The sequence below is a fragment of the Oryx dammah genome, unplaced genomic scaffold (genome assembly GCF_014754425.2).
Source record: "Oryx dammah isolate SB20612 unplaced genomic scaffold, SCBI_Odam_1.1 HiC_scaffold_2, whole genome shotgun sequence".
NCBI lineage: Eukaryota > Metazoa > Chordata > Mammalia > Artiodactyla > Bovidae > Oryx > Oryx dammah.
The window spans coordinates 111747804-111891982 of NW_024070186.1; the positions used below are offsets into that span (position 1 = coordinate 111747804).

At 39.6% G+C, this 144179-nt stretch overlaps 4 protein-coding genes and 1 long non-coding RNA gene across 9 annotated transcripts in view; 2 read left to right on the top strand and 3 right to left on the bottom strand.

Moving 5' to 3' along the window:
- Nucleotides 1–2108: 2108 nt before the first annotated feature.
- On the bottom strand, nucleotides 2109–43558 carry LNP1 (leukemia NUP98 fusion partner 1). Of its 2 annotated transcripts, none has more exons than XM_040225955.1 (5): nucleotides 43473–43558; nucleotides 24253–24301; nucleotides 18253–18450; nucleotides 7674–7904; nucleotides 2109–3440 (listed from the first exon to the last, which is right to left on the bottom strand). In XM_040225955.1, exons 3-5 carry the CDS (start codon nucleotides 18409–18411, stop codon nucleotides 3291–3293), a joined length of 540 nt encoding a protein of 179 aa, XP_040081889.1. In that variant the 5' UTR covers nucleotides 18412–18450; nucleotides 24253–24301; nucleotides 43473–43558; the 3' UTR covers nucleotides 2109–3290. The 2 variants fall into 2 exon arrangements, with proteins under 2 accessions (XP_040081889.1, XP_040081883.1); XM_040225949.1 differs by lacking the exon at nucleotides 43473–43558 and adding an exon at nucleotides 42937–43447.
- Nucleotides 43478–81954, top strand: TOMM70 (translocase of outer mitochondrial membrane 70). The gene is made up of 12 exons (XM_040225941.1): nucleotides 43478–44271; nucleotides 55389–55562; nucleotides 58010–58136; nucleotides 59787–59896; nucleotides 60664–60812; nucleotides 63855–64062; nucleotides 66276–66410; nucleotides 67463–67570; nucleotides 68423–68539; nucleotides 73426–73523; nucleotides 74129–74251; nucleotides 79858–81954. The coding sequence occupies exons 1-12, from the start codon at nucleotides 43945–43947 to the stop codon at nucleotides 80009–80011; spliced, it is 1830 nt and encodes a 609-aa protein (XP_040081875.1). The 5' UTR covers nucleotides 43478–43944; the 3' UTR covers nucleotides 80012–81954.
- An 11585-nt stretch (nucleotides 81955–93539) lies between these two features.
- Nucleotides 93540–113609, bottom strand: NIT2 (nitrilase family member 2). Of its 3 annotated transcripts, none has more exons than XM_040225979.1 (10): nucleotides 113525–113609; nucleotides 108274–108392; nucleotides 106614–106753; nucleotides 105167–105255; nucleotides 100778–100871; nucleotides 100193–100267; nucleotides 99047–99125; nucleotides 97278–97376; nucleotides 94367–94422; nucleotides 93540–94031 (listed from the first exon to the last, which is right to left on the bottom strand). In XM_040225979.1, the coding sequence occupies exons 3-10, from the start codon at nucleotides 106732–106734 to the stop codon at nucleotides 93940–93942; spliced, it is 705 nt and encodes a 234-aa protein (XP_040081913.1). In that variant the 5' UTR covers nucleotides 106735–106753; nucleotides 108274–108392; nucleotides 113525–113609; the 3' UTR covers nucleotides 93540–93939. The 3 variants fall into 3 exon arrangements, with proteins under 3 accessions (XP_040081913.1, XP_040081908.1, XP_040081901.1); XM_040225974.1 differs by having other exon boundaries at nucleotides 106633–106753; nucleotides 113525–113606; XM_040225967.1 differs by lacking the exon at nucleotides 113525–113609 and adding an exon at nucleotides 112743–112838 and having other exon boundaries at nucleotides 106633–106753.
- Nucleotides 113610–119809: 6200 nt separating this feature from the next.
- TBC1D23 (TBC1 domain family member 23) overlaps nucleotides 119810–144179 on the bottom strand; it is a 53290-nt gene continuing 28920 nt past the window's right edge. The window contains exons 9-19 of one of the 2 annotated variants that reach the window (XM_040225993.1): nucleotides 142816–142938; nucleotides 141424–141516; nucleotides 137707–137877; nucleotides 135769–135811; nucleotides 133525–133634; nucleotides 131002–131141; nucleotides 129625–129669; nucleotides 126608–126696; nucleotides 124074–124209; nucleotides 122275–122469; nucleotides 119817–121457 (exon numbers count right to left, since the gene is read on the bottom strand). In XM_040225993.1, coding sequence (XP_040081927.1) covers nucleotides 121376–121457; nucleotides 122275–122469; nucleotides 124074–124209; nucleotides 126608–126696; nucleotides 129625–129669; nucleotides 131002–131141; nucleotides 133525–133634; nucleotides 135769–135811; nucleotides 137707–137877; nucleotides 141424–141516; nucleotides 142816–142938 — 1227 coding nt within the window. In that variant the 3' untranslated portion in view covers nucleotides 119817–121375. Of the gene's footprint in view, nucleotides 121458–122274; nucleotides 122470–124073; nucleotides 124210–126607; nucleotides 126697–129624; nucleotides 129670–131001; nucleotides 131142–133524; nucleotides 133635–135768; nucleotides 135812–137706; nucleotides 137878–141423; nucleotides 141517–142815; nucleotides 142939–144179 lie in introns of both variants that reach the window. The other variant, XM_040225986.1, reaches the window with a different exon arrangement.
- LOC120852665 overlaps nucleotides 125181–144179 on the top strand; it is a 20651-nt gene continuing 1652 nt past the window's right edge. The window contains exons 1-2 of the long non-coding RNA XR_005718608.1: nucleotides 125181–125192; nucleotides 139978–139985. This is a non-coding gene — a long non-coding RNA (uncharacterized LOC120852665). The remainder of the gene's footprint in view (nucleotides 125193–139977; nucleotides 139986–144179) is intronic.

Genomic DNA, 144179 nt, shown 5'->3' on the forward strand with positions numbered 1-144179 from the left:
CACCACATAGGTAGCTGACCCCATAAGAATGTTTGAGATTGCTCAAAAAGAATAAGGGGAGTCAGACATATGCCTAGAACACATGCCTAGACAAAGCCTAGAAGAAAGCCAACATTTAAGGGTTAAGGATTCCTCAATAAAGACTAACCAAGAATGATCAGTGAAGTCCAAGGAACCAGAGAATATAGATCATAACAACCAGAGAGGACTTCAGAATGGAGAGAGTGGTCAGCAATGTCAGAAGCTGCCAGATAGTCAAGCTAAGAAAGTAGAGCAATGTTTTCAAACAATTTGACAGTAAAGGGGACAAGAGTGACTTTGAAGAGAACAGCTACCAAAGAAGGTAAGGATAAAAGTCACATTGGCACAGACTGAAAATTCAGGGGGGAATGTAATAGATACTCTTCAGGAAGTTTTCTGTGAAAGGAAAGATAGCTAAGGTGGTAACTCAGGGGAAAAAAAGTTAATCACAGCCATGTCTGACTTTTTGCAACCCCATGGACTGAGCCCACCAGGCTCCTCTGTCCGTGGAATTCTCCATGCAAGAATATTGGAGTGGGTAGCCAATCCCTTCTCCAGGGGATCTTCCAACCCAGGGATCAAACCTGGGTCACCTGCATTGCAGGCAGATTCTTTACCATCTGAGCCACCAGGGAAGGCCAGGGTGGTAACTATTGGCTATTAAAAGTGGTACCTGCTGATATGTTATGAGGGAAACTTTCTAAGATAGAAGAGACTTGAGCACATTCTAAGCATGTTTCCTTTGTAATAACCATTAAAATTATGCACTCAACTATTTTATTGACTTTAAAAGATGTTATGACATATTGTTAACGGAAATGAGTTCATGTTAAACAGAAACAAGTTGTGTGTGCGTATCTGTGCACATAGATAATATTATGAAAAGACAAAATAAAGTATATCTCTGAGTAAGTATAAGAATTTTTATTTTTTATTCTCTTTATTTTATATTTTTATTATGACAAGTATTGTTTCATTTTGAAACAAATTTTAAAAAGGCAATAAATAGGCAAAGTCATATTCAGAGAGTCCCCCCTCTTCCATGTACAATGGTCCTGAAAGTGTGCTAAAAATGGACTTTCCTCCAACTTGATAAAATATAGAATAAAATTCCTAATTCTGATTTTTCCAGGTATCATCATCCTTGAAGGGGAAGAACCTTCACACGTATCCTGGCTGGAGTGGAAGGTGGCTACTCTCTCAGTCAGCCAGCCAACACTCCCTGAGAACTCCAGGTATTTCTCCTTCCCATGGGTGGGCCACTTCTCCCCAGACCTTTGTATTGGGGCCACAGCAATGCATAGATCATCCCCACTTCTAAAATTTGGTTAGCAAGACTGAAAAGTACCCAAAGCAAAGGTGGGGAAACCAGTATTTTCCCTACAACGACAGCAGAACACAAACCTCAAAGGCAGATCAGGTCCCATTCTCCATCTTGGTAGCAAACACACCAGGTACTACACTGAAGTCATCTGTTACTTGTGTGAAAAAGCGTCACTGAGAGGCTAACATGAAAGTATTAACCCAAAATGGTGAAGGTGACAAGTTGTATGAATTCAAAGAATGCCAGTTAATGATCATCAATATTTTACCTTTATTTCACTGTTTTCCTCTTCTCTTTTTCTTTCTTTTTACTAACTGTGCCAAAGTTAGTTTCTTCTTACATAAGCAATCAGTTGTGGTATAGTTCTGGGAGATCTTCTTTACAAAACAGAGATTCTTGCTGCCCTTGGGCATTTAAAGATCCAAGACAGAGATAAAGAATAAATAGGGGGCAGGAATAGAGACCCAGATATAGAGAACAGACTCATGAACACAGCAGTGGAAGAAAAGGGTGGGACGGATTTGAGAGGGTGGCATTGAAACCTATATGGTACCATATGGAAAACAGATAGCCAGTGGGAAGTTGCTGTATGATACAGGGAGCACAAATCCAGCGTTCTGTGACAACCCAGAGGGGTGGGATGGGGAGCGGAGGGAGGTTCAAGAGGAGGGGACACACATATATATATATATAATATACACTTATGGCTGATTCGCATTGTTATACGGCAGAAACCAACACAACATTGTTAAGCAATTATCCTCAATTAAAAAATTTTTTTTCATTTTTAAAAAGAGAACAAATAGGGAGATTTCAACTATCTCTTCTTCTAGGGAAAAAAAATAGAATATGGGCTCAATGTGTTTAATTAACCTGACTGTGGTGATGGTTTCACAAAGAATGTCATATACATACACGTCGATCATCATGCTGAACAATTTAAATATACACAAATTTATTCATCAATTATACTTCAATAAAGCTGGAAAAAGAATAAAAAGTGCCTGCTTCAACAGCACATACAGTAAATTGGAACTTCTCTGGACACACAGAAGATTAGCACAGCGCGTGTGTAAGGGTGACGTGCAGGTCTGTGTGAAGCATTCCATATGTTTCAAATAAGTCATGGGGTGTAATGTACAGCAAGGTGACGATAGTCAACAATACTGTATTGTATATTTGAAAGTTGCTAAGAGAGTAAGTCTTAAAAGTTCTTATCATCAAAACTATAACCCACTTCCAAGTCCTGCTTTTCTCATTCACATCTGTCCATTTACAAGCAAATCACACACAGACTAAGTCAGGACCCACTGCCAAAGGGAAAAAGATGTCCTGCCTCAGGTTAGGAACATGAGTCAGAATGAGCTGAGCTCTGGCCCTAACTCTGATTACCACCTCAGCAGTGAAAGACAGAACTTTCCTAAACTCCAGTTTCCTCTGCCAGCAAGTAAAAAGACTACACCCCACCTCGGGAGTGGTGAGGACTATTTCAAGTCATGCATTCAAACTCTCCGCATGGTACCTGGCACCTTTAATTACCAGTTCTCATTAAATAATGGCCATTAGACATATATAATAACTTCTAGTAAGGAGTTCAAGTCACACCAATGACTTTTATTTAAGATGATTTGTGAGGCTGATGAAGAAGGGTTGGTGAAGATGTGTGGGTGGCTCTTTAAATATCTCTCTTGACATTTTCAAGAATAACTTTATTCTATTAAAATACCTTTTATTCTTTTTATTTCCCTAAAAGGGCAACAGAGCAGATCATACTCTGAAAAGCAGGTGGGGTATGATGCAAGCTGTCTTGGAGAGCAGCTGAATCAACCACCCACCTGAGTCACTCAGCATCTGCAGACCCTCTTACAGGTACCGCTCCTGGGTCTGGTAAATTGGGGCTCAAAAAACACAGCAGCATCGGTAGTCGTGGTGTGGAAGCAAAGGGTTATTTGAGCGCTTTTTCAGACAGCGTGGGCAGGTACGCTTCTCCGTGCTCTTCCTTTCTAGAGCTCCTTTTTTCCTCCACTTTCTTGCGAGACCTCACTTCTAGAAACCGGCGTTCTCTCTCATGTCTCTCCTTTCTGCTCTCAGGTCCCTGATAAAGAAGGGTTGGAAAAGGGTAGATAGCTGACAACATTCAACATTTTTCCTAATTATCAGAAATGTAGGAAACTCTAATCATTTAGGAGACTTTCACATCTTAGTTTTTAGTAATAAATTAGCACAAGCCTAAGGGTGTTGCTAAAGCTTTAGTCATAAATAAAGGAAGAGGGGGCCTTGGGCATCAGCAGATGGTCTGTGGAGCAAACTCAGCCTGCACATGACTCTGCCTCTAAGGCACAAAGGGATGTGATTTCACAGTAAAATTAATATTCTTCTGGTACTTTCGGAAAAAGAACGTGGCAAGGCAATCATACATTGAATGATTCTCACCTCCTCATGGCCACTAAGGCTTTGCACTACGTTTTCAGATAAGGACTAGGTAAAGAATGAAGTGTCAAGAATGACATTCAACCACACTAACATTCCCCAACAAGTTGCCCAGGGGTCCACATTCAATGATCAAATGAACACATACTGTTGTTCTAGGATGGGGCGATATGACACCAACTAGACTAGAGACCCTACTTCTTAGATTCTACACCTACGTGGAGGGAGACAATCAACCAATAAGACTGAAAGGAAATTTTAAAAATAACAGGTAGTTATAAATGTAATGATAACTATAAATAGGGTGACGTGATAGGGAACTGTGTGGAGACTGGAGGCAAGGGGGGAGGTGTGCTTCTTTGGTCTCCATGGTCAGAGGGCTACTTTCAAAGGAATTACTTACAAAAGACTAGTACTGATAAACGTGGTGATGGTATCTATTTACACTTCAGTTTTTTAAATAAATAAAATCATTATTCCCCCATCATCCACTTGAATTGGAAATGCTGCAGAACTCCTGAGTGCCTAAGAGGTGAACATAAGCAGTAGCACTCAGATGAGCAGGGTCATGACTAGCCCAGCAAGGTGAGTTATGGGGATGTCTGGTTACTGAGGGGGTGTTATCCTCTGTACAGTGTTAAATTGTTTTCATACTGAGATTATCTCGTTTCTATCTATAATGGTCCACTAGTCAAAATCAGAAAGCAAAACAAATGATGACGCTGAGATACAGGTTAAGAGGGGCTTAAAATTGTACTAGCCCTGTAAATGTGCCTCCAGATTATTTTCATTAGTTCCAGCACTTGTATTAAATCCATCAATCTGCTCATAATTCATATTTAGCAGCCAGGAATGTCTCTAATCCTTATAAGAACAGTATAAAACAGAGAAAATATAGTGATGATTATTTGAAATTTGGCTTTTTCCTCATTGAGAATAAAGACTATGTGAAAACTGCTCATAATGACCTAAAATATTTTTTTCTTATCTTATCACTTAGAAACAAAGTGAGAAAAATTATTTTTAAAAGCCAGTTGAGTTTTTCATTGTCAAAAGGAAAAAGTTTAATGTTGTTGGTCATGAACAGATCAAAAAGCAGTTTTCTGGCTCTTCTTGATGCTAAAAGATGTAAAATTTAAATCTACATACATAGTAGTATACATTTGGCCCCCAAATAAAAGGCAATATATATCATTTTTAAATTTGCTGACAAATCACACTTTTTAATGTAGTTAGTTTCAGAAAATTGCATCAACTGTTAAACAGAAAAATGTTTTAAAGTATGCATTTTCCAAATTGTTTTATTTGGAATGAAGAAAAATTTTATAATATAAAAATAACATAAAATTTAAAATATTTAATTTAAAATTATTTATCATATATATTGATCACATAATATGAAAAGAGTTTTAATGATTTTGTAAATTCCTAGCAGGTTTCTAGGTTATTTATTATACAGTTGTCCCTCATTATCCTCAAGGGGACTGGTTCTAAAACCACCCACGGATACCAAAATGCACGGATGCCCAAGTTCACAAGTGCAGAACCCAAGGACATGAGGGCCAACTACATATAACTATGAACAGAGTTCTTGAGTCAAAAAAGTTGAAAAGGCTCCCTTGGTTATCTTGGCACTCAAAAGGAAGAACTTGAGAAACGAATGAAACAAACATTATTATATTTTAAGGATAAGGTAATGACATCTCTTTAAGTAAGAAAATTGATTTCACATTTACACACTTATGTAAACAGATGACATGATTTTTTTTCTGTGGCCATCAGAATCAACAAAGAATTGTTCTGATTAAAATTTTTTTCAAAACATGTTTATATTCTTCCTTATGCTACAAAGAATTTAAAGCAAGTCAGTTCCCTGATTAATATAATTAATGACTTTAAGAAGCAGTTTGGAAATAGATGTGAAAAAATATTTTATTCCTGCCAAAAGCTCATAATGTGCATCCAATAATAAGGAAATATCAGATGATTTCAAATTGAGCTTCATTCTAAAACATAACCAGTCAGTCTTATAAAAGATAAGACTGAGGCATTGCTGCAGAAATAAAATAGCTTAAAGGGACACGAAAATCAGTTGCAACACATGATCTGGGATCTTGATATAAAAAATATTATTGGGACAACTGGAAAAATATGAATAAGGCCAATAGATAAGACACTGTGTTGGTGTTCATTTCCTGAGTTTAATTACCATACTATATTTATATCCTTGTGCCATTGTTTGGGGATGGGAAGGAAAGAGAGAGTAAACGTAAATGGGATAATATGTTCACGTTTAGAGGGAATCTCGGTGAAAGGTGTAGTCTTGGCACTATTCTTGCAACCTTGTCTGAAAGCATATCTAAAAAAAAAAAATATGAAAGCATATGCTGTCTTTATCTTTCATAAGACTGGCTCGTTATGTTTTAGAATGAAGCTCAGCTTGAAATCGTCTGATTATTTCCTCATGATTAGATTCACATTATGAGCTTTTGGCAGGAATAAAAGCATACCTAAAAGCATATAAGCATATCCAAAAGTTTGAAAGCATATCTAAAAAAAAAGTATTAAAAAAAAAAGACAAAATAGAAATCCCTTAATAAGGTTTAGGCACAGTAAGTGACAGCTGTTCACTATTCCTTCCTTGTTCCTTTTTTGATCCAGTAGAGACAGCACTTACTGAAGGGGAGTCATAGATATACAAGGTCACTGTGACAAAAGTGAAGTGCCATCGTGAGGCAAAAATGCACAGTGACAGTCCCAGCAGCCGTCACAGCTAGGCAGAAAGCATGGTGCTCACAGGACCATGAGGTGGGAAGCCCCTGAGTGTCTTCCCCAGCCAGTCAAAGAGCGCAGCTCAAGATCCGGGTGGATCTAGCCTTACTTATTCATTCCATCTACTACATGGCGGAAACATACCATTATTCTTCTTTTGCAAAATAAAACCAAAATCAAAGACCCACCAAAAAAGAAGTATGTTGCTCAAGGCTGCTCAGCGAACACATTGCAAAGTTGAAAAACTAACCTCCAATTAACTGGTCTCTAGTTTGGCACTCTGTGTATCAGTTTTGGCGTCATCCGTGGTGCCTCTGTTCGGCCCCCGTTTCCTGCCTGTTTCCCTTGTGCCTCACGTGGATTCCCACGAGGCCACTGTGACCACTCCTACTGCTCTCCGTGCTGTCCAGAGAGTTCCTCCCCTGGGCTTTTTAAAGATACAGGGGGCACAACGCCATCGCAAACTATTTCCTACCAGATTACACAGGAGAGGACCAGAGCATTAGGGACAGTTTTTTCTTCTTCAGATAGTGAAAGGAGAACAAATCACAATTATTTGTAATAAGGGTGATAGAAACAGTCTCAAAGAACTAGAGGACATTGGTAACAAAACATTCCAACCAGTACTTCTTCAGGAATTCTTCCTATGTCTTTAAATAATAATAATAATAATTTAAAACCTTTATGTACATCTGGGCTATCTAAAATGGGTGTCATTTTCCAAAGATCTCAATGCTTCTGCTGCTGCTGCTGCTAAGTTGCTTTAGTCGTGTCCGACTCTGTGCCACCCCATGGACTGCAGCCCACCAGGCTCCCCCATCCCTGGGATTCTCCAGGCAAGAATACTGGAGTGGGTTGCCATTTCCTTCTCCAATGCATGAAAGTGAAGTCGCTCAGTCGTGTCCGACTCTGTGCTACCCCAGGGACTGCAGCCCACCAGGCTCCCCCGTCCCTGGGATTTTCCAGGCAAGAGTACTGGAGTGGGGTGCCATGGCCTTCTCTGAAAGATCTCAATGCCAAATTGTAAATAAGAAGTTAGATTTATTCTCCTCAAACTGGGAGAGTACGAACTCTTTGAGTTTCCTTTTCTAAGACAGCTTAAATATTCAATAACTCTGTTACATACCAAAGAGACGGAACGTTTGGTTCTAAAGCACAGTTGCTGTTCAAAGGAGTCTGAAAATGACTGAATTTTGGAATGGGATCTTCCTTTTGATTCCAGTGGCTCCTTGAATGACCCATCCCCTGAGCACTTTCTGTGATCCCGCACTTGAGTGTGGCATCGAAATCCCTGGTCCTCATAAGAATACCTTCTAGGATGGCTGGCAGACGACATCATTCTGGGAAGCACAGGAAACTGGGAATACAGAATAAAAAATGTTACAATATAAAGAGACTGCACAATATTAGCACAGAGACAGAATGTCCATAGATTACTAACCAAACAAATCTCATGATGAACTGAAATTTTATCTTCTTGATCAGTAGGACCTTTCTACAGCAGTGAGGCAGTGGAATCAATTGGTCAAAACATTAAATATCCCAAGATTAGCTTTGTTGCTCCTGTATCATTAGGGTGGTATAATCAAGTGTCCCAAGCCTTAAACTGACATGTAAAAAAAAAAATTTCAAAATAATCAAATGAAAAAAATAATACAAAGATGAATAGTTGTGTGATTTCTGTATGGAGAAGGAATTTCTAAGAGCAAAGAACAATAGAAGAAGTCAAAAGGAAAAAAATTAATTTAATTACATAAGTAAAGCTAATATACATGAAAACAACATAAAATTATGCAGTGGACAAAAAACACAAAATATTTGCTACAGGTTACTAATATGTAATAAATATTCTGAAGATAAATAAGTATATTCACATATACATACAAACATAGAGGTCAGATAACACAATGACAGCAATAGAAAATGATCAACAACAACTGGAAAATGATCAAAAGACAGAGTTCAGGGAAGCCAAACTTTTGAAAGAATTGTGACATTTGCTCTCTCAATTTCTCTTACTCTCCAAACCACTCCAATCCAGCTTTTGCAACAACAGGTTAGGATATGGTCTCCATGTTGCCAAATGCTGTGCATGTTTTAGCATTTGTCCTTTATGTAGCTTTCAACCCAGGTGCCTAAGGAGCCATTCTGAAACAGCCTTTCTCTTGCCTTCTGCCATGGCACCTTCTTGGTTTCCCCTTCACCTTTCTGCTACTGTGTTTTAGATGTTTGCTCATTTCTCCCTTCTATCTGCTCACAACTGTTGGAGTCCCTAGCACTCTAAACCAGTCCTCCTTCCCTTCCTTTGCTTTCTGACTTAACACTGTCTCCCTAAATGTCTCACCCCCAGACTTCAATTTCTATCTATACCCTAGTTTCCTCATTTATACTGACTTCTCCTCTGAGCTTCTGCCCGCTCAAAACTTCTCCTCTTGGTTTCCTATAGGCACACAACCTGATCCGTCCAAATTCAAACTCATTGCCTCTTCTCCCCAGACCTGCTTCTCAAGTGCCCCTCAATTTAGAAAAGGCACCACCATTCACCTGGTTGCTTGGGCCACCTTCCACATCCAATTGCCAAGTCAGTAGAATACACCTCGCAAGTGTCGCTGAAAACCACTGACTTTTTTCCAGGGCCACTGTTACTACCCTAATCCAAGTCATCATTACCTTTTGCCCAGATTACAGTAGCAGCCTCCTTCCTAGCTGGCGGTATCCTGGGTTCACTCTTACTCACTTTAGTTCACTTTCCCCACAGCAGCCAGCATAGTTAAAACAACCGCAACAAACACACCCCATCACGCTTCATCTTGCACCACCCTCACCTGTTCAGGGACACAGCCTCACTGGTCACTTCCTCCAGCTCACTTGCTCCTAGCCAGCACAGGCATTTTCACAAGAGGTCCTCTCTGGCTGTGACCCCACCCCTTCACGTCATCACTGGCTAATTGCACTTCACTCACAATGGAAACCACACCCCCCAGAAAGCCTTGCCTACCCCCTTGATTGGTCCAGGCCCCGGAAGCACTGTTAGACACCCTTCCTGAGGTCCCATACTTCTTCATGACACTTTTCACAACTGTCGTCGATCTTTCAGTTAATTTTGTTACACGTCTCTCTTTTCCAGTAGACTGTGTGCTCCATCGTGTCAAGGGCTACATTTCATTCTCTCCTAGAAACTCAGTACACAGCACTTTGCTGCCTTCACAGCATGAGTTTATTAAATATACATTCAATGAATAAAAATATAAAGAATGAAAGAAAAAGAAATACCAAGTGGTGAAAACTGTTTAGGCTTATTAGTAGTTAAAAATTGTATTAAAATGAAAGAACATACAATTTTGCCTTTCAGGCAAAAAAAAAGGTTGTTGTTGTTGTTGTTGTTTTAATAATACTAACACTAGCAAGAGTGCAAGGGGATAGGCACTGTCATTCCTTGCTGGTAGCAGGACTATAAACGGATACAGCTTTCTTGAAAAGCTGTTGACAATAAGAATCAAAAGGCTTAAAATAAGGTCCTCATTGCCCATGGGCTGAATTGCGTCATCCCTCCCCGCCAACCTGCCCCACCAAATTCACATATTGAAACCCCATGTGAATAGCTCACAATGTGACTGTATTTGGGGGTAGGGCCTTTAAAAATTAACTTAAAATGAGGCCATCAGGGTGGCCCTAATCCACTCTGACTAGTGTTCTTACAAGAGGAAGAAATTGAGAGATACCAGGGACATACTTATATGGAGGAGAGACCACGTGAAAACACAGGGAGTAGACGGCCGTCTACAAGCCAAGGAGAGAGGCCTCAGAAGAAACCAAAACTGCTGACACCTTCATCTTGGACTTCCAGCCCCCAGAGCTGTGAGGAAATGAATATCTGTTGTTCAAGCCACCTAGTCCGTGGTATTTTGTTATGGCAGCCTGAGCAAACTAATACATATATCTAGAAACTTACTTTCAAACAATAATCAGAAATATGGTTAAAGATTTATAAAACTGCTAAGATACATGAGGTAAGTCTGTACATATTGGTCCATTTACTGTAGGTCAGACATGGTACTTGGTGGAAGATAAATTGAGGAGCAAAACAGAGTGTCCCCCTCTTATATCATATGTCTACATGGGAGATAAATACTAAATAAATGGGGCACATGCCGGCATCCTTGGTCAAATGCTATAAAGGGAATGTTCAGGGTAAAATGAGAGGTTACAGTAGAGTAAAACCTCATATATTTGGGTGGGTGTTGGGGTAGCTGAATCAGGAGAGACTTCTGGAAGGTATGACAATTAAGCAACAACCTGAAGGATAAGCAGGGTTCATTAGGGAGCAGAGAATGCTTAAGGAGGAGACCATGTGCGCAGAAGCCCTGCCACAGAAAGAGCCTGCTGACGTGGAAGGAAGAGAAGCCTGGTGGGGAGCGCCTGAGGGGAGTGGGGAGTCTGGGATGTGAAGGCAATGAGGGGCTGGAAATCAGGGGACATCATTAAGATGGGTAACCCTGAAACACACCTAAGTGCGATAAAAGGCTTTGTCTGTGATCTGGGGTCATTTTCTTGCTTTTCCTGTTTAGTATTATACATGTTTTCTATACTGATCACTTATATTGTCAGTAAAAAAAAAAAAAAAGAAAAAGAATAATAATACGCTAAAAATTGAGACTGGGACACAGAAGGACAAATATTTCATGACTCCACTTCTATAACATATCATAAATGGTCAAGCTCCTAGAAGCAAGGAATAGAATGGTGGGTGCCAAGGGCTGGGGAGGGGTACACTGAGGCAGTCGCTAATTACCAGGTTTGACATTTCAGTGCACTGGTTAAGGCTCCACGCTTCCCCTGCAGGGGGCGTGCTACCACCCTTTGTCAGAGGACTAAGATTCCACATGCCTCACCGTGCAGCCAAAATAAATAGATAAATAATAAGTTCTAGAGCTCTGCTGTACAACATTGTGCCTAAAGGTAACAATACTGTATCGTATACTTAAAAATCTGCCAAAGAGGGTAAATCTCTTGTTACATGTTCTTACCACGTCAAAAATCTGAAAAATAAAGTTTAAAAGATGTGAGGCTGGGAGTGAAATGTATGTGTTTGTACAAACGTTCTCTTCCATTGAGAGGCATAAAAAAATGGCAAGGGTTTCCATCACAATGTCAATACAGTGTGCCCTTAATATCTCCTTATGTCAGATGAAATTTCCAGCTAGTCTGTTTAGGTGTGGAAGCTTGTGAGAAACAAGCTTTAAAAGCACTCTTATTGGTAACATAGAAACATATATTACCATATGTAAAGTAGATAGCCAACGGGAATTTGTGTAAGTCTCAGGGAACTCAAACTGGGGCTTGGTGACAACCTAGAGGGGAGGGATGGGGAGGGAGGCGGAAGGGAGGTTCGGGAGGGAGGTGACACGTGTATGCCTGTGGCTAACTCAAATGCAGAAACCAACTTAATACTGTAAAGCGATTATCCTTTGATTAAAAATCAATAAACACACACACATAAAAAGCACTCGAATTGGTTACATGGAAATCTTCCCACTTTTAAAAATGTTTTCTTAGTAAGCAAGCTTTACTTTGGAATTCTATATGCCCTTCTAATGCAATTTCCCCCACAAAGACTTGAATCAATGCCCTAAATAGCTTTCTTTTTTTTCAAGGTATGGAATGTCAACCTGATCCATCTATCTCCTGTGCTGTGACGCAGGTCCTCGTGTGAGGCATGGGATCCCCCACACTCTGAGCTCATGACCTGGGCTCCCCGGCTCCCAGGCTACAAAGCCTGCAGCAGGCATGGACTTGTGGAGCAATTATCACCCAGGAGTTAATAGTGCTGACTCTCACTAGAAAATAGTGCTCTGAACAACCTTGCTATTTCTCACAGGGATGCCAAAACACCATTTCTGTCAAAAAAAAAAAAAATCCTATGCACTCTTGACTCCAAGCCATAGGTTCCTGCCTTTTGAAAATACAGTTATGTAACACCTTCACTCCAAGAACTACTTGAAGTTTTTTATTCTGGGTTTAATTATAATCACCCTTCAATTGTACCCCTCCTGCCCTCTGAGTAAATGCAAGCACCTGAGCATGATGAGAAATAAGTGGGGAAAAGATCCAGGTGTTGAGATAATTGAGGCCCATGTTGAATCTTAGTGCCCTGTGTGTATCAGGCACCCTGGGGCCCAGGCCTTATCTCTAATGTCTGAACAAATCCTACAAGGGAGTCATTCTTCCCCTTTCACAGATGAGGAAAACGAACCTTAGTTTGGCTAAGAGACTTGCCTAAGACTTACATGACTAGTGACTTTATGGAGAGGTAAATGCTTAAGCATAAGATGTCTCTTCCTTGGATTACTGTTGTTGTTGTTGTTGTTGTTTAGTGACTAAGTCACATCTGACTCTGTGACCCCACAGAATGGAACCTGCCAGGCTCCTCTGTCTGTAAGATTTTCCAGGCAAGAATACTGGAGTGGGTTGCCATTCCCTTCTCCAGGGGATCTTCCCAACCCAGGTATCAAACCTGCATCTCCTGCTTGGAAGGCTGATTCTTTACCACTGAGCCACCTGGGAAGCCCCTTAATCGGATTAATAATACCAAACTTTTATCTTCAACAACAGCAACAGATTCATTCTAAGTGAAACATGGCTTTAAATAATGTACCAGTTATAACAAAATCCTATTACAAAAGTAATAATAATTTGTAGGTCTTTAGGAAATAGTCTAAATGAATTTTATATGAGGAATATTAACTGCCTATCAACAGAGCTTCCCTGGTGGCTCAGAGGATAAAGTGTCTGCCTGCAAAGCAGGAGACCCGGGTTCGATCCCTGGGTTGGGAAGATCCCCTGGAGAAGGAAATGGCAACCCACTCCAGTATTCTTGCCTGGAGAATACCATGGACAGAGGAGCCTGGCGGGCTACAGTCCACAGGGTCGCAAAGAGTCGGACACGACTGAGCGACTTCACACACACATCACACACATCAACAGAGCCAAGAGATTTATAAATTAGTCAACTAGCATTATACGGAAACAGCATCAGGAAAAAAAGATTCAAGTGTTCAACTGGTAAAATGGTAGGTCAATACCATCCACTGGACCTCCTTTAGAGAAACTAAAAGACAATTTAAACTCTGACACATAAGGAAAAAGAGGAGGAGGAGGGAGAGGTGGTGGGAAAGAGAGGAGGAGGAAAAGTGCTTACTAGGTACCAGGCACTGTTCTAAGCACACCGCACACATCACTCACTGAATGCTAACCAGACCTGCATGATGTATGTATTGTTTTCATCAATCCCATTTACACAGAGGGACTCTGAGACAGAGAGAGGCTATGCTGCCAGTAGTAAACACTGGGAGGCACCTCACTCCACTCTGCTGCCTTCCCAGAAACTCCTCTATCTAGGCATCTATTGATAGTAGAAGAGAGGAAACAAGTCCAGGGAACATTATGATAAAAGCTCCCCTGTAGAATTGTCACTGATGCCCGAAATTTATTACTAATTTCTCTGGATCAAGTTTGTCTCCTCTTGAAATGGAATACAAATTTAAGCTGAAAGACAAGGAACCACATTAGTCATGAAACTTTAGGGCATTCCCTTCTCTTCAGGTGTGAGAAACCCTTTAAGGGGGCCAAGGCCCACCCTACCCCTGTAGTGAGCAACTCCTGGAGAACCACCACTGTAGTGAGATACTACAGTGGCGAGAGTGTGCAACAACCCTTAGGTCAGTTCAATTCAGTCGCTCAGTCATGTCCAACTCTTTGCGACTCCATGAATCGCAGCACGCCAGGCCTCCCTGTCCATCACCATCTCCCGGAGTTCACTCAGATTCACGTCCATCGAGTCCGTGATGCCATCCAGCCATCTCATCCTCCGTCGTCCCCTTCTCCTCCTGCCCCCGATCCCTCCCAGCATCAGAGTTTTTTCCAATGAGTCAACTCTTCACATGAGGTGGCCAAAGTACTGGAGTTTCAGCTTTAACATCATTCCTTCCAAAGAAATCCCAGGACTGATCTTCAGAATGGACTGGTCGGATCTCCTTGCAGTCCAAGGGACTCTCAAGAGTCTTCTCCAACACCACAGTTCAAAAGCATCAATTCTTCGGCGCTCAGCCTTCTTCACAGTCCAACTCTCACATCCATACATGACCACAGGAAAAACCATAGCCTTGACTAGACGGACCTTAGTCGGCAAAGTAATGTCTCTGCTTTTGAATATGCTATCTAGGTTGGTCATAACTTTTCTTCCAAGGAGTGTCTTTTAATTTCATGGTTGCAGTCACCATCTGCAGTGATTTTGGAGCCCCCCAAAATAAAGTCTGACACTGTTTCCACTGTTTCCCCATCTATTTCCCATGAAGTGATGGGACCGGATACCATGATCTTCGTTTTCTGAATGTTGAGCTTTAAGCCAACTTTTTCACTCTCCTCTTTCACTTTCATCAAGAGGCTTTTTAGTTCCTCTTCACTTTCTGCCATAAGGTCAATCAGGGGAAAAAAATTAAAATTAGATATATCTTCTACAGCTTTCTTCCCTGGTAGCTTAGCTGGGAAAGAATCTGCCTGAATGCTGGAGATCCTGGTTCAATTCCTGGGTCAGGAAGATCTGCGGGAGAAGGGATAGGCTACCCACTCCAGTATTCTTGGGCTTCCCTGGTGGCTCAGATGGTACAGAATCTGCCTGCAATACGGAAGACCTGAGTTCAATCTCTGGGTTGGGAAGAGCCTCTGGAAAAGGAAACAGTTACCCACTCCAGTATTCTGGCCTGGAGAATTCCATGGACAGAGGAGCCTGGTGGGATACACTCCATGGGGTCACAAAGAGTCGGACATGACTGAGCGACTTTCACGTCACTTCACTTCTGCAGCTTTAAATTGAGACTATAAAGACAGAATATAAAATTGGTTAAAGGTGATTGTTTTTAAAAAGGAAAAAAAAAATCCCTTGGGGTGCAGATAGGTAAGAGGTTTATTTTGAACCCTCTCAAATGATACAATATGGGCCAGCACATATTGTGCCTATGTGAGCATCGAAGAAGCACTGAGAAAGCCCAAGGCCAGGGAACTCAGTTCCCCCTTGAAGAGTTCTATCATTTGGCATAATCCTCACTTCCACTAGGCCCTAACTGTGTAGAACAAGGCTAAGAGAACCACATTAATCTGAAGAGGACTAGAAAGTCAAATCAACTATTTAAAATTCACTTTCATTGAGTAGAACAAATAAGGGATATGGAGATTTTTCTACCTCAAGTTTGTATTCATGTGACAATGGAGGGAGGAAGATTTGTTCAATAATGAGAAAGATGAAAAAAAATTTTCTTTTTCACAGAAGCACCTCAGGACAGTAAAGTTAGGTTTTTAATTTGATGTAAATCAACAATCACAGATTATAATGAGTCTTGTCAAAAAGTAGCATGTGTTCTCTATAATCCAAGAAATTAGTAATAAATTTCAGGTATCAGAGACAATTCTACAGGGGAGCTTTTATCATAACGCTCCATGGACTTGTTTCCTCTCTTCTACTATCAGTAGACGCCAAAAGTAGTAGGGTTCTCTAAGATGGAGCAAGCTTTATACCTTGTCTACCTCATTCTTTCTGCCAAATTTGTATTTTCCACTAGCTTCGACAGGCCACAAGCACAGACGCCATATATGTCTTCTTTTCCCCTGTAATCCTATTGTGCCTTGAACAACAACTGGCGCACAGTCGGTGTTCAATAAATACATTTAATGATTTAATGTTCCATCACTATGGTTTTGCAAGAATCGTGAGGCTGAAGAGCCATAGTGGAAACCACATGCAAATAGGAAAGAAGGGGAAAATTCTTCGCATGAATATAAAATTGATGGATGTAGGCTACTAACAGGTTGCCACAAGGGAGGAGCCTTTGAGTGGAGCAGTGGGGAGAGAAAAAAAAAAAGATAACGCTAAGAGTAAGCTTTTTTCTTTTAAGTTATTTTTTCTGAGCTCAAAGCAAAACACAAAACTTGAAAACCTAATTGTTCTCATATCTCTAAAGTAAGAAAAATTTGAGCACATTTTAGAGTCAGGAAAAGTTAAGTATCCACCTACAGGTTCACTTCAGAAATACACGGCACTGTGTGAGTAGGGATGCAGAAGCAGGCCCTCCATTTCCCAGGATTCTGCCCATTTTGCCCGGGGTCCCCCAGTCTGCGTTCTGTGTTTTGTGCTTTCTCTACTCAGTTAGGTTGTCATGTTTCACCTGTGCTTTTGTTTCCTTAAATAAACACATGCTTCTGCATGCTAGTCTGCTAATTATGGAATTGTCAATGCAGAGAATCTAAACAGGTTAACTCGGCCATATGCCCAAAGCCAGTATGAGCAGGAAAAGATATATGGACCCTCTTTAGAAATGTTATACAAAGAAATTCTGCTATTCTCCAGTAGTTTAAGGCAAACGGCATTGCAACCCACAAGTGGATTCTCTAAATAAGGTAGATCATCCTAGTTTTTAAAGTCTAATAAATGCTAAAATCTATTCAAGAAGCTATATTTTATGTCATGTTTATTTGTTTTCATATTTTGGTGGCTCCAAAGGGCTGTTGTGACCAACTGTGAACCTCATTTTTTTTCTCTCTGTTTCTCTCTGGTTCTCACTATTTGGCTAAACACTAGTCATATTCCTGGTTCACTCATTATGAATACCTCCCTCAGTGTGGGCCATAAAAGATTAAAACATGAGCATAATAAGCAAGGGTTTATTTCATAACAGAATTTTGGAAAGTGAGACTAGAAGGGTTCTTGTAGATCATCCAGTGCAACCTCTGTCCTTTTTCACTTAAAGAACATGGAGTTCAGTGAAGTGTTGAAATGCACCCTTGGTCCCTGATTATGCTTTTTAAGAGAACTATTTTCAAATATTTGTGTCTCAAAGAGGTCTCATTCCTCAAACTTGCTGATCATTGGGAGTAAAAGACTGCTTTACATGCTTTAATATACTTCACATACATTATGCTTCTGGGAACTTTAGAGCTAAAAATAAAATAACATCACTCCCAAAACTTATTTGGTTCTGGAGTTAGCATAGCAGGGGGTTGGGGAAATATTCTCTGGTACCTGGAATTCTAAGTGGACGTGTACCCGCTGCTGAGTCCACACCTGGTCAGGTCCACCCATTCCCCTCTCAAGAGCTCTTCTGTCCCCTGCCTAGCCATGGAAAAACAGTGCTGAGGGTGGTAGAAGATTGGCTTTCTCTCCCACCAGGAAACTAAATGAGAACCAGAAGAAAGAGTACATCAAATTGATCAGAGGTAGTGATTTATTAAGTAGAATCCCCAATTCCCTAGATGCCACCAAATAGTGGAGCTATTTTCAGTATTTCAAAAAGACTTCTGGAAATCAAACAGTGATCCACACCAGTGCTACACAGACTATAACATCAGGTTTCTTTCCTTTGGCTCGAATTATATTACCTCTCAATAGGATTATCCCAGACTTATCAGGAGCTCTGAGTAGCAGTTAAATATATCTTAGGTTGCCAAAAGTGAAGGAATCATAACTTAATAGATGAAATCGGGTCCCTTGGAGGACAAGATAAAATGATAAAAAGGATTTTTTGTGAGTATAAAAAAAGGTTTGGAAGCACTCATTTCAACCAAAGAAAACTTTATATCATAGGACCCTCAAAAAAATCGAAGAGAAACCCCCTCCCCTAGTTTGGTTCTCCCCTGGTTCCATTGTAACAACTCACTGGGCAGGGCAGGGAGCTTTTCCTGTAACTGGCGTCTTGTGATCCACGGCGGTCCCGGACTCCTCGCTCATCCTCCTCTATCCAGCTGTGACCCCAGAAGCTGCTCATCCATTTGGCAAAAGACACATCATCATCATCATCGTCATCTTTGTGCTCCATGTAAAGGCGCTTCAGAATATCCAAGGCCTGTCCCTAAATCCAGCAGAGAGAAATATCACCCAACAGGGCTGACTCGATGAAACCCAGGATCTCCCCAAGAGACAAAACGAAACTGATGTTTTCAAATGGTCTCTGATAATGGAATCCTTAAAGAAGAAAGATTTACTAAACAACCACTTCACAATCAGGCAGCCTCTGGTAATGTCTATTTATAAATTGTGCAGCCCACAGTCCCCTCCCCTCCCCGTCTTTTTAAATTGAGAGGCTTTTTAATCCTTCCATTGCTGGGGTTGTGCCTCGCAGCCGAAGGGTGGGAAGTACAGTCCACTGCCTGGTTTTCCCTGCGCTTTGTTGCTGATGGCATGTGATGGCCTCTCCAGCTGTCAATGGTGATAGAGCATGACCCTCATAATATGCCTGTCAGCTCCAGGCCAGCTCTAAAACGGGGCCACTTACAAGGGACAGGCTGCAGCCTGCAAGATAGCCAGCTATTGGTATGTCATATCTAGAGCCAGATTCTCCTAATAAATAAATTTGATACTGAAATAAAATCTAGCTCCTGGGGCAAAATGGGTTTTTTTTTTTTTGGATGTGCTATTTATACATGTACAAAGGTAAAGGATATACATATGCAATGTACAAATCTTAAGTGTACAGTCTGATGAATTTGTACATACATATACCCCTCTAAAGACCCACAACTACTCAGGTGAAGACATTCCCAGTACCCTGGCACTCTCCCTCTTTCCCCATTCTAATCTCATCTCCCTCCAAAAGGTTAAGATTTCTGACCTCTGTCACTGTAGATTAATTTTGCCTGTTTTGACCTTTCAATGGAATCATATAGTATGTATTATTCTGTGTCACAACATTGTTAGTGAGGTTTATGCTCGCTTTTATAGTAACAATAGTTCATGCTACATAGTATTGTACAGTATGATTATCCAACTTTTTAAAAATTCAGTCTATTATTGATGGCCTTTTGGGGCTGTCATATTTGGGTTGTTTCCATTTGGGGCTGTTATTAATAGAGCTTCTATGAACATTAGAGTCTCTCTTAGTAGGCTTTTTCTTCCCCAAGGTAAGGGAAGCACTTACCTTTATTGAGCACATTTATTGAGCCCCTACTTTGTGCCAGGTATGGAGTCAAGTATCTTTCATATGTTATTTTCATTATTAACAAACCTGTGCTTGGGGTATTTTCATCATATTTTATAGATGAGAAAATTTAATTTATAGATCATCACTTTCCCAAGGTGAAATTACTTTTGAGCAGCATAGCCAAGTTTGAAGCAAGAAGTAAGCCCAGGTTCTCTCCACTGTTCTGCCAGTATTCCAAGAAATTTTTGATAAATTTTCTATTTTTAAATAGAAGCATTCTTGGACATTTTCCATATAGTTTCTTCCTTGAGCTGTAAAAATTGACTTAACTATAACCAATGTTCCTAGAGTACTATGCTACAACTTACCTTACTAAGGGAAAGTAACCAGTGCACAAGATGGCTTATATTTTTATTGTTTGCTTTAAATTATAGGATTCATGCTTGTTACTTTGTAATATTTTTATTAAAGAATGGAGAAAGCCTGGCTTCTCAGTGACCCAGATGAGAAAGGAAAATATATAATTCTATGTCATCACTGTTGGTTGTCTCTGTCATTAAAGAAAGAAATCAGATAATTTTCCTTGGGGAAACAGAACCAGGTTTGTCCACAAAAGATGACTATGGAGGGATTTCTTTTTTTCTGTTTCTCTTAAGACAAAACTGTGTTTTCTTCCAATTTCTGAAAAAAAAAAAAAAAATCTGGGCAGGGGGTGGAGAACCCAGAGCAGATAATATCTAATCATTTCAAAGTATTGTAGGGAAAGGAAATAGGACTTCATCTTAAAACCTCTTTGAATAATATCTGTCTCTTGCACTTCTGAGTGTGAAAGTAATTCAGTCGAGTCTGACTCTTTGTGACCCCATGGACTATACAATCCATGGAATTCTCCAGGCCAGAATACTGGAGTGGGTAGCCTTTCCCTTCTCCAGGGGATCTTCCCAACTCAGGGATTGAACCCATGTCTCCCACATTGCAGGTGAATTCTTTACCAACTGAGTCACCAGGGAAGTCCAAGAATACTGGACTGGGTGGCCTATCCCTTCTCCAGGGGATCGTCCTGACCCAGGAATTGAACCAGGGCTTCCTGCATTGCAGGCAGATTCTTTACCAGCTGAGCTACCAGGGAGCTCTCCCCTTAACATCCTATGTGCTCATAGGGTATGAGTGCTCACTCACTATGTGTTCACTCAGTTATATCCAACTATTTGCGACCCTATGGACTGTAGTCCCCGAGGCTTCTCTGTCCATGAGATTTTTCCAGGCAAGAATACTGGAGTGGGTTGCCATTTCCTACTCCAGGGTATTTTCCCAACTCAGGAACTGAACCTGAGTCACTTGCAACTCCTATCTTGACAAGCAGTTTCTTTACCACTAATGCCACCTGGGAAGCCCTTAATGCCTTACAGGCAAAAACAATTCAGATATTGGAAATGTGCAGAAAAAAAGGTATGTGTTTATATATATATATACACACATACACACACACACACATATATGTATATGAATTTATTATGAGGAATTGGTTCATGAAATTATAGACTGGAAACCCCACAATCTGCCAGTCTGCTAGCTGGAGACCCAAGAAAGCAAGTGGTAAAATTCAATCTGAGTCCAAGGGCCTCCATGGAAAGCAAGGATGTAAGTCCCAGTCCAAGTACAGAGACGATGAGATGAGATAGCTCAGTTCAAGCAGTGAGGAAAGAAACAAGGGTGAACTTCGCCTTCATTTGCCTTCTGTTCTATGCCAGTCCTCAGCTGATTGTATGATGCCCGCCCACAATGGCCAATTCACTTTACTGAGCCCACTGATTCAAGTGCTAATCTTATCTGGAAACATCCTCACAGATATCCCCCCAAATGTTTAGTGTAGGTACCCCCATAGCCAGTAAAATTGACATATAAAATTATCACAGGAACTTCCCATTCCCAAGACTCCACCCTCAGGATCTACTTATCTTCTAAAAGGCCCCATCTCCAAATACATCTCTCACAATAAGAATCAAGCTTTAACACAAGTACTTTGGAGGACCACAGACATTCAGTTCACAGGAGGCTGCCTACATGACCAGCACCCAGTAAAAACCCTGGGCATTAAGTCTTTAATGAGCATTTGAACAATGTTTCACACATGTTATTTCACACTTACTGCTGGTAAAATTAAGCACATCTTATGGGAGTGAAATGGAAAGGGAATTTTGGAGGCTTATTCCCGGTATCCTTCAGACTTCACCCAATATGTCTTTCCCTGATTCTATATCCTCTCAGTGCAATAAATTTTATCCACAAGTACAACTATGTGATGAGCTGTGGATTATTCCAGCAAATCTCTGAACTAGGGGGTGGCAGTTGGTGTCAAAAGTGGGATTCACTAAAACAACCCCAACTCACTGAAATGTGGCTAAAGCAGTGTCTGGAAAAAGGATGAAGGGGACATAATAATAAACTTTTGATGCAAACTGGCTACCTAGTCATCTGTGGTATGAAACATCAGCAGAGATGATGTCTGTTGTGAAAGGTAAAGATTACCTATGGAATTTCAAAATGATATAGGCAAGTCCAGGAGAATCCGCTCATTGAAGGTACTGATTGCTTTTGGCAATGGTAGCTAAAGTGACAAGATTAAAAATTGCAGTTGCAACCTGGATGATGCCTTAGGGTTTTGTTCTCTCCTCCCAGGGGGAGGGGAAAAGATTGCCAGTAGCAAGGCTAAAGCAATCTTCAGATAAACCAGAAATAAAGGAGAAGGGAAAAGCAATACTCTGTCCTCTGGTACAGCTGCTACTGCTGCTAAGTCGCTTCAGTCGCTTCTGACTCTGTGCAACCCCATAGACGGCAGCCCACCAGGCTTCCCCGTCCCTGGGGTTCTCCAGGCAAGAACAATGGAGTGGGTTGCCATTTCCTTTTCCAATGCATGGAAGTGAAAAGTGAAAGTAAAGTCACTCAGTTGTGTCTGACTCTTAGCGACCCCATGGACTGCAGCCCACCAGGCTCCTCCATCCTTGGGATTTTCCCAGCAAGAACACTGGAGTGGGGTGCCATCACCTTCTCCGTCTGGTACAGCAGCCCCTTACATTCCAGCTGAGATTTCTCAGCAGCTGTAATGCCAGTCCTGAAAAGTGTTCAGGGGGTTGTACAAACTTGCAAAGAAAAAAAGAAAGAGGGAGAAAGAATCTGGATGTATGATAAAAACTGATGTAAAATACTATATGCCTATAATTTCATACATGTTAGAGGGATTATCCCAATCAAGGAAAGCTCCCCAATAAAAGGTGTTGGTAGAACATAAAATCCTTGCTTTTTGGTGCTGGTGGATGGGTTAAAATTTAAATGCTAGTTATTGAAATCTCACAGCTGATTATTTTTGCTAAGATTTTTGCCTGTTGAAGCCTATGAGAAAGGTAGACAACATAAAAAGAGAAAATCTCTATAGGAAAATCTACTTTTGAGTTTTAAAAGTCAGGTTTTAATTTGCTAATAAGTTCTTGCAAAATCAGATGTCTAATTCTTAGAGGCTGATAATTTTCCAGCCTAATGTGCATAATATTTTTGAGCGGGTCAATTTGAACTTTAAGTCTGGCAGGATAAAAGGGGCTTTGAACCTCACTGTCTGGCCCAGTAGTCTCTTGGCTTTGCTGCTGCTAAAGAAGAAAAGTCCTTTCTGGAATCCTGGATTCAGAGATCCTATTTACCTGGACCTAATGGGAGGCTGAGGGGCTTGCCAGGTGGCTCAGTGGTAAAGCATCTGGCTGCCAGTGCAGGAGCCATGGGAGATGCGGGTTCAATCCCTGGGTCGGGAAGATCCCCTGGAGGAGGAAACAGCAACACACTTCAATATTCTTGCCTGGGAAATCCTATGGACAGAGGAACCTGGCGGCTCCATGGAGGTTGCAAAGTGTTGGACACAACTGAATGAATGAGCATGCATGCAACGTCACATAGTGATCGTGAGAGACTGTTCCAACTTCTGAAAGCAGACATAGGCTCAATGAATAGAATTCAGGCTCTGGGAGATGAAAGACATCCTCCCCATCCACCTTGTGGGGCTGTAAACTATAAAAACATTATGGATGCTTACTGAACCCCATGGGTCACTTGCAGATGTCCATGGGAAAGGGTTTGTTCTCTGACAGGACCATCTGAAACCAAGACGCTAGTAACTTTATCTAATGTAGGGACGAATTGCATCTGAGATGATTAATCATAAGAAACTGGTGATTCCTGTCAAAACTCCAGGTTGGGAGAGAGCACATTACGGGGAGTGGGACCTCTCCACCCACTCCTAAAAGATAGGGTTCTCACTCCCCTTCCCAAGGATATCTCACAGGTATTGACTTGTGTTTGGGTTTTACTAACAACATTATTGACAACAGTGGACTGGTAACCTGACTCTAATTCACTCACCTTTCTTTGTTAGGAATTTTTAGTATTAAACCCCCAAACAGAGATTGAGCTTCTCCAGGCTATTTACCAAATAAATGATCAGGATGATAGGGATTGGGGTTATGTAAATCACGTTCTGCAAACTTGAAAATTCAGGATTTTGTCCTGCAAATTCCTGAACTTGATGTGTCTTTCTGGTTAAGTTTATTAAAAATGTTTTTCTATCTAAATTCATCTATTCCTCTGTTTGAATTTATTAAATGAACATATTAAGTGGACTGCAGGGTGTCAGTTGTGAGCCACACTTCAACAACAGATCACAAGAGAAATCAGAATAGAGAAAAATTAAATACTTACAGGTCCTATGGGTAGGTCAAGGCAGAGCGCAGACGGAGAGAAGCAGGGCCTGGGGTAGAGTGCTTTGCAGTTTCCAGGCTAACACCAGATTGGTCAGTTCAAACCAAAAAAGCAGTGCTTTGATAAGTCCCATTATGACCAACCTAGATAGCATATTGAAAAGCAGAGACATTACTTTATATGGAATTTAGAAAGATGGTAACGATAACCCTGTATGCGAGACAGCAAAAGAGACACAGATGTATAGAACAGTCTTTAGAGGGAGAGGGTAGAATGATTTGGGAGAATGGCATTGAAACATGTATACTATCATATAAGAAATGAATTGCTAGTCTAGGTTCGATGCAGGATACAGGATGCTTGGGGCTGGTGCACTGGGATGACCCAGAGAGATGGTATGGGGAGGGAGGAGGGAGGGGGTTCAGAATGGGGAACACATATACACCCGTGGCGGATTCATGTTGATGTATGGCAAAACCAACACAATATTGTAAAGTTAAAAAAAAAAAAAAGTTCAAAAAAAAAAGAAAATCAGAGACATTACTTTGCCAACAAAGGTCCATCTAGTCAAGGCTATGGTTTTTTCAGTGGTCATGTATGGATGTGAGAGTTGGACTGTGAAGAAGGCTGAGCGCCGAAGAATTGATGCATTTGAACTGTGGTGTTGGAGAAGACTCTTGAGAGTCCCTTGGACTGCAAGGAGATCCAGCCAGTCCATTCTGAAGGAGATCAGCCCTGGGTGTTCTTTGGAAGGAAAGATGCTAAAGCTGAAACTCCAGTACTTTGACCACCTCATGCAAAGTGTTGACTCACTGGAAAAGACTCTGATGCTGGGAGGGATTGGGGGCAGGAGGAAGAGGGGACAACAGAGGATGAGATGGCTGGATGGCATCACTGACTCGATGGATGTAAGTTTGAGTGAACTCCAGGAGATGGTGATGGACAGGGAGGCCTGGCGTGCTGCGAATCATGGGGTCGCAGAGTCGGACACGACTGAGCGACTGAACTGATTAACATAAGGCTACATTTATCTTTTTGAATTATAGTTTTGTCTAGATATATGCCCAGATGGAGAAGGAAATGGCAACCCATGCCAGTATTCTTGCATAGAGAATCCCATGGTCAGAGGAGCCTGGTGGGCTGCTGTCCATAGGGTCACACAGAGACGGGAGCAACTTAGCATGCATGCATGCACTGTAGAAGGAAATAGTAACACACTCCAGTGTTCTTGCCTGGAGAATGCCAGAGACAGAGAAGCCTAGTGGGCTGCCATCTATGGGGTTGCACAGAGTCGGACATGACTGAAGCGACTTAGCAGCAGCAACAGCATACGCCCAGAACTGGGATTGCTGGGTCATATGGCAACTCTAGTTTTAGTTTTTTGAGGAACCTCCATATTGTTTTCCATAGTGGCTGCACCAATTTATGTTCCCACCAACAGTGTAGGAGGGTTCCAGTTAGGGAAAGTTTTACATCACTACAGAGGACAGATGGCCAGCCGAGTGCCCAGATACCAGGTAAGGGCCAACCTTGCAAGGAGTCCTTTCTAAGGATAGGCAGCATCAGACTGCTGTGTTACCTTGTTTCCTGCAGCATCCACTTCCTTGGTCAAGGCATTTCTAGAGCAAAATTACTATCAGTAGGACCCATGCAGTAGGATGAAAGCATCCTGCAATACTGACTTTTCATTATGGCCCTCCAGGGATCCTGGATTTAGCCAATTTAAACAAATCCTATTAAAAATAAAGGTCAGTCTTAGAAAGCTAGGTGGCTTTCTCCTTAAGTATTTATATTAACCTTTTCTTAACCTGGCCTGAGACATCAATTTAGGCACAACACAATTCTGGTAAGTTGAGGTGGTCCATGATAGTCAAGGTACACATACAAGAAATAACAATTCCAGAGAGCACCCTTGGAAACAAAAAGCATGCACTTGTTAAGTCACATCAATGAAGGCACACATTAGTCAGGCAAAACAGGTTAATGGGGCCTCCAGTGTGGCTTCCCACTGTGAGTCCTTATGCCTTAGGGCTTTCTGTCCAGTCCAAATAATTCAGTTGAGTTCCTAGTTTTATTTATTTATTGGCACCATGCAGCATTGGGATCTTAGTTCCCCAACCAGGGGTTGAACCCATGCGCCCTGCAGTGGAAGCTTGAAGTCCTAACCACTGGACTGCCGGGAAAGTCCCGAGTCCCTAGTTTGGGAAGCATTTCCAGGAGGAAGGCAGTTTTGATCAGTTTTGCTTGTCTTTGACATCAGTTCATTTGATTCGTGAGTGGGGACAGCATCTAGAGGTGTTCTTCACGGAAACACAGAGGCTGAGGACATCCCCTGTGGCGTCACAGTCAGCACTGTTAGCTGTGATCATAGGCTCCACAGTCTGTTTGCATTCAAGACCTCAAAGCATCTTGTGAAGGCAATATTGACGTGGAGGAGCAGTTCTTTTGTCTCTCTCTCTGGCTATGCCAGCAGAGTTATGGGATCTTAGTTCCCTGAACAGGGATTGAATTCTAGGCCCTGGAAGTGAAAGCACAGAGTCTTAACCACTGGACTGCCAGAGAATTCCCCCAGGAGCAGTTCTGAAAGACAGCAGTTATAAAAAGTAGAAATCACTGATGCCCACCTATCCCTGCATCTCACAGGTATTGGTGTTTTGTTTTTTCTGTGTTATCACTTAATCAGTATGTCTCATGCAGTAATCTTAACTTTACATTTTTTTCCCAATCATGTTTTATTCTGATCTAGACTTTTCAGCAGGAAGGGTTTGGAATAAGGAGACTGTTGAAAATTTAGCTAAGCTTCTCCATGCTATTGTGTCTCAACATCATTTTGTTTGGCCAAGGGGCCAGCAGTGACCTTAAACTGACAGTAGTCCCCTTAGGTCAACCCATGCCCTAGATGGCAGCTCACAGAATCACAAGGAAATGTAAGTTCCTGATATGACTTCCTCAAAGGCCCTTGCAATCAACAATCTCCCCTGCCTCCCAGTGCCTTCTTCTTACACCCTCTTCAGTTCAATGTCTCTGCTTTTCAATATGCAGAACTATTTACAAGAGCCAAGACTGGAAACAACCTGTCAGTTGAGAGATGAATGGATAAAGAAGATGTAGTTTATATATACAATGGAGTATTACTTAGTCATAAAAAGAACAAAATAATGCCATCTGCAGCTACACAGATGGACCTAGAGATTATTATACTAAGTGAACAAGTCAGAAAGGGAAAAACAAATACCATATCATAACACTTATATGTAGAATCTAAAACATAAGAATGAATTCATTTACAAACAGAAGCAGACACACAGAGAAGAGACTTGTGTTTGCCAGGGTAGGGGGCAGGGGATGACTGGATTGGGAGTTTGGAAGTAGAAGATGCAAACTACTATATATAGAATGAATAAACAAGGTCCTACTATATAGCACAGGAAACTATATCCAATATCCTGTAATAAACCATAAGGGAAAATAATATGAAAAGGAATATATATATGTATGAGTGTGTATAACTGAGTCACTTTGCTGTACAGCAGTAATTAATACAACTGTAAATCAACTAGACTTTAATCAAAATAAATAAATTAAAAAATATATATACACAAAACTAAATCAATTTGCTATATACCAGAAACTAACAATACTATAAATTAACTATACTCAATTTAAAAAGAAAGAAAAAAAAAACTTTCCCTAAGTGATAAGAGTGGCCTAAACTGCTTATACAACCAATGTGATTTATGCTAAGCAACTGCCTTTCTCGTGAAAGTCTAGACTTTTGGTACATGCCAGGCAGTGCATGCCTACATGACCAGCTTCCAGTAAAAGCTTTGGGTTCTAAGGCACCAGTGAGCTTCCCTGGGAAACAACACTTGGCACATGTAACTACAACTCATTGCTGGAGGAATTAAGCACACAGTGTGTGACTCCACTAGGAAAGGACTTCTGGAAGCCTGAGATACGTCTCCTCTAGACTTGACCTAAGCACATTTTCACTTTGCTGATTTTGCTTTGTCTCTTTTCACTGTTATAAATCTTAGCTACGATTACAGCTGCGTGCTGAGCCCTGTGAGTTTTTCAGTAAGCCAGCAAACGTGGCGGTATTTTCTGGGACTGCCCAGGGCAGGAAGGAAAGACAATTCTTCAAACATGTGGCCAAAAAATTTTCCCAAAGTAAACAGATAAGTTTACCACCGAAAGAAAAACTATTCGGCCTCCATTATATGGAATTAGTCCATCTCCATTTCCTCCCCTCTCCACCGTCCCCGCCCAGTTAAGCCAATTTCCTTAAAAGTGTGAGAGAAAGATGGCTCTCCACTTTGCCTGTCCTAAAGTTCTTTTGACAAACCTAGCCCAGCAAAGGAGCCGCAGCAAATGTCAAGTCTCAGCAGCTGGGGGAGAACGGCTCTTCGTCCTGTCCTGGAAGCCAGGGCCCGAGAGGAAGCCATGCAGCACTCTGCGAGCCCAGCTGCCAGCCTGACCGGGCAGAGGTTTGGACACCTGCCTTGGGGAGATGCTGCCAGGGGCACAGGACCAAAGGGAGCTGCCCTTTTGACCCTGCTCTAACGCTCTGCCTTGCCAAGCCAGTGTTTACACAGTGTCAAGTGGCTGAGACAGCTGCAGTTTTCTAGACAGTTTGAGTGTGCTTTTTTATTTTTCTTGTATTATTGTGAAAGGAATTATCTTCTCACAGACGGTAGAACACTAGTAATGTGTGTGTTCTCATAAAGTGATCAGACATAAAGGGTGCCCAAGTGACAACGATCCTTGGCCTGCGTAAAAATGAAGTGGCTTTGCAGTGCCCTCTTTCACATTCGCTGCTTCAGGAGACAGCAGTAATGAAAAGATGGTTTTCCTTTTATGTCATTCTTCATTTATTTCCTTTTTTATTTCATTTCATTCCCTTTATTTCATTCTCCAGAGCCCCTACCTATTCATTTATTTTTAGTTCACTTTTTCTTTTTACTCTTGACAGTTAAAAGGAAGAATTATTCATTACACTGCTTTCAAGTTTGCCAAGCCAGTTTCACTCTGGAAAAGAAATGCTATGTACAGAGCTAAGCTGCTACTTTTTTTTTTTTTTTTAATACATCAATGGTTTTGAGACAGTTTTCACTTGCCAGAGAGCAGTGCTTGACTACTTGACATTGTGTGCTGTGTTCTATTTAATGCCCTGATTATCAGAATGCTCTTTTGCATGCAACATATCCTAATATCATCCATTTCCATGATTCTTATCCAGTTACACTTTGAACTGTGCAACCCTTTTGAGGTGACTCCCAAAGATACTGATTGTTGCCTAACCAAGTGCCCTAAAGCATGTATATGAAAGTACATCATGATCAATTTTTATTCTACAAAGTTGTGTAATTTACATAATGAAAACTATTTTTAAAGTATTCAACTGCTGATGCAAAAAAAATTTGAGGGAACGAAGGTATGTTTTCAGAGGTTTGCCTACTAGAATATTGGTTGTATAAATATCCAGTTATTTTGGCATTCAGCAATCATTAAGTTCTGCAGGACTTTGGCTAATGAGACTTTATGACAGTCCAAGTTTTTAGATGTTGTAAAAGTTTTTTTAAAAAACAGTACCTCACCTGTTTCACAAGAGACCTTCAGAGACAGCATGAATTTTCATCTGCCAGAGACGGGATCTTTGTGGCTTTGTCTCCAGGAGTATTTTTAATTGTATGATTTCTCAAGATCTTTTTTGATCTCTGAGCACCTATTACTCTATAAAAGATTAAACACACTATTTGTTAAAATTTACCACTTTGTAAAAAACTTTATCAGTTCAGCTCACCAGTGTGTCATACTTTAAAAAAGACTTCCTCCCAGTTATTAACTGTAATTTCACACAGTTTAAGGGTAGTGCCTCAGCACCTCCTCTTGTGTTCATAAGCCTCCCCATAAAAAGTGCTCCAGAGAAGAACTAGGGGAATTAAGACTCCTGTAAGCCTGACTTCTTCTTCTCTTTTTTTGTCACGCCAAGTAGCACGTGAGATCTTAGTTTCCAGGCCAGGGACTGAACCCGTGCCCCTGCCGTGGAAGCTTGGAGTTTTAACCACTGGATTTCCAGGGAAGTCCCTGTGAGTCTCACTTCTTAATAGGGTCAAATTTTGCAATGTAAAATAAAGAAGTGGATCACCAAACATTTAACAGAAATTGTGACAAAATACTTAAGACATTTAGAAAAATAAACTGGAAAAATTAAATTTTGAGTCAATAGACAATGGGAAGTCTTCAGAATATTAAAAAGAAAAACTTAAATAAAGCTCTAGAATAATCTCTTTTGAGGATCAATGCCATATACTATTAGCCTGAACATAGCCTTTATGAAAAGAAATATTGCAGGTATATTAAGAAGCTATAAAAAATATTCTCATCCCTTGACTAAAAAATTTCACTTCTAAGTATTCTAAGTATATAATCAGAGGTTCATACAAAGGATATTTGTTTACCATAACATTATTTTAAACAGCAATAATGTAGAACTATCTTAAGAATAGAATTTGAAGATCAGGCTAATAAATTATGACATACTCATATGATGGAATTCTTTGCAGTCAGTCATTACAAAAATCGTAGGATTTAATGACACAAGCAACTTCTCAGAATAAAATATTTGGTGACAAAACCAAAATATAATATAGTGTGATGGTCAATCTTATTTACCAACTTGGTTAACCCATGGTTCCCAGATATCTGGTCAAAAATTATTCCAGATGTTTCTTCAAAAAAAAAAATTCTGAAGAGTGTTTTTTGGATGAGATTTAAAATTAAATCAATGGACTTTGAGAAAAGCAGGCTGATCCCCATTCTGTAGGTAAGTCTCATCCCAATAGTTGATGGCCTAAATAGAACAAAAGACTGAACTTCTCAAAACAGGAGGTAATTGTGCCAGCAAACTGCCTTTAGACTTCAACTACAGTACTGCCTCCTCTGGGGTCTCCAGCCTGCGAGCCCATCCTGCAGATTTTGGACTTGCCAGCTTGCACAGTCATGTGAACCAATCCTAAAATCAATCAATCAATCTCCCTCTATAAAAAACAGTGGAAGTCACACAAAGCTATACATATGTTAAAATTTCACCAAGTTCTGTGCGTATATTGCTGGTGAAATCTGAATAAGTTCTCCAGATTATATCTATGTCATTCCTGATTTTGATATTGCCCTATAGTTATGAAAGCTGTCAATTTTGGGAAAGGTGGGGGTGAAAGGTACATGAGACCTCCATATACATTTATTTGCAGCTTCTATAATTATTCCATTGTAAAAGTAAAATGAAAAATTATTGCTACCAAGAAAAGTTCTCTAAATGGGTAGCGACTAGATCAAAATACTATTAAACTACAGGTATTCTTGGAATATAATAATAAAGATAGCATAGCCTTTCAATCTCTCTGAATCCCTACAGAAAAACCAATAGAGTAAGCTCTAAATGAAATCATCCATGGACAACTCTACAACAGATACAAGATGTCCCCCACCCCCAAGTGGAAGGGGTGAGGTCACACAACCAACTATGAGTTGTCCACACTGAAGGATACAGTTGTCCACGCTGAAGAAAGAAGGAAGTAAAAGGCCATCTGTTAGATCTAAGAATCAGAGAATCACGAAACAGTCAATAGTTCAGAAAGCACAAGAAATCGGCCTAAGAACAGTGCTATCCACAATGTTGTTGAACTGTTTTTTTAGATCTAGATTACAGATTTTCTTGGATTTTCAATATGGAGACATATTGTCTGTGAATAATAAAAAGTTACTTCTTCCTTTCCACTATTCTTTTATTTATTTATTTGTCTTACTAACACCTTCAGTAACGTAATAAACCTAAAAAGCTTGACTGGTTCTTCAAAAAGAATACTACTAATGTTTCACTCTTAGATATGATGTTTATTTAGACTTTCAGATGATCTTTATCAAGGTTCTATAATGAAAATGTTTTCTAATTGGATCACAAGTAGATAGGGCAAAATACAACTTTGGTTAAATCTGGGTAGAAGATCATGGTATATTAAAAATAACTAATTTTTTGCTACTTCTTCCATTGAGAGTTGCAGTCTAATTAACTTCCCCATGAATCTGTGCTGGTCTTACTAACATGCTTGACCCACAAAATGTAGTATAAGTGAAGTTTTGGAAAGCTTTGCCACTTCTGCCTGCAACTCTTAGGACACACACACTGGGAACCGTGAGATGTCACAGAAGTCTGACTACCCTGACTCCTACGCTAGAAAGACCACAAGGAGGCGCTCCACTTGATAGTCTCAAATGAGTCCAGTCTTCAAGCTATCTTCACCAAGGTGTCAGACACCAAGGGAAGCCACCTGGAACCCTCCAGACCAGCCCATCCACCAGGAGAGTAAATTCTGTTGACACCAGCAGAAGAGAAGACTCAATCAAGCCTTGCCCCAATTCCTGAGCAACAAAATTGAGAGAGATAATAAAACAGTTGTTTTAAACCACTACCAGGCTCCCTAGGTGTCGCTAGTGATAAAGAACAACCCACCTGCCAAAGCAGGAGACATAAGAGACAGACACAGGTTCGATCCTTAGGTCAGGAAGAGCTCCGGAGGAGGCAAGGCAACCCACTCCAGTATTCTTGCCTGGAGAATGCCATGGATAGAGGAACCTGGCAGGCTATGGTCCATAGGGTCACAAAGAGTTGGACAGGGGTGAAGAAACTTAGCACTGAACAGCAGAAACCACTACCACTTGGGACAGTCTGTCAAGCAGCAATAGATAACTGGAACACAGATATGTAAACTGTTTTTATGGTTTTACATTCTTTCATAATTTAACAAAATTGAGTCTCCTCCTCATTACTGGAATTGAGGCAATTTCCCACTGGTTAGGAAAAACAACAAAAAGTAAAGACAGGTGAGTATAGCACAGAGAATCTCAGGTTCAGCCCTAGGCCCATGCTAAGAGCAGGTCTGCATAACAAAGGTTACTAGTCTAATAGGAATGAATTAGAAAATGGGTAGATACTCCACTAAGGGCCCATCACTCAGTGATGGGTCAGCATCTTCATGCAAATCAGAAAAAAGGAACACCTTCTTTCATAGCCACAGTCTGACATGAGACTGAGATGAACAAAGTGCAGGCTGAATCTCAGCCTCCACTTCTTCCAGCTTCCTTGCACGAGGCACAATTAGTATAACCTACACGCAATACCTTTATAAAGTACAAAGAAATATTTCTATATTTGCAAATGACATCAATTCTTGTGGGCGGCAATGAACTAAGCTGATGAGGATGGAAAGATCTTAGGAATCTGTGTGAGTGGGCAGAAAGGTGGCAAATGAAGAGCACAGAGTATAAATATGAGCTGACATCCCTGCTAAGGAGAGGATCTAGGCTTGTTGCAGATTGTTCTTCAGATTGTCCCCTGAAGATAACACAGAGGCTTCCTTTGACAGCAGAAAGAGCAACTACTTGATTGAATCATTAAAATGACATTCCCCCTGAGAAGTAAAGTAGTACCACCCACTCAACTGATGCTCTGATGGAAGCTGAATAAGGGAGAAACCATTAAGAGTGGAGAAAAATTAATAGCATTAGGGCTCAGAAGAAACAAGGACTTCTATATATGAGTAGAATATGAAGGACAAATTAATCAGGTCCCAGGGAAAGGAACTGCAGTGGTGGAGGTGGTAGCAGTGAACACAGCAAGCTTGGGACTGGGAACTAGTAGCTATGATGATGGTGGTGATGGAAGCAGACAATTTCTGGTGATGGCAGCAGTTGCAGCAATTGAGTTGGTTTCCCAGCTCTACCAGTGGTCTTGACCAGCAATGTGGCACCAGACCATCAATGCTAGCAACAGGAATGGAGATAAAGCAGTAATCAGGAAACTGTCCAACAAATACTTCATTAACTCTTTACTCAGCACTGACCACACTTCAGGTATCATGTTCAGTAGATAAATGTTAACAAATAATCATTATATGCCCAGCCCCGTAATAGATGTGGGAGTACAAAGATGATTAGATTAATGGTCCCCATCCTTCACAAACTCAAAACTGAGTTATGGGGAGCACACATGAAAACAAGAGAAAAAATTGTGGCAATGTGGCAATTGTGAAGAAGAAACATAAAGTTTTGTGTAATTCAAAGTAAACAGAGAAAACAGATTCCTTTGTTCTGACACACAGCATTAGAGTAGACACTGTGTTAGGCACTATATAAAACACAAAATAAATCAGATATATATCCTGATCTGAGATACTTATAGTCCAGTTGATGAAGCAGGGCAAATACAATTCTTAAAAACAAGTAGGGAAGTGATATGTTGTAGAAAGTTCCAGAAAAGTATTTTAGGTTTTTAAAGGAAACCCTGCATATAGTAGATACTCAGTATTGTCTTAAGTAAAGCTACATTCTACCTACTCAATCTTGAATGCTACTTTCTCCTTCTTTGATGCCCTTTAACATAGTTTACTTTAAAAAATCTTTACCAAGTGCCTCTTATATTGAGTGCCTGCTCTATACTGAATATCCGCCCCCCCCCAATCATATATTGAAGCCCTAACCCCCAATGTGATAATACTGGGAGGTGGGACCTTTGAGATGTAATTAAAATTAGATGAGGTCATGGGAGTTGGTCACTGGGATTAGTGTCCTTATAAGAAGAGACACTAAAGAGCCTGCACCTTTCCCCACCTTGAGAAAAAAAAAAGAGAGAAAGAAAGGAAGCAAGGAAGGGAAGGAGGGAGAGCAAGGGCAAGAGTGAGAAAAACAGGAAGAAAAAGAAACAAAGAAGAACCAAAGAAAGAAAATCACCTGAGGACACAGCAAGAAGATTGACACCTGCAAGCCAGGAATCGAGCCCTCACCAGAAACCTAACTGGCCAGAACCTTGATCTTGGCCTTCTCAGCTTACAGAACTGTGAGAAATAAATTTCTGTTCATTAACCCAACAAATCTAGCATATTTGATTATAGCAGTCTACTACCAATAACCTCAGATATGCAAATGACACCACCCCAATGGCAGAAAGTGGACAGGAACTAAAGAGCCTCTTGATGAGGGTGAAAGAGAAGAGAGAAAAAAGCTGGCTTAAAACTCAACATTCAAAACGCTAAGATCATGGCATCTGGTCCCATTACTTCATGGCATATAGATGGGGAAACAATGGAAAGTTTCAGACTTTACTTTTTTGGGCTCCAAAATTACTGCAGATGGTGACTGCAGCTATGAAATTAAAAGACACTTGCTCCTTGGAAGAAAATCTATGCCAACCTAGACAGCATATTAAAAAGTAGAGACATTACTTTGCTGACAAAGGTCTGTAAGGTCAAAGCTATGGTTTTTCCAGTAGTCATGTATGGATGTGAGAGTTGGACCATAAAGAAGGCTGTAGAATTGATGCTTTCAAAATGTGGTGTGTTGGAGAAGGCTCTTAAGAGTCCCATGGACTGAAAGGAGATCAAACCAGTCAATCTTAACAGAAATCAACCCTGAATATTCATTGGAAGGACTGATGCTGAAGCTGAAGCTCCAATACTTTGGGCACCTGATGTGAAGAGCCAACTCATTAGAAAAGACCCTGATGCTGGGAAAGATTGAAAACAGGAGGAGAAGGGGCTGACAGACGATGAGATGGTTGGATGGTAGCACCGATGCGATGGACATGAGTTTGAGCAAACTCTGGGAGATGGTGAAGGACAGGGAAGCCTGGCGTGCTGCAGTTCATGGGGTTCCAAAGAGTCAGACACAACTGAGTGACTGAACAACAAGCCATCCCTGCCAGACTAACGTCCTTCTCATCCAAAATTCACATCCTTGTCACATGCAAAATACATGAATTCCATCCCAACAGGCCCCAAAGTTAACTTATTCCAGCATCCACTCAGAAATCTAAGGTCCAAAGTTTCACTTAAATATCATATAAATCAGGTATGGGTGGGTCTTGAGACATGATTCATCCTGAGGCAAAAATTCCTCTCCAGTTGTGAACCTGGAAAACCAGACATGTTACATGCTTCCAAAATATAAATGGCCCTTGAACAAAAGAGTTCTGAACTGTGAAGGTCCACTCACACATGGATTTTTTTCAATAAATATGTGTAACACTATGGTGCTTCCCTGATAGCTCACCTGCAACGAATCCGCCTGCAATGCAGGAATCCCAGTTCAATTCCTGGGTTGGAAAGATCCCCTGGAGAAGGGACAGGCTACCTACTCCAGTATTCTTGGGCTTCCCTGATGGCTCAGATAGTAAAGAATTTGCTTGCAATGCAAGAGACCTGGGTTTGATTCCTGGGATGGGAAGATCCCCTGGAGGAGGGCATGGCAATCCACTCCAGTATTCTTGCCTAGAGAATCCCTTTGGACAGAGACTGCCCAGCTACAGTCCACAGGGTCTCAAAGAGTCAGATATGACTGAGTGACTAAGCACAGCACAACTCTTCAGAGGTAACTGAGTCTCTGGATGCAGGACCACACACATGGAGGAAGAGCCAACAGTAAAGTCATATTCAGATGTTCAACTGTACAGGGTGCGGGCAGCACCTCTAACCCCCCCCCCCCACTGTTCAAGGGTGAAGTGTACAATGACAGGCATATTACAGATATGCCCATTCCAAAAGGGAAAAAATAGGAAAGAAGGGCTGATATAGCAAGTACAAATTTAGCAAAGCAAATTGCATTAGATCTTAAAGCTCACTAATAACCCTCTTTGGTTTGATACTCTGCCCTCCAGGCCCACAGGGGTGGCAGTGTCGCCTCCACAGCCTGGAGTAAAAGGTGGCCCTGCTCATGCAGCTCTCTGCAAAGGGTGGTCCTGTCTCTAAGGCACTGGGCAGACAGGTCCTGGTGGCCCTGCCCCCTGGATGTGTGGTAGGAGTAGTAGCCCTGCCATCTGAACAGCCCTTAGCATTCTTCCTTTTTCCTGAACATAAAGCAAGTTTACAGCTGAATAACTGTATGGTCCTATCCTGTAAAAGCCCCAAACTACTACAGCCTTCTTCATTCCATCCTATTTTGGGGGGGTCCTCTTTAGTTCCAGCTGGCAGTGTTTTTGCTGATAAAACCCTGTTTCTATTCCTGGCTTCTGCTGATATTGACAATTAAGTCCATAAGTTGTACTAATTATCCATCAAATAGTCTTTCAGCCACATCCTAAGGTTCTCTTCAGAATAAGCTTTCTTTCTCTCTCTTTCTGCAGAAGGCTCAGAATTTTCCAAATCTCCTAGTTCCTTTTTATTTAAAGTTTCTTCTTCATTTCATCTTGCTTCTCTTACATTTTACTATAAATAATAAGGACTACCCAAGGCACACCTTCAATACTTTGCTTAGAAATCTCCTCTGCTAAATATCCAATCATCACTCACACGTCTAACTTTTAAAAAACACTGGGACACAATTCAGCCAAGTTTTTTTGGACGCTTTACAAGAAGGATCTCTTTGCTCCAATTTCCAATAACCTTTCCCTCATTTCTACTTGAGATCTCACTGGAATGGCCTTTATCATTCATATTGCTATCAACATTCCATGACTATTCATGTGGAAGTTTTGCCTCCTGTTTGCCTCTTTTCTTTCTGAGCCCTCACCAGAAACACCTTTAATGTCCTCATATCTATCAACAGTTTCTTCATAGCAATCTCCGCTTTTTTCTAGCACATGCCTCAAAACTCTTTCAGCCTTTACCCATCACACAATTCCAAAGTCACTATCACATTTTTGGTATTTGTTACAGCAGTACTCTACCCTAGAACCAAAATATATAGCTATTTCATGGGGCTCTCCAGAGAAACAAAAACAGAAATGTATAAAAAGGAACAGATTCATGCAATTATAGAGGCTGAGAAGTCCCAAGATCTGCACTCAACAACCAGAAACCCGATAGACTGACAGTATAAATTCCAGTGTGAAAGCTGGCAAGTTCAAGACCCCCAAAGAGCCAATGCTTCAGTTCAAGTCCAAAAGCAGAAAAGATCAATGTTCCAGCTCAAGGGAACACTGAAGTTCCCTCTTGCACAATCAATCTTTTTTTCTATTCAGGTCTTCAACTGATTAGGGAAGGTAATCTGCTTCATTCAGTAAAATTGATTCAAATGTTAATTTCATCACCACCAACAACAGCCAAAAACCCAACCCTCTCAGAAGCACCCAGAATAATGTCTGACCATATACCTGGGCACCATATGGCCAGGTTGACGCATAAAATCAGTCATTAACACTGACTATTTTGGGGGCTCTGGAAGCAAAAGATAAACAAAGTTTCTACTGGTATGGAGCTTATGTCCTAAATAAATAATTTCAAACACTTGTGCTAAGAATGGGGACCAAAGAAACAGACAAAAGTGTGAGAAAGGAGGTGGGGGTAGGTAGAGACATTTATAGGAAGTGGAGCAATTCTGAAAGTCTAAGAGCTAGAGAATGAAATTGGAGTTACACTTTGGGAAGAAGAATCTAGTATCAAGCTACAAAGTGGCACATGGGAGAGGTACTACAAACAGGGAAGCTAATACAGCATACAGGAAAGATGAAGATAATGGAAAAAAAATAGAGGAAGAAGAGAAGAAACTATTTATTGAGCATCTACTATGTGTCAGACATACTTTTAAGTGTCTTCACATATTTGAACTGGAAGTGGCAAAGAGCACAGAAAGGAAAAAAAAAATCAAAAAGATATTACAATCAGCAAGACTTCACAGCTGATTTTATGTCTCAGTTCAGTTCAGTTCAGTCGCTCAGTCGTGTCCAACTCTTTGCGACCCCATGAATTGCAGCACGCCAGGCCTTCATTGTCTAATCACCAATTCCCGGAGTTCACTCAGACTCACGTCCATCAAGTCAGTGATGCCATCCAGCCATCTCATCCTCTGTCATCCCCTTCTCCTCCTGCCCCCAATCCCTCCCAGGATCAGGTATGTGTATATTGGAAATGGCAACCCACTCTAGAATTCTTGCCTTGAAAAGTTCATGGACAGAAGAGCCTGGCGGACTAACAGTCCATGGGGCTGCAAAGTCAGACACAACTGAGTGACTGAGCATGCACACACAAGTGTATATTGGTACATTTACTTGTACTTGGGTAGACAGGTTGGAAAAAAGAAAGGTTCAAAAATGTCTAAGGTTTCAAGTATGAGTAACCAGTAAGACAACAGAGATGTTATGAGGAAAAAAAGGATTATACAAAGGAAGAGAATGAGGAGCAAAGAGAATGTGTTATATTTTTTAAAAAATGAGACATCCAGGCAAAGCTGCTCAATAAACAGTAGGAAATTACAGGGCTAGAGGTGAAGAGATAAGTCATACCAGGAGATGTGTAGATAGAGATTATATGTAGATAACCTCTGAAGTTGAAGCAATGTACATCGGTTACTAATGCAGATAAAGAAGAGGATATATTTTTATGGATTCTCATACTTGAGGAAGATCTATAGGTGTGCTGTCCATAGTAGGCACTATTAATCACATGAAGGTACTCAAATCAACTTAAATTAAAATGAAAAATTTAGTTAGTTGTACTAAATACATTTCAAATGGCTACCATATTGGATATCAGAGATAGAAAACATTTCCAACATCACAGAAAGTTTTATTGGGCAATATGTATCTAGAGGTTTGTCAGTAAAAGAAAGAGAAGAATTTAGTCTCATGAAGAGACCAACCTAGACAGCATATTAAAAAAGCAGAGACATTATTTTTCCAAAAAAGGTCCGTCTAGTCCCTGGGACTGCAAGGAGATCCAACCAGTCCATCCTAAAGGAAATCAGTCCTGAATATTCATTGGAAGGACTGATGAAAGATGAAGCTCCAATACTTTGTTTGGTCACCTGGTGTGAAGAACTGATTTATTGGAAAAGACCCTGATGCTGGGAAAGACTGAAGGCAGGAGAAGGGGATGACAGAGGATGAGATGGTTGGATGGCATCACCGACACAATGGACATGAGTTTGAGCAAGCGTCAGGAATTGGTGATAGACAGGGAAGCCTGGTGTGTTGCAGTCCATGGTATCACAAAGTATTGGACACAACTGAGTGACTAAACTGAACTGACTCTCCTGAAAGCCAGGAAAAACAACATTTCAAATAGAGAATGACCCATGGTATCCAGTAAAAGCATATGAAAACTAAAAGCAATAACTTGTGACCTCTAAAGCAGTTTCAGACTAGTAATAAAGTTAGAAACTGCTTATAAGAGAGTTTGGATGAAATGAGTGATAAATAGGTTAAGGTAACAAGTATAAACAATTCTTCAAGTAATTTTTCAGTGAAGAAAAACAAAGAATGGAAACCTAAGGAAGAGTTGAAAGAGAATCAAGCTAGATGTATGCCTAAATCGAGCACGTCTGTGGTCTCATTAGACGGTTTGGCCATCAACCAATCAACCAACTATCCACTAACTTCACCAATCAAAAAGCCTTTCATGTGGCAATGACAATTGAAAGGATAGAATTATACAAAGTTAAAGCTATGAGAAGCTTTGTTGTTGTTTAGTCACTAAGTTGTTACCCACTCTTTTGAGACCCCATGGACTGTAACCTGCTAGGCTCATGAGTCCATGGGATTTTCCCCAGCAAGAATACTGGAGTAGGTTGTCATTTCCTCCTCCAGGGGACATTCCCAACCCCAAGAATCGAACCCACACCTCCTCCATTGCAGGAGAATTCTTTACCTCTGAGCCACCAGGAAAACCCCAAAAGAAGCTTTGAAAGTCGCCTCATCATGTCCAACTCTTTGTGACCCCATGGACTATAGCCTGCCAATCTCCTCTGTCCAACAAATTCTCCAGGCCAGAATATTGGAGTGGGTAGGTGTTCCCTTCTCCAGGGGATCTTCTCAACCCAGGGATCGAACCCAGGTCTCCTGCATTGCAGGCAGATTCTTAACCATCTGACCCACCAGGGAAGCCCAAAAGCATAGAAAGCAGGTGTCCAGTCACACCCACAGCTTAGTACCATTAAAATCTAGATTAAGAACTCAAGTGTTTTGCATCCCACACTATTAGATGCTCAGCCTCATTCAAATGCCTCCTAAGACACAGACCAGAGAAGTGAAGAGAGTTTCGTCTATTGAGTTCCTTTAATCTAGCAAGAAAATATCTGTTCACATACATAAAATTTCAATTTTAAAAAAATGAAACATTTCTTTTACTTCTCTTCTTTAAAATTTAGAGAAACAGAGAACTAAGCATTGAGTGTCTGCTATTTTGCAACATTACACTAAAAAGACCTTGCTGCTGCTACTGCTGCTAAGTCACTTCAGTCATATCCAACTCTGTGCGACCCCGTAGAAGCCAGCCCACCAGGCTCCCTCGTCCCTGGGATTCTCCTGGCAAGAACACTGGAGTGGGTTGCCATTTCCTTCTCCAATGCATGAAAGTGAAAAGTGAAAGTGAAGTTGCTCAGTCGTGTCCAACGCTTTGTGACCCCATGGACTGCAGCCTGCCAGGTTCCTCCATCCATGGGATTTTCCAGGCAAGAGTACTGGAGTTACCTTAAATACCATCTAATTAAATCTTTAACATATAACCTGTTTCCAGTATTTCACACTTAGAAATGCATGCATCAGTTCAGTGAGGTCACAAAGGTAGTGACAACTTTTACTCAGTTTCACATTATATTCAATTAGGAAATGGAACAGACTACGGAGTGGAAATTACATGTTTAACAAGGTAAAAAAGTAACAAGGACAAATTCATTTACTGATGCCAATCTTAAAAATAAAACCAACTCTTTAGATTAAATAATAGCTACTTAAATAAAATGTTTCAAGAAACTCTTAACATTGTCTTTGGAGGGAACCCGGTGGCTGGAAAACCCCGTAGAAAGGAGACTTCACGGTAACTTTTGTAACTTTTGATTGCAACTATAACAATCCACTGCCTATTACGATAAACAAGTTTCCCTTAAAAACTTTAAATGTCTTAGTGCCTACCAATAATTTGTAATTACTAGCATTCTACAATCCCAAGGCTGCAGAAAAACTGAAATTCCAAGAAAGAGTGAGTCTAACTTTGTTCTGAAAAGGCTAGGGAAAAATTACATTAACGGATCAAAGACTTACTTTTGGGGGTTGGGAATCAGGAAGTGAGAGAAGTCATTGCCTGCAACAATCACTATTTGATCAATTCTACTGCTATTATTTTTAGCTCATCTTTTTAGCCTGTTGCTAAGGAACTCTACAGCCTGAAAGCAATGTACCAATAGGAACCCTTATGAAGCAAGAGAAAAGCAATTATCCTGACTTTCAAATTAGGCCATTCAGTCTATTTTGGTACCATTTAATAAATTATCTCCCTTCAATCTTTATGCAGCCGCTATAGTCTGCACATGCATATTTTCGCGTGTCGAAAATCCTCGGTTGTACCCAAAAGCAAAATCTTCATTTGTAAATTTTTATTATGAGGGTCTGCAGATCAGTATACCTGAAATGGAGAGCCATAGTTCTGGACTCTGGTTTTCTATTAATACTTGTCTTTTATTCTTGCAAATATTCTGAATTCTAAACTTCTTGCAAGGAAAATTTTTGTATTTTTAAGAAATCTGGTGCAGAACACGGTGACAGGACTTGACAAAGCTATTAGATACATAAAGCTGAAATTTCTACTTGGGAACATGGCAGGACAGTGGGTGGATCAGAGCACTGGGGAGGGCGCGGAGGCTCCAAAGAGCGAGATGTGGGCTGGGGTGTCAAGTGAAAGCCGGTATGACACAAATACGTACAGCAAAGATGGGAACTCTGGGTCTTCTCATTTCTACCCACTCACTTCGAGAACCTCGTAACACCCAGACGTCATCGCTCTCGTAATTGGTGCAGAAGGTGAGTCGCAGGGACCCCGTTCAAGCTGTTTCAACTGGAGCCAACCTAGATTTCCACCGAGTCTGATTTCTGCCACCCGCCGTTGCCCTCAATAACCTCAAATTCTTCCAAACTAAAATCTGGCCATGGAAGAGCTAAGAAGACCGGTGATACCCGGCTATCTTCAGCTTTTGGCTCTCCTCCTACATTTTTAAAAGTCCTTCCAACCCGATGGTTTCCCGAGACACGCGCACAAACAGCCGAGCTAACTGCCGCCGGGCTCTAAGTAGCGCCAACGTGGCGGTAACAAGAAAACGAGGGTTCCAAATTCCACCAATGAACTAGGCGGCTCGGCCTACGCCCCGCCCACCACTCCTGCCAGCCAATAATCTTCAAAACTCCTGTGTTACTCCCGCCCATTCTTAGTGCAGCCTAAGAGCTCGAAGCTTCCTCTGCTCACCCGAGCACTTTAACCCGCTGTTTATGCGCCCTTCCTCCGCTTCGCTAGCTCAAAGGGCCCTCGGCCCTTCTTTACTGAAGGCGTAGGGAGCGGCATCGGCTATCACCGGAGGCCCCGGACCCCAGAAGTTAGTCTTACAATCAGCAGCGGTACGAAAGGAAAGAAAAAGGACTGCCTGGAACGTTCAGATCACGCCCAGTTTACCTTGACCCGGAAGTGATTTTCCACTCCTCTTTTCTCCCTGCCCCTCCTCCCTTTTTTGAGAAGGGAAAAGAAGGACGGCTAGGTCTGGCCCGGCATGCCTTGGGCTTCCGGTGACCTCTGGCCCTTTTCTGTCGTCCGCTCTTGCTGCCTAGCGTGCTTGTTCGCTCACTGCTTTCCTTCCCTCCCTCCCTCCCGTTTTCCTTGGGACGCTACCTGGTGACTGTGGCTCCCGCGACCAGCAAGGAGGCGGTGGCGGAGGACACTCGTTATGGCCGCCTCTAAGCCTGTGGAGGCGGCAGTGGTCGCAGCGGCTGGACCCGGTTCCGGGAGTGGGGTGGGCGGCGGCAGTGCGACTTCGGGCCCGGGCACCGGGAGCCTGCCGAGATGGCAGCTGGCGCTGGCGGTCGGGGCGCCCCTGCTGCTAGGAGCGGGTGCCCTGTACTTATGGAGCCGGCAGCGGCGGCGCCGGGAGACCGGGGCCCGAGGCGACTCCGGCGGCCTGAAGCGCAACAGTGAACGGAAGACCCCGGAGGGCAGGGCCAGTCCGGCCCCGGGCAGCGGACACCCCGATGGCCCCGGTACTCACCTGGAAATGGTGAGAAGCAGCCCCGGGCATGGAGGTAGAACCCGGCGGGTGCAGCCTTTCTTTGACGGGGTTGTGCCCCTCAAGGGGCTTCCCATCAGATGGAAGCTGCCAAGCGGCCGCGCATGGGTTTAGGGAAACTCAGTTCTGGCTGCCGTTATAGGGAATGGAGTAGCCCGAGGGCACAGGTTAGCAACATTCGTTGACAGTTTCCGTTTGGTTTCAGAAAAATATTTGCTTTTCTTCTCAGTGACACAGCGTTTATCTCTATCGTTGTGGGTAAGGGGACATTTGCTAATGCGATGATTATCTTTAGTGAAGGAAGCCGAATTCCCTTAACGATCGGTACATTGTGATATGAATTGCCTTGATCATTTCTAAGGCCTAGGACTTAGTCAGTAATAATCTTTTAATAACAAATGACTCCCTGGGTTGGGGAGTAAATACAGTGACTTGGTGGACAAGAGTAAAATGGTGTTCAGAGGTATTTATTTCATCTGTAGGAATGAGTTCTTAAACTTGGGTTAGAAGCATCTTAAATTTAGTTTTTTTAAATTTTACCTGGAAACTTAACATGACCAAGCCTGACTGCATGATACGGATTCTCTGATGTTAAGCCAAGCTTCAGAGTGCCTGATAAACTGCTCTGTATGGTTTTGTTGGAACTATTAAATCCTTCTGGTATCTGACAGCTGTTGGGGGAGATGGGAGGGAGTGGAATTGGCCTGGCTGCATTTAACAATACAGGAGTGAGCTGAGGGGGGTAGGGAGGATTTTTCTGAGTCTGAAATTGTATAATGCCAGTTACAGTTACAGAGTGAATCAGTTCAGAGGAAACTTTGGTCAGAAAACTCTGTTATATATATTTTCAAGTTATTTCCAGATTATACTGTCCAGAGTGAAGACATGTTTTTGTTAAGTGAGTGAGTGAAAGTCGGTCAGTCTGTCTGACTCTTTGCCACTTCATGGACTATACAGTCCTTGGAATTCTCCGGGCAGGAATACTGGAGTGTGGGTAGTCTTTCTCTTTTACAGGGGATGTTCCCAACCCAGGGATGGAACCCAGGTCTCCCACACTGTGGGCTGATTCTTTACCAGCTGAGCTGCAAGGGAAGCCCAAAAATGCTGGGTAGCCTATCCCTTCTCCAGAGCATCTTCCCAACCCAGGAATCCAACTGGTGTCTCCTGCATTGCATTCGAATTCTTTACCAGCTGAACTATCAGGGAAGCTCCTGATAAGTAGTCAATTTTAAAGGAAGTTCTGATGTGGAAGCAAACTACTTTAGTTTAGTGCATCCTATATATCAGGCATTGTGCTAGGCCCTGAGAGAACCAAATAGTCTTTCTAAGGGGAGAGTAGCATACTGTTTTAAAAAAAGTATAGCAAAGATGCAGTACGACTTTGCTGGAAAAAACCTATGGACTGTGAGAACCAGGAAATGTATATGTGTTTTATATTGGGGTCTCCACCAGAGTTACCTTGGAAAGTCATTTTATCTCTCAGATGTTGGTGTCATCCCTGTAAGAGAAGAGAATTAAAATATTAGATCTCTTTTATTTCAGCCCTGGGAGTGGTGATCACGGCACCATGAATTAGTCATCATTTGTCTTGTTTTCATGTTTCTGAAAGTCTCTGGCCATTTCCTATTTTGTTTGTTTTTAATCACAGAAGAACAGTGGATAAATAAAAAATACATAAAATTTCTCAGTTCTATGTGCTGTGCTGTGCTAAGTTGTGTCTGACTCTCTGCGACCTTATGGACTAAAGCTCGCCAGGCTCCTCTGTCCATGGGGATTCTCCAGCCAAGAATATTGGAGTGGGTTGCCATGCCCTCCTCCAAATTACCAAAAAAAAGCTAGGCTCTGATATTGCAGTTTCAAAAATGACGTACTCCATCTCACCTTTTTGGCATTTGATAGAATTTAGCATACTGTCAGATTTTAGATTTCCTTAAGCCGTGTTTTCAGATTTTCAGCATTGTCTAGGTCAACACTGTGATAATTTTTAAATTTTATGGCGTTTGTAGTTTTACCAGAACAATTTTTTAGTTCACATCATTGCTGCTGAAAATTAGACTTCAATATTGACTTCTTTGTATAACTTGAACTGCTTTAAAATGATTACTTCTGACCCAAAATAAAACTGAGCAAAACACTTGCACATACTGTTCTTGCAGATTTTATGGAGTTGTACCTATAATCTTACTTTGAGTTACTAGATGATACTTTAGTAAAGCAACAGTAAAAATGTCTGCCATTTTTTTAATGGAAATTTGTATTGTAACTCATGATGATCAATGTGTATTGAAAGACTTTGTTCATTTTTTTATATCCCGATCCTTAGAGTTATTATTAGACTATTTGATGACAAATGGTAATTTATTATTTATCTGTGGTTGGAGAAATTGTTTTATATTTGAATAGCACCTTTAAATTGTCAACCTCAGTGGGCTTTGTAAATAAGAGAACGTTTGTTTGAACTGACGGGAAAACTGACAGAATCCTGATGCTCAATTCTTTTCTACTTAATCAATAGTTGTAATTTTTAAGGGAATGCAGGAATGGACAAATATTGTCAGTTTAGGGCTCAGTATCAGTGAGCAGAATGGAAAATCAGTGGTTATTGTTTGTTGGCTTATGTTTGCCTTAATGTAAAACTGAACTAATTACTGGGCTCCTGTCTATTGGGTTTGTGATACTCATGTCCAAACAGACTATACCAAATTGGCTTTTTCTGGGATAGCAAATACTTGTAAAGCAAAGAAATCATATTTTTGTTTAATTAATGGGATTTCAGGATTTCACCAAAGGAAAGCATCTAATTACAGTTGATAGTGTGAGACAGAGGTAAAATATTAAATCATTTTCCACTTTGGGACATTATAAAATCTACCATGACTTGCCATTTTGTTTCAGTAATTTATTTTGAAAACTTGAGAATTAACAGATTTTTCAAAGTTCGTAAGGTTCTTTGTGAATCATCTAATCCACAGAACTTCTCAGTCTCTGGGCCTGAGTTATCATAGGGCAGCATCATATTCAGATATACACCAGCCATGGTATCTGGCTGCACAAATGTCTTACATATTTCTTTTTTCAAACAACTTGTGAATTTTTAAAATTTACTTACTACTGACTTTATAGTAGTGTTTTATCCAATTGTTCATTTGATTACTTAAAAAAGCAGTTATACCAGTTCAAGTTTTTTTTTTTTAATGTTGCACAAGAGTGAAATGTTTAGGAACCACTAATCTAAGTCAATCCTTTAAAATAGGAAGGGAGAGATGTGTGTAAACATTTTAATAGAGGTCAAACACTGATAACCTGCTGTTATCAGTCATGGTTGAAATTAAATAATTCCTACCCCAGCTCCAGTGAACTGTTTCTAATCTTTTTTTTTTTTTTTTAAATCAGGATCACCAGTGACATAAGACCACCTTTCACTCTTCATCTTACTTGATCCTTCATAGTATTTCACATTATTTTCTCTTAATTTTGTGATTTTTCTTTTGGTTTCTTGAGACACTATGTTCTCTGATTTTAGTTGGTCACTTTTGTGTCTATCACAGGCTTTCATAATGTTCCATACCTTCACTGGATGCTTATTTACCCTCCAGAAGCTTTACTTAATACTTACATGATGACCCCCTAATTTCTTGTTTATAGCTCAGACCCCTCAAAAGACCCAAATTTAAAGGAAATCTTCACCTCATTACCTTTTAAGTGTTTAACATCGGATTCTTTTGAGAATATTCCTTATCGATGTGGTTCATCTAACTAGTTTTCCAAGCCAGAAACTTGTATCTTCCCTAACTGTCTATTCTTTTCATGTTCTCCACATCCAACCTAGAAAAATATCCAGAACATTCTACTTCTTAAGTATCTGACTACTCTTCCATTCCCACTGCTATTATATCTTGACTGAATAACTGATACTCTCTTTATTGTCTTCCTCCAATCCATTTTGTCAGTAATAGAGTAAATCCTAACAGTTCCATGTTTAAAACTGTTAAGCGGTATTCTGTTCATTGCTCACAGGTAAGTTCAAATTCATCATGATTTAAGACTCTGTGGTCTTGTTCTCACTTATCTTCATCTCTTGCACTTCCTCTTGTTTCTTGCCTTTGGATGTTCTGTAACACTGTCCATTATGCCTACCTTTCTATCCTTCAGGGAGAAGGCAATGGCACCCCACTCCAGTACTCTTGCCTGGAAAATCCCATGGACAGAGGAGCCTGGTGGGCTGCAGTCCATGGGGGCGGTAAAGGACACGACTGAGCAACTTCACTTTCACTTTTCACTTTCATGCATTGGAGAAGGCAATGGCAACCCACATTTTATCCTTCAAGTCACAATATATAGGTCATTTCACCTTTTCTGAAACCCTTTTATACCTAAACATACTGTTGTGTGATTGATTACATCACACTCTGAACTGTTCTCTTCCAAAGCACTTAGCACTAGAGTACTAGAGTCGTTTATTCATGTTGCTACTAAACTTGTGAATCTGTGAAGACTGGGACTTGCTCTATCTTTGTCATTTTTCAGAACTAGCACTTAGAAGGTGTGAGTAAATGAACCAGTGAAGCGTCATTATTTGACATTTTTTTAAAAATTCACAGAAATTGAATACTTTTTCAAAATTTCCAGCTTTTCATTTGTATTCTATCCTGGGGAAATTTGTGTTAACAGTCTTAAACCTCATTTAGGCATGTTTTAAATAAATTGCTTGATTTTGTATGAACTCAAACCATAATCCTGCAGAGGTAGCATCCTTACAAGTGAAAGTGAAAGTCACTCAGTCGTGTCTGATTCTTTACGACCCCATGGACTGTAGCCCACCTGGTTCCTCTGTCATGGAATTCTCCAGGCAGGAATACTGGAATGGGTAGCCATTTCCTTCCTTCTCCAGGGGGTTTTTTCCAACTCAGGGATTGAACCCAGGTCTCCTGCAGGCAGATTCTTTACCATCTGAGCCACCAGGGAATCCCTCCTTACAAGTATATTCTTCTTAAAGAGTTCTCTGTATTATGATTTAGTAGGTGGGGTTGTAGATTTTTTACATTTCAGGACATAATCTAGAAAAGAACTTTCTTGTTATCTTTAGGTATCTTTTGTCTTAAACTTGATTTTTATAAAAGTAGCAATTGGTCAATAAAGTACTGAAAGATTGTTTCTTATGTGGTAAGTGTTCCAGACTTGATTGCTACTTTCGTAAAGCTAGGATTCAAATTTTAAAATATGCCTCTGGAATTTGGTAAACTTAAGGGAATAAAACCATTTAAAAGAAACAGTATGGAACCACCTGATGTATATTCTAACTGGATGTAAATGTGTAATTATGGTGGTAAGTTCCCTACCCACTGTTTTAGCTTTCTGTAGTTTCAGTTAACCACAGTAAACCATGATTTGAAAATGTTAAATGGAAAATTCCAGAAGTAAATAGTTCATAAATTTTAAATTGTGTGCCATTCTGAGTAGCTTTACGAAGTTTCACACAGTCCCACTTGGTCCTGCTCTGGATGTGAATCATCCCTTTGTCCAGCACATCCTGCCCCTTAGCATTCAGTTAGCTGTCAGATTGACTGTTGGACTAGTAACCTGTATTTTACTTAATAGCCCAGAGCACAAGATTAGTGATGCTGGCAATTAAGACATACCGAAGAGAAGCCATTAAAGTGCTTCTTTTCAGTAAAACGGTGAATGTTCTTGACTTAATAAGGAAAGGAAAAATAATCATATGATGAGGTTGCTAAGATATATGGTAAGAATAAATCTATTTCTGAAATTGTGAAAGAACGAGAAAGCTGTGCTAGTTTTGCTGACACAGACTGCAGAAGATATAGCTACAGTGTGTTAAGATGGAAAGGGCATTAAATTTGTATAGTGAGATATTTTGAGAAAGAGACCACATTCACATAACTTTTATTACAGCATATTGTAATTGTTCTACTTTGTTATTACTAATGAATCTCTTATTGTGCCTAATGTATAAGTTAAGCTTTATCCTTGATAGATGTATGTAGGAAAAAAAATGTATATGTAGGCTTTGGTACTATTTGCAGTTTCAGGCAGTCACTGGAGACAGGGGTCTTCGAATGTATCTCCTGCAGATTATTCTATCTCCTTACACATGGATTAATGTACCTGATTCTAGCTCATTCTTTTTACAGTGACTATGTTTCTGATCACCAGAGTGTTTTTTAAACACTTGCTAAGAATTTACAGTGATTCCTTATTGCCAAATTTATATCATTGATAATTCTAAAGGTTCTTAACTATAGCTTGAGAAAGTAGACGGAGTTGGGTAGAAAGTAACTGAAAAGCAGTACAAAGGATTCCTGGGAGTTGGGATTAAAATCCCCTATATTATAAAGAATTGGATAGTTGTATATTTTCCAGTTTAAACTTTTTCTTCCAATAAATTTAATTTCTGCTTGGTATTGGCCTCAAAGCTTGTGAAAATAATGTCTAATTATTATCTAATTACTATTATTAATGTCTAATTGTTATCTTTAGGTATCTTTTATCTTAAACTTGATTTTTATAAAAGTAGCAATTGGTCAATGAAGTATTGAAAGATTTTTTTTATGTGGTAAGTGTTCCAGACTTGATTGCTACTTTCGTAAAGCTATGTAAAGTTTTACGTGAAGTTTCGTAATCACTGTGTTTCGTGACGAGTAGAAAGCTGGTATTGATTGATAAGCTCGCATTTTGTCCTAAATTTTATCCTTGGGCCAAAATAATTTGCTTTTCTGTATTGTCCCTGTGGTAATGCCATTCTTTCTCTTCATTTTTATTAATGAAGGGAAGCAGTTAGAAAGTAATGTGGCTGTGGAGGGAGTGTGGTGAGCAGAAGGTGATAGTGAGGTTCACTGAGACATTGTTCTTCCCAGATGTGGTTTGGTTGCCTTCTGGAGTGACAGTGGATGAAAATGTGCAGTTTGGTGATTTGCCTGTGTAATTTGATCCTTGTCCACTCAGTGTCATTCAGAGCATCATTTTTTTTCCTAGTACAGTAAGGAAAGGAAATTAAGCAGGTTCTGATTTTGACCTTAGGAGACAAAAATATCTATAATAATTTTTAAAGGGAATCTATTGTAAAACTTTACTAAATGGAGGGAAATGGTAAGTGAAAGAAGTAAACAGTCTGTAAGTGTTCTTGAACGTTTGTGTTCAAAATGTCTTGGTTGGTTTTAGGTTGATTTAGACTTTGCTGTCAGGGCTTCCCTGATAGCTTTGCTGACTTTGCTATCAGGGATTCCCTGCAATGCAGGAGACCCCAGTTCGATTCCTGAGTTGGGAAGATCCTCTGGAGAAGGGCTTGGCTACCCACTCCAGTATTCTTGGGTTTCCCTTGTGGCTCAGCTGGTAAAGAATCTGCCAGCAATGTGGGAGACCTGGGTTCAATCCCTGGGTTGGGAAGATCCCCTGGAGAAGGGAAAAACTACCCACTCCAGTATTCTGGCCTGGAGAATTCCATTGGCCTATAGTCCATGGGGTCACAAAGAGACACAACTGAGCGACTTGGAAAAAAAAAAAAAAGACTTTGCTGAAATAAAAATAAGAAGTACCCATCTTTCTAAGGAGAAGGAAGCCTTGTATACCTTTCCATATTTCTCTCTATTTTAACTTATGTGCACTCACATGACTACCTCTCCTTGTATTCGTGTGATATCCTGTATGTAGCCTTAAACTTCCAGTAGACAGGAAAGAGTTCATTGCCTGTTTGTGCTAATGAAACAAAGTCATTACTCTGACCCAAGAAAGTTCTTTTTTAACCCTCGAATCTTTAGTAAAAATAATAACTAGTCAAACAGACTTCTCACAGGCAGTTAATACAGCCGCTTACTTTCTATGTCAGCAGTCCCTAGTGTGTTAGGTTGTGTATTAGCCATGTTCTCAATGACTTAGAAACATTGTAAACTTTTTATAAGGAATTGAAATAATGTTTATCTTGTTGTATTTAACATCAAAAGTAATTGAGTTTCATTATTTTGAAGTTTTTTTGGAGCACATAAAAGTTTGTGGTCATGATGTTTTCTTGGTAGATTGTACCTTTTATCAATAAAACCCCCCTTCTGTGCTCCATCCCTGGCATTTGAATGGCATTTTGTCTGATACTGCCTTCTTTTTTGCAAGAATTTGCACTCTGTAACTTTTTTACGTTCTTTTTTTTAACCTGTCATTTTGTTTTAGCTCATGCCTGTAGGTGGCATGTAGTTATTTTTTAATTTTAAAAGGTTATTTTTAATAGGGAGATTTAAGCTACTCACATTTATTGTTATTATTGACATGTTTGGTGATTCTTGCCATATTTATTCCACCTTTTTATTTCTTCCTTTATCTTCCCCTTTCTGCTTTTTTGTTTTATTGATCATCTCCCCCACTTTGGAGTTTATTTTTAGTGTTAAGGAAGTTGTATACCTCAGTTTCTGTTCTTGTGTTAAATCTTAAATGCTAATTTAGCTAGGTATAAGATTTTAAGTTCAAGATAATCTTTCTTTGGGACTTTGAAGTTGTTGCTCCATTGTTTTTTAATACATAATGTCGGTGATAGTCTGACACCAGTTTGGTTCTTTTTTCTTTGTAGGTAATCTGTATGTGTGTGTATGTGTGTATATATATATATATAAATATAATTTTTTTCTACCTGAAAACTTTAAGGATTTTTACTGTGAAATTTCACCATGATATATCTAAAAATGTGTGTCAGGAATTTTTCTATTTTCTGAAGACACTCCTTTCTATGCTTTCCTTCTAACATAGAGAGATAGGTGTTGGAACTTTGGGATTTATACTCCATATCATCGGACTCTTTTCCGAACTTCTCCTCCCCCTGCCCTCTACTCTTCTCTCACTCTGAACTTCTCCCCCACCCCGCCCCGCCCTCTACTCTTCTCGCATTCTGGTAGACTCACTTGCCTCTGCCTGCTACCTGTTTGCTCCTCAGTTATGCCCATTCTAATACACAGCCCATCTATTTTTATCATGATAATTCTTCTTAATTTTCAAGATGTCTAATTGGTGCCCTTTAAAAGCAGCCTTTTTTAAAATGAATGTGGTTACCGCTCATTCCTCTGATGTTAAATTTTCTGTTTGCTTTGTTTATCCTGCTTCCTCAAATACTAGTTTTTAAAATATGAGTGGGGTACCTCTCTTTTGTGGTGTTAATTTTCGTTTATGTTAGCAATTCTTGACGATATGGTTTCTTGGAAGACAGACACAGTGTGTTTGTCAGTGGTCTTTCGGGTGGAGGGGCTCCTCGCTCCTGGGTGATGCAACCCTACTCCAGTGTGACTTCTTTTTCTCTAGTGGAATGGGATTGATGAGGTTGCTTCAAGTGCAATTTTCCAGCAACTGGAAACCACAACTACATTAGAAGGTCCTAGTTCTATTATGAATGTGCCAAGGATTTTTTTTACTGTCAAAACTTTTGCAAGATGGTTAAGGCTCTTTACAGGTAAAAGATTTCATATTCATATATTACTCTTTTTGTGTCTTAGTTGACTCCTTTCATCCTTTTGCATCTCATTTTAAAATATGCACGTTTCTTATTGGCTTTCCTGGTGGCTCAGCTTGTAAAGAATCTGCCTGCAATCCGGGAGACCTGGGTTTGATCCCTGGGTTAGGAAGATCCCCTGAAGAAGGAAAAGGCTACCCACTCCAGTATTCTGGCCTGAAGAATTCTATGTACTGTATAGTCCGTGGGGTCGCAAAGAGTTGGACACGACTGAGTGACTTTCACTTCACTTATTGACACTAGCTAGCTTAAACTAGCTGTTTAATATTCTGAATTTAGAGTTCCCTACACATCATTCTTTGCACACTATACTTTTTAAAAACTAACTGTAGTTTCATTTAGACTAAAGGAGAAGGGAAACAAAAGGTAAATGGAAGAAAAAAGTAGCAAAAAAAAAGCATGAGTAAGGGAGAAGATAACAGATACAAAAGCTTACTCTTCTCCCATCATCTCTTCATGACTGAGATGCCCTAGGTCCCAAGCAACTTACCCTTCACAAGGGCCCTGTGAACTCACAGGGGCTTTGTGAGTTCGTTGTGGGGGCAGCTATTTCTGCTTTTGCTTTGTCAGTGTTTACCTGTTGGAAATACATGGGTTCTTTCATAATCACATATTTGTTAAAGTTGAATGATGTTGACAAAGTTTGGGGTGAAGACGTGCCACAGAGCTCTTGGACCTAGTAGCTTGAACCTAAGTAACTGAATTTATCTACAAAGATGCTTCCCAGATGTTGACTGAAGCTTTTGCAACTGTCCTCAGTGGCTATTAGCTACCAACTCATGAAGTATGTGATTTGGGTTCTCTAGGAAGCAGATACTGAGACAAAGATAGGAGTGCCAAAATTTTATTCATTTGCAAATAATAGATTTGGGATAACTGTTGTAATGAGGATGGCAAAGTGTTTCTAGTATCTGTTCTACACTGTTGACCAACAACCTAATTGAAAAACACCAATACATGTGATTAAATGGTTTTCAGAATGAAAAAGTCAGATAGCCAATAAACGTGAACAGATTTTCAAATTCATTTATAGTGGAGGAAATGTGAATTAAAATAATATCAGAATATTATGTTACACTGGGGTTTTGCAACTTTGACACTATTGACATTTTGGATCTGATAAGTTGTTGCTGCGGGGTGCTGCCCTGTACATCGTAGAATGTTAGCAGCACTCTAGTATCTACCTACTAGATACCAGGGGCATCTCCCCCAACCCCTAGGTGTGAGAGTCCAAAATGTCGTCAGGCATTGTGAAATGTACCCTAGAGGGAAAATCATCCCTGATTGAGAACTAGTTTTTTGCCCGTTAGACTGGTTATGAAAACTCCTGCTGGCAGAGTTTGGTGGAAAAGTGGTATACCTTAAAGCAACACAGCCTTTTGCAGGGGGAAAGTGTGTTTTTCAAGTTAAAGATTTATAAAAATTTTGACTTAGCAGTCCTATTAAAGACCCTTGTCTCCCATGAAGATATAAATATGAGTGACTTGCTTTGTGAACACCCATTCTGCCCTTCCATTTTTTTCTTCAGTGTGTCATTTACTCACTGTGATCTGAATCTGTTACTGCATATTGATAAGTGTTTCATAATTGTTCCCTTGTATTTCAGAACTCGCTTGATAGAGCCCAAGCAGCCAAGAACAAAGGCAACAAATATTTTAAAGCAGGAAAATATGAACAAGCTATTCAGTGCTATACCGAGGCTATCAGTTTGTGTCCTACAGAGAAGAATGTTGACCTTTCCACATTTTATCAAAACAGAGCTGCTGCCTTTGAGCAATTGGTATGTATCGTAGGTTGGTTTTTCTTCTTTTTGTTTCTCTTTATTTGCATAATGTTTCAGCTAATGCCACTCAAATATGTCTAATACACTTTTTGAAGTTGTTTTGAAATTATAGGGGTTTTGTTTTGGTTTTATATCCTTTAATTACATAGGTTTTTAAGAACAAATTTTAGTTTTGCTCATTCCACATATAATCCAAAGTTGTATATATCAGATTTTATAAAATTAGATAATAAAGAAAATTAATGTTTCTGGTGACCCCATTCACTTCAGCAGTTTAAATCTATTTCTTCAACTTTTGCCTCCCTGTATGTAATAGTAGCAGATGTAGGGGGGAAAAAGACTAAAAGATTAATTCCCATTACATTGTTTGCAATGTATTTTTCCAGTTGCCACTGTATCTGGTACAACTTTTCATAGCACACACAGATCTGTTTCGTTCTTTTTAAAGCCTATAGGTAGTAGCTGTTACATAGCTGTATAGTGGAAGTGAAGTGAAGTCGCTCAGTTGTGTCTGACTCTTTGCGACCCCATGAACTGTAGCCTACCAGGATCCTCCATCCATGGGATTTTCCAGGCAAGAGTACTGGAGTGGGTTGCCATTTCCTTCTCCAGATCTTCCCCACCCAGGGATTGAACCTGGGTCTCCCACATTGTAGCAGACGCTTTACCCTCTGAGCCACCACGGAAGTCTACAGCGGAAAACATCTCCCTATTGATGAACATTTGAATTACTTCCTCTTTTCCCTGTTGTATTCAGTGTTGCAGTAAATATTTTTTAAATACTTTTTTTGCAAACTTTTCTGAGAATAAAATTCAGAAATGGAATTATAAAGAGATAGTATTAGTACCTATTCTAATAATAATATTTGAGCATACTTGTTTTCTAGTATCTCACTGTGTGAATTGGTCTTAATATTTACCACTCTAGTAGAAGAAATATTCTATCTTCTCATTTTTAATTTGCACTTTATGAGATATTGGTGAAGTGGACCATATTTTTCTATGTTTATCAGTCGTTTGTAGTCTCTACATTTTTTGTTCAACCATATTTTGTTGACTGTGTTATATATGAAAGGTTACTGTAGTAGGAGCTTGAGTATGCAAAAGCAGACAATTATGCATTGAACTCAAAGATCACTCAACAGTGAACTGTTAAATGACATTCAGGTAAGCCTTTGATTCTCTAATAGAGGAATGATTGAGGTTGGTGTGTCAAATAGTGGAAAATAGAGTGTTACAAATGGAGAAAATAGTGTATGTAATTGCTTCTGAGGCAGAAAAGAGTTTGCCATGATTAAAGAAGTGTGGATAAAGGATCCTGGGATATAGAGAGATGAAATTGGAGAGGTCGCAGAGGCCAGATCAGGCAAAGCCTTGCAATGGTAAGAAGTTTGGATTTGATTCTGATTGTAATGGGAAGTATTTAAGGATTTTTAATAGGGCAGGAACATCTTCTAAAATTGTTCTCACTCTTCTATCAGTATATTGGAGGGAGGCAAGAGTGGAGGCAGGGGGCTGAGGAAGGATGTTGTAGTTGCCAAGGTGAGACATGAAGGAAAGCTGAAAACCAGCAGAACTTGCTATTGCATTGGGTGTGAAGGCTGAAGAGAAGCAGGAGTTTTAATAATAGTGGCGTGAGGAAGGACTGAGACAGCCAAGCAGATGGTTGAATTGAGAAGTGTCTGTATTTTAGGAGAGTGATTTGGGTTAAAGAGAGAAATTTGGGAGTCCTCTAATTTTAGATGTTATAGGACCATAGATGTGATTACCTAATGGGATGGGTCCTTGAGCATTCCAGCAGAAATCAGATAGGGGGGAGAAGTCAGCTACAGAAATGGGGAAGGAGCAGCCAGTGGAAGTAGGTGGAAATTAAGCAGAGTAGCTACTCCTTGGAGGTTTGGCAATAATGAGGGCTGAGAAATGGGGTGGTAACTGTAGGGAATTACGGAATCAAAGGGGGGTTTTTAAAAGATGGGAGATACTAAAGCAAGTGTTTTTATGCTGATAGGAATGATTGAGTAGAGAAGCAGATTGTTGCAGAGGCAGGAGAGCTAACAGTGAAGTCCTTGACATGGGGGGAGTATAGATCCTACTGCAAGTGGAGGGTTGGCCTTTGATGAAGTGGGGTGCGTCCTCAGTTTTAAAAGGAGGAAGAAGGAAATGATATGATCACACAGATGCAGGTACGTTATCAATGCGGTAGTAGAAAGATGGCTTATGTCCTTTACCTATTTTTAAAAATCAGATTGCTTATCTTTATTGCAGTTTTTGTATGGAGCTATTATAATGTGTTGTGGCTATTAACTGTTTGTATGAATTGGGAATATGTTTTCTGTTGTGGGACTCTTAATACTCAGCCTGCTGAATTTAGAAAACTGATTTCTGTTGAACAGTGCTTCCTTCAGTGTGACTTTTTTTTTGTTTTTTAATACTTTCAATTACAGCAAAAATGGAAAGAGGTGGCACAAGATTGTACAAAGGCTGTTGAACTTAATCCCAAATATGTGAAAGCTCTCTTTAGACGTGCAAAAGCCCACGAGAAGCTAGACAATAAGAAGGAATGTTTAGAAGGTGAGGGTATTTTTGTGTTTACATGTGGAAATTACTGAAGGTTTTGTAGTCAATGGTAAATTTATATGCAACTCTGCCTATGAGTAGAGAAATCAATTGTGTTTAAAAGTTTGACTCTTCCCCAATTGAAACTTTGTTCTATAGTTTCAATTGACATTGTGGATACTTGAGTACCATCTCTGTTCCCAACTATTGAATTAAATGATTTAAAGTTTATATACTGTACATTTTAAACTTGGCAACATCATCAGTGTAATTTCATGAATAAGAAATCAGAAGAGAGGTTTAGTTGAGTGTTTAAGATTCTGCATATTTTCAATTAATATCCTATATCAATAAGAAATAATTTTGAGATGAATCATTAAAGAACACATTTGTTTTTTGCCCTTGCTATTTTCAAACATTATCCTTTACTCAAGTAGAAATTTTGTAATTGATACAAAGCATCAAGTGAATTTGCTGTTCTCAGTAAATATCATAAATATTCCTTGGCCTCTAATTAGCCATATCTGTTGCTAAAACTTCAGTTAAGGTATTGGACACTGACCTACAAAGTACATCGTTCCAGTTAATGTAGAGCTAACCCAAAATGCAGATTTCACAGTCTAAAAGTGTTTTCCCACTACATATTTAAATCTTTAAAAGCATCAATAATCAGAAATTTAGCCATAATTTTTTAAAAAATAATATCATTATTTAAAAGGAGAAAGCTGTTTTGTTTTTTAAAATCTGGGTTACCAGTTGAGAGTGGTTTTAGAGAACATTTTAGAAAAAACTTGAGGTTTTGTGGTATTATATACTTTGGTGATGGATAGGAGGAGTGTTGCTTTGAAAAAGAGATTTCTGAGTTTTGAACCAGACCTTGAAGTTATTAAGAGCTAATCATAGAGAGGCATTTAAATGGGCTTTAGATGGAGAAATGGGATGGGGAAAAGACATTGATATTGGCACTAGCCAGAGTATCAGGGGAACATGTAGTAGATTGACTTGTTTGGAGGAGCATGGGTTTGCAGTTGTGAGAAATTGAATCCAAAAAGAGAGGGACAGTCTTGTTGACTACTTTGAATGAAAGGCTAGGAGGTTAAAGAAACATTGATCTTTTTCATTTCAAACCCCTGTATATTGAGTTATAGCATAGCCAAGTTAAAATGATATTTTGAAGCAGATTTCATTGAGAGCTCTGTGGCAAGATGGCTTTGGAGACAAGGAGTAACCTTGAGGCCTATTGAAAAAAAAAAAAAAAGTAAGACCAGGCATGAGAGAGCCACTTTATGATTTGGCCTATACTTACTGTCCAGAAGAGAATATTCCTGGGTTACTTGTTTTATTTGCTGTGTACAGTGTTAGAGCAGTGAGAAGCATCACAAATCATGTAGTATAGTCCCTTTCATTTCACAGGTGAGGAAAGTGAATTCTGGAGGAGAGTGACTTTCTGAGCTTTGAGTTTGATTGTAAAGTATGTAAAACCAAAGTGTTGATTGTAAAGTATGTAAAACCAAAGTGTTAAGAATAAACTTACTGAAAATGACAGCCACATAAAGCTATGAATTTAGTTTGGCTTTCTGTGGTAACACTGAGCCCATTTGATGCTGCTAGTCATCTTTGCAATAATTTTCATACTCACTCTTTTTTTTTTTGCATCATTTCTAGATGTCACTGCTGTGTGTATATTAGAAGGATTCCAAAATCAACAAAGCATGCTGTTAGCTGATAAAGTTCTTAAACTTCTTGGAAAAGAGAAAGCCAAAGAAAAATATAAGGTAAATTAACCTGCATTGGTTAATAATAGAGGAAATGTGCATTGTGAAGGGTCATTGCTAATTTATACTGCTTAAATTTGGGCATGATGGTAATGACTGAAATTAGATCTGGATTATATTTATTTTTCCTATAATACTGGGCTTTTGCGGCCTTTTAAAATAAGAATGTGAACTATGTCCGGATTGTACCTAGAGAGTATTAAAAGAATTCATGTATACTAGAGGTTTCCAAACAGTGGCCTACAGGCCAAATCCAGTCTGCCACCTGTTTGATAAATGTGCCAGTAATGTTTTTTTGGAACTCAGCCAATCACACATTGTTTTTGGATGCTTTTAAACTACAACAGCAGAGCTGAGTGGTTGTGACACTATATGGCATACAAAACCTAAAATATTTACTATCTGGCCTTTTACAGAAAAAAAATTGTCAACTCTTGCTTTCTACAGTTTTTAAAGGTATACTGTATAAATTGGCACTGGTCTTACACAGGAGATGGTTTAATTTAGTGTGTGGTTATAAGATTCTTGACATATTACATCTGCAGAGAGGGAAAGGCTGTCATTCAAAACGTTTTTTGAAAAGCTGGGACTGGCAGCATTACCATTTTCACTGTCTATTACCCTACAGTTTGGAGCCTAATAGTCTTCAGTTATTTGAAAATGAGGTGCCAGTTTTTATGGCAGTGGTTCCCAGTGTTCTACAAATGCATCTGCTTCTTTGGTTAGTGTTTTCTATTTTGATGTATTTAAATATGATTAAATTTCAGAATCGTGAACCTCTGATGCCATCTCCACAATTTATTAAATCTTACTTCAGTTCTTTCACGGATGATATAATTTCTCAGCCAATGCTTAAAGGAGAGAAGTCTGATGAAGATAAAGACAAGGAAGGGGAGGCTTTAGAAGTAAAAGAAAAGTAAGTGTGTCTCGAGTATAGTGTCTGCTTAATGCTTTTTGTGGGGGAATTGGATTGTGGGGGTTTTTGCTGCCATAGAGGGCTTCCCTGATAGTGCAGTTGGTAACGAATCCGCCTGCAATGCAGGAGACCCCAGTTCGATTCCTGGGTCGTGAAGATCCACTGGAGAAAGGATCAGCTACCCACTCCAGTATTCTTGGGCTTCCCTTGTGGCTCAGCTGGTAAAGAATCTGCCTGCAATGTGGGAGACCTAGATTCGATCCCTGGGTTGGGAAGATCCCCTGGAGAAGGGAAAGGCCACTTTATTCTCTAGGCCAGAATACCCACTCCAGTATTCTGGCTTAGAGAATTCCATGGACTGAATAGTCCATGGGGTCGCAAAGAGTCGGACACGACTGAGTGACTTTCACTTTCACATGCTGCCATAGAGCCAAAGTGGGACTCTGAGGCATCTCTTTAAAAAACTTATTTATAGATAGATATGAATATAATAGAGCTTCCCTGGTGGCTCAGGCAGTAAAGCGTCTGCCTACAATGCACGAGACCCGGGTTCAATCCCTGGGTCGGGAAGATCTGGAGAAGGAAATGGCAACCCACTCCAGTATTCTTGCCTGGAAAACCCCATGGATGGAGGAACCTGGTAGGCGACAGTCCACGGGGTCGCAAAGAGTCAGACACAACTGAGCGACATCACTTTGTTTCACTTTCTTTATGAATATAATAAAATTATAATATATAATATTATAATAAAAATACTTCTTTTCTCACACATGTCTACTATACCCTGAGCGTTACATCTTTGGTAACTCAAGGTTTTACTGCCAGGAGTCTGCCCAGCTTTTAAGGTCTACATAATATTCTAAAGAGAGTTCCCGGAGAGTCAAGTGGTTAAGTATATTTGAGTAGGGGGACTAACTTAAAAAATGATTGTGTAGGTCAATATCCAGATGTTTTAGTGCAAGGAAGTTTCTAATTTAATTTTTAGAAGTGCCCAAAAGAGTGACTGTCTTCAAGGTTTTTCCTGCATGCCTAGGAAAATGCCATTCTTTGAGTTTGTGTTTACTCTTGTAGAGAGCTGAAGTCAAAGTACAAGGTGCTGTGTTTACAACTGGCAGTCAAGTGATATAATATATAAGCTATCTAGCCTGCTTATCCATTTATATTTAGCAATACTTTTATTTTGCTGTTGAGGCTAGCTCACCTCTCCAAGAGAAGACACAATATTATTACCAACATGACATTTTCTATGAGTTTGGAAGAAAAGGGAATGTTCTTCCCATAGCAAAGCATAATTTTGCCTCTATAGCATATTGGGATGTTTAAGGGAAAAGATTGCTTTTGGTTTCTATCTCTCAATTTTTCTACCATTATTGGCCACCTTTTAAGGGAGAATACTACACATAATTTTGCCAAGTTCTGATTTGTGTTAGTTGATGAACAATCTCTTTAAGAAAATTGTAGATGGGAAGTAAATGTTGAGGGTGATGCCAATAATTGCTTCTTCTGATTAGGTAGTCCTAATCCCAGAAAAATTACAATGAAGTTTTAATACCATTATTCTAAAAGCTACATTGAGAGGTGGTTGGACATAACTGTCTCTCACCAGAAAACTAACTGGAGTTGGTCCTAAGTTTTTAAATTCTACTTTACTCTCAGCCTTAGCTTTATCAATTTTTGAATGGAGAGATAATAATTACTTTTGAGGCTTATTGTGAGGTTTACAGGTCATGTTTGTAAGCATCTAGAACTTAGGTTCTCAGTAAATAGGAACCATTATTACTTCCAATCTAATTATTTTGTCTTAGTGCAGGAGTATTAGAATGTTAATTATAGGAAAGGTTAGCACAGAGTTTCTAAGTTTTGACTGACATAACTTTTAAGTCACTTGCCAATTCTCTCTATTCAGAGTAGGTAGCAAATGAAATAAGAAAACATGATTTTCTTACATAATGTGCCTTATATTGTTTCTTATGTGATATGCCTTATATGTGTAAGACCCCTTAAAGAACGTCTAGTGTAATTTCCCTTTTCAGTTCAAAAAATCCCTTCTACAAGTGTTCTGAATAAAATCATCCTAGACAAGTGATGATATTGTGGTCATTGCTTTTTGAAAAATAAGAGAAGGGTGTTTTCTTTAAGTCCTATGTGATGGAAGAGTCTGCTGCTTTGATATTCCCACCTATTCATTCTGAAAGTGATGGGCTTCCCTTATAGCTCAGATGGTAAAGAAACTTCCCACAACGTAGGAGACCTGGGTTCGGTTGCTGGGTTGGGAAGATTCCCCTGGAGTAGGAAATGGCAACCTACTCCAGTGTTCTTGCCTGTGAATTCCATGGACAGAGGAACCTAGTGGGCTCCAGTCTGCTTCTTTGATATTCCCACCTGTTCATTCTAGGTCTGTTCTTCTAGGTGAAATAGTACAACTTCTAGATGAGAGCCTTTTAGCTATTCCCTTTGCTTAAGTTCTTACTCCCTTAATGTTCATTTTGCACAACACAGCTGGAGTGATGTTTACAAAGTACAACTCAGGTCACACCTCTTCTCTTGGGTACTGGGACCCCCAACTCACCTGATTATTTTCTCTTTCTCTGTTCTTTCTTTTCGTCATAAAGTAACTGTTGAGTGCCATCAGTGTGCCACAGATAAGAAGGTGACTAAGACAGGATCCTTTCCTATGTTGCATTTCAATCTATCATTCGCTTACTTTTTCATGTGTCTAAATGTTGAAGCCTGGACAATAACCCTAGGTTTCTGCCATTTTCTCTGCTGTTTTCCTTTTTAAAACCCTCTCTCTAAGGCAGCAAGAAAACCCCAGTCTATATAAAAAGTCCTAAGGTGCTACCTCCACACACACCTCCACGACCACCTCCAGTCCCTCACTGGCTGGTTAACTTGTTAAGGGGGGAAAGGACACTTGTGTGCCTCAGGTATACTGAGTGTGGCAAGGTTCAGCATTTGATTCTTTCTTAGTAATTTGTTATGTTTGTTTTATTAGTAACAAATGATAAAATTTATAATTTCCTCTGCTCATTTTATTTTCAGTTCTGGATATTTAAAGGCCAAACAGTATATGGAAGAAGAAAACTATGATAAAATCATAAGTGAATGCTCAAAAGAAATAGACGCTCAAGGAAAATACCTGGCAGAAGCATTGTTACTACGAGCTACTTTCTACTTGCTTATTGGCAATGCCAACGCAGCCAAACCAGATTTAGATAAGGTCATCAGCTTGCAAGAAGCTAATGTGAAGGTACTTTTAAAACTCTGTGTGTGTGCATGTGAAAAAAATTCATAATAAAAATGAGGCTTTTAGGTATGTCTTGCCAAATTTTTGGCATTTCAGTTGCCATTCTCCAAAAGACTTATTTTTTGTTTTCAAAGGAACTACACCTGATAATGATTGAATTGGTGCAGTGAAACTAAAACAGACATATCAGTGATAGTTAACTTTAACTAAGAAAGGATTGTTTTTTCTACAGCATCTTTTGGCTTCAGCTTCCCTGTATAGCTTCTGCCTACTGTATTGGACTATATTTGGGTAGGAGTAAGGGTGATGTAGCAGTGCTATAGATAATATAAATAACTTGCAATATGTCATAATACAATAAATAACATGCAATGTGTAGTATAAGAATATACAATGGATTTAATAAAAAGTAAGCACATTTAATGTATTCTGAAAGAGTTTATTTACATGAAAAAAACAAGATCTAAAAATATATTGTAATATAGAAACATATCAAACATTTTTGCAGTTGTGTGGTTGGAACAGCTTTTCATTTTCTAAGTGTTCTTGTGTATATGCAGTTATTTTCATAATTGAGATTTGATAGGGATCTGTTAAATTATATGAGCCCTTTATTTCAGCATAATACGAACAAATGTTGGCCACCAAAGCACTGTTGGTTGATTAACATCTCTTTTCCCTCACTGAATTAAGTAAACTCTGGCTTCCTTCACCTCCAAAAGAATCATTCATGTATTTTGTGGAAAATGAAAGTTGTTTTCAAGGCTTAAGTGTTTGCCAGCAAATTGTATCTTAACTTCTTATAAATAAAAGTAATTTAAACTAAGTATTTGTTTAAAGTCCTTTTCAAAATAAGATTTTCAAGTTGAAGATAGCCTTGTACTAATTATCTTTATTTCCTGTTAATTAGATATGTTCTGTTTTTGTTATTATCATGGGGGCATTCTTGCTTGTTTCATTGAGAACATTTGTGTACTTTTGCCTTGAAAAAAACTTTGGAGAAGAATCTTATTTCTTTTTTCCTGATCATGACTTTGTTCTTATGGCAGATAGTAATGTCCATATCATGCCATGTACAAAAATGAGCTCAAAATGGATCAGAGACCTGAATGTAAGAGCTAAAACTATAAAACTCTTAGGAAAAAACATAAGGAGGAAATCTTCAGTACTTTAAGTTACGCAGTGGTTCCTTAGGTATGACACCAGCAGCACAGATGACAGAGTGATGGTGGGGGGTACTTATTCCACAGAATGGGAGAAAATATTCCCAAGTCACATATCTGATAATGAGCTTGTATGCATACTATATTAAATCGTCTTTATAATGCAACAGTAAAAAGCCTAATTTAAAAGTAGGAAAGGATCTGAGTAGACATTTTTCCAAAGAATATGTACAAATGACCAATAAGAACAAGAAAATATACTCAGCATCATTAGACCTTAGGGAAATGTGAATCAAAATCACAATGAGGTATAACTTTATACCCACTAGAATGGCCATAATCAGAAATTTGGACAATTAAAAGTATTGATATAGATGTGGAAAAAATTGGAGCTCTCACACATTGATAGTAGGAATGTAAAATGGTAAAATCCCTTTGGAAATTAGTGGGGAGTGGTTTCTAGAGTTGCCCTGTGACCCAGCAGTTACTCTCTTAGGTATATACCTATGAGGATTTATGTCAAGACAAAAACTTGTACATGAACGTTCTTAGTAGCATTATTCATAAGAGCCAAAAAGTGGAAGCAACTCAGATGTCCACCAGCTGGTGAAGAGATAAATACACTGATTTGTCTATACAATGGAATATTATTCAGCCCCTAAAATAGAATGAAGTACATGTTAGAATTAGATGAACCTTGAAGACCTGCTCTTTGTGGAAGAAGACAGACACAGAAAGGCCACATAGTTTACGATTCCATTTCTGTGAAATGTCTGGAATATACAAATCCGTAGAAATAGAAGACAGAATGGTGGTTTCCAGGGACTGAGAATTAGAGGTGAAATAGAGAGTCCTGCTAATATGTATGAGGTTTCTTTTGGGAGCAGTGAAAACATTTCTAGTGGTGACTGGTTGCACAACATTTTAACATTCATATACTAAAAATGACTCTTACAGTATGTGAACTACATCTCAATAAAGCTGTTATTTTTTAAAAATAACTAAATTAGAATAAAAAGTAATGATGAATCTTTCCTCATTTTGGGTATATAGCTTCGAGCAAATGCGCTCATCAAAAGAGGCAGCATGTACATGCAACAGCAGCAGCCTTTGTTGTCTACTCAGGATTTTAACATGGCTGCCGACATCGATCCCCAGAATGCAGATGTTTATCACCACCGGGGACAGGTAAATTAATTTTCTTAAGGCGTTCTGATCCTTGAATTGAGGGATTTGATAGCATTTTTGAGAATGTCTTAAAGTTTTCTTATATCACTTATGATAGCTGTGAACAAAGTATCAGGGTGGTTTAGTTTGGGTTGACATTTGTTTAGTTCCATCTTGAACATTTGTCCTGATACTTACTTGTTAAAAACAGAGAGAGAAGAGGAAGCCTGCAAATGTTTGCTTGCCAGTTCAAGTTTGGTTTTTAGGCATTTCTGCTTCATAGGTTTTCAGTGAGTAAAGCATTAAAAACTTAGTGACAAATTAAAAAAAACTTGTAGTGAGCATTTTGAGTTAATGCTTAGAATCAACAGAATGACTTTTGTAGGCATCTTGTAAGGAATTATTAACCTGAGCTATTTAGACAGTATCACAAAAAATCTCTTCTGAATAGAGCTTTATAATTCTATGCATATTAGGTTTTTAGTAAAAATTCATAGTGAAGAAAACAGTTCCCAATTTCAGCCTCATCTGGAAAAACATGGCTTTATAAATCTGTGTGATGTGGCTTCTTAGAGTGCATTAGAGTGGAAAGTATGGACTAATCCATATAATAACAGAAAAGTTCAAGTCCTTTCTAATGGAAAATTTTACCTAATATTTCTGTCTGGAGCATCTTAAGAAGTATCGTGATAACCTTAAAATTCTTGATATTTTGATCCTTACTGGTGTATCTTAAGATTAATATGAAATGTAATTATTTAATGTCTGATCTATCCCTACTTTGAAGTTTGAAAGTACAGGGACACTTCATATTCTAGGAGAAAAATCACTTAAGAGTGATTAAAAACTGATAGGTTTATAGTGCTTTTTAAAAAAATTGAACACTAGTTCTAAGTTTTAGCACCTTTCCTTTAAAATTATAAGATTTTCTGGTTCACTGTTTCTAAAAAGTAATTCGATATTAGTAATTCCATGCTTAGCTTTATGCTGATTATGCAAAAAGGCACAGTATGTGCTTAACTGGTGTAGTTTTTGTTTTGAACTGCACTTATTTGTGTACTTTTTTTCCTTAGCTGAAAATACTGCTTGATCAAGTTGAAGAAGCAGTAGCAGATTTTGATGAATGTATTAGATTAAGACCTGAGTCTGCTCTGGCGCAAGCTCAAAAATGTTTTGCTTTGGTAGGTTCTACTTTCTTTTGTATTTTCCTAAACATCAGTATTTCCCATTGTTAACAAAAACGAGTATCTCATTGTCTACAAAATCTTCTGTTTTTTCCTTCAATCTGTGACAAACAGGGAGAAAAACATGTCAGCTTAAAGAATAGAAGTGTGTATGTTACTTGAGGTACTGCTTCAGTATTTCTCTGGGTGCTTTATTTGGTTCATCCTGATAGATGTTTGTCCCTGATTTTATGTGCCCCCTAAACAGCACTCTTCTGCCTACCCTTTACCATAAGCCAGTACAAAGAACAAAAGCGTTTCAAGGAGATACTTGGCAGTCGTGACACTGTATAACGCACCTCTGATTTCACCTTTGCAGAGCTATTCAGAAACACAAAGTCGAAAGTCAGGTAAAATAAGGCCATTTCTAATGAGATGAGATATTTCCAATTATCCCCATACCCTGAGTCCTAAAAGAATTTTCTTTTTAAAGAAAAAAATCAGTTTACAAACAAGTGAAAATGTTATCAGATGAAGGAGACTATAATGCTTTTAGTAAAATGATAATAAATTTCTTTGAGTTTAATATTCCCCTACTTATATGCAAAGTTAACTTCAAGTTGGTCTGTCTGCTAGGATATTGAGCATCTGAACATTGTATAGTAGCAATGAAGCCCTCATTGTACATAGCCTTTGAATCCCTGCTCTGCAGATATTCCTGTGGAACTCTTTTAGATGCAGCAAATTATGTTAGCAAATTACCTGCTTTTCTGGAAATATTTATGTAATTTTGTGTGAGCATTATAATATGTTAACATTTCCTGACTTTTTGAGTTCTTGATTTGATAGGCCTCTTGATTTTTTATACAGTATCGCCAGGCATATACAGGAAACAATTCTTCACAAATCCAAGCTGCTATGAAAGGTTTTGAAGAGGTCATAAAGAAATTTCCAAGATGTGCTGAAGGCTATGCATTATATGCCCAGGTAAATGTCATTTTTCATATTTTTTCAGTTGCCAGTTCTGTAAAGAACTGCATTTATATCCTGAATCCTAGAGTGAAAATCAGAAAACAGTGCTCTTGTTGCAGCTTTTGTGGAAGCAAACGACTTTGTTCCTGGTTCTCAGGATGTTCAGAATGGTCCTAAGTCACCTCAACGGGGCTTCTTTTCTGTGTTACATAATTTGAAAACTGTGGCCCTAAACTTGTAACCTGGGGAAACTTTAATAGAGCATTTCCCTCATGTTTTCATTTGGATTGGATTTATAAAAATTTAATTATTTTAGGAAGATTTACTGCATGCAATTGGTGGGTGAAATGTCCTGGGAAACAGTTTTCTTTCTATTTGGTTACTGTTCTTTTAAATAGTTAGTCTATAACATATCATTTTAAGGTATGATTTGTCCAAAATTCTTGAAGCTTTCCTTGATTTAGGATTGAAACTATGGAAAATTGGATTTAAATTTGCATTATTTTCACTTTTAATCATAGTTTGAACTCTTTAAAAGTTATTAACTTTAAATCATTCATTTAGATGAAAATGATTAGCTTCTTATACCCACAGCTAAAGAGTTTTCCCTCTAACTAAATGATATCTGAATGACTGTTGCTTAATCTTTAAGTTAAAAGCTGTTTGTGGTATCTCAAAACCCAGCCATCTCAAAATTCTATATATTTTGTCTTTTCTTTTTAGCCTAAAGAAATTTGTCCCTCCTTCTTCCTTATCCCCCCAAACATCACAGAAACAGGAAGCACTTAAAAATGACTATCCATGGTAGACTCCTACCTCCAAACATCCTTAAGGGTTATTGATTTGTTTCTTCATGCTATCATTAGTCAAGTTATAAGAAAATTTCCACAGGGGTAAAACTTTCTTTTTCAGGGATTATTGAGAGGGACTATGAGAAGACTGATTTGTGTTGGATCTATTCTGTAAAAGTCCTACACACCCCTGCATAGGGGTTGAAATTCTGGGATATGAAGTACAACCCAGGAATTCTTCAACCTCAGTTTGAAATCTTAACTATTCAGTCTTTAATTCCTAGACAGAATGACAATTACACAAATGATACATTGGTTGCTGACTGCATGCTGACTTATTAATTGTGAAAGCATGTACTGTCAGTTTTCAGTTCAGTCGCTCAGTCGTGTCCAACTCATTGTGACCCCGTGGACCACAGCACGCCAGGCCTCCCTGTCCATCACCAACTCCCGGAGTTTACCCAAACTCATGTCCATTGAGTCAGTGATGCCATCCAGCCATCTCATTCTCTGTCATCCCCTTCTCCTCCCACCTTCAATCTTTCCCAGCGTCAGGGTCTTTTAAATGAGTCAGCTCTTCACATCAGGTGGCCAGAGTATTGGAGTTTCAGCTTCAACAGCAGTCCTTTCAATGAACACACAGGACTGATCTCCCTTACAATGGACTGGTTGGATCTCCTTGCAGTCCAAGGGACTCTCAAGAGTCTTCTCCAACACCACAGTTCAAAAGCATCAATTCTTTGGCACTCAGCTTTCTTCACTGTCCAACTCTCACACCCATACATGACTACTAGAAAAGCCATAATCTTGATTAGATGGACCTTTGTTGCCAAAGTAATGTCTCTATGCTGTCTAGGTTGGTCATAAGTTTCTTTCCAAGGAGTAAGCGTCTTTTAATTTCATGGCTGCAGCCACCATCTGCAGTGATTTTGGAGCCCAAGAAAACAAAGTCAGCCACTGTTTTCCCCCATCTATCTGCCATGAAGTGATGGGACCAGATGTCATGATCTTAGTTTTCTGAATGTTGAGCTTTAAGCCAACTTTTTCACTCTCCTCCTTCACTTTCATCAAGAGGCTCTTTAGTTCTTCTTTACTTTCTGCCATAGGGTGGTGTCATCTACATATCTGAGGTTATTGATATTTCTCCTGGCAATCTTGATTCCTGTTTGTGCTTTATCCAGCCCAGCATTTCTCGTGGTATACTTTGCATATAAGTTAAATAAGCAGGGTGACAATAGACAGCCTTGATGTACTCCTTTTCCTATTTGAACTTTTCCTATTTGGAACCAGTCTGTTGTTCCATGTCCAGTTCTAATTGTTGCTTCCTGACCTGCATACAGATTTCTCAAGAGGTAGGTCAGGTGGTCTGGTATTACCATCTCTTGAATTTTCCACAATTTGTTGTGATCCAGTCAGTCAAAGGTTTTGGCATAGTCAATAAAGCAGAAATAGATGTTTTTCTGGAACTCTCTAGCTTTTTCATTGATCCAGCAGATGTTGGCAATTTGATCTCTGGTTCCTCTGACTTTTCTAAATCCAGCTTGAACATCTGGAAGTTCATAGTTCACATACTGTTGAAGTGTGGCTTGGAGAATTTTGAGCATTACTTTACTAGCGTGTGAGATGAATGCAATTGTGCAGTAGTTTGAACATTCTTTGGCATTGCCTTTCTTTGGGATTGGAATGAAAACTGACCTTTTCCAGTCCTGTGGCCACTGCTGAGTTTTCCAAATTTGCTGGCATATTGAGTGCAGCACTTTCACAGCATCATCTTTTAGGATTTGAAATAGCTCAGCTGGAATTCTATCACCTCCACTAACTTTGTTCCTAGTGATGCTTCCTAAGGCCCACTTGACTTCCCATTCCAGGATGTCGGGCTCTAGTTGAGTGATCACACCATCATGATTATCTGGGTTGTGAAGATCTTTTTTGTACTGTTCTGTGTATTCTTGCCACCTTTTCTTAATATCTTCTGCTTCTGTTAGGTCCAGACCATTTCTGTCCTTTATTGAGCCCAAGATATCTTTGCATGAAATGTTCCCTTGGTATCTCTAATTTTATTGAAGAGATCTCTAGTCTTTCCCATTCTATTGTTTTCCTCTATTTCATTGCATTGATCGCTGAAGAAGGCTTTCTTATCTCTCCTTACTATTCTTTGGAACTCTGCATTCAAATGGGTATATCTTTCCCTTTCTCCTTTGCTTTTTGCTTCTCTTCTTTTCACAGCTATTTGTAAGCCCTCCTCAGACAGCCATTTTGCTTTTTTGCATTTCTTTTCCATGGGGATGGTCTTGATCCCTGTCTCCTGTACAATGTCACAAACCTCTGTCCATAGTTCATCAGGCACTCTATCTGTCAGATCTAGGCCCTTAAGTCTATTTCTCCCTTCCACTGTATAATCGTAAGGGATTTGATTTAGGTCATACCTGAATGGTCTAGTGGTTTTCCCTACTTTCTTCAATTTAAGTCTGAATTTGGCAATAAGGAGTTCATGATCTGAGCCACACTCAGCTCCCAGTCTTGTTTTTGCTGGCTGTATAGAGCTTCTCCATCTTTGGCTGCAAAGAATATAATCAATCTGATTTCGGTGTTGGCCATCTGGTGATGTCCATGTGTAGTCTTCTCTTGTGTTTTTGGAAGAGGGTGTTTACTATGACCAGTGGGTTCTCTTGGCAAAACTCTATTAGCCTTTGCCCTGCTTCATTCCATACTCCAAGGCCAAGTTTGCCTGTTATTCCAAGTGTTTCTTGACTTCCTACTTTTGCATTCCAGTTCCCTATAATGGAAAGGGCATCTTTTTTGGGTGTTAGTTCTAAAAGGTCTTTTAGGTATTCATAGAAGTGTTCAACTTCAGCTTCTTCAGCATTACTGGTTGGGGCATATACTTGGATTACCGTGATATTGAATGGTTTGCCTTGGAAACGAACAGAGATCATTCTGTCGCTTTTGAGATTGCATCCAAGTACTGCATTTCGGTCTCTTGTTGACTATGATGGCTACTCCATTTCTTCTAAGAGATTCTTGCCCACAGTAGTAGATACACTGATCATCTGAGGACTAGAATATATAAAACTTTATAGCATGTACAGAAATTAAAGTGAGACAAACACACAATAACTTTGTGACGTACGTACTGAATAGTACACTTGTGTTTCGGCTTTATATTTAATTTGAAACAAACCAGAAGGTAACCATCCTCATCCCTGAAGTGAAATTCAAAAGGGCATTTTTGGTTCAGATTTCTATAAGCAGCTAAAAGAGTAAAGTAGCTTTTAAAGAAACCAACATTAGGAACAACTCTTTAGCAGAGGTTTCATAATTGTATATTTCTCCATCATTGTGTTAACTTCAAAATAGGTTTTGGCTTCCTTGAGCATTGTCTTACCAACACTAGCACTATTATAAGTCTATTTGCATTAAATTTCTGTCTTTTGGTCCCTCACTGATGTTTGCAACTTTTAATTAATATATATTTAGAGAGAGTTATATTTTAGTTACATAGTATGACTTTTTGCTTTGAACTCTGAAGCTTGAGCTTAGATGCCGGCTGACTCTCAGAGTTACAGTTTGAGCATGGTCTCATCTCCACCTAACCAAGCCTTCCATTTGTGCCATGGGATTTGCCTTAAAAGCTGATTGTAGCTTTTTTTTCATTTCACCAATTATTTTTAAGGATTGACTCTGATAACCATTAACATACCTACCTAAATTTATCCTTCCAAATAAGTATTGTTTTTAGGGTTAACATTTTTAATTAAATTTAATCCCCAAGGGCTTCCCAGGTGGCATCAGTGGTAAAGAATCCACCTGCCAATGCAGGAGACATAGGAAGACTCCCTGGGTCAGGAAGATCCCTTGGAGAAGGGAACGGCTACCCACTCCAGTATTCTTGCCTGGAAACTTCCATGGACAGAAGAGCCTGGCAGGCTACAGTTCATGGAGTTGCAAAAGAGCCAGACACAATTGAGCAACTAAACAACAGTCACCCCAAAACAGTAATTTGGTAATGAATGGTTAAATGAAGTAAATTTTAATGACTAATAAGCGACATAGTTTTAACTCATTAGGGATACAGTTACCTAAATTTAACTGAAGTATCTCTTCACATAGGCATTAACAGATCAACAGCAGTTTGGCAAAGCTGATGAAATGTATGATAAATGTATTAATTTGGAACCAGATAATGCCACAACATATGTTCATAAAGGGTATGTATTTTGGGGATTTGTTTGTTTCAGTAAAAAAGCTAAATTGCTTGCATAGTAATAAAATGGATTTGTTTTGCTCACTGAGAAAGGGGACTGTGGGTAGAGTCAGTGAGCTAACTGAAAAATTTCTTCATTGCTATGAATGCTTCACTCTTACTTTTTTTTTAACTTTTATTTTTTTAATAATGTTTCATTATATATAATAATTAGTAAATGTGCTACTTGCACTCTAGCTTAAGGATTTCAGTTCTGAACATCCTGTCAGATGTTATTGTATCAAAATAGGAGACACATAAATAGGTTTTTCCTGTTCTAATATACTTAAATTATCATTTTTAAAACTTCACTTAAATTATACAAATTAAAATATTTAGCTGTGCAAAGGAAGTTAATAATAGAGCCTAGACCATTATAATAAGGGATTTAGACTTCATAATAAGGAATTTAGACTACAAAACCACTATAAGTTGAGGGGGAAAAAACCAATTTGATGCTAATTGTGCTATTTTAGATTTTGTTTTCCTTACTAATTAAATTATAAACTCATTGAGAGCAGAACTGATACTGGGCCATGGTTGCATCTGACTGCTGTTTTGCATTTGCAGTTTACTTCAGCTTCAGTGGAAGCAAGATCTGGATAAAGGTTTGGAGCTTATCAGCAAGGCTATTGAAATTGACAATAAATGTGATTTTGCATATGAAACCATGGGAACTATTGAAGTACAAAGGTAACTTCTATAGTCTGTCCTTAGGAAAGTTAGGGAAGCTCTGCAGATATTTATCTTTTTGTTTTTTCATTATAGATAGGTTATTGTCATTATTCATTGAATTTTTAAGTCTTAACATGCCTTTGGAGGCAAGATTCCCTTGAAACTATACAACTTTGATTTGCTTGGTTTCATGTTTTTTCAATTTAAAAATCAAACTTACAAAAGTTGTTTAAGTCGAGCATATGCATTAAAAGGGAAGCTTGATCTTTCTTTAACAGTTGTTGTATGGTTGTGCCTCCTGTCACCTTATCATTTCTGTTGGAGGGGGAAATGTCTACATTGTTCGTGGGCAGGGCACTGTAGCATAAAGCTGGGCAGCCACATTGCCCAAAGACATAGATCTTGCTACAGCCAAGTGGCTGGGCAACTTGCACCATCACCTCTGAGCCCTCACATTTTCTTTCAAATCAGGGAGCTGGGTAAGATTTTTGCAGTTCTGACTTCTTCATAACTTCTTGATTTCTATAAATGTTTATCCAGAGTTGCACTTGAGATTCACCATTAACAGATGACACCTGTGTATGTCATAGACTTTAATGTAGTATGCCATCTTGACACTGGCATTGTCATCCATTTGAGTATCTACTCTAGGGCAGGTACTGAACTTTAGGTGCTTTCCAAATATTTCAGTTGATTTTTATCTGTCTTTATAAAGGTTGAGATTATATGGTCCTCAATTTAATTAGAGTATAGAAACTGATTCCTCAGTCAGTCAGTTCAGTCACTCAGTCATGTCCAACTCTTTGTGTCCCCATGGACTGCAGCACGCCAGACCTCCCTGTCCATCACCAACTCCCAGAGTTTACTCAAACTCATGTCCATCGAGTCAGTGAAGCCATCCAATTATGTCATCCTCTGTTGTCCCCTTTTCCCACTTTCAATCTTTCCCAGCATCAGGGTCTTTTCAAATGAGTCAGTTCTTCACATCAGGTGGCCAAGTACTGGAGTTTCAGCTTCAGCATCAGTCCTTCCAGTGAATATTCAGGACTGATTTCCTTTAAGATGGATTGGTTGGATCTCCTTGCAGTCCAAGGGACTCTCAAGAGTCTTCTCCAACAGCACAATTCAAAAACATCAATTCTTTGGCACTCAGCTTTATAGACCAACTCTCACATCCATACATGACTATTGGGAAAACCACATCTTTGACTAGATGGACCTTTGTTGGCAAAGTAATGTCTCTGTCTTTTAATATTCTGTCTAAGTTGGTCATAACTTTTCTTCCAAGGAGCAAGCCTGTTAATTTCATGGCTGCAGTCACCATCTGCAGTGATTTTGGAGTCCCCAGAAATAAAGTCTGCCACTGTTTCCACTATTTCCCCATCTGTCTGCCATGAAGTGATAGGACCAGATGCTATGATCTTAGTTCTCTGAATGTTGAGTTTTAAGCGAGCTTTCACTCTCCTTTTTCACTTTCATCAAGAGGCTCTTTAGTTCTTTGCTTTCTGCCGTAAAGGTGGTGTCATCTGCCAGTCTTGATTCCAGCTTGTGTTTCATCCAGCCCAATGTTTCTCATTATGTACTCTGCATATAAGTTAAATAAGTAGGGTGACAATAGACAGCCTTGATGTGCTCCTTTCCTGGTGTGGAAGCAGTCTGTTGTTCCATGTCCAGTTCTGTTGCTTCCTGACCTGCATACAGATTTCTCAAGAGGCAGGTCTGGTGGTCTGGTATTATCATCTCTTGAAGAATTTTCCACAGTCAAAGGCTTTGATGTAGTCAATAAAACAGTAGATGTTTTTCTGGAACTCTCTTGCTTTTTCAGTGATCCAATGGATTTTGGCAATTTGATCTCTGGTTCCTCTGACTTTTCTAAATCCAGCTTGATGTCAGTGTATGGCAAAACCAATACAGAATTGTAAAGTAAAATAAAAAATAAATAAATAAAATAAAATAAATAAATCCAGCTTGAACATCTGGAAGTTCACGGTTCACATACTGTTGAAGCGTGGCTTGGAGAATTTTTAGCATTACTTTACTAGTGTGTGAGATGAGCGCAATTGTGCCATAGTTTGAGCATTCTTTCGCATTGCCTTTCTTTGGGATTGGAATGAAAACTGACCTTTTCTAGTACTGTGGCCGCTGCTGAGTTTTCCAAATTTGTTGGCGTATTGAGTGCAGCACTTTCACAACATCATCTTTTAGGATTTGAAATAGCTTAACTGGAATTCCATCACCTCCACTAGCTTTGTTCGTAGTGATGCTTCTTAAGGCCCACTTGACTTCATATTCCAGGATGTTTGGCTCTAGGTGAGTGATCACACCTTCATGATTATCTGGGTCATGAATGTCTTTTAGTTTTCCTGTGTATTCTTGCCACCTCTTCTTAATATCTTCTGCTTCTGTTAGGTCCATACCTCTTCTGCCCTCTATTATGCTCATCTTTGTATTCCTAGAGTGGTTAAATTAATAAGGTGACATTGTGAGTCAGTAGTAGAAAGTAGAGCTGCTACTGCTGCTGCTAAGTCACTTCAGTCATATCTGACTCTGTGTGACCCCAGAGATGGCAGCCCACCAGGCTCCCCTGTCCCTGGGATTCTCCAGGCAAGAACACTGGAGTGGGTTGCCATTTCCTTCTCCAATGAGTGAAAATGAAAAGTGAAAGAAAGAAGAGATGAACCCATATTTCACTGATGCCAAAAGTAGCTGATCTTCCCACCATCACTTATCAGGAACCAGTAGGAGTTGTCTTAATAACATTCAGTCACTCCTGGAGTCCTCTTCTCTCTCAGCTCCAGAGGAAGCAGAATGTGTGTGTGTATGTGTGTGTATAGGGTGATGAAAATTTTTGTGATTCTTTGGAACCATTCTGACAGTTGCATATAAATATTAAATTATTTAATTTCCAGTTAATGTGAATAAAATATTCTTATGCTAGAATATGATTGGGTAGTAGTTCTTAGTCTTTTGAGCAAAGATGTGGACTTTTCCTAGAATAATGCATATATGGAAACTCTCTGCACTTAAGTTGTTCACAGAGCGTGGGTTAAGGGCCCCTGATTTATGGAGTTTGATGAATTGTGTTTGAAATGTACTTTAAGAAATCCATTCTAAATCCTGCCTTACAAATAGATAAATGTTAATGAATGAAATTGCTGGTTAACATAAGATTTAGCAGATTTTCTGTCTACCTAATATCTGAACATGAACTGTTATTTTTTTAATTGTCTATTATGCACTATATCAGTATATGTAGTAGGAGATTAACTACAGTCACCCAGAGGTACATTTTACTTCTTAGAGTTTAACTGTCATATATATGTGTGTGTATTAGTTGCTCAGTTATGTCCACCTCTTTGTGACTGCAGGGACTATAGCGCTCCAGGCTCCTCTGTTCTTGAAATTCTTCAGGCAAGAATACTAGAGGGGCTAGCTGTTCCCTTCTCCAGGAGATCTTCCTAGCCCTGGGATCAAACGCAGGTCTCCTGCATGGCAGGCAGATTCTTTACCATCTGAGCCACCAGGGAAGCCCGTTATATATATAGTGGGGACTTAATATTTATTGTAAGATTACAGGCATGTATGCATGTATACATATCCAATACTAGTTACTTTAAAACAGCTCTTGCCTCTTAGTAAGTATATAAAGCCTAGTCACAGACTGTAAGAGGTAAATTTTATGTTTTTTGACAAAACGTATTCATCCATTTATTAAAAAAATGGATAATAGTTACCAAGCATTGTACTTGGTTCTGGGAATTGAAAGGTGTCCATTAAGGATCTACTTCTGCTTCATTGACTACGCTAACGCCTTTGACTGTGTGGATCACAACAAACCGTGGAAAATTCTTAAAGAGATGGGAATACTAGAGCACCTTATCTGTCTCCTGAGAATCCTGTATGCAGGTCAAGAAGTGACAGTTAGAACCGGACATGGAACAACTGACTAGTTCAATTGGAAAGGAGTACAAGGCTATATATTGTCACCCTGCTTATTATATGCAGAGTACATCATGAAAAATGCTAGGCTGGATGAGTCACAAGATGGAATCAAGATTCCCAGGAGAAATATCAATAACCCCAGATATGAAGATGATACCACTCTAATGGCAGAAAGTGGAGAGGAACTAAAGAACCTCTTGATGAAGAGAAAAAGAGGTGAGTGGAAAAGCTGGCTTGAAACTCAACATTCAAAAAAATTAAGATCATGGCATCTGGTCCCATTACTTCATGGCGAATAGAAGGGGAAAAATGTGGAAGCAGTGACAGTTTTTATTTTCTTGGGCTCCAAAATCACTGTGGACAGTGACTGCAGACATGAAATTAAAAGACACTTGCTCCTTGGAAGGAAAACTATGACAAATCTAGGCAGCATATTAAAAAGCAGACATCACTTTGCCAACAAAGGTTGATATAGTCAAAGCTACAGTTTTTCCAGTAGTCATGTATAGATGTGAGAGTTGGACCATAAAGAAGGATGAGTGCTGAAGAACTGGTGCTTTTGAACTGTGGTGCTGGAGAAGACTCTTGACCACAAGGAGATCAAACCAGTCAGTCCTAAAGAAGATCAACCCTGAATATTCATTGGAAGGACTGAAGATGAGGCTTCAGTACTTTGGCCACCTGATGGGAAGAGCCAACTCATTGGAAAAGACTTTGATACTGGTAAAGATTGAGGGCAAGTGGAGAACGCAGGCAGCAAAAAATGAGATGGTTAGATACCATCACCGACTCGGTGGACATGAACAGAGGCATCTAGCATGCTACAGTCCATGGGGTTGTAAAGAGTTGAAGACTTAGTGACTTAACAACAAAGACTGGTGTAAGCATATATATTCATCTGACTGCATAGAATGATGATAGAATTATGGGAACAATGGAGATGGAGCAGCCAATTCCTGCTGGGAAAGGGAAAAATATTTTTCATGAAGATATTCTAGTCAGTATTTGAACTGGGCCTTAGAAAGGTAAGGCTTTGACTAGAATCAGGCAGAGAAGCAATAAATAATCTGACCATTGTTAGCATGAGTGAACTCAAGACCTGTGTGACTAGAGTAGAGATGTGGGGGCTAACGATATGCTGCTAAGGGTTGCACAGATCTGTGAAGGTAAGGTCCCTGAATACCCTTAATGTTCTTTGAGCTTACATCACTGCTTTCTAAAGGAGCCTCATGATAAAGTAGAAATGAGCAGAATTTAGGAACCAGAGGTGATAAGGCTTTTAAATAAGTCAGTGAATTTTTCTAGTCTCACTGTTCTTATCTGTAAACAAAGGCCACAAGTGATATAATATAAGCACATATAGTATTCAGTCATGTCCAACCCTTTGCGATCCCATGGCCTGTAGTCCACCAGGCTCCTCTGTCCATGGGACTCTCCGGGCAAGCATACTGGAGTGGGTTGCCATTTCCTACTGACCCAGCAATCAAGCCCAGGTCTCCCGCGTTGCAGGCAGATTCTTTACCATCTGAGCCACCAGGGAAGCCCTGTATTTGTAAAAGTAGCTAACATTCATTGTTTTATATGTGATAGGCATCATCTTGTTATAAAGAAGCATTTTATTAGTATCATGGTTGAAACTTAAGAGTCAGCTCCATTTAATTTTTGGGTTTTTTTTCTTTTAGGGGAAACATGGAGAAAGCCATTGACATGTTCAACAAAGCTATTAACCTGGCCAAATCAGAAATGGAGATGGCTCATCTATACTCACTTTGTGATGCTGCCCATGCCCAGACAGAAGTTGCAAAGAAATACGGATTAAAACCACCAACATTATAAAATATGGGGGAAGGGAAATGACCCTCTTTTTAGAAGTTTACCCCTCTTCAGCTGAACCCTGAAGACACTGTTGTGAACTGTGTTGAATGGTGGGACTTCGTGTTTCCATTTGTGCTGTTGTCCTTTGTTACAGCTGTTTAGGTGTTGTGGGAGTGGCTGTTGAAGAAAGTTTGCAGTGTGGCAGCTTTTATTCCCTGTGCAACAAAAGCTTAGAACCTGTTAAAGGGATAAGAAAATAAAGTTGCAAAGAGTACAAATGACAATTGGCCATGCAAATAAAAACTTTGATTTGTTGATTTGACTTTTTTCTGAGGGGGTGGGAGGGTGAATATGTGCTGGTTGATTTTTGTCTTTGTGTGCGTGTATGTGTATATATATGAATATTCTACAGTTTTACAGCATTTTGGTTTTTTAATTAACATAGTACGTGCTGTAAAATAGGATTCTTTTAAGATTTGGTTAATCCCTTTCAGTTGATTCCTCTGAAGGAAACAAAGCTTAAGTGGGAATTTTGTTTTTACGGCAGCAAAATTGAGACCCTTTAAACCACTGTCAGTCAGCATGCACAATGCCTCTGATCCTGCAGAATGTTAGACATGGTGGCAACGCTTAAATCTTTTGACCCCCTTCACCTCTAATAGATAATGTACGTCATTCTTAAAGTCTACAGTAGCTCTTTCTCCTACAGTAAATCATGCAGAAGCGAGATATTCTAGTTGGTGTATGTGCAGAAGCCTGAGTATTCAAGGGAGAGCAGACCAGGCATGAGCTAAGAGGAAATGGAAATGTGCTTATGATTGCCATGGTTATTTTCTATTTAATAGGTACTACTATTTAATAGTGTACTTTTTAAAGAAAACAAAGATTGGTTTTATATATATATATATAAAGATGAAATGTAATAAGTAATTAGCTTAAAATTTCTAGTGAAGAAACTGGGGCTAACAGTTCAAAAAGGATGAAAGTCCCATGTCGAGAAGCATAGTATGGCTATGTGTACTTAAGGGATCGTGAGCCAGTATTTTCAAAGATGCTGAGAACACATGGCATGCATTTTAGTTTTGAACTACCTTTGGTCTTTAACCATGTCCAGGTCTGTACTGGGGACACCAACAGCAGGGTTTTGTTTCTTTCATCTTACCTTTACTTCACCCTCTTCCTTAGCAATCACTTTGTTTTTTCAACATGTCACTCTGATACATCATCCTTTTCTTATATGCTGGATTTTTCCTGGTGGGGGGTGGGGTGTTCTTAAAGAATATCCTCCTTTGAGATATTTATTGTGGTTTTGAGATATTCAGGGGGGGAAGAGGTTTACTTAGGTCTGAGTAGAATAAAAGAGCAAGCTGTCAGTTGTACTTTTCTGGAAATATCTAATTAGAGTTTACATTGTTGGGAGTAAATGAGCATTTTACCCCTCTTTAAAAAGGTGCTTTATCCTATTAAAACCAAAAAGATTTTGTCCAAAATGCCATCTTTTTAGAAGCTACTAGAAATGACTCCTTTCCAAAGTCAGAGTCTGGAAAATATTGTGAGGCCTCTAATTGGTGGGGGCAGCGAACATATTTTAAGATGGCTTGGATAATGGAAAGTGGGAGAGCGCTGCATCGTAGTTTTTAAATTAAGCACCTACTGTAATAACCCCGGAATACAGAAATGTTCTACATCTCTGAACAACCTCTGGCTTAAAACAGTTTTTATTTGCATGGCTGTAGTTACATTAACACTGATATTTTCTTCTCTCTTCCTACCCCTCGGGGTTTGGTAGAAAACACACAAAGGAAACTGAAGCATGTACCATTCGATACTGTCATTCCAGCTCCTCATGGACTATTGCCTGTTCTGAAAAATATTTGAAACTGCGCTGAAAGCTGCATCTGTCTGTATCTTTTCTTTTGTAAATGACCTCACATGTAAATTCACCAAATAAATATTACATTCAAGCTTTTCAATCTATTCTTTAAATAGAAGGATAGGCAGTTTATTCATTTACCATAGTATTTGGTAAATTCATTCTCTTGTGGGCTCAAGCTAACTTTGACATATTGGACACATTTGTATATGAAACAGTAAGTTTTAGGTATTAAAGATGGAGTTTCCCATTCTTCCTCCTGGTGAAACAAAAGCTCTAAGGAACAGCTAGTAGAACCAACTTACTCTATTCCAACCTTTAGCTTACTTGTACTACATTACAGCCTGGAAGGTTACCAGGCAGACCTGAGCCCTGTGGCTCAGCTTATCCTCAAACTGGTTTCACCAGTGAGGGTTCCCCCCACCCCCACCAGTGACTTTTGATTAGTCTTCAGCCACTTGGTCTTGTAATCTGAAAAATCCTACCATCCTTAGGTATTTGTGGTATGAATAAGTAAGAGATCTCAGTGCAGTACTAAGCAGCTTTGGCTTTATAACACAATTCAAATTGTGTTAGATGGAAATTCAAATTGTAAATAGTTGTTTTTCCCAGGAGAGCTCAACTGTCATCTTCTTAAGGTTGTTTATAAACAGGAAGACTGTATACTTACCCCAAAAAATTTTGAGTAATAATGAAGGTAGTAATTACCTAAGACTGTCCTGGGTAAATTGAGTTGTATGGTCTTTGTATTTATAATGAAACGATATGGTAGTGGGAGAGCTAATAACTAATCAACCGTACCTTTAATTCTCTGCAAAACTGTTTGAACAGTTCAGTCAGTTCAGTTCACTCAGTTGTGTCCAATTCTTTGTGACCCCATGAGTTGCAGCACTCCAGGCCTCCCTGTCCAAAACCAACTCCCAGAGCCTAACCCAAACTCATGTCCATTGAGTCAGCAATGCCATCCAACCATCTCATCCTCTGCCGTTGCCTTCTCCTGCCCTCAGTCTTTCCCAGCATCAGGGTCTTTTCCAATGAGTCAGCTCTTCACATCAGGTGGCCACAGTATTGGAGTTCCAGCTTCAACATCAGTTCAGTTCAGTTCAGTCGCGTCTTTTTGCGACCCCATGAATCGCAGCACACCAGGCCTCCCTGTCCATCACCAACTCCTGGAGTTCACTCAGACTCGCGAGAGTACTGGAGTGGGTTGCCATTTCCTTCTCCAGGGGATCTTCCCAACCCAGGGATTGAACCCAGGCCCTCCGCATTCCAGGCAGACGCTTTAACCTCTGAGCCACCAGGGAACCATGTCAACATCAGACTTTCCAATGAACACTCAGGACTGATCTCCTTTAGGATGGACTGGTTGGATCTCCTTGCAGTCCAAGGGACTCTCAAGAGTCTTCTCCAACACCACAGTTCAAAAGCATCAATTCTTTGGCGCTCAGCTTTCTTCACAGTCCAACTCTCACATCCATACATGACTTGACTAGACGGACCTTCGTTGGCAAAGTAACCTCTGCTTTTTAATATGCTGTCTAGGTTGGTCATAACTTTCCTTCCAAGGAGTAAGTGTCTTAATTTCATGGCTGCAGTCACCATCTGCAGTGATTTTGGAGCCTAAAAAAATAAAGTCTCTCACTGTTTCCACTGTTTCCCCATCTATTTGCCATGAAGTGATGGGACCAGATGCCATGGTCTTAGTTTTCTGAATGTTATTAACTTGGTCTATTTTTAAGGCTTTACACTCAGTGATAGAATGAATAGTGGTCCTCCAGAAAATATTCATGTGATCCCTGGAACCACTGGCAAAAATGGACTTAACAGGTGTTATTCAGTTAATCTCGTGATTGGGAAAACATCCTGGGTTATCTAGGTGGACCCCAGATACAATTGCAAGTATCTTTGTAAAAGAGATTTCAAACAGAAGAGAAGGCAGTATGGCAACAGAGAGAGATGAGAGTGCTGTGGCCCCAGGCCAAGGAACGCTGACAGCCACCAGGAGCTCAAAGAGCAAGAATGGATTCTGCCCTAGAGCAGAGCGTGGCCCTGCTGACACCCCGATTTCAGTTCAGTGAAACTGATTTTGGACTTCTGGCCTTCAGAGCTATCAGAAAGTAAGTTTCTGTTGTTTTAAGTCACTAAGTCCGTGGCGATTTGTTATGACAGCCACAGGAAACCAATTCCCCTTTCGCTATTCTGTACAAGGCAGCCTGTAATTGAATTATTTTTTGAGTACTGCAAAGTTCAGCATGACCTCACATGCACTTAAATTTTGGCCAAAGGCATTTCAGGCAGAGTGAAGATTTAGTCAAGAAATGGGGCATTTGTGATGGAAAATCCATGTGATCATGGTAAAATCACCAGGCCAAAGCCTGCTCCTCATGAGATAAAAAAATTGAGATGCCTCTGCCAGTACCAAGAAATATCAAAAGAAAGATGCTATTTTCCAAATGTTTTCATTTATTTCAAGGAGACAGTGCACAAATTCTGGTGGGGGTTGAGAGCTTATATTAGTACACCCTTCTAGACTACCTTCCTGCCAGCAGGAACTGTGCCAACCAAAGGAGGGGAGGAAGTTCAAGGTGAGAAGAGGCTGTGCCAACCAAAGGAGGGGAGGAAGTTCAAGGTGAGAAGAGGCTGCGGGCAAATGTGACAGCTGCCTTTCAGGGGCAAGGAACATGACTCGGTTTCTCCAGTTTTTTTTTTCTTTTGCTCGCACTGGAATATACCATGAATCTGCAAGTGCTGTCCTAGAGGCCACAGGAGGGCTGGCAGATAAGGTTTCTGTAGCAGAGGGGAGGAAGACCACAATTGAAACGGACTCCTGGATACCATTTAGGGGACTAGAAACTTTAAAGCAAAGGGGGACCAGATAAAGCAGGTTGGAGTCTCTGCACAGATGCTCTATGGTCTAAATTATCCATGAAGCTGCTATATTAAGCAAATTTTACCCAATTTTAATTCTCAGAATACCTGCTTTACATCAACAACTGGAAGGGTCAGATTTTGCCCTACTAAGTAGTTTCATGAATGCTAGCAAAAGATGTGAGACCCTAGGTCAGAGATGATGGATCTACTTACTTAGAGCATGCTAAGCAACATGAGCTTCACGTTCACTTTGCACCCGCGCCTCATGGAGGTAACCTGGAGTAACCTAGGTGGCGGTCACATGTAGAGTAGGTCTGTGTCACAGCTGAGGAACTCTGAGCTTAGGAAACCCAAATCTTAATGAACTGGCCACTTGAAAACCTGCCTAACTTTTGCATCAGCGGGAAACATTATTATTGTGCTGGTTTATAAACAGACCTGTCTAATCTTATGCTCCAGAAACAGGCAGTTTCTGTCTTCTAAAGCTGTTCACTTTACACAGACATCTTTGGAAGGACAGTCTGGAAGAAAAGCGATCAGCGCCTCTGTTGGCAAGGCATGCAGAAACTAAAGAGACCTGTGGAGAATAGACTACTCTACATGTTTTTAGCTTTTATGACTTCATCTCAAGCTTAACTTTCATGCGTTTAGAGGATTACAGTGTCTATTCTGGGCAAAAGCATAGTGCAAGTAAAAGTATTATTGGCCTGAGCACCCGGTGACTTTGGTTCTAACTAACACAGCTTTCCACTGGCTGTGTGATCTTAAGTAAATGAAGGTCTTATCCAGCTCTAAATTATATGAAGCTACCCAATGTCCTGGATCTTCCCATATTAGAATCCCTTAAATAAGGGAACCACTCCAGAATATGTAAAAGTTACTTCACCCGAAAGCTTGCACATGTCATGCACAAGTACAAACTGTAGGAATGAATTCACTTCAACGCAGCCCTTACTGAGAAGCCATCAGGTGGCTCAAGGAGCTCCAGCACTGAGAGCTCCATTTATGGCACAAAGGTTTGGTGCCATAACGTTATATAAAGTTAAATACACTACAGTGTGGAAACACAGGACAGCAATAACTTCTGCTAAGCCTCACGTAATAATGAAGATTTAGGTCAGGAACTTTCTGGAAGATGAGGACACCACAAAACAACACGAAAAACTAAGTGAAGGGATGTCAGTCTGAGCTGAAAATAAGTCATCCAAGTTGAAGTTGAGTCCAACAAGATGAAGCTGTTTCTTTTAAACTGGTGAGGAGACACCAATAGTAAAACTACATATGAGGATTATCAGCGTATGGTCTTAAATAGACCATGTATGTAAATGAGATTACATCAGGACAAAAAGTACTAAGATAAAACTGGGAAACATTAACATCTAAAGGACAAAGATGGCGATGAAAAAGTTGGAGAGATGGTAAGACCAAGGTCACGTTGATGGTGTTTTATTTCAAGAGGCCAAATGGACAGGTCTGCAGAGAGATCACCAGTAATCTGACAGAAACATCACTAGAATGGTGAGGGGGAGAATCTGGCTTCAAGGATCTGAAAAGAAACTGAAAATAATTAGTGAGTAGAAATTACTCCTTTAAGTAACTAGGTAAAGAACAGTGAGTTTTTTACAGATGGCATGGTTTTTGAGTGAGAAACTTTGAGAATGAACCTACAGACAGAATATTAAGAGTTACAGCACACAAAGGAATACATTTGAAAAATTATGTCAAAAAGAGCTAGGATCACAACACTGCCCCTTGCCCACCATATTCCATCCTTCCAGATTCATACTCATTTGGTGAATCATTGAACAGGAGGTAATGTTCTCACATGTATGTGTTTTGGTAATTTGACTGTAGATCTGGGGCCAAATTTTCTACTTCCTGATTTCAACAAGACCATTTTATCCCTAAAGTGAATTTTCTTCAACAACTACCTTTTACTTATCCTCCAATCTCCACTCAAGAAGAAATGAAGATAATTTGACAAGACACTGTGACACAAAGGTATACAGCATAAAAGGTAAAAGCCCGTATTAAGCCTGCTGCCCTGGCAATGTGTTTTGGTCAGTGCAGACACATTTCTTTTCCCTTTTCATCTCTTGGCTTTCATCAAACCCACTCATGACCAAAGCCTACACAGCAGTGCTTAAGGAGCAGCAGCAAAGACTTAAAAAAAAAAAACCCTAGTGCCAGTGTAGCAGAACATTCATTCAGAAACCTTTTTCACTTAGTGTACTTTGCACAGACCTAACTTGGTGGCGGCAAGGAGTCCTTCCCTAAATACCCATTTGATGTCACAATATGACTACTATTGAGTCATTTAAAAACATGGAATGTTAGTAATTTATTAATTTGTAACCAACGCAACACCTATGATCTGTTAGCTCTCAACTTCAATCACCTCGGCTAGAGTCAAGTCACATTTTCATGACTGACTGCACATCCTGATTTACTTCAGCATCTGTTATGTGAGGGAATCAGTTCCAATAGCTAATGGATTGCCTTAACTGCAGGTGACAGATGTCCAAAATGTGACAGCATACTTCAAAGTATTAACGCAAAAAAAGCAGCACTGCCGAACTCACTGAAAGTCAGGGAGTGAAGGAATGACAGTTAACAAACACCCTTTTCACGGCCTTATATTGCAATGTTCTTCCAATTCAGGTGGACCAAGTTCAAGGTTCGTTTGGTCAGACACCATTTTCTTCAAGGTGAAATCAGAGACTATGTTGCCACTTAGTTTCTAAGAATACAAACAATATTACTTCCTAATAGGAGATGCCTACTTCATTCATTTCCTTTCACAGTCTTCAAATGCACAGAAGGCAAGAGGACCTGATAATAACAAAAGGATGATACACACATTTAGTAGTGAAATACAAAAACAAGGTTTAAATCCATCTGCTACTATCTGTTGTAGGAATTCTATATAAAGGAAAAATGTCTTTTCAAAGAGGAAATCAAGAATACTTCAAGACATACAAAAATAAAAACACAACATTCCAAAGTCTATGCAATGCAGCAAGCAAAGCAGTTTTGAGAGGGAAGTTTAGAGCGAAACAGGCCTACCTCAAGAAGCAAGAAAAATTTCAACCTACATCTAAAAGAATTACAAAAGAACATACAAAGCCCAAAGACAGCAGGAAGAAGTAATTAATAAAGATCAAAAACAAAACAGAGATCAAAAAAAAATAAAATATCAATATGCCAAGAGTTAGCTTTTTGAAAAGAAAATTGACAAGCCTTTACCCAGGCTCTTTAAGAAAACAGAACCCAAATGAAAGAAACAGAAGAAGAGAAATTAGAACCAGTATCACAGATTAAAAAAATTACATGCAAGAAACAAAAACAATTATATACCAACAGGAAAATCTAGTAGAAACATAAATTTCTAGAAATGTACAATCTTTCAAGAATGAATCAAGGAGAAACTGATAATCTAAACAGACCAATCATTAGTAGTAAAATTTAATTAGTTATCAAAACTCTCAGCAAAAGTCCAGGACTGGTCAGTTTTATAGGGAAATTCTACCAAACATAAAAAAGAGCTAGTATCTATCCACAAACTACTATTAATTTTAAATTTTTTTAATTACTTTTAAATTGAAAAGGAGGGAACAGTCCCCTAAATTCATTCTGTAAGACCAGCATCACCCTGATGCAAAAATTAGACAAACACAACACACAAAAAGGGAATTCCCTGGCAGTTCAGTGGCTAGAATTCCACTCTTCCATTGTGGGGGGGGGTCACAGGTTCAATCCCTGGTCAGGGAACTAAGACCCTGCAGGCAGCACAGCATAGTCAGGCAAAAAAAAGAAAAAAGATAGCACATAAAAAATTTGAGGCGAATGTCTCTGATGAATATAGATGTAAAAACCCTTAACAAAATATTAGCAGACTGAATTCAACAATATATAAAAAAATCATACACTGTGATCAAGTGGGATTTATTCCAGGGATACAAATTGTTAATTTCACAATGAATAAAAGTGGCATTCAACAAGATGACATAACAGCCCTAAATATGCACCTAATAAGAGAGCTTCAACACACCTGAAGCAAAATGAAAGAACTGCAACAATGAGAAACTGACAAATCCACAGTTATGCTCCAAGATATCAACACCCCTCTGTTAATAACTGACAGAAAAATTAAAACAAAAACAACTAAAGATACAGAAGACTTAAAAACACTATCACCCAATGTGACTTAATTGACATTAATAGAACAGTCTACGTATAACAGCAGCTGAATACACATTCTTTTCAAGGGTACATGGAATATTTACTAAGACAGAACACAGTATGGGCCATACAACAATCTCATAAAACAAATCCAGAAGTATTTAAATTATACAATATATGTTATCTGGCCACAATGGAATCAAATTAGAAAGCAATAACAGAAAGATCTGGAAAATCTCAAATATTTCAAAATTAACATAAATAATCCTTGGATCAAAGAAAACATTAAAAGGGAAATAAGACAGTATTTTAAACTAAATGAAAATATATCAAAGATTTGGAATGCAACTAAAGCAATACTTAGAGGGAAATTTATATCACTAAGACAACTCTATTAGGAAGGATGAAAGGTCTTCAATAAACCTAAGCCCCACTTTAAAAAACTAGAAAAGTAAAAGCAAATGAAATGCAAAGTAAACAGAAGAAAAAAGAATAAGAGCAAACCTTAATATACTATGGCCAAGTGAAGTTTATCCCAGAAATGCAAGGTTATATTCATTCCAAAATGAATATAATTCACAAAGCATAAACAGACTAAAGATGGAAAAAGAGGTTTGTCTCAATAAAGGCAGGAAAAGCATCTGAAAAAAATCCAACATCCTTTCCAGAGAAAAACTCTCAGCACACTAGGAACAGAAAGGAATTTCCCCAATCATAGAGGGCATCTTTAAAAGACTACATGCTTTCTCTAAATTAGGACCAACACAAATATGTCCATTCATGAGTCTATTCAGAACTGTACTAGAGGTTCTAGACAATGTTACAGGCCAGAAAAAAAAAAAAAAAAAAAAAACAGATTGGAAAGGAAGGAGCTTATTTATTTTGTATACTGTATTTGCAGACATGATCATCTATGTGAAAAATCATATAGAATACAAACATAAAATGCTGCTAGAATGAGTTTAGCAAGGTTTCAGAATAAAAGAGCACATATAAAAATAAATTCTATTTTATATACTAGCAATGAAAAAATAAGAAATAAGTTTACAAAACAATAGTGCAGCATTATAAAACTTGTAGGCTTCAGGGATAAAATGGACCAAAGACCTGCATTACCTTGACTCTGGAATTAACAAACACTGTTGAGAGAAATTAAGGAAGGCCTAAATAATTGAGGAGATATCTCATATTTCTGAGTCAGTGATTCAATATTGGTTAAGATGTCAACTTTCCACAAATTCAATGCAATTCCAATGAAAACCTGGACAGCCTTATGTTCTATAGAAATTTACAATCTAATTCTGAAGTTTGTTTGGAGATACAAAGGACTTAGTCTAAACCATTTTGAAAAATAAGCTGAAGGACTAATACTGACTTCAAGACTTAGATTACTAAGTTATAGTAACCAACACAGTAAGTTAGTTCATGTATATATAAGAATATATATGGCCAATTCATTTTAATAAAGATGCCAAGGCAATTCAATGGAACAACTGGATAGCTAGAGGCAAAAAAAAAAAAAAAAAAAAAACTAGACTCTTACACCATATACAAAAAATTACCAATTCAAAATGGGTCATACCTCAAATAGCCAAAGCCATCTTGAGAAAGAAAACAGAGCTGGAGGAATTAGGCTCTCTGACTTCAGGCTATACTACAGAGCTACATTAAGCAAAACAGCATGTTACTGACAAAACACAGAAATATAGATCAATGGAACAGGACAGAAAGCTCAGAAATAAACCCATGCACTTAGTCAATAACCTATGACAAAGGAGGCAGTGGAGAAAAGATAAGTCTCTTCAGTAAGTGGTGCTGGGAAAACTGGACAGCCACATATAAAAGAGTGAAATTAGGACATTCTCTTAACATCATAAACAAAAATAAACTCAAAATGGATTAAAGACTTAAATGTAAGACCAGATACTATAAAACTCTTAAAACAGGCACAACACTCTGACAAATCACCGCAATATTTTCACCTCCTGCTGCTGCTCCTGCTAAGTCACTTCAGTCATGTCCGACTCTGTGAGACCCCATAGATGGCAGCCCACCAGGCTCCCCCGTCCCTGGGATTCTCCAGGCAAGGACACTGGAGTGGGTTGCCATTTCCTTCTCCAATGTGTGAAAGTGAAGATGCTCAGTCATGTCCTACTCTTAGTGACCCCATGGATTGCAGCCTACTAGGCTCCTCCGTCCATGGGATTTTCCAGGCAAGAGTACTGGAGTGGGGTGCCACTGCCTTCACCTCCTAGAGTAATGAAAATAAAAACAAAAATTAAAAAAATGGGACCTAATTAAACTTAAAAGCTTTTGTACAGCAAAGGAAACCATGAACAAAACAGACAACTCACAAAATGGGAGAAAATAATTGCAAACAATGTGACCAATAGGAGATTAACCACCTAATACAACTCAGTATCAAAAAACAAACAACTCAAACAACCCAATTTTTAAAAATGAAAAGACCTGAATAGACATTTTCCCAAAGACATACAGATAGCCAGAAGGCACATGAAAAGATCTTCCACATTGCTAACAGAGAATTTCAAACAGAACTATAATGAGGTACTACCTCACACCAGAATGGCCATCAAAAAGGCTACAAATAATAAAAGCTGGAGAGGGTGCAGAGAAAGGGGTACCTCCTACACTGTTAGTGGAAGTGTAAATTGGTGGAGCCACTAGGGAGAACTGTATGGATGGTTCTTAAAAAAACTACATTTGTAATTTACCATACTATTCAAGAGTCCCTTGGACTGCAAGGAGATCAAACCAGTCAATTCTAAAGGAAATCAATCCTGACTATTCATTGGAGGGACTGATGCTGAGGCTGAAACTCCAGTACTTTGGTCACCTGATGCGAAGAGCCAACTCATTGGAAAAGACCCTGATGCTGGGAAACGCTGAAGGCAGGAGGAGAAGGAGATGACAGAGGACAAGATAGTCAGATGGCATCACCGACTCAATGGACAGGAGTTTGAGCAAGCTCCAGATGGTGAAGGACAGGGAAGCCTGGAGTGCTGCAGTCCATGGGGTCCCAAAGAGTCGGGCACGACTGAACAATATAATCCTACAATTCCACTCTTGAGCATATACCCAGACAAAACTAGAATGCGAAAAAAGACATGCACCCTAATTATAACACTCTTACAACAGCCAAGACATGGCAGCAACCTAAATGTCCATGAACAGATAAATGGATAAAGATGTGGTACATACAATGGAATATTACTCAGCCATAAAGAAGGATAAAATAAAGCCATTTGCAGTAACATGGATGGACCTAGAGATTATCATACAACTGGAAGTCAAGATAAATGTCATGTATCAGTTATATGTGGAATCTAAAAAAAAGATACAAATGAACTTATTTACAAAACAGACAAAAAACTACAGTATGATTCCACCTGTAGGTAATTTTTCACTAGTCTGTAGTGACAAAGCTGATCAGTGATCACCTGGGGATAAGAGTAGTAGCCAGAGAGATAATAAAATAGTACAAGGAAGCTTTTAGGGGTGGTGGGTATATTCATTATCTTGACTAATGTGGTTTCATGGACATATACATGTCAAATTTTGCCAAATTGTACACTTATTTTTAAAAAGTCATTTGACTTTTTCACTGTTGAACTCTTCTCAGTATACAGTGCTGTTTTTCAAAGGTTAAATTGCACGCGATAATGTCAAGTTATTCATTATTCTTACAGCTAAAGGGATGTGCATTCATGTATTCTTTTGTTTTAAAATCTTACTTTCTAATACGGCAAATATCTCTATACATGTAAACAGCAATGTGCTAGAGCAGACTTACACCAGCTCACAAGAGCTAATTAGACTTCCAGCGCTGTGTTTCGAAGTGTTATATTGATAGCTTGAATTTGGCAGTAACTACACCTTAAAAATTGGGAAATGCTTCCACAAAATCAACTTTCTCAGACTGCTGGTTGTTAAACATCTACTAACCCATTACCAGCTATAATATACATAAAGAAAAGCTCAATGGAATTCTTCAATTTTAATTGTGTAAAAGGATTCTGAAAACCACTAAGCTAAAAACTTGACTTTATCAAGCTAAAAGTGTTACTAGCTGCTAAGTCGTTTCAGTCATGTCCGACTCTTCAACCCCATAGACAGCAGCCCACCAGGCTCCCCCGTCGCTGGGATTCTCCAGGCAAGAACACTGGAGTGGGTTGCCATTTTACTTTCAGACAGTCATGCATATTAAGAGAATCTTTTGCAGCTCACACTTCAGTTGCCTTGACCAAATTATGCCACTGCCAGGGGACTCATGTTTGAAACATTTCCCTTAAAACTAGAGAGGGGTCTTAAATCCTTAGCTCCTCCCTGAATTTGAAGAGCCCTAAGGGTGCTTTCATGCACTGGAGAAGGAAATGGCAACCCACTCCAGTATTCTGGCCTAGAGAATCCCAGGGACTGGGGAGCCTGGTGGGTTGCCGTCTATGGGGTCGCACAGAGTCAGGCATGACTGAAGCAACTTAGCAGCAGCAGCAGCAAGAGTACCAGGGAGAGTGGAGCTGCCATCTCCTCTAGCAAACACCAAGGATCCATCCCACAGTTACTCACAGACCAAAATGTGACATTAAGATGCTGCTCAAAGACCAAGGTTTCTGCATAACGTATTCCAACTCCAGCAATCAGATAAGAGGTTCACCACACAAATATACTTGTACAAGGTGGATCAGCCATCAAGGATACCAGGATCTGATATTTTAATGACTGCTTGAGACAACTTGAATATGGAAAATTTAGAGCCACCCCGCCCCCACCCCCCCACCCCCTGGCCCCGCTCCTGTTCTTCAATGCCAGCCCTTTTTGACCATTGTATATGGTGTGGAGAATACCAGCATCAGCTCCATCATCCCAACAGAGCTTCCCTTTCCAGGAAGGGAAAAGGCTGAAATTATTAAAAAAAAAAAAAAAAAATTCCATTAAAGAATTCATAAGATTGTTGATTATCCTGTAGAAACATATCTTCCTGTTTCATGACATGTCGGAAACATCAGGATTTTTTGGCTTCCACTGCATAGAGGTCTGATCGCTTCTGGCTAAAAATGGGGATTTGCTGGCGAATTTCAGCCAACTTCTTCAGGTCTGCAAAAACAGAAAAGTGCACTATTAGCAGATGTGATTCCTTACTTGCCAACAGGAACTTCTTCCCCAAACAGTAGAGAAACAACCAAAGCCCCAGCCAGTAATTTACTCGTGGGCCTTGTCTGGAGGCACATTCAGCCTGGCACGGCCCCTGGTGTCATTTCAAACCAAATCAAGAAAACTCAGGCTGAGACAGAGCCCAGGGCTTAGCCAGAGAACCAAGGATAAATGAGGAGGGCAGGGTATAAAGGAGTCCTGTGTTCTACAGGTATAGAATCTGGCCTCAGGGCACTTAGGGACACCAGACAGCTAAACTTGGCCAGAGTGAATCTTACCTATATCTGCATACACGATCGTCTCTTCAGCGCCAGCTTTGGCAAGGACCTCCCCCCTGAAAAACATTCAGGGGAGAATGAGTCAATTCCCTGATGCTTGCTGTTATTTACTATCTCTGTTTTTCCTCCCTATCTCACAGGCCAAATGGGAAGGAATCTGATATTTAAAACAAGAAAATATGAGCATAAATTACTGTGATGCTTTTGAACTGTGGTGTTGGAGAAGACTCTTGAGAGTCCCTTGGACTGCAAGGAGATCCAACCAGTCCATCCTAAAGGAAATCAGTCCTGAATATTCATTGGAAGGACTGATGCTGAAGCTGAAACTCCAATACTTTGACCACCTGATGTGAAGAGCTGACTCATTTGAAAAGACTGTGATGCTGGGAAAGATTGAAGGAGGGAGGAGAAGGGGACGACAGAGGATGAGATTATTGGATGGCATCACTGACTTGATGGACCTGAGCTGAGTGAACTCCAGGAGTTGGTGATGAACAGGGAGGCCTGGCGTGCTGCAGTCCATGGGGTAGCAGAGTCAGACACAACTGATCAACTGAACTGAACTGAACTGAACTGAACCACTTAAGTAGCTGTGCGGTCTTCTGGCAAGCCATGTGGAATCTCTACTTCCTAATCTATAAAGTGGAAATATGAGCTCTGTGAGGACATAGTAAGAAAATAATCTTTTTTTTTTTTTAAATCTTGAAGGATTGGGCCTGTTGTTTGATGTTCCTTGCTCTGATAAGATATAAAACTGCTGCAAACAATGCTTCTTCAGAACAATTCCTCATAGCTATCTGAGAAGCTGTCTCTTAGACTACAGTCCTCAGTTTGGCTTGAATAAAACTTTCCTATTCCTACTATATAGATTATTACTTCCACTCTGTCGTGAGTACATTCAAGATCCCTTTCCAAGGGCAGTCTAGCTCTGTTTCTTCACACCTCCCAAGGCTGCTGCATAACCCTGGGGATGGAGACGGAAGGCCTGGGTTTGCCTGGATCTCTGGCCTCGTGTCTGTGATCCTTGGATCCCTATGTTAATGGCTTTTGGGTTTGGAGGGAGAGATTTCAACCTATGAGGCCTGAGTAGGAGTGGGAGAACCATGCCCCGGCAGGAACCCCACACTGGAAACAACAACACTCCACAAAATCTGAGGAAAAGCTGATTTGGAAAACTATTTCCAGTGTTGAGTCTCTTGGCCCAAAACAGGCATTCCAAAACCTAACTGTGGGACTTCCCTGATGGTCCACTGGTTAAGAAACTGCCTGCCAATGCAGGGAACACAGGTTCAATCCCTGGTCCAGGAAGATCCCCCCTGCTGCAGGGCAACTAAGCCCACGTGCCACAATTACTAAGCCTGTGCTCCACAACATGAGAGAGGCCCCCACTTGCCACAACTAGAGAAAGCCTGCGTGCAGCAACGAACACCCAGCACAGCTGAAAATTAATCATTAATTTTAAAAAACCTTATCTGTGAAATTTTTCCAAAGCACAAAACAAAATGATCCGATACAACAAACAATCTGATATAATAATTGGTTCCGTCTAGGGCCACAGATTTTTGGCATAATAAGCTACAGACATCATCATTAATGCCATTTAACTGAATCCTCTTCTAGTCTCTTTCTTCTATTTTTTCCCCATTTGCCCCGGCATGCAAAGATCTCTGTGTTAACCCTAGGCACCTATCACAATGACAAATAAGCCACAGCTCCCAACCAAATGGGGGAAATTCCGCAAAGGAAGAAATACAGGCAAATCTTATGTAACCAACTGTGTTCAAAAGCAGCCAGCCTGATGAGTTAAGAGTTCACCAGGAGAACCAGCTGGGTGAGCAGAGCTGCCCACCAGGCCAGTAACCCGATCACTAATGTCTGCAGAGGAATCCAAGTCAAGTTTAAGAAAATTTTGAAGCCAACTCGATCCTTCCAGCCTTCCAATGCACCCCAGATCCAAATGTGCAGGAGACTCACTGAGAATCTCCCACTGGCCATATCTCCCAAGGCCTTCCCCACCACACACATTCATCTGTGAGTCCTACAAAGTCAAAAGAGAGGACTCTGGGAATCCCACAGTGACATGTAAGCCCTTGTAGTACTGATATGTTTATCCTGAAATTTTAGAAATACCTATCTGTGCGTGTGTGTGTGTGTGGTAATCATACAGACATACTGAGAAGTAGTATGGAATAAATCTAAGTTCTGAATTCAAAAGTCTTGGATCCAAACACCAACTCTGGCCAATTCATCCTGTGAACTTCAAGTCTACCATCTACTAACTGGGCTAAATAAAGATAAGTCCTTGAGAGCTCAAATTGAGATAATGTGTGTGAAAGTACCATGTAAATTGTACAAATGCCGGTAAGCCATGTCCATTACCATACGGCTGTGTATATATCTGGGCAGACTTCCGTGCTGGTTTCCCTAAGTAATAGAATGCTTTACCCTCTCACAGAGGACAAGTTCACAGTTCCTCTTAATTCAACCCATCTTCCACTCTCCTCTAAGCATTATGCAGGGAGCAAAATCCTTACCCTCAACTCATCCCAGCCCTAGGTCCAGTGACCCGGTCTAAATTTTAACCCAAAGCCAAGAGTTTGGGAGCCTCTTTTACTAAAAAACCACCCACCCGTGACTTCTGCCTCGTTTCCAAGTTTGGTTGACGATGAACGTCACTCAGAAACTCAAAACAGGGCTGCGGCCAAGCACTCAGTCAGGAGAGCCAGGCCACTTCTCTCTCGCGAGACTTTCAAGCGGAAGCTCCTCCCACAGAGAGAGCTAGTGAGCTGGCAGGCCTGCGGGCAGACCGCAGTGGAGGGAGGCGCAGGGCCACTCGGGAATCAGACAACCCACCTGCCCAAGCACCCCCTCCCTCGAGCTCAGTGAGCCCGTCCCTGCAGAGCCAACTCACCAAGGACTCACGACGGTGCTGTGTCCCCAGGCAACATAGGACGCTTTCTCATCCCGGGCGGGAGATGCTGTGGCGACGTACACCTGATTATCAACAGCCCTGTGGTCAATGGACAGAAAAGAGGTAAATCATACAGCACAGATCTGAGACGTTTTTATCCTAAGTGTCCAGACCCTTCTTTCAAAAACTAAGACAGGACAGGCTGGCTCGGACATGGAAGAAACATTCAAAGCCACAGAACTCTTTCTTCAAAAAAGACCTTGCTGCACAAGCTAGTTCTCAACTGGGGCAAGTTTGCCCAGCAGGGGACTTCTGCCAGTGTCTGGAGACATTTCTGACCAGGGGATGGCTACTGACATTGAGGAGAAGAAGTCAGGGGTGCCGCGAACATCCTGCAACACAGAGGATGGCCCCCACAACAAAGAGCCATTTCCTCCAAAGTGTCAACAGCACCACAGTAAGAAACCCTGGCCTAAGCCGACCTGTAACAGGTAAAGAGCAGAGCTTCTCTGGTTCATGCAACCCAGGTGACCAGAGAGAATGGACTGGCCTCACTGGAACAACACCCTGGGCAGGGCTGCAGGGCCCTCCATGCCAACGGGGCAGTCCCATCACCTCAAATTAGGCAAGAATTCCAGATGGTAGCGTGGCTACACCAAGCCACCTGACCCACAGCCCTCCAAGCTCAAACAACAGATTCATACCAGGTCATCCCAGGCTCTCTCCAGCTTTTCCTGCTTTCAACAAAGCAGCATTTATTAATACTCATGGGATCGCATACCCCTACCACCTTCCATCATGCAACCAGCCAAACACTTCTACATCCCCTTCCAATAAAAATCAGTTATCTCCAGATGTGAGCATAGTGGCCACCCTTGGGCAGAGAGAGGAGAGTACTGACTGAGAAGGAGAAAAGGGGAGCATTCCAAGGGGCTAGAAATGTTCTAGATTTGATCCTGGTCAGAGGTGAATCCATATGTAAAAATTCACTGATCTGTAAACTTAAAACTAGTACACTTTTCTGTATCAGTATATAATACCTCAATTAAAAAAATCTTTTCATGAACAACCCATCATCTCTGAGCAGCATTTCATGGTTTGCAGAGCACTTCACAGTCACATTCCTGTTCCGTTCTATGTTACACCCACCTCTGCTGTTTGCCCTTCACTCCTCGGGCAACTAAGGAAACAGTAACTGTCCCATGCACAGCACAGCCATGCAGCGCTCAGAACTTAGAGTTTAGAAGAGCAAGAACTTATCACAAGTGTCTTGGCAGAGTACCGAGACTAGCGGAAACTCTGGAGGATGGAGTAGGATAAGCACCCATCTACACAGCACAGGGACTGCTGAGTGTAACCACAAGACTCTCCCTTGGGCTGTCAGACTAAAGAACCCTTGCCTTTGCCTTGGCTCCAGCCATGTACACTCTATGCGTCTCCAATTCTCTGTAAAACCTGCTGGCAACTCTATTAGAGACAGAAATTCTTATCTGAACACAGGAAATCAAATCACTGCCCACTTGATGGGTGAATGCTCCTGGAAATGCAGACATCAGTCCTCAAAATCCACAAGGCTGGTGCTGTGGCTTCTGAGAAGGAGCCCACAGCAGAAGCCCTCCTTTTGGACTGGGAGACAAAGAGTCACCTTTGGGAACTGCCTCTGGGTGCCAGGGCAGCCTGAGTCAGAGGCTGCATTCCATATGGGGAAGGCTGATGCTTCCACCAAACCGCAAACATTTTCGCAGAGAAACACTTAGATGTTTTCTTACCGGCCTCGCTGAAGCAACTCCCAGTGGGCTGGCCCGGTGGTTAGATTAAAAGCTCCAGGATATACCAACAGCTGGCAGCCTTGGGGCGAGAAAGGCCAAAGAAGAGGGATGCAGGTGGACACCCGTTACATTGGCCCTCCCTCCTTACCTAGTGGGGACCAAACTCGAACTCCCCCAATGTGAATAGATTCAGCAGTGTTATAGATGGCTGTGAATTCCTCTAGAGACACACACACAACACATACACACAAGGACAGTGATCCTGACAACCACTTTTCAAGCAAAGGTGACTTTGCTTGAAAAACATGGGGAATCTGTCATTCAGACTTCTCTCAGCACCATGTGGACAGCTCCCAGGGTCAAGGACCACGTTTTGTGATGTTCATCAACTGAAATGAGGAGACGACTAATTGCTCTACTTCTTACAGCTAAGACTCAACTGAGACAGCCAGCCTGGAGCCCTTGCACCTCCACCTTTTGCTGAGCAGGATGTCAAACCGTCTGCACCCACTTCACTTTATAGTGACAGACAAACTCGCGTCAGAGTACCTCTGGCAGTCTAGTAAGGATGCTAGTATTGTTAAGCATCATATGAGGAGCTTCGTAAGTTCTCTGTCTGTAATCCTCACATCTTTCCTATGAGAAACTGAGGCCCACAGTTCTCCAGAGATTAATTTACCCAAAACACTGTGCCAGTTAAGGGGCAGAGCTGGAACCAAAGCCCAGGGCTTCTCCTCTGATTTGTGCTTCTCAAGGTGGGCAGGATGGTCCTCTGGACCACAGTGGCACTGACTACCTTTTTGCTGTTCCCAACATCAAGGGCTAGCGAGTGGTGAAAGGCATGTGTAGGAAGACCTACTACTGGGGCCCAGGTGCCTCTCCAAACCCAGCGGCCAGAAGGGCTCTAACAGCAGAGCAGACATTTAGTTTAGGAACATGGCTCCTGCCTCAGCTGTGTGGTGTGTTAAACTACAACCTCCGGAAAACCACACTGCCCATTCACAGAAGCAGTCTGAGAACTCTCACAGACGCGGAGCTCAAGACCTCCTCCAGGTTTTCTGACCAAGGATTCCCTCCACCCGCAAAGCCCAGAGCCAATCAATCGCCAAGCCAATCAATCAATGCCCTAACCCGAGGCAGCCTCACCTCTCTGTGCATAGATCTGCGCCAGCTCTGAGAAGCGGATGTCATAGCAGATACCCAGGCCCACCCTGCAGTAAGCTGTTCTCCAAACAGAAAATGTACAAAGTTAATCTCCTGAAGCAGGTGTGGCCAGGGGAAGTCTCCGAGATCCAATGGTCACAGAACCCTGACGGGGGTACATTCATGCAGGGCCCGTACACGGAGAGAACATGCAGGCTTGCTCCTGCGTGGACTCTGCCTTGTGAGAACATCATGTACAGTAGAGCAGAAATGAGAAACTCACTCTAATTATTAACAAATGTTTCTTATCTAAGTGGGAGGTGTTCAGTCATGGCCTAATAGGTACAGGCTGGAAGCTATCACACTAATAAAGGCTGTGACCAATGGAAAAGCACAATCATGTCAAACCCTTAGTTCTCCATTAAATCCCCCACTTTCTAGATCTCTGACCATTCTCTGCCCTTCTCCCCCCTGGCCTTCTAGTCAGGTTTTGTAAAGAAGTTGGGAAGCAACATAATGAAAAACAAAGGACTACTTGATCCTTGTCTACTGGTACTGCTGAAAGAGGTGAATTTATCTGGTACGTACGAGTATCAAATGTGGAGAAACTATCACCAGGACTCAATGTTTCAGATTCTTGAAATGTGATTTTCCCAGGAACATCAATGTCAAACAGATGGAGCTGCATCACAAATAAAGGATTTGGTTACCTCCTTTCCAGCAGGGTTCATGGCAGTAATAACATACACCTTTCCATGGTCAGCCATGGGGTTATTCTAAGATCAATTGTACAAAGGGCAGTGCCAACCTGCCCACAACCCACCCCAGAAGCTGATGACATCCTATGAAAACGACTTCTAACACAGGGAACTGGAAAAATGATGCTGTAGGTTATATGATCCTTCTTCCCTTGGTGGTGTGCAAATCAACGTCTAGATTTCTTATGGAAAGCAATTAATACGCTGCTGTTTTTACTCAATATAAATGCTAAATGAAGACTTCTCAGAATCAGAATCAAACTGACACATTGGCAAGGAGAGGTAGAGAGGAGGCGAGTGATCAAAAATAGGTAGTTTTCCAAACCCAATGCAGCAACATATTAAAAAGTAACTTCCAGATTGGATTTATTCAAAGAAAGCAAATGTGATTTAATATTTGAAAAATCAAAGTGATTTACCACACGAACATAATAAAGGAGAAGAGTCACATGATCATCCTAAGAGGTGTATAATGAGCATTTGGTAAATTTCTACATCCATTCTTATTTAAGCCTGGCACACTGTAGTCTGTGGGGTCGCAGAGTTGGACACAACTGAGTCACTGAACAACATTCTTATTTAAAAAATAAAAGAGAAAAACTCTTCTAGGATGGGAATCCCTTTAATAAAGAGAATCTGCAAAAAAAAAAAAAATCTAAAGAAACCTATTTAAAGGTGAAACATTAAAACCCTTCTCCTGTTGAGATCAGGAACAGGTAAGTACATCTGCTATTCAACACTGTACCAGAGGTCCTAACCAAAGCAATAAGGTGAAGGAAAAGAATAAAAAAGGTAAAGATTAGAAAGAAAAAATTAAAAGCCATTATTCTCAGATAATAATTGTGTACCTAAGGAATGTCAAAGGACATACACAGGTGAATTATTAGAATGACTGAGCTTAAGCAAGGGTATTATATACAAGGTCAATATTTTTAAAATTTGCTGTACGTCTATATACTAGCAAGAATCAGAAAATGAAAGCTCATCAGAAATACCATTTAGGAATAAATCTAGTAAATGATATAAGACTATATCCAAAAAACTATTTTAAAAACTTTGAGAGAAATTAAAGAAAGCCTAAGAAAATGGAAAGAGAAATATATTCATGAACTGGAAAACTCAATTCTCATAGCCCAATGCTGGGTCTGTTTCCAGTCATGGCAGAGTGGCTCCTATAAGACCAGCTTTCTCACAGGTAACCCTGAACTCTGGACAAAACAAAACAAAAAATACAACTACTTAAAAGCACTTGACAATAATCAAAATCAGGGAAAAATTAGAGAGAAGTCATCTTCTGGAAGACAAGACCTAGTGGTGAGAGAGTTTCCCACCTGTTTACAACTTTTATTTGGAAGCAAGGCCCCAGCTGTTGCTGGGAGTGGTGGTCACAACTACCCACCAACACACCAGCCAAGGAATCAAAGGACAGAGCTTCACAGCAGCTGGAAAGTGAGGGGAAAATACTTAAAAGGAGAAAGCAAAAGAGGAGCCCTAAATTTTACATATAAAAGCTGTCCAAATCTCTGACTAGCCAATGCACTAAAGATGTGTGGGGCAGACTCTGGGCAGCCCAGCTGAAGCTAAACTTTACAACAGGCAGAGCAGCTGCAGTTGCCACCCACCTCACCAAGGAAGGCCTGTGAGTGTGCCCCAACTACCTACCTGCTCAAATAAAAAACTCAACACTTTTCGGGCGAACGCAATAGAAGTTAGAGTCTCAAGAACATATAATCCAATAAACAATCCAAAAAACTGGACACACAAAGCTATGACCCAAACTCTTAGAGAACAGCAGCAATGGAGCAGACCCAGGAAGACCCAGATGTGATCACTACCGAAGACACTAAAGCAGCCACTGAAACTAACCTCAAGAAAGTAAAGAAACAGATGCTCCTAACAAATAAACAAAGAGGAAACACAGTAGAGAATAAAAGCTGTAAAAATAGAATGAAATAAATATTCAAGAAATGAAAAATGCAACATCTGAAATTTTAAAAAATTTCACTGGATTACAGGAGAGGGGAGCTTACAGAAGCCTCAGTGAACATAAAAGATCAATGGAAAACATGCAATCTGAAGACGACAAAGTGTTGAAAAACAAAAATAAAAATCCACAGCCTTGGTGACCGGGTTTGGTGAACAGTATCCAAATTGGAGTCCCATAAGAAACGGCAACCCACTCCAGTATTCTTGCCTGGAAAACCCCATGGACTGAGGAGTCTGGTAGGCTACAGTCCATGGGGTCACAAAGAGTCGGACACGACTAAGCGACTTCACCTCACAAGAAGAGAATGGGACAGAAAAATATATAATATTTCTTGAATATTTCATTCTAACAACCTCTGCCTTTTAACTGGAGTGGTCACTCCATATTTAATGCTCCCAAGTTTCCCAAATATAGTGAGAAACTAAATTTACAGATTAAGAAACACAAAGCAGGACGAATACCAAAAAAAAAAAAACCAAAAAACTTGTATCAGGAATATAAGAGTCAAAATACTGAGAACTAAAGATTATGAAAAGATCTTGAAGGCAGGTAGAGAAAAACATGAATTACATGCAGGAGAACAATACGAATTACCACTGACTTCACGCGTGTGGGCATGCTCAGTTGCTTTAGTCATATCTGACTCTTTGCAACCCCGTAGACTGTAGCCCACAAGGCTCCTCTGTCCATGGGATTCTCCAGGCAAGAATACTGGAGTGGGTCACCATGCCCTCCTCCCAGGGATCTTCCCAACCCAAGGATCGAACCAACATCTCCTGCACTGGCAAGGGGATTCTTTTACCTACTGAGCCACCTGGGAAGCCCTACTAACTTTGTATCGGGGGGAAAAGAGAGGCTAGAAGACAAGTGAATAATGAATAATGGTCTCTCAAACATCTGAGGAAAAAAAGAAAAGTGTCAACCCAGAATTCTATTCCACCAAAAACATCTTTTAAGAATGAAGGCAGAGACTCCCTGGCGGTCCAGTGGCTAAGACTTCACCTTCCACTGCAGGGGGCAGGGGTTAGACCCCTGGTCAGGGAGCTAAAAACCCACATGCCTTTTGGCCAAAAGACCAAAACATAAGCAACAGAAGCTATACTGCAACAAATTCAAAAAGATTTTAAAAAATAGCCCACGTCAAAAATATCTTTTAAAAAATGGCAAAGTAAAGGTTTATCCATAAATAAAACTAAGAGAATACATATCTAGCAGATGCTCACTTCAAAATGCTAAAGGAGGTCTTTTTGACGGTAAATATACCAGAGAGAACTAAGATCTTCAAGAAGAAAAGAAAAATACCAGAAATGGTAAACAGTGGGGTAAACATAAAATATTTCTCTTAATTTCTTTAAAATACAAGTGACCACTGAAATTAAAAATTAGTATTTTGTGGGATTTCTAATGTATATAGATGCAATATGTATGAGAACCACAGCACAAAGAATGGACCTAGATACAACTGCCAGGTTCTTAAATTTCACGTGAAGAAACAGATTCTTAACTAAGAAGACTATGACAAGAAAAAGTGTGTATATTGTAATCCCTAGGGCAACAACTTAGGGGAAAAAAAAAAAGCAAACTACTACTCAACTCAAAAGAATGCAGGAAAGAGGAACAAAGGGAAACAGTAATTCAATGTCTATGTGCTTAAAATCCAATCATGTCAATAATTACATTAAATACAGAGTGACCACTCCAGTGAAAAGGCAAAGATTGTCAGAATGAAAAAAAGCAAGACCCAACTACATGCGGTCTGCAAGAGAAGCATTTATATATAAAGAGACATACAGATTGAAAATAAAAGATTAGAAAAACATGTACCATACAAACAGTAATTAGAAGAAGGTACAGTGGCTTTACTAGTATCAGAGATAAACATCAAGACTATCAGAATACCAGAAAAAAGGGACATATCATAATGAGAAAAGGATCAATTTACCAAGACTTAACAATCCTAAGTGTATATGCATGCATTACCACTGCAAAGATGTCAGCTCTCCCCAAAGTGATCACTATATGTTTAATACCATCCTAATCCAAATTCTTGTAGGTTTTTCCTTGGCCAAAATTGATAGGCTGAGTCTACAATTTATATTAGCAGGCCAATGGCCAGGTATAACCACCTGTGCCAACTAAGCCAATACCTGATGTGTGTACCACAGGATGGATACTGGGAACTTCAGAGCGAATTCTCAAGAGGCAGTGAGACTTGCCACATTCTCTACTGACCTTTCTGTGCTTTACCAGTAAACTTCCATCAGGCCCAAACACAGCACAGGTGTTATATAATTTCCCAGCATCTTTTTCAGGAATGGACCCTTTTGTTGAGAAAGAAACACAGAAAGAGACACAGAAAACATTCTGAATGAAGCATTCTTTTATAACAGGACAAAGGCTTGTTAAAGTTTACTATCTTCTTGGGTCCAACAATAAAGTTTACTGTCTTCTAAGGGTTATCTAATCATGATTATTTTCTTCTTGAATACAATTTTTCAGAGACCAACTTCAGAGTGTAGGTAAAATGTAATTAAGTCAGAGGCCAAAGAAAGGTTTCAAAACTAATCAAACTATTTTTCGATTTAGCTTTGCTCTTGAGCAACACTTAACCTGAAGCATTAGACCAACACAGGGAATTCACAGTTGCTCAACTTAAATCCACCAGGTCCTGCAACATAACTATATCCAAAAAGGCCTTGAGATGGGAAGGTATGCCAGTCTTTTCATCACTAAGTATGGTGCCTGTAGTTCTATCTCTGCTTGCTCTGTCCTCTTTTCTCCACCCCTTATTTATTTCTAATTCTCACTGTATCGGAATACAGAAATAATTTTGTTTACTGTATTGAAGAGTTTTACTGTATTTTTATGTAAACAAATAGAACATTTTTATTTAACAAGCCACAGAAATAAAGCTACTTTTTAAAAATTACAGTTGATTTATATTACACTAGTTTCAGGCACACAACATAATGATTCAATCTTTTTTTTAGATTGCACTCCATTTAAAATTATTACAAAACAATGGTTTTATTTCTCTGTGCTGCACAATATATCCTTGTTACTTATTTATTTTATACATAGTTGTTTCAATCTCATCCCATCCCTAATGCCCCCTCCCCTCTTCCCTCTCCCCACAGGTAGCCACTAGTTTGTTCTGGGAGTGAGTCTGTTTCTGTTTTATTACGTACATTCGTTTGTTTTCTTGTTTTAGATCCCACATGTAAATGATAGCATAAAGAATTTGTCTTTCTCTGACTTACTTCACTAAGCCTAAAACTCTAAGCTACCTTTGATGTCAGTGGTCTCTTTATGGGGGAAATAAAAAGAAAGTCTTAACACTGTATTAAAGACTTTCAGATACAGTTTTTCTTTCCACATTTCCACCTGCCCTTGAACCCCCAGAGAAAATTTTCAGCAGTTTGGTGTGTGTCCAATATTCACTATGCCTTAATACATAAATACATATAAAAACACAGTCTTTTATGTGGATCATTAATCTATAGGGAAGGACCTGTTCATTTCATACCAAACTTGTTCTTTTTCCACCAAAGTGTGTCTTGCAGATCCTTCCACAATCCTACATAGACAAATCTACCTCATTGTTTTCTATGGCTAATTTGTATTCCATGGTTCAAATGTAATAGTTTCTCAGATGTTTTTAATGTTTAGGCCATTATACCTTGAGGGTAGGAAGTTACCTCCAATGACATATATGCTGCACTCCTTTGCCACTTCAGAAAGCTTCTGTGTGGAGTCACCAGGAATTTTCTCTGCATATTCAGGAAAATATTTTGTGCCATATGGAGAATTAAAGCATTCCTAGAATAATGTTGGAAGAGAAAAAAGAGGGGGAGGGAAACCCAACTTACTTTTAAGTTCTGCTGTAAAAAGACATAGTTCTCAAAGAGGTAAAAAAATACAACTGATAAGAAAAAACACAGACACCTTAGGCTAAAGAGCCTGTGGGCACAGACAGGACTTGGCTGCAGGCTCAGATGGGGCTGGAGTCAGTGTGCTCAACCAGATGCTGGTCACCCTGGCAAAAAGCTGCACTTGTCTCTCCCTGAGTCCACAGAACCACGCCTCCCCAGCGTCGGGCACCCGGGACCCACTACCACTGGGCTTGCTCACAGGATTAGGGGTGTTAAGATGAATCCAGACTCTCAAAACTATATTATTAACTATGTAAAGCAATAAAGCCTGTGTTTTTCGAAAATACAGAAGCTGTGAAACCCGCCAAGGTTAAGGCGTTTCCTCATGTATATGGGATACACGACGGGATGTTTCTAAGCTCCCTTCCAGCACCATCATTCTGATCCTGCAAACTCTCTCACTCCCCTGAATGTGTCTCAACAGCTCTGTGATAAAAGAAAACTCATGGATTTCACCTCCAGTGAAAATTCATTTACATTCACTGAGACTGCTTGTCTGTGCTAGGAAACCCAAGGCTGAGGATCACCAACTTGTAGAAGACACATTAGCAGGGGACACATGCAGAATTCAAGTGCTTTCACTCCTGGCCTTTAGGCTCTGACCCCCAGCAGCCTAAACCGACAAGAGGCCATGACTGGATATAAGGAGGGGTGAGTCCCACGACTGGAGTGACATTAAGATCTCAAGCGCCCCTGCTAAAGACTCCTACTCACTGGCCTCCCTGGTAAATGGCCCAGAGCCTAGAATATCAATACAAGCTAGCCCTGAAGAGTCTCCAGGGCTTGCAGAGGGCTGCCTCCTCCCCACCACGAGGTTGGGGACGGTCAGGAATAGTTCCACCACTCACCCCTGCAGGCTTCTGCCAACAGAAGGGGCCGATAGGTGCATCTTCTGACCAATGTGGGACAGTCCATGGGGCTGACCCTGTACTTGTTGACAAACAAATGTGGCCCCATCCTCTGCTGATTCTGTTTTAAACAGGTTACCTAGCAAACTGGTGCAGCATCCTTTGGCTCACTGCATACTATAGGCTTCCTAAATGGTTAACAATTTTCAACAATGTTTTTAAAATGTCGGAAGCTCAGCGCTAAAATCAATGTCCTGGTCTTGTGAAGACTAGATTATGCAAGCAGAGAAGCTAAGTGCCTGAGGCACTGAGTATTTTGGATTTAGGTAAGTCCCTTTGACTCCTGGGCTTCTGAACAGAGCAGGTGACCTAAAGTTAAAGACCTGTCACCAAGCTGGCATGTCCTTATCACAAAGACCCTTGCTAGGTCATCGTCCATACAGACGAGGAACCATCCTGGGGTCCAAAGGGACCGTGCTGGCCCCTAGGACCCAGAATGAGCAGACATCACACTACCGGGACGACAGTGCTCAGAAAGGGGTGGCCACCCCAGACTTACAGGCAGGGAGACTATCTGGGCTCCTTGCTTCGATGCCTCCCGGATGAGGCCACAGGCTCGAGTGAGGTTCTCTGACTTGATGGAAGAAACCTGAAGCTGGATGAGGGCCAAGCGGAAAGCTGCGGAGGAAGATAAGAGAGAACAGTCAGGAGATCTGACTGCTGACTCAGATAGAGCAGCAGTTCTTAACGGAGGGTAAGTCTGACCCCCAAGACATGTGGCAGCGTCTAGAGATACTGCTGGAGTGCTACTGGCATCTAGTGGGCAGAGGTCAGGGACACTGCCAAACATGCCACAAGGCATACGACAGTCCCTGATGACAAAGAATTATCCACCCTCGGTTGGGAAGATTCTTTGGAGGAAGGCAGGGCATCTCACTCCATTATTCTTGCCTGGAGAATCCCATGAACAGAGGAGCCTGGCAGGCTGCAGTCCACGGGGTTGCAAGGAGTCAGACACAACTTACTGACTAAAACAACAGCAGCAAATGTCAACAGTGCTAGAGTTGAACAACCTTGAGACAGAGCCACAGTGTGAGGAAAGCCTGCTCCAGGCACAAGAATCTGAAATGAAACCAGCAGGGCCAGCTTCTCCCTTACAAAAAGAGAGGAGACTGGGCTTGAATAGGGAACTATCTCTTATCATCAGAGAAGGCGATGGCACCCCACTCCAGTACTCTTGCCTGGAAAATCTCATGGATGGAGGAGGCTGGTGGGCTGCAGTCCATGGGGTCGCGAAGAGTTGGACACGACTGAGCATCTTCACTTTCACTTTTCACTTTCTTGCATTGGAGAAGGAAATGGCAACCCACTCCAGTGTTCTTGCCTGGAGAATCCCAGGGACGGTGGAGCCTGATGGGCTGCCATCTATGGGGTCGCACAGAGTCGGACACGACTGAAGCGACTTAGCAGCAGCAGCAGCAGCAGCCGCCGCAGCCGCAGCATCCCTTATCATGTGACCTCAGGCCCCAGGTGCTGAGTACCTCCCAGCGCAGCAGGTGAAGTCTCTCTGGCAGTCCCTGCCCCACCGTGAGCCCGAAGGAAGCAGACACGCCTAGCTCAGCTTCCCCATCACCAGCTGGGACACAGTGCATTGGTCCAGCCCCTGGCAGACAGGGAGCCTGGCAGCCGGTGGGCTGCACATGAGCCACAGGGAGGGACCCTGGGAGGGCCTGCACTCATCCCAGAAATCTCCCAGTGCCCAGAGGAGCACACCATTAAGCAGCAAATGAAAAACAACATGAGAGGCTGAAACACTGTGGAAGGAAAACCAAACAGCACTTCTTCCTGCTGTCTGAACAAGGGGCCCCACATTTTCATTGCAGACAGTCCCACAAATTACACAACCAGCCCTGCCAAGCAGACCTGCTGTCAGCCTTGGGGCAAGGTCACCAGTTCCTCCAGGCTTTCTTGAGGTTGTCACCACATCCAATACTTGCTTTTCCTATAGAGCTCTCTCTTAGCTCTTACTGTAATCACCTTTACTGGTTAATAGTGCTCTATATAAATTTTTTCCTGTTCAACTGACTAGCGTGGTTTCCAAGTCCCGCCTGGACACTTACTGACACAGTTTCTGCTTGTGGTCTTGATGAAGGCTACATTAAAGGTTCCCAACCATGTCATAACCCACAAAGCTCTGCAAAACTTCTGGAATTCTCTGGAAGTTAATTGGCCTGGCCTTGCTTCCCTACCCCAACTCTGCTGTAGAGTCTAAAATTCCACCCTTAGTGACTTCTCTCTCTGGGTGTCTCTCCTGTACCTATAAAAACGTCCCCAGAGAAGCAACATTGACAGACCCTGGCCTTTGATGAAGACCTGTTTGGCTCGGGGTTAATCCTAAAAATAGGAAAACTCGATGTCCATTCCTTGTTGTGGTTGTTCAGTCGCTCAGTCGTGTCCGACTCTTCCCGACCCCATGCACTGCAGCACGCCAGGGTTCTCTGTCCATCACCAACTCCCAGAGCTTGCTCAAACACATGTTCATTGAGTCAGGGATGCCATCCAAATATCTCATCCTCTGCTGTCCCCTTCTCCTCCTGCCTTCAATCTTTTCCAGCACCAGGGTCTTTTCCAGTGAGTCACCTCTTCACATCAGGTGGCCAAAGTATTGGAATTTCAGCCTCAGCATCAGTCCTTCCAAAGAACACCCAGGACTGATCTCCTTTAGGACGGACTGGTTGGATCTCCTTGCAGTCCACAGGACTCTCAAGAGTCTTCTCCAAAACCACAGTTCAAAAGCATCAATTGTTAGGCACTCAGCCTTCTTTATGGTCCAACTATCAAATCCATACATGTCTACTGGAAAAACCATAACTCTATTTGGATATTTGTTGGCAAAGTAAAGTCTCTGTTTTTTAATATGCTAAGTTTGTCATACCTTTTTTTCCAAGGAGCAAGTGTCTTTTTAATTTTATGGCTGCAGTCACCATCTGTGGTGCTTTTGCAGCCCAAGAAAATAAAGTCTGTCACTGTTTCTATTGTTTCCCCATTTATTTCCCATGAACTGATGGGGCTGGATGCCATGATCGTAGTTTTTTGAATGTTGAGTTTTAAATCAATTTTTTCACTCTCCTCTTTCACCTTCATCAACAGGCTCTTTAGTTTCTCTTCGCTTTTTGCCATAAGGGTGGTATCATCTGCATATCATCATCTGATTTCTCCTGGCAATCTTGATTCCAACTTCTGCTTCATCCAGCCCGGCATTTTGCATGATGTACTCTGCATAGAAGTTAAATAAGCAGGCTGACAATATACAGCCTTGATGTCCATTCCTTGGTTTCTTCTAAATACAATAAGAACTAAACTGAATCTGGAATGCACCTTGTCAAATAGTTTCAAAGAATGGATGAAAACAAAAGCTGGGATGATTACTTTGGGGCAAACAGCCCGAGCTGTCACCAGAACATCACAGACTCCGTGAAGTCTCCACTGTAACTGAGAGGTGGGGCTTTGTCTCTGCTGCTGAGGGAGGGTAAGCTGAGATCCCCCACGGCTCTCTGATGGCTTCCTCTCCCCGCTCCCACCAAGGAAAGCAGCTGTCCAGGACCAGGGTGGGGACTGGCCAACATCGTGCAAAACACCCACCCCATAGAGGGCCCGAGGCAGGACAGTTCCACCGCTGGGGAGTTCCTGGAGGCGGAGGATGGGACACAAGTCACTTCATCTCAACTGCAAAAGGAACACACTTTTCATTTTCAGGTCCCTAGTAGTAGTGTTAGTCACTCAGCTGTGCCCATCTCTTTGCGACACCCACAGACTATAGCCCGCCAGGGTCCTCTGTCCGTGGGATTTTCCAGGCAACAATACTGGAGTGGGCCGCCATTTCCTTCTCCAGAGGATCTTCCCACCCAGGGACTGAACCCAGGTCTCCTGCGTTACAAGCCGATACTTTACCATCTGAGCTACAGGGAAGTCATCAGGTCCCTGGCTATACTATACTAACCCTTGATTGTTAGATTACAATGAATAGTTCATGTCCCTGGCTATACTAATATTCACTGTAATCTAACAATCAAGGACTCACCAAGGGGAAGGATAAAATATCTTAAGCGAAGAGACCAACGGGGAAACAGCACAGGGAACGTGCAGGTCTTTAACACATATAAGCATCCGTGGGTTATCGTTAGTGGTATTTTGTAGGTGAATAAGTAAGAGGCTTGCAGAGGGAAAGGTGCAAGAAACCAGTCAAAAAAGTAACTGGCACAGCCACAATCAAGCCAAAATCTGGACTGCAGACAGGAGGGGCACCTGTTGTCAGGTAACTTGAAAACACTCCTCAATGGAGTCAGATCAACGCAGCCCTCAACTCCACCAAGAACCACAGCTCTTAAGTTCATTAGTCTCTTCTGAAAGATACAGTCACCCTCAGAAGGAGGTGTGTAAAAGGACTTCTATACTCCAATCCTGGAGGTTCATTCAGGCACCAGCTTGCACTGCACTTCAGGATGTTGAAATGAAAAACAGAGAGCACTCCCACAAACACTATCACCTTGAGAGAGCCGCACAAGACCTCAGTAGGAACAGTTTATGTTCATTGTAAAGGAGGGAAACTGAGGTCCAAAGCGATCAAAGGACTTGCTGACATGGGCTGCAGCAAGACTGTAATAATCCAGGTCTCCAGACTTTTTACGCCCAGAGCACTCTACTGCCTCGTGTAAAAGAATCGGGCACAGACTTGGGAACATAGCCAGAACCTCATCCCTGGGGCTGATCCTGAGTAGGGATGTGTAAGCAACATGTGACACATGCGTACTCAGCTGTGTCCGGCCCTATGGACCCCGTGGACTGTAGCCCACAAGGCTCCTCTGTCCCTGGGATTTCCCAGGCAAGAATACTGAAGTGAGCTGCCATTTCCTTCTCCAGGGGATCTTTTCCACCCAGGGATCAAACCTGCCTCTCCTACATAGGCAGGTGGATTCTTTTACCACTGAGCCACCTGGAAAGCCCCCAAGACACACGTTAATACCTAACGTGAAAGTTCAAGGTCCACGTGCAGAAACAAACTGCCCATTTTTGTTGTTGTTGTTGTTCAAGAGAAGGCAGCATTTCCCAGTGGGTGTGAGAAGGGCGCACTGCGGAGCAAATTAACGAGTTCACTTACCACACAAGCCCGAATCAAAGAAAACACGGGGCTTCATTTTCACCTGACAGGGCTCAAACCACAAATAATCAGGGTTGGTACCTTTGCAAAACCCAAGTTCAAACCAATCTAAAACTAGCAGCAACCTCCAAGAATCCCACGGGACAGGCTCTCTACACCTGAGGTATCATAAGTACTGAAAGCTTCACTCAAAGTGCACAGTCTTCGGGTTGTGGAGCGGCGGGGGCGGTACGGAACAGGAAAGACCACCAGGGAGGGTGCGGAATTAGCATTTGAAATAAGCACCCTTCCCGCGCCGATGAATCTGGAGCGGAGCGGAGCGGACCGGCCCGGACTGCTCGTGGAGCCGGCCTCACGTATCTCAAGAGCCCGCGGGGCGGGGAGCAAGGAGCGAGCCCTTCCGGCGCGCTGACCCGGTGCTCTCGCGACGCCGCTGGCCCTTCCGGAAGCCCAGAGTCCCCGGCGTGCGCCGCGCCGCGCTCCGCGGCCTCCTCCTCCCCGCGCCCACCGCCCCACGAACACCAGAGCAGAGAAGGCCAAGGGCGCGGCGGGGACAAGAGATGGAGAGAGGGGCTGAACGGGCGAGCCGCTCCGCTGGCGTTGCACCCGAAGCCTCCACTCCAGCCCGAACTTGGGCCGCGGCGCTACTCACTGGCCATGGCTCTGCCGGGAAACACCATGGGTACTGCTGAGCCCAGGTCTCTTGGCGCCGCGAGGGGCGGGGCAAAGCGGCGCGTCCGGGGGCGGGGCTTTATCGCCTGATGCTCCGCTTCTCGCCCCGCCCCGCCCCGCCCCTGGGCCTTTTGGCTGGGCTCAAAGGTTGTCTTCTTTCTGCTGCTGCTAAGTCGCTTCAGTTGTGTCCGACTCTGTGCGACCCCATAGACGACCTCCTACCAGGCTCCTCTGTCCCTGGGATTCTCCAGGAAAAAACACGAGTGGGTTGCCATTTCCTTCTCCAATGCATGAAAGTGAAGTCACTCAGTCGTGTCCGACTCTTAGGGACCTCATGGACTGCAGTTTACCAGGCTCCTCCGTCCATGGGATTTTCCAGGCAAGAGTACTGGAGTGGGGTGCCATTGCCTTCTCTGTGTCTTCTTTCAAGCGCGCCTCAAATACCTGTTAATCTTTTGCTGTTTCAGTAACATCCTTGTAGTCAGATACCGAAAGGCAAGGGACAACCTAAATCGGGGTGGTACGCTAGTAATTGTTTAACAACCGATCTCTCCGAGTCTAAAGGAAAGGATTGAACCTCTTGCTAGTTGAATCACCTCTGTGGCCAGGGGAGATAGCTTACCTTATACTGATTGTTGTTTGGTCGCTCAGTCGTTCGTGGCCGATTCTGTGACCCCATGGACTGCAGCAGGCCAAGTTCCACTGTCCCCCTGTCTCTCCTGAAGTTTGTTCAAATTCATGTCTGAGTTGGTGATGCTATCTAACCAGATTGCCTTGGGGGATTTGAACAAGTCCCCAAAAGGAGTATAGAATTATCTCGGTTGATTTAGGCACTCTGGGTTTGGAGTACAAGGCTGCTATGAGATGCTGCTGCTGCTGCTGCTGCTGCTAAGTTGCTTCAGTCGTGTCCGACTGTGTGTGACCCCATAGACGGCAGCCCACCAGGCTCCACCGTCCCTGGGATTCTTCAGGCAAGAACACTGGAGTGGGTTGCCATTTCCTTCTCCATGCATGAAAGTGAAAAGTGAAAGTGAAGTCACTCAGTCGTGTCTGACTCTTCGAGACTCCATGGACTGCAGCCCACCAGGCTCCTCCATCCATGGGATTTTCCAGGCAAGAGTACTGGAGTGGGTTGCCATTGGCTTCTACGCTATGTGATGAGAAGAGCGAAAAAGAGAAACTAGGTTCAGACAGAATATCGTCAACAGCACTTCAGTCCTGCAAGGAGAGCCAACCAGTCCATCCTAAAAGGAAATCAGTCCTGAGTGTTCACTGGAAGGACTGATGTTGAAGCTGAAACTCCAATACTTTGGCCACCTGATGAGAAGAGCTGACTCATTTGAAAAGACCCTGATGCTGGGAAAGATTGAGGGCAGGAGAAGGGGATGACAGAGGAGGAGATGGTTGGATGGCATCACCAACTCAATGGACATGAGTTTGGGTAGACTCCAGAGGTTGGTGATGGATATCAAGGCCTGGCGTGCTGCAGTCCCTGGGATCACAGTCAGACATGATGGAGAGACTGAACTGAATATGCTGCAATCTGCTAATACTGTTTTAGGATATTTGCTTTTATTAGGTTTGATTTTTAATTTTTTTGTTTGTGCTTTTGTCAAATTCAGGGAATCAAAACGTTATAAAACAAAAATGTGCTACCCTTAAAAAATTTTTTTAATAATTTATTTTTGGCTGTCCTGGATCTTAGTTGCTGCACAGGCTTTTCTCTAGCTGCAGTGAGGAGGGCTACTCACTTGTTTCGGTGTGCTGGCTTCTCACGGTCGTGGCTTCTCTTGTTGTGGAGCACTGGCTCTAGGGTGCAGGGTCTTCAGTAGTTGCGGGTCCCAAGCCTTAAGGCACAGGCTCAATAATTATGGCACACAGCTCAGATGCTCCATGGCATGTGGGATCTTCCCGGATCAGGGACTGAACGGGTGTCCCCTGCACTGGCAGGTGGACTCTTCACCACTGAGCCACCAGGGAAGCCCAATTTGCTACCCTTTGTGATGGTCTGGAATAGTTCAAATTATATTGAAATATATCTTAGTTTTTAAAAGGATACTATAAAAAACATTTTGAGGACAATTAAGGGACATTTAAATATGAACTGGATATTGTTGCTTTAATGACTTTTGTGTGAAAACTGTGATTATGCCAGACAGTCTTCACCCGAGAACATGCATGCTGAAGTATTTAGGGGTGAAGCGTCAGAATGTCTGACTTGAAAATGATCAGCAAAAAAGAAAATATGTTCTTAATAACTATGGGGTTTTTGAAGCTTTAACAGACTAACTGGACTTGGCTTTGCAGCAGGAAGATCTTTAATAACCTTCTAAACTCTATGTGCTGTGTGTTTAGTCGCTCAATCGTGTCTCTTTGTGATCCCATGAACTGTAGCCTGCCAGGCTCCTCTGACCATGGGGATTCTCCAGGTAAGAGTACTGGAGTAGATTGCCATGCCCTCTTCCAGGGCATCTTTCCAACCCAGGGATAGAACCCAGGAATCCCACATTGTAGGCAGATTCTTTACCATCTGAGCCACCAGGGAAGCCCAAACATATTGCAGTGGGAAGCCTATCCCTTCTCCAGGGGAACTTCCCAACCCAGGAATCGAACCAGGGTCTCCTGATTGCAAATGGGTTCTTTACCATCTGAACTACCAGCCACCAAATTCTACTATTCTTACGGTCTACTGAGGCTCCATATCGATAACCTCAGATACGCAGATGACATCACCATTATGGCAGAAAGTGAAGAGGGACTGAAGAGCCTCTCGATGAAAGTGAAAGAGGAGAGTGAAAAAGCTGGCTTAAAAATCAACATTCAAAAAACTAAGATCATGGCATCCAGTCCCATCAATTCATGGCAAATAGATGGGGAAAAAATGGAAACAGTGACAGACTTTATTTTCTTGGGCTCCAAAATCACTGCAGATGGTGACTGCAGCCATGAAATTAAAAGATGCTTGCTCCTTGGAAGAAAACTTATGACCAATCTAGACAGCACATTAAAAAGCAGAGATATTACTTTGCCGACAAAGGTCTAATCAAAGCTATGGTTTTCCAGTAGTCATGTACGGATGTGACAGTTGGACTATAAAGAAAGCTGAGTGCTAAAGAATTGATGCTTTTGAACTGCAGTGTTGAAGACGACTCTCAATTGAGAGTCCCTTGGACTGCAAGGAGATCCAACCATCCTAAAGGCAATCAGTCCTGAATATTCATTGGAAGGACTGATGCTGAAGCTGAAAACTCCAATACCTTGGCCACCTGATGCAAAGAACTGACTCATTTGAAAAGACCCTGATGCTGGGAAAGATTGAGGGCAGGAGAAGGGGACGACAGAGAATGAGATGGTTGGATGGCATCACTGACTCAAAAGACATGAGTTTAAGCAAGCTTCAGGAGTTGGTGATAGACAGAGAAGCCTGGCGTGCTGCAGTCCATTGGGCTGCAAAGAGTCAAGACACGAGTGAGCAACTGAACTGATTCAATATTAGCTATTACAATCTGATGAAATGTCCTGGAGTTCAATAGTAGTGATGGTTGCACAACTCTGAATACACTAAAACCCACTGAATTGTAGGTAAACCTAATGATACATGGACTACATTTCAATAAAGATGTAATTTTTCAAGTTCAAGCTGTTAATGGTATAGGTGAAATATTACTTTCATCACACATTCAACATGTGGAGTTGAGTCTTCCCTAAGTCAAACTGTCAATTTTAAGTAGAACTGCCAATCTATGGCTCTAAATTTAGTATGTTAGAACATCATGTTAAGAAGTTTTAAAGGTACTGTGTAAAACATATCAGTGGCAAAAAATGGTTGAATCATCATCAGTATAAATTTATCATCCCTACTAGAAACATGTTATTAATGGTGGGCTGCTGCTGCTTAGTCGCTTCAGTTGTGTCCGACTCTGTGCAACCCCAGAGACGGCAGCCCACCAGGCTCCCCCGTCCCTGGGATTCTCCAGGCAAGAGCACAAGTGGGTTGCCATTTCCTTCTCCAATGCATGAAAGTGAAAAGTGAAAGTGAAGTCTCTCAGTCATGTCCGACTCTTAGCGACCCCATGGACTGCAGCCTACCAGTCTCCTCCATCCATGGGGTTTTCCAGGCAAGAGTACTGGAGTGGGGTGCCATTGCCTTCTCCATAATGGTGGGCAAGTGACATCAAATCTTAGAGGATTTATTTGACACCTTAATCAGTCAGTTCAGTTCAGTCGCTCAGTTGTGTCCGACTCTTTGCGACCCCATGAATTGCAGCATGCCAGGCCTCCCTGTCCATCACCATCTCCCGGAGTTCACTCAAACTCATGTCCATCAAGTTGGTGATACCATCCAGCCATCTCATCCTCGGTCGTCCCCTTCTCCTCCTGCCCCCAATCCCTCCCAGCATCAGTCTTTTCCAATGAGTCAACTCTTCACATCTGGTGGCCAAAGTACTGGAGTTTCAGCTTTAGCATCATTCCTTCCAAAGAACACCCAGGCTGATATCCTTTAGAATGGACTGGTTGGATCTCCTTGCAGTCCAAGGGATTTTCAAGAGTCTTCTTCAACACCAAAGTTTAAAAGCATCAATTCTTTGGCGCTCAGCTTTCTTCACAGTCCAACTCTCGCATCCATACATGACCACTGGAAAAACCATAGCCTTGACTAAACGGACCTTTGTTGGCAAAGTAATGTCTCTGCTTTTCAATATGCTATCTAGGTTTACAACTTAATAAGCAATACTAATTCCCAGGGACTGGGGAGAGAGGAGGGGTGCTCTTTCTTTGCACTAAATTTCTTTGAGCCTTGGCTTTCTCATCTTGAAAAATACAGTAATTACAAGCTCATGAGAAACGCTGGGCTGGAGGAAGCACAAACCAGAATCAAGATTGCTGGGAGAAATATCAATAAATAACCTCAGATATGCAGATGACACCATCTGCAGAAAGTCAAGAACTACAGAGCCTCTTGATGAAAGTGATAGAGGAGAGTGAAACAGTTGGCTTAAAGATCAACATTCAGAAAACTAAGATTATGGCATCCAGTCCCATCACTTCATGGCAAATAGATAGGGAAACAGTGGAAACAGTGGCTGGCTTTATTTTTCTCAGCTCCAAAATCACTGCAGATGGTGACTGCAGCCATGAAATTAAAAGACGCTTAACTCCTTGGAAGGAAAGTTATGACCAACCTAGATGGCATATTGAAAAGTAGAGACATTACTTTGTCAACAAAGGTCCATCTAGTCAAGACTATGGTTTTTCTGGTGGTCATGTATGGATGTGAGAGTTGGACTATAAAGAAAGCTGAGTGCAGAATTAATGCTTTTGAACTGTGGTGTTGGAGAAGACTCTTGAGAGTCCCTTGGACTGCAAGGAGATCCAACCAGTCCATCCTAAAGGAGATCAGTCCTGGGTATTCATTGGAAGGACTGATGTTCAAGCTGAAACTGCAATACTTTGGCCACCTAATGCAAAGAGCTGACTCATTCGAAAAGACCTTGATGCTGGGGAAGACTGAAGGCAGGAAGAGAAGGGGATGACAGAGGATGAGATGGTTGGATGGCATCATCGACTCAATGGACATGGTTTGGGTGGACTCTGGGAGTTGGTGATGGACAGGGAGGCCTGGCGTGCTGCGATTCATGGGGTCACAAACAGTTGGACACGACTGAGCGACTGAACTGAACCAAACTCATAATACTGCAAGTCCTACAATCCTGGAGGGTACACAGATGTGGGTATCCCAGAGTGAATTCTAGTTGTCTGTGTATCAGACCAGTGGAGAGAGCATACAGCTATGTAAGTGCCTGGTACAATCGGTGACAAGTATTTTCATTTGATATTCATGAATAACTGGGCTATTAAGATGAGTGAACAATTTTAGGTGAGTAGTTCAATGGAGTAATTTACTACATGTAGAATATGTCATTAGTTTTAAACTCCATCTTTCCTCTTCCCCATCTGCATGAACACAAAAAGGAATCTAATACTTTCAAACCTGAAATTGGAACACTTAAATTGCACTGTAAGGATAGCCTTCAATTTCCTAATTTTGTGGTATCTGTAGAGATTTACAAATGGGTGGAAAGGGAGAAAGAGAGATACTGTCATTAAGAACAAAGTTTTGAGGACTTCCCTGGTGGTCCAGTGGTTAAGAGGCTGCACTTTCAATGCCTCCAATGCAGAGGGTACAGGTTCTATCCCTGGTTGGGGAACTAAGATCCTACGTGCATGTTGGCATGGCCAAAAACAACAACAAAAACCCACGAAGTTTTGAGCAAATTGTTCTGATTTATTTACAACTGTAATTTATAAAGAGTAACACAAACATCTTTACATTAATATTATGAAAAAAGTCCCATGGCTGAAATGGGCAAAAAATGAGACTTCAGGACATTTCTAAAAGGGGCACCAAAAGAAGAGGGAAAATGCAATACAACAGTCGTGGGGAGTTATAAATATCAAGTACTGTACCAGGTGCAGTTTCATGCAAATGTCTTCAACCACTCAAACTGTTTTTATTTAGATACGAGAATAAAATATCTTGAACTATGTTGCCTTTTATTCACTTGATTTCCTTTAAGTAAATTAAAATAACTGGCTGTAAACAGGATATATCTGAAGATTTCTATCAACCCCTAGAGATAATCCATGACATTTTAGGACATGGTGGGTTGTGAGGATTTGTTACTTCCCAAACAGATTTTTGTAAGTAGTCATTCCATGACCCCAAATGTGTTCCTGGATTTCTTTCACCAAATGTGTCTAACACAAACCTCAATGAATTAAACTGAGAAAGCTGCAAAATAAAGCAGACCACTTGCAGTTTTGTCATATTAAGAGAATAAAAACCATTTCAAACCACTAGAACTTTAATAAGAAAACAAAAAACAAGAGAAAAATATTTCATGAAGTGATGATAAAAACTAGTTTATACAGCTCTCCAATCATCTACCTTTTCTTTAAGTCAGTATTAGTGTGGTCACAGACATAATCTCACAGAAGATAAATCCATGTGTGCTCAGCACCTGTTTTGAAATATCCTAAATCAAATACTCCTCTTGTAATAGAGACCAATGACATTTGTAAAGATACAATTTTGTCCCCCAAGTGTTAATTTTAATCTTAACATGCCTACCTACTTACTATAATGCTTTTAACTGTTCCTTAGATACAATTAAGATGAAGTTTAGTATCTAAAGCACTCAGTGTTACGATTATTAGCTAATGGTACAAAGATGACTTATAAACTGATGTTTCAACATTTTACTAGCTGGTCTGAATTTGAGTTGGCTGGAATCTTCATCCATTTTATTAAAAAGATTTCATTCTTTTTAAGATCAGAAATGGCAAGCTAATTATTGATCTATATAATACTTTTTAGTTTCTGATATTGCTCAGTGGGTAAAACTAAATGTAGCAATTAAAGGGGTCTCTTCAGTGAATTCTATCTCTAATTTTCAGTGAAGACATTGCAAATACACATGTGTATGGTTGTTTTTAAATCTGAAACTGATGCCATGTTCTCTTAAAACAGCTCTTCAAAACAGAACTGCATTCTGCACCCTTAGTTTATAAGGGCACAGGGTCAGCTACTTTAAAGTCATTTGATAACTGACCTTTATAAGAAATCATTTTATAAAACCAAAAACGCAAAAGAAAATTTAAAAAAAATTTAACTGTCCAGAGATTGATTATAATAATTTACACTTTCTTAGACTTGCTATTTAAGCACCCCCATAAGCAAATGAAAGTCTCCAATTAGTATTCAGTCAGGAAAATATGTCCATATTTCTCTTGGTTGCCTTAATTTCTTTTGAAATAATTTTCGTTTACATTAACTTTCCAAAGCATCCAAAACTTTCATGATCTGTTGTTTTATGGCTTTGGTAGCATCTCCTGCATTTGGAATCAAATACCTACGGGGGGAAAAATATATGTTAATAACAGTGCCTTCTGTTGAGGACTCAGATTCCACTTCCAATGGGGAAGTGACCCACAAATCCAGCACAGGTGCCCTTCCATGTACTCCCCGTCGCTTATCTCAACACCTACTCAAAAGTGCTGTTTTGAAAGAAAGAAAATCCAAATGCAAAATGATTTCTTATTGTGGAGAGCAGGGTGGAATGAACTGGAGATCAGGAGTCAGGAGGGCTATATTTGGTTCTAACACAAGCTAAGTGTGAAGATCTGGAAGTCACTCAATCCCTCTGGGCTTCACATTGTTACCCGTAAGATTAAAGATGATTTAACTTCAACAGCAATGTGGCTACAGCCCTGATGCCAGTCCAAGAACTGTTTGTCACTGGTCCACAAGAAGGCAAGGAGGAGCTTGAATCAGACTGTTAACTAACTACATCATCCAGCACACTGCTTAGTTCACTGAGACTTTTCAAAACAAGAATTTTTTGACGAAGGAAAATAAAAACACTGACTTACATCCTGAGAAAAGCTCATTTAATTGCAAAGCAGCATGTAGAGCAGCACTAGTGTAGAGTATTCCTAAAGACCCTTCTGTCAAAGTCCGTGAAGTTAGCTATGGCACTTAATGAAATCATGTGCTAATGCTTGATCCATATATCACAACAAATTTGTAAGGAAAAGATAGCAGGAATACCAATAAAAGTGGTTCAGATATCCTATTCCACCATCCATTTCCCGAAAGAGAGAAACAAATCATGTTTAATAATGAACTAATTCAGTCATTCAGATAATATCATCCTAAGGAAATCTTACCTTTCGATTGCCAAGATTTCTATTCCTGAAGCGCTGCTGTTTCCATACTTGAAGGTAATTAGCTCAGGATGTTTTTTTTTGGATGTTATTTTAACTACAGAATTTAGTGCTTGTCGAGACTGTATATAGGCCAATCCTTTCCGTGAAAGAATCTCCCTTAAACAGTACATGTGTGTTGCAGTAACCAACAGATGACTTGAGAGAGACAAAAGATTAAAAAAAAAAAGAAAAGAAACGTCATTCAGAACAGCTGTTACTTCAACAGTCCCAATTATAAAATGTTCAACTCCAGATGAAACTACTTATGAAGGCAAAGGATCACTACTGATTTAAATAAGCTACCTAATAACAGCTTTTAATTTTCCTTCAGTTATAGGCAAAATTAGTGTTTTATTGACAGATAAATCCTGTAACTATTTAAGAGTAACATTTATATTTAAAATAATAAAAACTATAATTCAAAATTATTAAAATAATGGATTTTCAGAATCTATTCTACATAGTATTTGAAATATACTACCTTTCAGACTTTTAACAGCAAACTATCCTCATGCAACATACCACAGCATATACTTTATATCAAAGACCTCTAAGCAATATCTGGACTGCCTTACATATTTAGTAATATTCTGAAATGGGCCCCAAAGACAAAATAAAGATAGAATTATTAACACCCACACCATGCCTTGTGTTTCAGCTCACTTTTAGTATAGTAATAGTACTCACACACTTCTATGAAATACAATAAGACAGATATCCAGAATGAGCAACATTCTGCAGAACAGCTGACCTAGACTCAAAGGATTCACTCATGAAGAAAAGCGGGAAATATTATGAGGGGAGCAGTATTGCTGTTTAAGGGATGAGACTAAGGAGAGAGAGAAGGCAAATGGATGTGTAAAACAAGACTAGACCCTGGATCAGGAAAAAAGGATAAAGACTATAAAAGATACCTTGGAGACACTGTGAAAAATTTGCATGTGATCTGCATGTTAAATGATGCTCATTTTTAAGGTTTTTAAAGATGTGACAGTGTTACTGGAATTGTGGAGACTATTCATATTGTTGAGAGATTTACGCTAAAGCACTTGTCATATTTATTTCATTTCTCCTGAGTGGTTTGACAATGGAAAAGTGTGTATGTATATACAAAGATATTTATACAGAGAGATGGGATAGTGTGAAAAGAGTTAAAAGTAGCTGAGTTTGAAAGAAGCTTATATTCAATGTACTATTCAACTTACCTGTTTAAATTTTTCCCCAAAAATTATCTAAGAAATATTTTTTAAAAAACCAAGATATATAATACAAGCTGACAGAAGAAATTATATCTTATTGTACTGAGATACATAAAATTTCTTTCACAGGTAACTTTCATATCATGACTTCCCTAGATTCAATCTTACTTCTGAAGAAGGCATTTTAAAAAGTATCGACGGACTTCCCTGGTGGCACAGTGGGTAAGAACCCGCCTGCCAGTGCAGAGGACACAGGTTTGGTCCCTGGTCCAGGAAGATTCCATACGCCATCAGGCAACTAAGCCCATGCACCACAACTACGGAAGCCTGTGGGCTCTACCGCTCCAGAAACACAGCTACTAAGCTTGTGTGCCACTACTAAGCCTACATACTCCAACGGCTAGAGCCTGTGCTTCACAACAAGAGAAACCACCGCAATGAGAAGCCTGTGCACAGCAACAAACAGCAGCCCCCATGCCCAGAAAGCCCATGCACAGCAACGAAGACCCAGTGCAACCAAAAATGAAATTCAGAAAAAAATTCAACTTAAATAAAAAGTACCTAGGAAACATGTGTCCACTTTCTTTCACTTCTTTACAAGGAAAATGATGCTTGACATCTGGCTTGTTTATCCAAGTCTGAATGTTCACAACCTCTTTTCTATCATCATCTGACATTGAAGAACTGTCAATTTCATCTGTAAAGAATTTAAGATGTTAAAAATGGGTATCACCAACTTTAAAAATGATAGCCTAAAAAAAATTTCAGTAGTATTTTAAACACACAGGTTGAAAAACAAAACAAAACAATCAATTCTAACCCAGCTACTATATTTCCTGTGCCAATGATACTAATATAAAAGTATGATGATGAAACATCACTACATATGGTAAGAAAATCAAGTGAAAATATTACATATATACTTTTATTATAATATTAAACTACCTGAGGAATTTGAACTCTTTTGATTTATACAACATTAACTCTAATCTATGACTAGTCTGTAGGGAGATGGTGGAATTGTCCAGTAATAATATTACCACCTATCTTGAGGGCAAAAATGGCTGAGTTCTTTTTCTCTTGCTGGTTTCTTCTCCTTTTTTGTTTATTGAAGTACAGTTGATTTACATAATTATATCAGTTTCAGGTGTATAACACAGTGATTCAATATTTTTATAGATTACACTCCATCTACAGAATTACTGATTTCTGATTCTGGGGGAAAATAACAACAAAATAATCCTGGGATAAGTAAGTCTATTTAGTGGGGTTTTATGTGAGAGAAATGTAAGACATTCCTGTTATTCTGTTTTTCTAATATAAGAAAGGGAATTACACTCCCTAGAGTTAACTGCAGATTAACTTCTTCTCTTCACTTTTCAAGAAATCAAAATACAAGAGACAGTAAAAAAAAAAAATCTCACGTATCTATTCACTTCTAGCTTAAATAAAAAGTAAAGCCCTCATGGATTTCTGCCCAATCACATCCCCATTTCTTTTCCACCAAGAAACCGTGACTATCTTGAATTTGGTGTCACATCTTTACTTTTAATCAAACAAGAATATTCTTAAATAATACACAGTACTGTTTTGCATTCTAAGTTAACATAAATAACAGACTGCTCAACTGTATTCTTCTCCAACTGCTACCCTACTCCCAATGTTATAAATTTTACCCATGTTGATAATCATAGCTCCAGTTTTCTTATTTTCATTTCTGTGTAATTTTCTGGAGTGTAAGTACATATGTGTATATATAAAAATATGATGTGTGAAAATACACCAACATTTATTCATCCATTTCCTTCTTCCTTTTGTTAATGGAATAACAAATATTTAGGGAAAGATAGAGACTGATAGGTAACAGGAAAATGACAGAAGAGACAGAGCAAAAAGGAGAAAGGGAAACAATTACAAATAACACACAGAAGTTTATGAAACAGAGATAAGAATAGCTAGAGAAGGTGTTGGGGAAAAGCTATAAAGAAATAAAATACAATGTACTGATCCTTTTGTTACACTATAAAAGAGAAAATGTACTTCTAAGAGTTTTTATACATATAGAAGAAAAATAAAAGTTCTGTGTATTTGCTTCAAAAAAATTACATATAGAAAATTATTTTCCCTTCAATGCAGTTTTCAGGAAGGTGACTGTAATATCCATTAAAATGTCAAATGTGAGTCCCTCCAATCTGGCAATCTTACTATGAAATATTTACCCTCTAGATACACTTGCAAAAGTTCACCTAGATGTATGTGAATATACGTTCACGTATACACACACACACACACAAAGATAGCCACTGCTATTTGAAATAGTTAAAAAAAAAAAAAAAAAAACTGGAAAACTACCAGGGTCAACTGGGAGAAGAATGATTTAATTACGGTGCATTTGTATAACAGGAAGTCAGCTGTGGCCTGAGGTGGAAAATACACAATATGTATTACTAAGTGAAAAAAGCAAGATGAGATTTGGGAGTATTCTTCTTGTTTTGTACTTTTATATACAATATATACTTAATATACAATATATATTTTTATATATTTTTCTAACTCAACACACATTAATACTAATTATGATCACTTAATCGGGATAATCTGAGCAGTGGGATTATGAACAAAAACAGTAAATTACTTTTTAAAACATAAAGACAATCACGAATTTCCCTGGCACAATATCCCCATCTTGTGGCCCTTTAGGGTATTGCCTCCAATTTCAAAAGGCTCTTTTCAGATGTCTCAATTTTTGAGATATCCTGAACTTCAGTCTCACAACTCTTAATCCCCTACATGGCTGAATCAAGGGGATTTACATCCAATCCCATGGATTTAAATACTATTTATACACTGATAATTCCCAGATTATCACTGGTTTAGACATCTCTCCTCAACTAGACTCCTATAATTATTGCCTACTCAGCATTTCTACTGCATAATTTAAGGCATCTAAAACCAAACTCTTAATAGAAAAACCACAGATTCTCCAATCTCCTCTACAGAATCTCACTGTGTCTTGCTGGTCCCAGAATGATCTCTACAATCACTCCTGACGCCTGAGGAAAGCAGTCTATATACAGAGAAGTGCAGTACTACACCTGTGTCGTATTCTTCCTCATCCCCGATGCTGAAAACAGGCTTCACACCACGGTAAGGCTTACCCACTCTGTCACTGCTGCTCACATGCCTGTATTCAGAGAATTGTAAGAGGGAAATCATCACGTAAGTTTCTAAAGATTTTCCCCAAGTATCATCTGAATATTAAAACAAAATTCAAATGTTCTTTGTCCATCCCCTACCTCACCATGTACTACCCAGCTTCAGGACAGTTATGTTAAGGAAATTGAAACAAGATAAGGAAATTATGTTAGCAAAAGTGGCACAAGGTCTTGGTATGCAGAATGCTTTCAAATCTGTAAAAATTATGTTTAAAACAATTTTAATGTTCATATAAACCAATGCACTGGGACATTCCTTAACCTCTGAGCTCTGTGTCCTCAGCTGTAAAACGGTAATGACAATATCTACTCTTCCTGGTTACTGTGAAAATTAAATCAGTTAATATCTGGTAAAGCTCTTGAAATAATGTCTGGCATATAGCAAGTGCTACATACATGTTTCTTAGACAAAACAGTATATGAAACCAAATATTCAAATTCTAGTAGGAGGGCCGAAGGGTTTTTCGTTTGGGTACATATGTCTTAAGGTTTTTCCTCCCATTTTTTCTTATTTCTGTTACTTCTATTTCAATAGAAACTAAGATGCTACTTCTTTTACATAAATACACCCTGAAAATGAATTTGCCTTTCATTCTCAAGTGGCAGAAACAAACAACATGTAAACTCAAACTTAATTAGTTCTGTAGGAAGCTCTCTTTTTTATACAAAAATCAATACCTTGTTACTTTTCAGGTAATCTCCAATAAACCAAGAAGTAAAATTAGAATATTTAGACAAAATATTACATGTTTCTGGAGAAAGAGTACTGTATTATTTGTAGGATAAGGTTCAGATAAGATAATCTATAATGAGGGAAAATTTTGGCTTGCTTTTTCCCTTGTCATGTTGAGAGAGAGTTCAATTAAGTTATGTGTCTTAGAATTCAATTTTTCCAAAAAACAGAGATCAAATCTATATTTTAAATAATTTCTTAACACATAGCATCAATAAAAATCATGACCTAATCTGGTTAAAATATGCTTAAATCTTTACTTCTCCCAAAACAATATTCCTTAACAGAAAACCAACAAGAGTTTAGTGTATGACAGAACTGTAAGTTAATCAATACAATGCTTACAGCTTATGTTAAAATCATAAAATCATTTGATTTTTATGCTAAAGCATATCTAATGTAAAGTTATCCTGTAAATTAGCAAATTTTACTCATTAAAGACAAAAAATGGAAGAAATAATTAAAATGAAATAAATCTATACAACTCAGATTCAGCTTTCTTACAAAAGGCAAAGACAAACATAGCTTTATGTAACAATACATTTGTGTCATCTAGATTATAAAACTGTATGAGATCGTGTTATTGGTTCTCTCCTGATATTAAAGCATAATTAAACTTCTATAATATAGAAAGTAACGAAGATAATGTTTACAGTAAATGACTGCACCAGAATGTAAGTATGAATAAAGTGACGTCCAAAAAAAGATACCAAGCTATACATTATTGAGCAAAATGTATAATACAATACAGTTTTTATAAACAAGATGGCTAAAGGTAACTAATAAAGTTCTTAAAAGTCTATCAAAAACTGAAACTCAATGGCTGGACTCTTTAAAAGCAGTCTGTCTATGCTTTTTTGCAGAAACAAAATCTACAAAATAGTCTGAATAGATTTTAACTTTATTTACTGGGCTCAAAAACAAACCAAATTTATTCTAACTTTTCATTAAATTCTATTTTCAAAATGAATATAATCTCTAGGGACCAGAAAAGATAATTTTTAATTTTTTAAAAATTCTTTGGGATAAAATTTGAAAGTTAAAAAAATAAATCAGAATAATTTGATGGTCCTGTAACAAGAGAAAACAGAAAGATGATTCACAAATAGATTATAATTTTAAAAGAAGCCATCCCCTTTAAAATTATAAAATTGTAATAGAAGCTCTATAACTGGCATCATACAGGAGCAGTCACAATAAATAAAATCTCTTATACAGAAGTTGAAAGTAAACTATTGCTAAAAAGACTACTTCTAATTCACTGAAATCATTGAAATGATCTGCCAAAAAAGTCAACTCCATTATTCCAGAGCTTAACTTACTTTTCAAAGTATGACTAGAACTTCTTTTTAATCACAGGTATTGCTATAATTGATATTCAAATTAAAATTATAGAAAAGTCATGCATATAAAAATGTAAAGCCATATAGTGTAAGGTTCTATTGTTTATCCTAACTGAAGATCCAGTAGATTTCTAAACTTTAAACCTATGGAATTTAATAACAAGTACCCCATTTTACTGGGATCAGAGAAGAGATGGATTATGTATTAACATGTCTACCGTGGCCTAATTTCTTTCAAGGAAAAGCAAAGGCAGAACCCTAGAACTGGAGTTCTTTGGAACTGATTTATATAATGTTGTCTCTCCAACTTAAACACATACATCTTATTAAGAAAATTCTAGCAATATTATCAAATGACATAGTGTACATGAAATAACAAAAAATTTGAACCACAAACTATGCTTTTTTTCAGGTGTTACAATTTTCTCCACTGTTAGGGCATGAGACAAAAGTAAATGATCTCCAAAGCTAATAGCCTCCCAACTCTGAGACTACGTATTTCCTTTGTTTCATCTTCCTCTGTCTTAGAATAAAAACATGAAATTTGTTTTATGAAATTGTTGTGTTTGAATTACTTGATTTTCATCTGAGGAATAGGAGATATAAAGGGGGAGGCAAGGAAAAAAATGTAAATGATCAAGCAAAAAAACCAAAAGGAAAGCATATCAGCATCACACACTGCTAAAAGCAGAATGAGAAGAGTTCAGCATTGGAGACAGCTGCATGAAATCTGAGCCAAGACAGCAAGAGGCTTAGAGACAGCATGATGCATGCTAAAGAAAAAGGATGGTCCAGTAAAGCTGCGCTACTCATTGGCTTACCGCTCGGTACATGTTCTGTCTGGCCAAGGAAGATTGAAAGACATTCTACAGCAAATTGAGGCAGAGGGCAGAATAATATGATTATTAAAAACACAACAGCTTTAAAACAAAAATATAGTATAATCAGTTTTTCTAACCCAGAGTGTATATTAAAAAGAAAAATGTTTTGATGATCCCAAGTACAAAGAAAAATTAAGAAAAGCTAGTTTCAAGTGATTCTTTAACAAAGAGAATAGTCTTTTCAACTTAGTATTATTGCCAGTTCATTTTAAAATAAAATTTTAAGTGTTCATGCTACAAAATGTAGCAATAATAGTACCTTATTGAGAATGCACAAAAAAAAAAAAAAGAGAATGCACTAACTAAAAGTATTTTTAAAAATAAAGCTTTTGAAAGCAGACACAATTTTAATGAGCAAAGAAAACTTTCAGCCTTGATAAAAAAACTTTTAACATTATTTATCAGTTGCCCATTTTAGATAAAGTATAGTTTTTTGGATTAGTGAAAATAACCTACATCTTGTTATTTACTAAATGAAAAAATATATATACCTCTGTATGCATATGTACTTTATTTAATAAAATGAAAAATAGTACATTCCTTATATTCAGTTCTTAAAGTCAAATACTTCAACTCTCCTAGGATACTGCAAGTAAGACATGAGATGAAATTAAATACCATAACACATTTCCAAGATCAGGCCTGCTTAGAAGCGAATTTCACACTGCAATTATTAGGTTAGCTTTGAACTCTAAGAACAAGAAACATCGTGAAACTAACATGTGGAGAAAAAGAAAACATATTGTGCACTCACAGTCCCAGTGAGAAACAATATAACAGACATTCTTAAACTTCCCTATCATTTGTTAGCTGGTGACTTCATTTGTAATTCATGGGAGAAGTGAGGTCACACATGCTGTGAACAAAATTCTATGAAGATCTCAATTCTTAAACTTAAGAAAATGGGGTTCTGTTTTATTTAGTATGACTCAATTTTCTAGGTTTTAAATTCCTGAAGCCAAGAAAGAGATTACTGCTATGAGATTACTGCACTTAACAGATGATTCCAACCACCTGACAGGTGGGATCATACACAATAGTGTTGGAATATTTTTTTCTAATGAATGGCTTGAAAGGGGCAGAATTATTATTTGCCACCTATTCTGGGCAGTGGGAGAAGAGAGTAATCTTCATAGTCAAACCTTACAACAATAAAGAACATCTCTGTGATGATAATGAAAACTGGAATCATCTAATAAAAAAATGTAATTTACAGTCCTTTTTTAAAGCACATTCTAGTCAAGTAACATTTACTGTAAGATACTTTTCTTTAGCTTGAGTTACTCATCACAAATTCATACTGTATAAGTAACTCACCGGTCCACAGGAGTTGATGTATTCTCAATAAAGCTGATAACTTTTTCCCTGACATTAACGGATTTTGTCTTCAAAGCAACAGTCATTTTATTAACTAATGATTTCATTCCTCTATCATTTGAACCATTAGAAGATTCACCCTGAGGGAAAAAAAAGAATTTACTGATGAATTAACTGCTCTCTAAATGACTAGCAAGACACACTACTGCTGAAGGTTGTCTCGATGTTAACGTGCTGAACTGCACCTCCTACCACAAAACCATATCTTAAAGTCCTAACTACCCAGTATACCTCAGAAAGTGACTGTAGGTGGACACAGGTCCTTTGAAGAGTAAATTAAGGTTAAATGAGGTCACGTAATAGGTAGGCCCGATCCAAAATGACAGATATCCTTACAGGATAAAGGGGAGACATCAGGGACTTACAAGCCCAGAAAAAAGGCCCTGTCATCTGCATCCTGAAGACAGGTGCTTCTGGAGAAATTAAACCTGTCAACCCATTGATCCCAGACCTCTAGCCTCCAGGACAATGAGGAAATAAATTTATGTTGTTTAAGTCACCTAATCGGTTGTATTTTGTTAAGGCAACCCGAGTAGACTAACACACTGGGTGAAACCATTTTAGGAATGGAAGGTAGAAAGAAAATTGAGAGTATGTATTACACACATAAGTGTGGAACCTGAAACTACCTTTTATTCAGTAAGAAATAAAATTATTGACCTCAACTCAGATAACTCTATAAAAATAAGTAAAATTACAATCAGAGTATCATTCATATAGCTAAATTTTGAAACATTTATTCTTTGTAAATTTTTGCTGTTTAAGACATTATTACTTAGGTCTTTATTTCTCAAGAAAAGTTATCTTTATGTACCTAGTGTAATAGATTTGAGTATAATTCTTGAACTGTATGTAACTGTTCCCTTACATCCTACAGCAGCAGTTCCCAGTCCTTTTGGCACTAGGAACCAGCTTCGTGGAAGACATTTTTCCACAGATGGGGGATGGGGAATAGAGCAGGTGTTAAGGGGAGTGCCAGATGAAGCTGCTTTGCTCACTCACCTCCCGCTGTTCTGTGCAGTGGGCTTCTAACAGGCCTTGGACCTCTGCCCTACAGGCAAGTTGGTAGCAGATGTCAAAAGTTTAAAAATTTGCCTATCTTCTGCCCATTAATTCCTCTTCAGGATTTATGGGAAGGAAATAATCAGAAAATGCCCTAGGATTTAGTCACTAAACTGTTTTTTAAACAGTTTAAAAAACAAGCATTTTAAAATATTAGAAAATGCTCAAATGTTCAGTGAAAAAGCAGAAAATAAACCTATTTGTACACTCTGAGCACTACTTTTAAAATACTAAAAAAAGAAAGCACTATAAAAGATGTGAAAAAGTATTTCAAAATATGAACAGTTGTTATCCATGGTTAGGTAACAATTAATTTTGCTTTCTTTATATTTTTAATGTTTACATATGATGCTACAATGAAATGTATTATTTTTATTTTTAAAACAAGTCATTAATTAAAATGTATTATTTTTACTTTTAAAACAACTCATTAACTAAAATATATTACTTTTATTTTTAAAACAAGTAAGGCATTAACTAAATAACATAAAAATCATGTTTCCATTTCCATATCCAACTTCAAAACCAAATTATACTGACCATGGAATTCTTTGGTACTTTAGAAGATAACACATCTTTAAGAGTTTCTTTAATAGCCTCAATGATTGCTTTTCAAATCTGAAGATAAAAACTTCAATAGAGAGACTATCCAATGCTGTGGGTGGGAATATAAATTAGAATGATGTTTTTTGGAGGGCAATTTGATAATAACGCAGAATTCTAAGGATTCTGACATGTAATCTTTTGATCAAGTTATTTCATTTCTAGGCCAAAATAATCATGTCATATGCAAACATTAGTATAAAAATAGTAGCGTGCATAACAGAAAAAGACTGGAAACAATGTAAATATTCAATAATAAGGGACTAACAAAACAAATTATAATATATCTATAGTATTTAGATATTAAAAACAGAAACAGCAAATATTTATTAAATAAATGGCGAGCCCCTAGATACCTAAAAGATCATGCTGAAAATCTAATTCTCAGAGAAGCTTTAGCTGCACAATTTGACAATAATTTGCTTTGACTTACAACGCTGAAGATAAGCCTCAATTCATCATCTAATGAGTTCCAAAGTTAATCTGAGCCACCAGGGAAGTATAAAGTATGTAAATGACACTATATAGTATCTAAGTAGAAAATTGTCATTAAGTGATACCAAGTTGCAGCTGTGGAGGGAGAAGTCTGAATTCAGCAAGGAGACCACCAGAACTCCTGACTAGTTTAACTGTGCAGGTCTGCTCCTGTGATTTCATTAACCTCACAACAATATGCTTCCTCACTGTACGTGTTTGAAATATTTTGACTCCATTTCTGTTACAGTGAGTATTTAGATGTTAATCATCATTTTTGAGCATTCATCCAAATCTGGTGACATGTTCTACATACACACTTACATCCACAGAAGAATTGATGCTGCTCCTTGAACCTGAGGTGCTAGCAATCCAATGGCCATATCCGTTTTCTGGTCCATCCACATTGATGTCTGCCAGGTGCTGCTGCAGTGCTTAAAGATAAAAGAGGAAGAAGGAAAAAAAATCCTGATATATCAACCCCCCTTAGAAGTATGATAAAGATGTCAGACATGACTTAGCAACTGAACAACAACAGAAGCTGAATGAAAAAGATCCAAGGGCATAATCACAAGTATTTCTTTCATAGCACCTTTGTAAAGAATAAAAGATGCCAGGCTACAGAAAGCTTTCTTTTCCTTCCTCTTCCTTCTAAAGCCCTCTCTCTACACACATATAACTTTTCTTAATTGACTCAAAGGGTGACAGTAACCATATACACAGATTTGATGTCTTCCTCTTTGGAAGGCAATCTTTCAAGTATTAATAAATAATTTTAGCAACATTTTAATGATATAAAGGATTAATGGAAAACCTATGATGGCTTTTGTTTACCATAAGGAGACATCAGTTAATCCTTCCAATAATAAAGAAGCAGTCTTAGGCATTAACTGCTGTGGAAAGAGAGATTAATCTTGGAAAAGAAATAATTCATAGTTTAAAAAAATTTTCCTAAAACCTAACCTATCTGTGCTATATAAAATAATGCTTTTCAGACACTTTTGAGAACAATAACCAAGTTTTGTGTTATGCTGTCAGAATTTCCAATAAATAACACTAGGACTTAGGCCAATACTTGCTTAACACCTGTACGTATTAAAATAAGCCCTTTTTTTATATCACTCTGGGTAGGAACCTTAAGGGCTGTATTTATCAGGCCATGATACAAATTATCTCCACGACAGGAGATAAAAATTCTTGCTAATATCAGCAAAGACCAAGTTGAAATAAACCCTCACCTATCGAAACTTCTAATTTATAACATAAGACCATATTAAGTCAGAACTTAAGCCTGATAAGACTCTTTATGATTCAAACTCAGGATTCTACTGCCTCCAACAAATATTAATTTGATTTTACTATTAATTTTCCTAGTAATTACAGATTCAATATTTTTATATCTCTTTTACTAATGAAAGGCTATCTTTTAATTAAAATACATCTGACAAGCAACATTGTGTAAGTTTAAGGTACAAAATGTTGATCGGATACATTTATATACTGCAGCAACAGGTGAGCCTCTGTCATGCCACACAGTTACCATTTCTTTTTTTGTGGAGGGAATAATTAAGATCTAGATTCTTTGCACAAGTTTGGGGATTATAATACAATATTGTTGTCCACATTCACTATATTATGCATTAAGTACTCCAGGACTTATTTACCTACTAGTTGCAAGTCTGTACCCTTAAGTAACAGAATTTGTTAAAAAAAAAAAAAAAAGACAGTGTCTATTTAGAATCTTACCATCCTGACCTACTCCTTTATAAATTCTCAAATATTTGCTATAGCGAGTCTGTCATTTTTCTATCCTGAATTACCAGATTATCTGCAGTTGAAAACATCATCTTATTTCTTATTCCATTCAGTCAACATTTTTCATCAGCTAATACTTTCAAGTAATTAAAAAATGAGAACAAAACAAAAAAGCAAATAGTAAGAAGAGTTTACAGTGAAAAATACCCCTTTTACTCTTGTCTCCCAGTCTTATGTACCCCTCCTTTTCCAAAAAAACAAATCATGTGGGCAGTTTTTCACCCATCTTTACAAAAACATTTTTACAAATTTAAGCTAATTGGGGCTTGTATTTGTAAATACAAATACAATTAGCTTGAATTTGTAAAAAATGTTTTTGTAAAGATGGGTGGCTCAGACAGTAAAGAATCCACCTGCAATGCAGGAGACCTGGGTTGGATCCCTGGCTTGGGAAGATGCCCTGGAGGAGGGCATGGCAACCCACTCCAGTATTCTTACCTGAAGAATCCCATGGACAGAGGAACATGGTGGGCTACAGTCCATGGGGTCGCAAAGAGTCAGACACAACTGAGCAACTAAACACAGCACAAGTTAAAGACATCCATTTTAACAGTCTTCTAAATATTTTGTCATTGCAACTGCCTATTATATTTGTCTTTATCTGTCCTGCTGGCCTTGCCTTTTCTGAAAACAGTGAATGACTGAAAAGAAAGTGTACCCAACAACTAATTTGGTCACTCCAAATCAGCTCCAGTGATCATATAATTTCCTCTGAAAAGTAGGGTCAAAGGAATTAATAAATTAAAATCTTACCCATAAATCCTCCACTGGCAATGCTCACGTATTCTTTGTTTTTCTAAAGTGGAAAATAAAATGTAAATTACTTCAAAATGCAATTCAATTAAAATTTCTTATAGTTCTATAAGCATTGACAAATGTAATAAAAGGTTATATACTAAATTTCTGGATTTTTTTTTTTTTTTTATTTTAGACTTTGGCACAGAGACATACATACATTTATCTTGTATACTGTAAGATCTGGGTCTTGCACAAGAACAAGTGGACAACTTTGTGGCTACTAATGAGACTGTACTACAGTCCCAATGGTGCAAGAAGTCAAACCAAAATCAGTTACACTGTGTTTTCCAATGTAATGAAAATGTTTTAAAAGCTTTCAAAAATATTTTGGGTTCTTTAATAAAAAGGAAATACAAAAGCAAGTAACACAGCTAATTATGAACAAATGACAGAATGTCAACATTTTACAAACTATTAAAAATTAATGAATCTAAGTAATGATAAAGATACAAGAAAGGTATCTGGGCAGTATTTACTGCCTGAGGAAGTCCACACTATCCAAGACTTCCTGTCCCCCCACCCTCCAAAGTCATCTAACAAGACTCTAGGTCTAATCACCAGCTTACAGGAAATACCAGGGATAGAACCTAATAAACACCACTATGTGAATGCAATCAGCAAAATCCAGATTGTGGGTTTTTTCCAAACAAATAGATGCAAGGAAAAAGAAACTGGAAACAGAGCCAATAAAAAGAGACTTAAAAGATATTAACCAAGTGCAATGTCTTGTTTTAGATCTTGAGAAAATTAGGAAACTTGAATACTCATTAGATTTTTTATAATCAAGTGTAATAGTTGTAATCGATTATATCTTTACAAAGAATTTACAGTTCTATTCTCCCTACTTTTGAATTTGTTTGAAATTTTCCATGTTAAAAATTGGGGAGGGGGAGGGATTTCTAAATCCACATCAAGGACTCAAATTATTAAAAGAAGTCCACAATTTTCCAAATTCTTATCATCTGACATCCTTTGTAATATATAGCTTCAGAGCATTTTTAGAATAGCTCAATTAAATTTTTAAGTAAAATGAATTTGAGTCCCTATTTCTGTTATTCTGTTTAAAGTACTAAAATATCTTTACTCCAGTAAAGCACAAAATTATCATATAATCCCTCTCCCAAATACTTTGTTCCCTTTCTGATTTTGTGTTTCAAGGATTGTCCTTTCGACTAATTTTCTCAAATCAGATTCCATTGAAGTGGATACAAATTGAGTGGCCTGTGTCTCCTGTCTTCCTGTTTTCATAGTTCAGGGTCACACAAAATGAGGATTTTAATATATAAACTCCAAGGAATAACTAATAAAGAACTATTTTTATAAAGAAGCTGTCACTGAGTGAGGCTTTGTAGAAAAGGTGGATGGACAGGGTGCATGAAATCAGTGACACAAATTAGTTGTGCTAAAGACAACACTGGAATACAAAAAGGAAAGGTGGTTAAGTGTCATAGACATACACATGTGTATTTATTTGATTTCAAAGTAAAGATATTAAAATGAATTATATAGCAACTGTAAAAAGTATTAAGGCATGAACAGGCACAGAGAACAAACAAAAGAATAATCCAGAAATGGACCCTGATGCATTGAATAATTCAGTCTATTAAAGAGGTGGTATTTCAAATTGATAGCATAACTGGTTAGCTACTGGGGGAATTTTTTTTTTTTATTCCTACCTCATTTCTTACAGAAAAATAATTCTAGATGGTCCAGAAGATTTAAACATAAAAAATGAGGGAGAAGACTTCTTGGCAAGACACAAAACCAATAAAGTGTTTTTTACAAAAGAGAGATAAATTTAACAAAGTAGACAACAGCAAAAAATTGCCTAGGAGAATTTCTTAAAGGTGACAGCAAAAACCAAGGGAAAACTGAAGTAATCTGTCAGCATACCTGTAAAAAGTGTGCAAGGACCATGTTCATATACATGTCTTCTTCCTCTCTGCCACTGCCCATGAAGCAAAGGTGCTCCCCACCAGCAATGGAGCCAGACTCAATGGACTGCTTCTGTGCTTCCAGCAGGGATTTTACGGACTGTGCAAACTCGGATGGATTCTGGAGCATCTGGACAATTAAAAAAATTTAATGTGGCAAGCTTGTGTTTTTAATACATCTGCAAAAATTGAAATATTTTCCCGGGGGGCTCGGGAGAGAACAATGTTTATATTTCCACCATGAAAATTAAAAAAAAATTAAGGCTTTTTTATTTTTGGCCACACTATACAGCTTGTGGGATCTTAGTTACCTGACCAGAGATTGAACCCAGGCCCTCTGCAGTGAACGCTCTTAAGTCTTAACCACTGAATAGCCAGGGAATTCCCAAAATAAAGACTCTTATAAATAAAATCCTTGGGATAAAAGAAAGGTGTATAAATGAATCTATAATACATCAGAAAACAAAGGCTGACAATTCATGGAAAGATTAAATTATGTAAAGAAAATACCAGGAAAAAAAAATGTTTTTGCTCTTTGTTTTCTAAGTTTCAGTGCCTTTAGGGTATCATAACAAGAAAAGTTTAACAATGAGTGGAAGGGTCCATGACAAAAACAATTCATTGAAACAAGCTATATTTTTTAGTCTCCACTACATGGCAAACCATGTTATTTCTTAGAGGACAGTTAGAAATAGTGGAAGCATTTATCTGTACTTATTCTAGGTACTAGAGATATGATGATGAAAAAATTCATTTCTTACCCTCAAGAAAATAAGCATGCCAATACATACAAAAATTTGTTAAAACTGTTTTAATAAAAAGCACAGTGAAAATCCAAAAGAAAAATGGACAAACCACAGAGAAGCACTTTGTAAAAAAAAATACAAATTAACAGCACACTCAAAAACATATGTGTAACATCACTAGTAATGACCACTGTCTTCCATCCACCAATCTTGTAAGATAAAAAATTAGTGATATCCAATAATGCTTACGTATAAAACAATCATTCTCACAGTTGTAAAGTGTAAGTTGATACAGCGTTTTTAAAGGGCAATATGGGAGACTCTAGTAACAATTCTATATACCCACATTCTGCATGCCCACATTCTACAGTCTATATTCTATAACTCTTACTCCAAAAATTTTACTTTTAGGAATGTATTTTACAGAAATATTTGCACAAGTCCACAAATGTTAACTATATTAACTACATGTTAACTAAAGCATTGTTTTATTACAAGAAAACTGAAAACATTCTAAATGTACATCAATCAGGTGATAAATTGTGGTATATCTATACCATGGGCCACTATACAGCCATTAAAAGGAATGTACTAAAATGAAAAGATCTCCCAAGAAACTGTTAAGTGAAAAACCAAGTGAACAAAAAATAAGTGAATAAGAAATATGTAAATATATGTTAAAGGGCTGGATGATTAAACAAGCTGACAATAATTAACTCTGGAGATACTCTTTGAGCTTTTTAAGAATAATCAGTTATTCACAAATGACTTGAATAATAAGCATAAAAGATGGACCCTCTAGGTCCTCCAGGGCTTCCCAGGTAGCTCAGAGGTAAAAAGCCTGTCTGCCAAGCAGGAGACATGGGTTTGATTTCTGGGTAAGGAAGATTCCCTGGAGAAGGAAATGGCAACCAGCTCCAGCATTCTTGCCTGGGAAATCCCAGGGAAGGATAAGCCTGACAGGGTATAGTCCATGGGGTCACAAAAGAGTCAGACGTGACTTAGGAGACTAAACAACAACACATCTAAGTCCTCCAAGATGAATGAAGGCACAGAGTTTACATTCAGGATGCAAGCAAGCTAGAATCACCTTCTTCACCTATAGCACCCCAAATTCTCTGGGTTGTTTTACCTTCATTTTCTATGAGCTTCCTCCTGACTCCACTGAGACCTTTCCACATGTCCTTTCAACCTCAGCGTCAACTTTTTCAGATAAGTTAGGGACAAAGTTACTCCTCTTATTGTCTTCCCCATTCTTGAGGCTCTAAAAACCCCAGAAGGGCTTAAATGATGTCAGTCCCAGTCTTACCAAATGCTCTAAGCATCCCTGACAATAATTATCTACTTCATCTATTCCTTCAATTCAAGTGATCCTAAGGACAGTAATTTTAACAACTGAGACCCCATATGCCAGATGCTGCTACTTGCTAAGTCGCTTCAGTCATGTCCGACTCTGTGAGACTCCATAGACAGCAGTCCACCAGGCTCTACCGTCCCTGGGATTCTCCAGGCAAGAACACTGGATTGGGTTGCCATTTCCTTCAAAGCATGAAAGTGAAAAGTGAAAGTGAAGTCACTCAGTCATGTCCCACTCTTCTCGATCCCATGGACTGCAACCTATCAGGCTCCTCCGTCCATGGCGTTTGCCGGCAAGAGTACTGGAGTGGGGGTGCCATTGCCTTCTCCGCCTATATGCCAGAGACTACCCTTATTACATATTACTTTATTTTATATGCACAGTTCAGTTCAGTCGCTCAGTTGTATCCGACTCTGAGACCCCATGAATCGCGGCATGCCAGGCCTCCCTGTCCATCACCAACTCCTGGAGTTTACTCAAACTCATGTCCATTGAGTTGGTGATGCCATCCAGACATCTCATCCTCTGTCATCCCCTTCTCCTCTTGCCCCCCCAATCCCTCCCAGCATCAGAGTCTTTTCCAATGAGTCAACTCTTCACATGAGGTGGCCAAAGGATTGGAGTTTCAGCTTTAGTATCAGTCCTTCCAGTGAACACCCAGGACTGATCTCCTTTAGGATGGACTGGTTGGATCTCCTTGCAGTCCAGGGGACTCTCAAGAGTCTTCTCCAACATCACAGTTCAAAAGCATCAATTCTTCGGCACTCAGCTTTCTTCACAGTCCAACTCTTACATCCATACATGACTACTGGAAAAACCATAGCCTTGACTAGATGGACCTTTGTTGGCAAAGTAATGTCTCTGCTTTTCAATATGCTATCTAGGTTGGTCATAACTTTCCTTCCAAGGAGTAAGCGTCTTTTAATTTCATGGGTGCAGTCACCATCTGCAGTGATTTGGGAGCCCCCAAAAATAAAGTCTGACACTGTTTCCACTGTTTCCCCATTTATTTCCCATGAAGTGATGGAACCAGATGCCATGATCTTCGTTTTCTGAATGTTGAGCTTTAAGCCAACTTTTTCACTCTCCTCTTTCACTTTCATCAAGACGCTTTTGAGTTCCTCTTCACTTTCTGCCATACAGGTGGTGTCATCTGCATATCTGAGGTTATTGATATTTCTCGATAAAAGGAGGCTTACAGTAAAAACTTTTAGACTGACTACCCAATCATAGTAAGAGCTAATATTCACAGGGTACTTACTAAGTGCAAGGCACTATGCTGAGTGCTGTACCAGGCAGCTCACAGTGAGAAGTTTAAAATCTACTGACATAACAATGGTAAGCAACAGTAAACCATACCTAACAGTGCTCTTATCTACCCTTTATGATGCCAAGGGGGTGTCCGTGGTTAAAAGGAAACCTGAGAGCTACCCTTGTATAAAGGCAGAGACTCCCTCTTTAAGCAGAAAGAAAAACATCCCCCAATCTGGTACATGTATATTTATTCATGGATTAAAGAAAAAAATCCATTTTCTCCATATTTTTTAAAATTCCAAATCACATTTATACTAACCAGATCTGAATCTAAATGGAAAGCAGTTGATAAATGTCCAGCATTATACTGTTCTGCAGGACGGCAATCCACCACAAAGAACCGGACTCCTTCCTAAAAGGGAAACATTTGACATAATAAAATATGCCAGGAGGAACACATTTTACACAATATAATATTAACAATTAACCAAAAGGGGGGGGAACAAACGGATTAAAAAATGGATCTCACATATAGTTAGGAAGTCCTATACAGTACAGACTCAAGAAAATATCCTCAAGATCTTAAAAGAGTTGTATTCATTTTAAACAGTAGTTAATACAGTTTGTAAATACTGTCCTTGACAAAAAGTCTTAAAACATATAGCAGGAAGAATGTTAGTTTGGGCTATAAAACTAATTTGAATTTAATAACTTAATGTGCATCATGTTAAACACTTTCAAAAACACTATACATAAGATATAAACACAGAGGTAGATACAATTTCTATTTCTGAAAATAAGCCCACAAACTTATCAACAATGTAATTCACATAAGGATTAAATAAATGTCTTTTAGGGTAACAGCAGGTTCTCCAATGCCAGTCTGAACTGGAGTTCACACGGGTCTCTTTAAACTGGATTAACAAGTTATTTTTTTAATAATGGTTCTAATGAGAAAACCACACAAAATGCTTGTTTTAAAGCTATTTATGTAAAAGGCCTATCTTCTCATGTTCTTTCCTCTTCTCTCCATCTTTGACATACATCCCACCTTTCAAATATACACATGTAATTAACTACTGCACTATTAGCAATAAAGAACTTATATTGAAAAAAACTGGCTCATCAGATTTTCATAAATACAATAGAGAAAAAATTATGGTATATCCTCAATTGTACTCTGTAAATGCTTTTGGCATTAAACCATGTAATTCAATTATCTGTATGCTGCTGCTGCTGAGTCACTTCAGTCATGTCCGACTCTGTGCAACCCCACAGACAGCAGCCCACCAGGCTCCCCCATCCCTGCGATTCTCTAGGCAAGAACACTGGAGTGGGTTGCCATTGCCTTCTCCAAATTATCTGTGTAAGTATCTAGAATTTAACTATGAAATAGTAAATTCACCCTTGTAAGTACTTATATAACATTCAGTTGCCCTGTTAAAATATGAAATAAGATTTGGCAATTTACAAAAACTAGTGTTAAAAATAATTAGTTGTTTGAGAAATGAAATAACACACAAGCTGGCAGTTTAAAAATGAGCATATGGACAGAAGATTTAACATATTAATCACTCAAAAAAAGCAAAACAACTACATTGTTATAGTAAATTAATTTTGTGATAATCAACAAACATGGAGGAGACACTGATTCCTTGCATTTCAAGGGGATCATCCTCTAACAAACAGTGAGTGGGGTTTTTTAACTTACCCCTTGAAGCTGATTTGCCTGAAGGATCTCTGACACTGAGATGGCCAGGCAAAGAGCCTGACTCAGATCTGCATCGTCGTCCTTAATTCCCAACAATGTACTGCCAAACAGATGGTGATTATCCTGTGTGAAGATGAATCTTTAGAACTTTATGAAGCAAAAAAATAAAATCAAGCTTCCCTCCTAAAACTATTCTCAACAGACCAAGATAAAAGGTAAAGTAATTATATAACATCTTTGAGTCATGTGATTTAACTTATTGTATCAAATCTTCTAGGCTAAAAGCTACAAAAAGGCTAGAAACAAAGCCCTTGTTTGAGTTCACACAAAATGAAAGACTAAGAAAAAAATAACACATTCTACCACATCTATACTATCACATACATTTAAATAGCAAATTTTTAAATGGTTACTCACAACATTTTATGCTTTAATATTGAATAAAAATTAAAATATGGCATAAATTATATAATATGCCGCTAATAAAACCTGCTCTAATTAGCAATTGCTAGTGCAGTTTGTTTATTATGTCTGAAGAATAAAAACTACTTCTCTTAAAAGGCTGGAAAGAAAAGAATAAGACTTCTTTTTCATCTAGTATCATAACCACTACCTCGCCATCTAACTTAGTCAACATCGTTGGGAACTGAGGTAATCCACATAAGGCAATTATTAAAATAACTGAAATTAGTCCTGAGAAACAAATTTCTTTCATAATCAGTTTTGAGGGAAATGTTCTTTAAAAGTTTCCATCATCTGCCTCCTGGACACACTATACTGAACATAATTTAATCTCATCTTAATATTTCAGGGACATGATAATTTCCAACTAACAATCATGATGGTAGAATGCCTTAAAAATAAAACAAGACAATAACGTTCTCATAAGCACTTGAGGTCACAAATAGTTTACAAATGGTAGTTCCATGTCGCCTCCATTAGTAGCTTTAGAATCTAGAGTTTTAGTTTCTAGAAGTTGACTGCATTTGGACTTCTAATCTGATGTCATTTCTCTTGAAAGTTCTTGACTGATCTGAGAAAGGTTCAGGGTCTCCATGGAGCTTAAGTGACCCTTTTTTGTGTAAAAGACAGCTCAGCATCATTAAAAGTTGGAATTTTAACTTGAACTCTAGATAAAGAAGGCATAATGATACCTCCTCAATCAGATTTCTATAACACAATTTTTAAAGTAAGGAAGCATTAATTTAAGAAATACCTTATAGTCAATTTTCTCATGATCAGTAATAATAATCAGAGGAGAGGTAAAATGGCTCCTAGCATATTTGTATACTATCTTTTAAAAAATGTCTATTCCTTTACTAGGGAGAATATTTATAGTGAAAAAAATCACACAAAACTGTAAT

Coding starts and splice junctions, on each gene's coding strand:
- LNP1 (XM_040225955.1), bottom strand. CDS start 18,411: ATGGAGCACAAAGATGACGATGATGATGATGATGTGTCTTTTGCCAAA. Junction 7,905..18,252: donor AAAGCTCCCTGCCCTGCCCA/GTGAGTTGTTAC, acceptor CTGTATTCCCAG/TTTCCTGTGCTTCCCAGAAT. Junction 3,441..7,673: donor CCAAACGTTCCGTCTCTTTG/GTATGTAACAGA, acceptor CTTCTTTATCAG/GGACCTGAGAGCAGAAAGGA.
- TOMM70 (XM_040225941.1), top strand. CDS start 43,945: ATGGCCGCCTCTAAGCCTGTGGAGGCGGCAGTGGTCGCAGCGGCTGGA. Junction 60,813..63,854: donor GCTTTAGAAGTAAAAGAAAA/GTAAGTGTGTCT, acceptor TTTTATTTTCAG/TTCTGGATATTTAAAGGCCA. Junction 68,540..73,425: donor GCTATGCATTATATGCCCAG/GTAAATGTCATT, acceptor CTCTTCACATAG/GCATTAACAGATCAACAGCA.
- NIT2 (XM_040225967.1), bottom strand. CDS start 112,782: ATGGGCAGTTTGTTTCTGCACGTGGACCTTGAACTTTCAC. Junction 106,754..108,273: donor CCCAGATAGTCTCCCTGCCT/GTAAGTCTGGGG, acceptor ACATTATTCTAG/GAATGCTTTAATTCTCCATA. Junction 100,872..105,166: donor TACTGGTAAAGCACAGAAAG/GTCAGTAGAGAA, acceptor TTTGTGATGCAG/CTCCATCTGTTTGACATTGA.